The 134754-nt window shown below is 41.9% G+C and overlaps 8 protein-coding genes and 1 pseudogene across 10 annotated transcripts in view; 3 read left to right on the top strand and 6 right to left on the bottom strand.

Moving 5' to 3' along the window:
• keap1a (kelch-like ECH-associated protein 1a) overlaps positions 1 to 996 on the bottom strand; it is a 17241-nt gene extending 16245 nt beyond the window's left edge. Inside the window, exon 1 of the mRNA XM_020652682.3 lies at positions 618 to 996. The gene's annotated coding sequence lies outside the window, so the exon portion shown is untranslated. The remainder of the gene's footprint in view (positions 1 to 617) is intronic.
• Positions 997 to 13569: 12573 nt separating this feature from the next.
• crlf1a (cytokine receptor-like factor 1a) lies at positions 13570 to 32361 on the top strand. Of its 2 annotated transcripts, none has more exons than XM_020652676.3 (9): positions 13570 to 14006; positions 18150 to 18428; positions 20048 to 20177; positions 21586 to 21755; positions 27711 to 27868; positions 28975 to 29049; positions 29142 to 29235; positions 31061 to 31249; positions 31366 to 32361. In XM_020652676.3, the coding sequence occupies exons 1-9, from the start codon at positions 13934 to 13936 to the stop codon at positions 31380 to 31382; spliced, it is 1185 nt and encodes a 394-aa protein (XP_020508332.1). In that variant the 5' UTR covers positions 13570 to 13933; the 3' UTR covers positions 31383 to 32361. The 2 variants fall into 2 exon arrangements, with proteins under 2 accessions (XP_020508332.1, XP_020508331.1); XM_020652675.3 differs by having other exon boundaries at positions 13571 to 14006; positions 31061 to 31245.
• A 142-nt stretch (positions 32362 to 32503) lies between these two features.
• On the top strand, positions 32504 to 37981 carry odf3l2a (outer dense fiber of sperm tails 3-like 2a). The gene is made up of 5 exons (XM_020626555.3): positions 32504 to 34616; positions 35081 to 35191; positions 36441 to 36563; positions 36723 to 36864; positions 37609 to 37981. Exons 1-5 carry the CDS (start codon positions 34469 to 34471, stop codon positions 37952 to 37954), a joined length of 870 nt encoding a protein of 289 aa, XP_020482211.2. The 5' UTR covers positions 32504 to 34468; the 3' UTR covers positions 37955 to 37981.
• ebi3 (Epstein-Barr virus induced 3) lies at positions 37976 to 40972 on the bottom strand. Its single transcript, XM_020652680.3, has 6 exons — positions 40647 to 40972; positions 40138 to 40252; positions 39912 to 40005; positions 39303 to 39420; positions 39016 to 39179; positions 37976 to 38408 (listed from the first exon to the last, which is right to left on the bottom strand). The coding sequence occupies exons 1-6, from the start codon at positions 40738 to 40740 to the stop codon at positions 38265 to 38267; spliced, it is 729 nt and encodes a 242-aa protein (XP_020508336.2). The 5' UTR covers positions 40741 to 40972; the 3' UTR covers positions 37976 to 38264.
• Positions 40973 to 41115: 143 nt separating this feature from the next.
• Positions 41116 to 47852, bottom strand: rabgap1l2 (RAB GTPase activating protein 1-like 2). Its single transcript, XM_020652658.3, has 8 exons — positions 46781 to 47852; positions 45708 to 45788; positions 45445 to 45555; positions 44611 to 44715; positions 44443 to 44526; positions 44279 to 44350; positions 43207 to 43467; positions 41116 to 41681 (listed from the first exon to the last, which is right to left on the bottom strand). The coding sequence occupies exons 1-8, from the start codon at positions 46889 to 46891 to the stop codon at positions 41418 to 41420; spliced, it is 1089 nt and encodes a 362-aa protein (XP_020508314.2). The 5' UTR covers positions 46892 to 47852; the 3' UTR covers positions 41116 to 41417.
• Positions 47853 to 48374: 522 nt separating this feature from the next.
• LOC109997985 (protein FAM163A) lies at positions 48375 to 63570 on the bottom strand. The gene is made up of 5 exons (XM_020652678.3): positions 63188 to 63570; positions 62419 to 62480; positions 54730 to 54833; positions 51572 to 51686; positions 48375 to 51448 (listed from the first exon to the last, which is right to left on the bottom strand). Exons 4-5 carry the CDS (start codon positions 51662 to 51664, stop codon positions 51071 to 51073), a joined length of 471 nt encoding a protein of 156 aa, XP_020508334.1. The 5' UTR covers positions 51665 to 51686; positions 54730 to 54833; positions 62419 to 62480; positions 63188 to 63570; the 3' UTR covers positions 48375 to 51070.
• Positions 63571 to 70470: 6900 nt separating this feature from the next.
• On the bottom strand, positions 70471 to 94844 carry nrd1a (nardilysin a (N-arginine dibasic convertase)). The gene is made up of 32 exons (XM_020652670.3): positions 94754 to 94844; positions 93899 to 94121; positions 93150 to 93396; positions 92808 to 92889; positions 91770 to 91923; positions 90799 to 90872; positions 90522 to 90617; positions 90196 to 90318; positions 86620 to 86677; positions 85840 to 85913; positions 84900 to 84969; positions 84542 to 84619; positions 82853 to 82973; positions 81005 to 81063; positions 80694 to 80748; positions 80492 to 80596; positions 79933 to 80056; positions 79554 to 79640; positions 77778 to 77897; positions 77590 to 77641; positions 76994 to 77144; positions 75353 to 75480; positions 74967 to 75129; positions 74763 to 74794; positions 74340 to 74478; positions 74178 to 74225; positions 74047 to 74099; positions 73437 to 73520; positions 73105 to 73195; positions 72752 to 72868; positions 71437 to 71526; positions 70471 to 71349 (listed from the first exon to the last, which is right to left on the bottom strand). The coding sequence occupies exons 2-32, from the start codon at positions 94072 to 94074 to the stop codon at positions 71131 to 71133; spliced, it is 3270 nt and encodes a 1089-aa protein (XP_020508326.1). The 5' UTR covers positions 94075 to 94121; positions 94754 to 94844; the 3' UTR covers positions 70471 to 71130.
• Positions 94845 to 100232: 5388 nt separating this feature from the next.
• LOC109997971 (SLIT and NTRK-like protein 3) lies at positions 100233 to 117677 on the top strand. Of its 2 annotated transcripts, none has more exons than XM_020652662.3 (7): positions 100233 to 100386; positions 103322 to 103608; positions 103809 to 104060; positions 104289 to 104404; positions 104660 to 105577; positions 106808 to 107027; positions 115383 to 117677. In XM_020652662.3, the coding sequence occupies exons 2-7, from the start codon at positions 103393 to 103395 to the stop codon at positions 116508 to 116510; spliced, it is 2850 nt and encodes a 949-aa protein (XP_020508318.2). In that variant the 5' UTR covers positions 100233 to 100386; positions 103322 to 103392; the 3' UTR covers positions 116511 to 117677. The 2 variants fall into 2 exon arrangements, with proteins under 2 accessions (XP_020508318.2, XP_020508319.2); XM_020652663.3 differs by having other exon boundaries at positions 100282 to 100516.
• Positions 117678 to 132745: 15068 nt separating this feature from the next.
• LOC109997982 (uncharacterized) overlaps positions 132746 to 134754 on the bottom strand; it is a 5237-nt pseudogene continuing 3228 nt past the window's right edge.

The following is a 134754-nucleotide window of genomic DNA, read 5'->3' as shown; positions in this document are numbered from 1 at the left end:
ATGCATTTTTCAAAATAAAATAAAAATATAATTAAAAAAATCGTTATCCTCGATTGTTGTTTTTGAGGAATATCAAATAGCTACTCAAACGAGATATAATGTGTGTGTGTGTGGGGGGGGCGGGGATGCGACAAATTCTCGCAATAATAGAAAACCTAACTTTGACAACCGATGACAACATTTGATAGTGGACTTTTTTTTTTATATCGTCGCAAATGACTGAAAGCAGCTTAAACTGTGCCAAACTACCTACACAGTCAGCTCCACTCGTCACTCAGCTCAATGTGTTAAAGCAGCCAGACAACAAAAGCCCGAATGAGCACAAATTATGCCCCCTCGTATGAATCTGAGCTCTGCGGAGGAACCTGAATGGTCGACAATATTCTAAACTTCCGGATATGTTCGCGTATCGTAAAGAGAAATCGCCTTCTGCTATCAAGGCGAAACGCAAAGAAGTAACAAAACAAATGTCACGGGTTCTGCCGACGACAACCATGTTCGAGTATTTTTCTGTGTTTTTTTTTTTTTTTTCCCCACACATAAGGGTGCGTCCATGTAGCGCGTTAAAATATAGCCTACTTAAACTTTAAACTTTTAACATGTTCAGATTTACTCACCAAAGTCCGCGTTTACACGACAGCTGTTTTAACCCCGCACAGAAAACACTCGTGGTGGTGCGTAACACTTCCAGCCGCTGGGTGTTTGAAAGAGAGAGAGAGGGGTGGGGGGGGTTCTACACCAACATGACTGTGCAAACTCGCAAACAGCCTACACTATGAGGGGTAATGCGCATGCACAGAGACCTACATGGCAACAAGTCAGGAGCAGCATTCCTCAAACTGAAACTGAACCTCGGCCAGGGGAGGATGTGCGTTAAGCAGGCGTTATATAACTGTTACACAGCTGAAAACACACCAACGCATTGTCAAGTCGAGAAAGTCTTCCCTGTGCGCGTCCAAACAAAACACACGCCCACACACTCGGGGAAGATTGACTGAAGAAGAAAATCCATCCGTTCCTGTGAAGTTTGATCGATGATTCATGGAGGATTCAGTTTTGTCCCGATGAATCATCATGCCTGAGGTTGATAATCCTATCTGTCATGGAACAGTCAATGCTTTTATGACACCAGAACTGTTCCTGGATTATGTAAACGACACTAAAGGCATATCAAGTGATCGATGTCATGTGACTATATTGATATTAGATAAATAAATAAAATACAGTGATTCAGCAAACATCATTCGGTGACACAGTTCAAGTAGGCTATAGTCAGTTTCTTGTATTAACCTTTAGGAGATAGAGATATAAGACAGTCCAGTCAATCATTAAAAGATCAGGTGACAACACAAAACCTGCAAAATGCTAAGCACACAAGTCCACAAAGACATTTTTCATGATTGGGAATCTCCAAGATTGTATTATGTTATGAGCGATATAATGGATCTGGATTGATATTTAAAAGTTTCTCCCTTGACCCAAGCCAGCCCCACCATTAAAACAGGCATGTCGTTTTCCCATTATCATTATGACAAACATACAAAGACTATGCCAATTGTTTGTAAGTTGGTTTCACTTGTATTGCTTGTTGTTTGTGAGCTGTTCTGGATCCACTCAAAAGTTGGAGAGGTTCCTTCGTGACACACGACATACCCTTCCACTAGAGGCCCCACGATACGAAATGATCACGATACTTGAGTCACGATTTGGATATTATTGCGATTTTAAACAGGTTGCGAAATGCTGAGAATTGCGATACAACATTTTGCGATTTAACTTTTTTAACTGCGTATTATGTCCACGAAAGCAAAATAAATCAAGAACTGTTTTGTCAAATAAGAAAATAATTCTCAGTCTATTCATTTCACTTCAGTGTTTTTATTTCTACTAAATGGGAGCGAAGCCAACGGATGGGCCAACACTGTGTTCAAAGTAAAACCCTGTAAAAGGCTGCATGCACCTCACAACTTACCTGAACACAAACGTGTATAGATGACTGCACAACTGCAGTCATTTTTAACAATGCAACTTGTTCAAAATGAATTGTGCAACCCCTTCACCATTTAAGAATTTAAAAAAGCATATTTGATACTAATATAATAAAAATATCGATACTTAGCGGCAATGAGTCGATATAATATCGCTCGTTCCAAAACGAGGGTGAACCTTTGGTTGGCTTTCACCTGTAAACGTAGAGTTGGTCTCCATTCTGTTGGACAGGCAGGTGCCAAACACCTGCGGGTAGCTTGTGCTAGCTTGCTAAATGATCGGCTTTTCAATTACAGCAAATGGAATATTCTCGAATAGCCTGCAGTGTAGGTACAAGCAGTTAACTTTACACACTAAGTCTTGCAGTAGGCGTGCACTTCTGGTGGCGTTGAGCTTAGTAGGAGGGGCCTAGTTTGAATGTTGTGTTTACAAGTTGCAACGAACAATGCTGTTCTAAAAAAACTAATTAAGACATTAAAACAGCTGGATTAACTTGGAAATGTGTGTCTGTCCAAGCCATAAACAGAGCATTTATTCTCAGCTCAGCAAAGTTGATGTTTTGACACACGCTGACTGTTCCACAGGACGGCAACAGTAAGAGAAGTTATTCATCTCCATGGTCCAATGGAAAATAAATGACTCCAGATAATCCCTCACTGTTGACTATACTCTGCGTAAGTGAAAGACTTTGTAAGACTGACTGACAGTCAATGAAAAGACAGATCTGTCTTCAGAAAAACATGAATTTAAAAGATAATTCTGAAGAGAGAAAATAAAGCTTTGGGGATTATTTCCAGTGCTCTCACCTTTGTGATTTTTCTTTCCTTAGAGTAAGTTCTCCCCTTCTTCACCTGGAATCTTTTGACTGTCTGGGACCCCAATTGTAGACGTGTAATTGCTCTTCCTTACCACATCAAAACACAGCCAGTCTTTAGATGTACCTAAATATTCTAGACATGGATGACTCAAACAACAGCAGAGGTGACAGGCCACACCCTTGGCAGATGAAAGCAAATTTGACTTAAATCCAAACACAACAAACACAAGTCCTAATATGGACATACAGACAAAACATGCAACCAATGAACTCCCTGCTCTCTCAAGGCAACTCTCTGGCCAGTTAGTAAAGGACAGCTGAAGAAAGAAGGGAAAGGTGGGAAGGAGAGAGTTGGATAGACGTGAATCAAAAGGCCGAGGATGGGAGTGAAGGACCACCTTGAGGGCCACCTGCATAATAACTGAGTCTCGCCAGCACCCCATGTATTCACTGTTTTAAGAAGATTAACAAGCAGGTATCAAATCTTCAAATGGTACCATTTCTTTAATTGGTACTAACCTTTGTTGATTTCAACAACCCACAAAACTGAGCATGAAAAAAAAAATTAAGCGTCGGTAGCCTGGTGTATAGTGCGCAGCTGTGCGCGCCCTGTGTACGGAGGCTGAAGTCCTCCAAGTGGATGGCTTGGGTTTGAATCCGACCTGTGACTCATTTCCTGCATGTCTATCCCCACTCTCTCTCTCTTCAAGATTTCTGACACTATCCATTGTCTCTGAGTAAAGGCATAAGAGCGTAATAATAAACTTTTAAGAACTTACCCTCAACTACTTTTTACTCCTACCTTTCAACAGATACAAAAAAAAAAATGGTTAGAAGATAGTTTTTTTCTTCTCACTTTCCCCTCTGGTCTTCTTTACCACATCGCAAAAAAACACAACAAGAGAACAAAACTGAAGGGTGGATATGACGCCAGTATAACTGGATCTTTCTATGGTATGAGACTGCTGTGTACTTAGTTGCTTCTCTATTGTCTCCTTTTTAAAAAAACGCAACAAATCTATGATGATCTATCCTGATTAAGAGCACCACACAGTGTCCAACCAAAAGCCAAGGTGCTATTTCCTTGTGTTATTGCTGAATGTTTCATTCTTCATTTTAACGATTTAATTAAATATCTTAAGCTCTCGTCTCTCAGCTCTTTTAATAAAGCTGAGAGAAGTGAGGGCTGCTTGATCAAACAGTAGTTTATAACTGAGCCTAAAAGCATGAAGAGCCAGCTTGTAAAGTTCTTGGATTTATTAATCCAATATTTGCTTTTTTTCATCCATATTTTATTAAGTCACTCAGTTCTTAGTGTAAAGCACTTTTGTCTCTCTTGGTGTTTTTCAATATTTTTTGTCTTGTGCAAATATTTATTTGGATTGAAGGTGCATTTAAAACATTTTCCTGGTTCAATGTATAAGAATGTGTCATCTTAACCCGAATGGGCAATAAACACACCTCTCTTATTACCAGGAAAATGCCTTTGAGACCATAAACATATTATTGAAGGTGACCTGAGGGTGATGTGTGGACAATGCAGTTAAAGGTGTGGTTAGTGAATTTGCAGGATCGTGTGTGCACGCACATGTTCCTATAAATGTTTGCCTTTTGTTTTCTTCGCTTCTTGGAACTGGATGCGAGTTAAACAGAACACTTTAAAGTAATATTGCCATTAACTTCACATTCAAATTGTACTTCAACCTAAGTACTCTAAAGAGCACTCCATGAATTTAACATATTTCTTCTCTAACATTTTGGATTGTTAAGAAAAGATCATAACTGGGTGGCCTGGTGGTTGTGTCACATGCCCGTGTGTGTGTGTGTGTGTGTGTGTGTGTGTGTGTGGGGGGGGGGGGGGGGTTTCTAATAAACAAGGCTGCAAAACTGTGGATTTCTTTATCCTTGTTTGGCACCTACAATGCCCACAATGCATCATGGTCCCCAACTGCCAACTGCTTGGTCAGCTGCTTAAATGTGCTATGCTAGTAGAAGCTAACGTGGCCTCAAGCTGCTGCAGAGATAAGGAGAGGACAGGTCTTGTAAGCAAACTTGCAAGCACAAAATAATGAAGATATCTCTGTATGATTAAAAATTGTTTATAATGAAGCAATGCTTAGATTTACAGTGATGACTTTTACTTTGTGCAATAGTAGAACTCTCAGCTATAGCCTATATGCTACCCTATCTATTTTTTATTTTTTTTTGCAGATCAATGCCTGCATTTGAAATCTTTTCACCATTTGCATCATGCCCAGCCCATCTACTGGAACAAGGAAGTGATTTTTGGAAAGTCCAACAGCACGGTGACACAGCACAAAGCAGGACACATTTCAATACTATCAAAGCAATCACTCATCCTCCTTTACTGCAACCTCTGTGTGTTCTCCTTTTTCTCAGCTCCTTGTCTAATCTCACCTGCATTGCTTCATTCCTTCACTTCTATCTTTGTTTTTCTTTGATACATAACTAAATACCTGTGAATTTCCCCTTTGCTCTTTTTCCTGCCTGGCACAGGAATAATAATGAGAGAGAGAATAATATGTTAGATCATAACTGGCATCAGATTTCATTTTCACGACATGAAACAACTCATGTATCTGATTAAGAGACACACTTTTCTAATTAAGGGAGGATGTGTATATGCAGCTGGGTCTCTCAGAGCTGCTCTTGTTTGTTGGAGGAACTGCAGGATTTTATTGACTTTTGTGTTAGTGTGAAAAGGAGGGGTAACTTGACATCATGCCCCATGAATGTGCTGCCCTCTGCTGTTTAAACACAGAAACACAAGCATAGGGAACAGTGTAAAGAAAGGGGTCACTTTATGGCTTGAATTTACTTTTTCTTTTGAGGAGTCGAATAACACAGCCTGCAAAAATGTAGAAGTAGCAACACCACACTGTGAAAACACTACAACACAAATAATAGATTGAATTCAAAGCCTTTCTTTAGGTAAAAAAAAGTAAGTATATTGTGCAAGATTTACTGTAATTTAGCAGAAAAATGTTTCCTGTCTTTTACACATGATGGTTTGACATTTATGTAACTGTGGCATTATAGTTCATGTTGCATTTTATCCTCTGTCTAGATGATATTTTGGGCATTTGGCCTTAATTAGACAGCGCAGCTTTAAAGAGACAGGAAATGTAGAGAAGAAGAGAGAGTTGGGGATGACATGCACCAAACAACGTCAGTATCAGGAGTTGAACTGACATCCAGTGTGGCGAGGACTCTGTACATGGGGGGGCCTGCTCCCCTTGAGCTGCCCTTTCTACAAATAAAAGAAAATCTTATTGTCAGGTGATTATATAACCAAAACACATACTTTAAATCAAATGTCTTAACTGATCCCCATATCTTGCAAACTAGACCTTTAAGTACAGCACATGATATGTGTACTACAGTAACACTCCACCACTGAAGGAAAAATAAAAATAAAGTCTGTTAACCAAAAGATGTCATAGATGTTTAAATGTCTTGTAGGAGAATGTAGTATCTTCGTTGTAAAAGGTTAAAGGTCAATGCGTAAAGTACCCTGAACCTTATTCTTTCTCATGGCCAGCAGGGGGCGACTCCACTTTTTGCAAAATAGCAAAAATGAAACCGTATGGGTACCTGACTTCTCAGATTTATATTCTCTATAAAAATAAAAAAAATCTAAACTTTTTGATGTTCTCAATTGCTAGTTTCATCATTTTGTAAATACAACTTAATGCCTATTTCATGGAAGCTGTACAAAATTAAGTAAAACTGGTGATAACAGATGATGTAGAGTGTTGCCACCTGTGACAGACAAGTTGCTACTATGTCCATCTCTTAATTTGGATAGAGATGTGTGGATGTTGAGTGTCCAACCAGTTTGCCCAGAAAATGGTCCCCAAAATTAAAGGGCAATTATGGCCAAAATGATACAATAAAAAGACGGCGGCATCCACGTCTGATGCAGTCAAGGATTAGAAACGTTCAAATAAATGTTCTAAATTGTGAATCTAATGGAGATTCCAATTCACTGTGAGAATATTTCTTGGCGATGATCAACTTAATCTTTGCTTTTATCAGATTCAATTAGCCATGACTCTTGCTGGATGTGCAGATGAAGGGAGAGCGCAGCATCAGCAACATGGCAACTTTTAATCATATTCAAAGATGGTAGACATTTTATTCCACCACCAGAACCAAACGATTCAAGACCCCTTTTTCTCCGTTTAATAGCGGTTTATGGTTTGATTCTTGATGCCCATCACCAACAACACATTGGCTCCAGATGGGAGGAGGCAGAAATAGAGGGAGGGAAAGAGAGAGAGAGAGAGAGAGAGAGAGAGAGAGAGAGACCATGGTTGATGTACATCTGTCATGCATTATTGCAGCGAATGCCAGCGCTGCTATCGTGGCTTTAGAAACTATGTGGGGAGGGGGCTGATGGGTCCTCCTTAAATCACAATCTGATTCCTCTTCCTCTTCCTCCTCCTCTCAACTCCCTTTTAGTAACTATATCAACACACAAACACACCAGCAATCACACTTTTCATACACAAACACACAAAAATATTATCTCCTTACCCACAAGACTCTTATTTTTTCTGTCCACCTCACACACACCAATATTTGCACACACCTCACACGATCCCCCCTATGAATTCCTCAGGAAGGAGTCAGCCTTCTTCATTCCTCTGGACATAACTTTTCCTTAACAAGGTACTGATGGTCTTGACCTCTTCTTCAAACAAACCCTTCACTCCAATCAGCTAGGATTGTGCAGCAGGGCTCAGCCGAGGAGGCCTGTGGGTATTACAGAGGAAACGTCCTGATTCTCCTTGATTACGCTCTCTCTCTGTCTTCCCCCTCTTTCTGCCCCCGCTCTCTCTCTCTCTCTCTCTCCAAATATCTCTGTCTCAGTGGCTTCTGGCTCTCCTGTTGTCTCTAACCCAATGTCGAACTTTTCTTTCCTGTCTCTGTCTGACTTTTGTTTTTTGGTATCTTGTCTCGTCTGCATTCATCCCTTTGATTATTCCCTTAAGAAATAAGGTAATCATTTTATATTCAAAATTCTTTTTAACTCGCGGGACGATGTGCTGCTCAAAACCTTGCTTTTACCAAATTCAAAAAAGGCTTAAATCAAGATTTAAGTTTTTTTTCTCTATCTCTATTTTCATGGGTGAAAAAGCTAAAGAAAGCCAATACCAGAGTGATTCCTGTCGGAGAAATTCTAAAAACGGTATACATCTAATAATATATTCCATATTGGTCATTTTCCCACGGGCCTACAGCTAGAATGCTGTCGTGCATTTTCCATTGTACTAGCGGCTCTCTGAGGCTGTACTTTACATTGAGCTAAATGCTAACATGTGTTTACTATGTTCACCATTGTAAACACCAAACCAGCGATGAAGGAAGCCATCAGGCTAAAGGCCTTTCGGGCTTGGTTAGCACAGAAGTATCTGGAAACAGCTGACAATTATCGGGTGCTGGGGCTTCAGTGGTTGCAAAAACCAAGGTCTGGGAGGAGTTTGGGGAGGCTATGAAGGGGGACCTTCGGTTAGCCTCAAAGAAATTCTGGCAAACCTTCCTACGGCTCAGGAGGGGAAATCAGGGCTTTCCCTAGCTTTTATCAGTCGGGGTTGAGAACTGCTGACCGGGACTGGGGATATTGTTTGGTAGTGAAAGGAATACATGGTGGAATTCCATAACTCAACACATCCTCTACAGGGGAGGCAGAGTCTAAAGATCTCGGGGAATTGGCCTCGGAGGTCACTGAGGTAGTTTAAAAGCTTCTCAGTGGCAAGGTGCCAGGTGTGGATGAGATTTTCCTCAAGATGCTTAAGGCTGTGGACATTGTTGGACTGTCTTTGCTGACACAACTCTTCAGTGTTACGTGGAGGTCTGGGACAGGACCTGCGGAGTAGCAAAATGGGGATGATTGTCCCCATTTTTATAAAGGGGGACCGGAAGGTGTGCTCCAATTCTGGCTTGGAGTCCACCGGGAGATTGTCAGGCGGATTGGTTTAGAGCCAGCAGTAATGCTGGCGTTGTATTGGACCATAAAGGTCTGATCTGAGCCTCAAGGCAAAGCTCTCGATTTACAGGTCGATCTTCATTTCAACACTCACCTATGGTAATGAGCTACGGGTAGTGACCAAAAGAAATCGCAGACACCAGCAGTCAAAATGTGTTTCCTCAGGAGGGTGGCTGGGCTCTGCCTTAGAGATAGGGTGAGGACCTCAGACACTTGGGGGACTTTGCATTGGAAAAAGCCAGTTGAGGTGGTTTGGGCATCTGAAGGATGCCTCCTGGACGCTTCCCTTTGGAGGTTTCCTGGACACGCCCAACTGGGAGGAGATCCCACGTATAGACCCAGAGCTCACTGGAGGGATTATATTTCCCATCTGGCCTGGGAACGCCTTGGAATCCCCCAGGAGGAGCCCGAAAACGTTGCTGGGGAAAAGGAAGTCTGTGTTGACTTGTTGCCAACACGACCAAGCCTCCGATAAGCTGAAGAATATGGATGAATGGACGGATGGAGAGGAGCACCAAAATTGCAGTTCTTCCTGAATGAAACATGAATGTGATTGTGTAGATTTTTCATGCAGTACCACCAATCTGAGCCTGGCAGGTGCTAAAGTTAATGTCAGTGGACAACAAAAGATAAGGAATTAGGAATTATAGTCAGGGAGCCATGAATGTTCTTTCCCATGGTTGTTGAGATAATTTAGTCTGGCCAAATGTGGTGGATTTAGCAACACAACAACATAACAATCTATCCAGCTTATCTAGCTCCATGTAAAATTGGTTTGCATTGAGCCAGTTTTCTTATTTTGCAATTACAAATATATCTTTTAAGTACCATGCTCACATGACTGGCAGAAGCAGATTTCCTTGTCTAACTTAACCCTTTATTTGCTCCTTAGACTCCCAATGCCTCACTCTTTGTCACCATCTTTACTCTTTCACTGCCACCGCAGTCTTCTGCTCTGTCTGTGATGTTCTGGATTAAAGAAAGTCTGTTGGGAAGACGTGGCATTAAAAAACTTGGTTCGTGTGTTCGACTGTGCTGCACACATTTTTGTCTTTGTATCCATATGTAGACCTAAGAGGAGTATGAGTGGCGCAAACATGAGTGATCTCATGAATGTAAATGTGAAAGACGTTGTATGTGTAAGAAGCAATTGACACGTCGGCGGAGTCAGTGACACAGCATTTCCACTCAGAGAATGAAGAGTATTGACTGCACATCATAAATCAGCTATTCCAACGATGACACTGTGAATAGGCCTTGGAGAGAAATGACCGGAAAGTGAGACAACGGCCACAACACTGTCATGAACTTCTCTTCACAGTTCCTGGACAGTAACGACCGGGCACGAGCGGGAACTGCCCCTCAAACAAGAGTCCCCTCTGAGCGAGGAGAAAGGGGGACATTGTAGGCAGGGACCCAAAGGTCGTCACGGCTGTCAGGCCCAGTCTCTGTCTGGACTCCTGCTGACTCACTTCTTGTCCCACCCGAGGAGGTCCAGGACTAATTCGTGTACGTCTCAGGCCACCATTAGTCAAACATTAGTCACGGTGCCCATTTAGGTGATGAACATGAGGAGAGTTTCTGTTCTCCAGACACACTCTGGGGCCCAAATGTGGATTTCTCAATCCCACTGTGACCCTGATGTGATTACATTTCCTCTCCCTGCTGGGTCTCCCTGCTCTCTGATTCTCTAGCAATGACGGGCTGGTGGAGCCCTGCATCAGAGGACTCCCACTTAAATGCCATCTAGGTTCTTTGCCTGATAGGAAATCTTCATCCTTGGAAAATAAAGCTTCTTCTGTGGAAACAAACAGTTGCCCTTCTTGGCTCCTCCCTCTTCTGCACAATCCAAGGCCTTATTGAAAGGTCAAGGCAGATTGGCCGATGTGTTATCTGACCTTTTATGTTTCTGAGAAAAAAAAAGTTTTGTACCGTCTCACGCCTCAGACATTAGGTGCGTTTTTTTTAGATTGTTTTGAAAAAAAAACTTAAATACCTGTGGAAAACTTTGGTTTTAAACTAGAAAAGTGTTTCCATTAATCTGTCCAATTTCTCCATATAGCATTTGCAATTCCAATGCTTCATAAAGACACAAATTTAAAACAAATGTGCCCTGATTTAGTTGCAATTATTGTTGTACTTCTGCTATGATGCCAACATTTTTGGTGGTGCATGAATATTTTTAGTTATTTAATACCTAAATTGCATTGCATTGCATATACAGCAACTGTCTTCTTGTACCTCATGTCATGCACTCCTATTGTTTGCATTTTTAATAGTGTGGGATTGTACCAAGAACAGAGGTTTATTTTCTATGTATTTGGTGACAGTATTCATATTCTAATTAATTGTATTTTTCATGTAGGACGCTATATTTGGCAACTTTCAAATTGTATTGATTGTGTTTAATTTTGTGACACGCTGATGGGTTTATAAGACATCACAAGAATAGTTTTTGTAGTAATTTCTTAGCAAGAGAAGATTTGTTTTCAACAGCTTGTGCTTAGACAAAACTTTCTGCATTCTCGGTCAAGCTTAAATTTAACATTTTATAAAAAGGTTGTCCTTTTAGACTTTTATTCGGTGTAGCTTTCAACATCTAAGTCCATGCTTATGTCCTCAAACAACCCTATCATCAGTTTCACCTATACCTCTCACAACAAATGAAGGCTGTCCCTCTCTGGAGAGGCATTAAACCAGCCAGGCTCTATACAATTTCTGCCGCTCATTGTCATCAGTTCCTGTGATACATGTTTTTAGGGTCGAAACAAATTCTCCTCTGGGTAATAAAAAAAGAGACCGAATACATTCTGATCCACATTTATGAATATCAAAACTTTTGTGAGGAAAGTCAGGTTTGCATCCATTTCTCGGCCCCCAGTGGACAAAGTGGTTCCTCTTATTGCTGATCTCGTCCTGTGTGTGTAAATACTGTTTTCTGATTCAAAAAAATCGTATCTTTGAACAGTCTCTGCTGTGGGAAATGAATGGCAACAAAGGGCAGCGCACTGAACTCACTTTATCTGACCGTCTACCTGCAGCTGGGGTTACAAGCATGAATCAAACTCCTCACAGGAGCTTTACAATGAATAATGGCTGAGTGCCATTATGGCTGCTTCGGCTTAAGGGTCTTGGTAATGTGCATTTTGCTCATTGTCATGGCTTAACGGAACAAAACGGAGCCATTGTGGATTTAATTAGTAACACCTGCGGTTTTCCTCGTCAAAATGACTGCTGGGAAAAGGTCTGGTGATCAAACTTTGCGGTCCTCTGATTTAACCTCTTATTATATGTATAAACGGCGCTGTTGGGTTTGTTGTTTACATATTTGATGACGGTCACCTAGGCCTAAAGGGCAATTTAAATAAATAAGGCATAAATCTGCAGTAAGTGAGACAGTTTGTGGCTGTCTTGGGACGTCATGTTTTAACTTGTTCTTAGTCACCGCCTTTAAAAAAATAAAATAATGAGCAGCATCGTCAGTACAATAGGATTGTAAACAAATGTTTCATCCCCTGACAAGAAACCACAGGGTCGTGTTTAATATGGAATATTACAGTGAGGGATGCTGAGTTTCCATTTTAAGACGAACTTTTTAGAACCAAGAGCGACGCTTGCGTGGACAATGTTCCTTTGTATTGTAATACCCCCCCAAAAAAAATCTTATATACATGTTTTCTTCAACATTATCTGCTGGACTGTGGTGGGGTAAGAAGCCTGATGATCAACCATGATTTTTTTTCCCCCCCAAGGATTTTAATTTACATAGAATTCATGGCAACATTGTCAACTTTATCCCAGAATTCATCAGTTTAATGTTAGTGATGAGTTTAGACCTCTAAGTTGGTGTGAAAGTTAACCTAAACCATCGACTCAAAGTCTGACTAATAATTAAACCTGCTGCAAAAATCGAAATGATCTACCTAATGATGGAAATACAAGTTTTGTTGTATAATGCACAACTATACAAACAGCAGCTAGATGTCTTATTGATTCCCCTTTTACATTGTAAGAGAAAAAAATGTGTAATATTAATGTTGGCTTAAATGTCCTCTGGTTAACTGACTCAAACACACACTACACACACACACACACACACACACACACACACACACACACACACACACACACACACACACTAGAATTGGTGTATTGTGAAAGTCACAGGCCAGAAAACGGTATGAGAGTGTTGTGTTGTGACTAGTTTTTTTAAGATAACCGTGTTTGTTTAATAAAGCAACCTCTTTGACATAAAGGGAAGATTAACTGTAAAAGAGTTAAGGGGATATTAGCGCTACAATGTCCTACGGTTTCACATTTAATTCAACACACCATAATACAGACCTGTCAATCATATCTGGATCAAAACCGGTATCCAAAGAGAAATTAATTGTATTGGGTACAAAGAGTTTCTTGTGTGTGAAAAACGGGGTTTAGCTCAAAGAAATGAGAGAAAGGGAAAAGGACAATTTAGGATTTGTAAACCTTTCCTGTAACTCTCAGAGGCTCAATAGTCTCCTATGGTGAAAAACTGTAAAGCAGGGACCTGAGGCATGGAAAGAAACAGAGACAGGGTGATTCAGTGAAAGTGAATGGCCCTGACTCCCCTACCAACCCATCACTGAAGGGGGGAGAGAAAGAAAAAAAGAAAAAAGAAAAAGAAAGGAGCAGTGAAAGGACGGAAAGAGGGGGATATGACTGTGACTATGACTGTGTGTGGGAAGAGAGAGGGAGAGGGGAGGGGCATAAGAAGTATGAACTTGTGTGTGATTGAGCTGCAGGAAGCATTAAGAGGAGAAACGACTGCAGACACAACTCGTTATACTCACTCTTTTGGCTTTTACAGAAGGACGAGTGGCCTTATGGGTCCTCAGGAGGGACTTTATCCACCGGGTCACACGTTTTCTCCCGCGCCCCTTCACTCCTGAGAGTTGTCTTGTTCGATTAAAAAAAAAAAAAAAAAAAAAAAAAAATCCGGAGCACTCAGCTTGAACCCGGGCTGTTTTTCCTCTTCCCACTGTGCGTAATTTCTCTCCCAGATCGAGAAGAAGGCGACATCACAACACCACGAGGACGAGGAATCAGGAGAGACATAAAGCAAAACTGTGGGAAACATGAAAACCGTCTTGGATATCTGCTTGGTTTTCCTCATGCTGAACATCCCCGGCGTGCTGACCTTGTCCACACGTAAGTAGCACACAGATGTCCATCGATGCGCAAAGTCAGGGTCTCACTGTGGCGAATTAAGGGTTGGGGTATGGGGTGTGTTTTTAGTCCACTAAAATCAGTTCAATCCATGGGTCAACCAAGGATCTTACTGCAAACAGCTGTATGTGTCACTAACCTATACTCTAGTATGCATCTTAACGATAATACAAACTTGGGTTTTGACAGCAGGTTATTCCTGCATGCAAACACTAAATAACCTCCAAGAGCTATTAAACAAATATTCCCTACATCAATCATTTCTTAGAACACTTCTTAAGAGAAATATAAAAGGAAACAGAGAACATCACACAAGCCATAATGAGGCAGTAATGTGTAGGCTATACTGTTTTAGAAAGTTTTTAATCCATGCAAAATGTGTCGATAAACTTCGAGCGTCAATCGCTGATAATTGAATATTTCAGTTAACCACGGGGTTCGAATATGCCTACAATTTAAAAGTCTATTAGTCTATGCAGTCACTACAAAATCCATAAAAGCTATGTCAAAGCGACCGTGGCTATATCATAAAGGATTTAATCACTAAATTAGAAATATAAAAGTAAAACAACAAAATTGACTGGCTATGGAAGGAATCAATCTTGAAGAAGGATATGTCTATAAAACTGTACAAAAACACTAAAAGCAAAGATATGTTTAATTATAGAGGCATGCTGAGTTTAGTTCTGCTCGAGGTCTGTGCCTGTTAAAATAAAGTTTTTGTTCCTTTACAATTAAAGATTTGTTGATTGATTGATAATCTAAGGATGGTATTTGTCAATAGCAACATTTCAAATACAACATATGCCATTAAATGACTTTATCAATATGGGATAAAAGCATTATTCATAAGCAATGAAGAGGTTATTATTATAATGATGAAATTGTTGTCTTAGTATGTTTTTCAGTGCTAACATTGCTTAAAAGTTTAAAGCCTTGATGATATTTTTTATGGCCATAATATTGGGACATTAATGAAGGTTTTAAAAAACAACCTCAACGCCACTTTAACTCCACTTGAGGATGATAAAGATAAAGGGTTTCAATCGTCTGTATAGGAGGGTAGAATCTGCACAATGTAAAATCCATGCAGGCACACAGAAGTCGATTCACAGCAATATCTAAGTGGGGGAAAAATATATTCCCAATGAGAAATAACAGATTCTTTTTCTAAGCCGCCTTACATAATGAGGCCTCACTTGCTCGTGAGATACTGCACACTTAGAGAGAAGTACCAGTGCCACTGTGTCCACCTGACACCTCGTGTTATTGATGCTCTCCTGTCGAGGTCTAGCTGTTGTATCCCCGCAGAGACAAAACTCATCTCCCAGGAGGCTGAATTTCAACAAGTCGGCCCATAATTCGTTTAACACATGGAAGGGGTGAGAGGGCTTCACGGACCGCAACAAAACAGTGACATCACTCGCTCGGGTTTTGGAGAATGTTAACCGGCAGCTTAATGCACAGTAACATAAATAAATCAAAGTTATGTCCTCTTCCCCGTTTAAGTGGCTGGATTAGTTTTTATGGTGAGCTCACTGGCGGAGAGCAGCTCCTCTGAAAGGATCTCCTGTTATTCATCCTGTTTGAAAGGCACTAATAAAAGAAAGTGTAGTTTCAGGGGCTTAGAGGAGACAATGGGCTGTGATCCCAAGCTGCCCTGCTGTTTATTACAGGGCCTAATTGGTCGTTACTGTTTTATTCACTGTAATAATGAAGGGGTGCTTCCCCTGCCCATACTGTGTTTTGTGGTTTGCAGATGCCACTGAAATAGAACAGTTTGAATGTGGAACTTTTCTTGCCAACATGTAATTAGATTTTAGTGCTGCTCATAATTTTGAGTTGATTTGTCAGTGAATAAAGAAGTATTTATGTTGGATGTGATAATATCGTTCAAAGTGTTTTACCTTTTAAACACTTGAGAAGCTTTTCACTAAAGATTCAACTTAGTTCCCTCTTTGTCTTATTTTTCCTGCTTGTGCCTCGATTTATGTGAAGTTTAAACAAATATATCCTCTCTCTAGATTGAAGGAACAGTTTTATGATGTAAAATGCTAACCGTAATAAATAAAAAAACACACATACAAATGCATGTATTTCATCTCTCTTGAAAAGTTGCTGTTGCACGGCTCATTGTCACTAAATGTTGCGTGACTTCCTCCACTTGGCTCGTCCACACCGGCCCCTCAAAACGTTTTCACATGCACGTCTATTGTCGAGCACACAGAGAAAAGTTGAAGCTCTCTTTTGAGCTGCTGCGCGGATGAGAGGAGTGTGGATAGTTCTTTTAAGACGCAGGAGGGGAGGAAAGCGTGTAGCTTTTTGAAGACTTACAGCATTTATTAAAAAAAAAAAAGTGTTTTCAGTCCATGAAAATGTTTTTCGGAGTCCTCCGTCTTTGGCCAAATAATTCCCCCCTCTGTATTAACGGAGCTGTGCTTCAAACAGCCTCTTCAAACAAATAACATTTACAAGCCATTTCCTCCAGTGAACGTGTCAAGTAGAAACAATAAACAGCAGTAATTGTGTCTTTCACTGTAGTGTTAAATTTGGTGTCAGATGGGAGGGGGGGGGGGGGGGGGGGCTTCTCTTCACCTCCTTACGCCCCAAATACATAAACGCTGCTTGTTATTCAGCTGGATCGGCATATTATTGGCTAATCACTGCACCCTTTGAGTTCACTGTATCCAGTAACAAAAGACAACCCCCCACCCACCCACACACACACACACACACACACACACACACACACACACACACACACACACACACACACACACACAGACACACTTTTTCTTTTGCCCTTTTTGTTTGTGTTTGTTTGTGTTCTCGTGTGTGCAAGTGTTGTGTCAGGGTTACGATATGAAAATCAGTGTGGAGATACGGCTGAATGAATTTCTTCAAAGGCGGCTCCTCCATGAAAGAGAACACAATGTCTGTCAGCGTAAGAAGGCTGGCAGCTGAAAAGACATGGCCCCCGGGCAAGGATTTGTAGTGGTCTGACAAAGTGTTGGTGCGCTCAGCGCTTAGTCATTTCTGCACCGACGTCATCTTACCTACGTGTTTTTAACGGGAGGGCTACTGAGGTGGGCAACATTAAAAAAAATAAAATAAAAAAAAAATAAAATCTTCGATCAGACAAAATATTTCCATTCTTGTGCCGTGTTTACATGTCGTGAGTGCAAAAAGTCTGCCACTAGTTTCTTGTTTGTTACTTTAGAAGACGAAATGTCGTTTCCCCCCCCTGGGAGGCCGCTGAAAAAAAATGACATCACATCAAGATCATTCAGAAAAAACACAGCAGTAGGGAAAGACATTCCAGTTCCTTCGATGGATTTCAACCTTTCCTCACGTTTTATCATGTTGCAGAACAAAATTCGACCTCTTACATCAAGCGATCTTGACACAGGTTATCTCGGACTATGAACATTTACTTTGCCTCGATTGTCTTTGTAGTCTCATACTGTAACCACAGCTGCATGCTGGGACTGTAAGGCAAGAAACAAACCACAGCATTCACATCCTATTTAGTAGCAGCCGTGTTGACTTTGTTCTTATGGTTCTTCTCCTGAAGTAGACATCACATTTGTTTTGCGAAATAATTTGAATGCAAAACCTTGGAAATGAGGGACCTGACAGCTATTCCGACCTGCTTGGCTGTCAATCTAGTTATGTGGAGTGTTAAGAGGCTCCAGTGGTACACTATGTCACTGCTATGAAGCTTAGGGGCATGAAAAAGTGGGTTTAAAAAAAAAAAAAGATGGTCAAAATCAAAGATCAAAGCAGAGGTCAAGATATTCTATATTTTTCGGTAGGGCCAAGACCCCCCAAAACTGGATCCTACATATCCAATAATGCACCTGTACTAGCTTCTCTCATTAGAATGCCTTTGCAGGGTAAACACTCATACCTTCAACTCCAAATGTACATGTTTTTTTTTTATCCAAACCTAACTCATACCTTTTGATGACATCACCATGACGTAAGGTTTATTTTCGTAGCCTAAGACATCCAGACCAGAACGGCAAAGGCTAAATGTTGTTAGCATGCTGAATATATAAGAAGAGTACATTAGGATATGTGCTTTAAAGCACTCAACCACTCTCTTCTTCTGCCCCCTTTCAGATGTAGCACTAATCTACCCCCAGGACCCCGTCCTCCGCATGGGGTCCAACTTGACCGTCAGCTGCTGGGTCCATCCCGACCTCAAAATCCACGCCAGCTCTCTGTTTTGGACGCTCAACGGTCAGCAGCTGCCCAGCTCCATGTACAAAGTGCTGAGCCCGACCAACCTCAGTGTGACGCTGGCAGGACTCAACGCCTCAAGGCAGACGTCTGGAGACAACCTGGTCTGTCACAACCACAAGGGGCACATCCTGGCAGGGTCCTGCCTCTACGTCGGGAGTAAGTTAAAGTTCTTCAGGTTTTTTTTTGTTTTTGTTTTGAGCTTTGTTTCATGTGTGGAGGTTCATCATTTTATTGAATTAAAAAAATGGCTTTGAAAAGGACTGAGAGATGCTGCATGAATATAAAAGATTGATTGCATACTTTAGAGGTAAAGGGGGGAGAACAAGTGAGGGAAAACAACAAGTAAAGGGTAGGTTTTTTTTAGTGTCCCAACACAGTCAGGTTGTATTTTATGTTTAGTATTCCTGCCTTCAGGCTAGTTGGAGGCCTCCTGTGTGGTCCATTACTCGCACTATCACTCATAGGCCATGGGTCACTTTAGAAAGACACGTGTTTGTACTTCTGGATTTATGAGGACCAGTATTTTCATTATTCATTTCAAACCATTTACTTTATCCATTTCTTTATTTATTCATGTCACTTATCTGTACTTAGGCGATCAAAAACATATTTAACAGTTTTGTTTTGTGACAGTCAAATTAGTTTCTCATTCTTGGCCACAAGTAGCTTCCTTGTAAAGAGTTTGATGGAAAGACGGTAAATATTCTAATGTTTCAAAGTTTTAGCATGTAGCTTAGCTTACTTGAACTTTTCAGATCCCCAGCTCCTGCAGCTACATGTTCCATGTGTCCTTGGTCAGGCCAAATTGCTCCCGCTGTTACGTCAGCAGTGTATGAATATGAATAAGCTAATAATGATAGACACTTTATATAGCAGCCTCTGCCATCAGTGTGTGAATGGGTAGGTGTGACCTGACCTGAGGTGTTTACTAAGGACAAGCTAAACCAAGAGGTCTTTATACATGAGCTGTGATGTTCACAAAGGACTATTGGCTTATTATTTCAAAGTATTGGCTTGTACTTTTTATAAAAGCTTCTAAAGACATAACACATCTCTATAACCATCTGATTAATACTCTGAAACAGGTCTTTGCAAAGTTAGGAAAACATGTCTCTCTCACTCCCACAAACCGCAGACACACTTTGCTCGCTAACATTTTTTCTTGCAGGTCAAATGAAAAAAAAACCCAACAACAACATGCAAGTGATTGTAAAGACTGTGAGAGGTGTTAGAGTGAAAACAGTTATTTTTGGAGTAAAAGGATTAGACTAAATTTAGATAAATATGTGCTTGATACACACACACACACACACACACACACACACACACACACACACACACACACACACACACACACAAGGAGATGCAGTCAGGATCCTAATCTCTGTGCGACACTGCTGTTGAGCACCATGTGTTCTGAGAGACGAGGAATGTTGGCAGGGATCCTGAGTCTGACCAAATCAGTGAGCACACACACACACACACACACACACACACACACACACACACACACACACACACACACACACACACACACACACACACACACACACACAGGAGAACACACCAATTAAGAAAAAACAGGCCATTTACTGAGGAACATCACCAGTGGGTGCATTACACTCAGGAGGACAGGGCTGAAGTAATGGCTGGAGGTGACTGCTTCCTTCCTCCATCGTTTTCTTTTTCTACCATCTCTTCTCTGTATTTTCTTCTTCTTTCTCTTACTTATTGTCTCTCCCTAATTTTACCATTTGCCCCTCTTTCTGCCCCAGTGCCGCCAGAGAAGCCGGTCACTCTGACCTGCTGGTCCAGGAACACCAAAGACCTGACTTGCAGCTGGGCTCCAGGAGGAAAGGGAGAGACCAACATTAGCACGCAGTACAGACTCAAGTACAAACTCAGGTATATATATGAACACAGACTCTGAAAAATCTGCTTTTTCTTGGAGTTACTGAGTTAACTTTTCAACCTGATAGATGTGATAGATGTGCCGATCACCGTTTGCCACCAGCTAACAGCAAACGACCTTATGTTAATAATTAACTTGGTAGCTATAGCCAAATATTGAAAATGTGCGCTATCTAGTTGTAAAAAAGGGGCTAAAATTGATCAATCAATAGTACATGCCCTCTTTATCATTCGATCACCTCCTCATTGCTATGGTTACGGGGATGCTCTCTCTGTCACTAAAATGTTTTTTTCACCAGAAGATAAGGTCATACTATTCTTTTGTTGAAACCTTCAGTACTTTCATATTAGCTTGGGAAAGCAAGTTGGATGATGGCTTAACCAATATGTCATCATTTGGAGCAACACGTTTGGTTTTGGTTGCCACAGTGTAAACTTCCCCTAATGCAGTAATGACATAGCGTGTATGCTAAAATTAACCTTACTCTCCATATAGCGTCATCCAGGAGGGACTTTAGCAGAGTGGGGAAGGCTGGGCTAACTCCATGACATAATGTAGTTTATGAAATCTTAAAAAAAACAAAAAAATGACGCTATGTTCCTTTTAAAAGTTGTAACACCAGTGTAGGAGCCTGAACATGGCTTCAGAAGAAAGGAGCCGAACAAAGTTGTCTGCCATGATGAAATGTAATGATTAAGGGATTTAGTCAAAGGTCAGCTGATCACACGTCTGGGTTAACCTTGTTTATTCTGAAATTACAGCTTCTAATATGTAGCTATGCCATGAGAATGTGAAATGAAGTAACCACCAAATAAAACCAGCCGTGGGGTTAAAATGGGTCAAATGTTCTACTCCACGCGCTCATTGTTCCAGCTCAAAATCATCATATTTCATAACATGTTACTTGGTAGTTTCATGCCTCAAAAGTAACAAGACGCAAGCTTAAGCTGGGCTGGAAAGAGGACAAAATATTTTATCTCTTTGGCAGACCATGATCGTAAAAAAAAAAAATAGAATATGTTCAGCAGTTGCTGGAGGGTGAAAGTGCTTTATTTAGGGAAAAGACAAATTTTATTAGAATTACAAAAAAGCTTCTTTTTTTTTGTCTGGGAATGATGCATTTTGAAAATGAGTTTCAGATGGGTTGTAAGCTCTTTTCACATTTTTTAATAATTAAATCAGAAGTTACGAAAAAAAAAAACAACCAAAAGGGAAATGGCTTGACATGCAGTGCCCATAGGGTTGCCAACTGCATGGAAATGACTTACGGCAGTCCGCTTAGTGTAAATAAGGACTAACTAAAACCACTTGTGCCAGATCAACTCTTAACCCGAAACACAGTGCAATAAATTCGACCTCACATGAATTATTCGAGGATTAATATTTTCTGTTCCCCGCCAGATGGTACGGTAAGGAGAAGGAGTGCGAGGATTATACTCATTCACAGCCGTACTCCTGCAGCATCACCCGGGACCTGCATCTCTTCACACCCTACGAGATCTGGGTGGAGGCCTCCAACCAGCTTGGGCAAGCTACCTCTGATGTCATCACTCTCGACATCTTAGACGTGGGTGAGTGTGAGAAGAGGTGAACTTTGACACTCTTTTGTTTGTCTTGTGTTTTTTTTTTTTTTTTTTACAGCTTAGATCTCTGTGTCAATAAAGCCTCGGGGCTCTCACGCAGGACAAATGATACAAGCCTTTTAGACTCGTAGCCCATTAAAAAACAATGCAGAGGCATATGGCAAAGACTTGTTCATCGTAAATCACTGACAGATTGAGTAAATTTCCCCTCTTTGAACCATTATACCCCTTACTTTAAACCAAATGCTCCCTTATTAGATAAAGTTATTTAACCTTCCTGCAGTAAAATGCCTAAAAAACCCTGATTTCCTATGTTGTTTGAGCTGTGTACTTATTATGTGAAATAACTCAAACAATATTCACACAGAGGGGAATTTGAATTTTTATGAAGCAGTGCGTTTTATGTAATCGACCTGCCTTGCTAAGAAACACCAGGTGATATATCACAGAGTGAGGAGTGGAATATGGCGAAATGTTTACAAAAGCTGATCCACACTTATTTTGAAATGTTGTAAGGGTGAAAAACAGTTGAATACATCATTTTTTATTTATCTCTTCCGTCTGTCCCTCATCACTTTGACTGAGATATACATACCGAGCGACGTCTGGCAGCAACAATTAGTACAGCCTCATTAAAGTGGGTTCTAGTCGATCCCAGCTTTCATTGTGTGAGAGGCGGGGTACACCCTGGACTGACATATAATGACTATATAAAAAAATAAAAATAAATATAGAGACAGACAAGCAGCCACCCTCACATTCCCACATACGGCCAATTTAGAAGCAACATGTCTTTGGACTGTGGGAGGAAGCTGGAGGACCCGGAGAGAACCCACTTGTGTACAAGGAGAACATACACAGTCCACACAGAGAGGGCCTGTCAGATAGAGATTCAGACCTGGAACCTCTTTACTGTGAGGCAACAGCGTTAACCGCTGCACCAACGTAAAAAGCCCCTCAACGAGTTTTCTCCTGGTTAAATAAAGTTTGAATATAATACAAATGTTATCCAGTCAAAGTCATCAATGCAAATCCTCGTCTAGCGAACTTGGCTCTTGAATGCAGTTTTTTGATGAATATTCTTTTTGTAAAATGAGCTGATTTGAAGATGAAGTAAGACATTTAAGTAAATGTGCTTTTTTTTCCCCCCCTGAAGCAAGAGTTGGATGAGATTGGCATCATGTCTCTCTGCGTTCACTTTGAAGGTTAGCATTAGCTGAGCGTTGAGACTCTACTGTAAGCAGGGGTTAAAAGCAACACAAAACATAAAAGTTTAGCTTCCAGCATCTCATAAGTATTTTAATTATCATGTTTTTACTTGTTTTATGAAACCATTTAAAAAAACCTTAGCCTTAATAACAACAATTTGTGGTTTTACAGGGAGTTTAGTGCCAGAAAATTTCTTTCAGCGTTGAATCACTGAATGTAGCCACGCTAGCTGTTCCCTGCTTCTGTTCTGAATCCTAAATATAGGATTCCTACAAAAAAAACAATCATGCCTTTACATAGAACTGCAAAGATGACAAATAAAAATCCCTATAAATGTTACCATACTATCAGGCAACTGAAAACATTCAAATGCTTATCATCTCGCGACCCCTCACATGATCTTGTGTCCAGCAGGTTGATAACCATGACTAACTCCAACTTTAGCCTCTTGAAAGTCGAATAAGATTATCATTCCCCATGCAGGTATTCCTGTAGCTTCCTGCTCGTAGGAGCTGAGCTATGTTTCCTTTTAAAGCTTTGTTCTGGGCTTCCTTGCCTGGCTTAGTGCTGTTTAAGCAAACGGAGCATGCACCAAGACAGATTCTCCTCTTTTCTCATTATCCCCCTAAAAAAAAAAAAAAAAAAAAAAACACCCTCGCAGTCATACACACATGCAAACACACACCTGGACAGGCGTAGGTGTTTGACAAATGGAAACGCCCTCCCCTTTGATGAGCACATTTTCTCTTTACTCATGCTCACTGGACACAAAAACACACACACACGCACACACGCACACACACACACACACACACACACACACACACACACACACACACACACACACACACACACACACACACACACACACACGCACACACACACACAGAGAAAACACTGGCTAGCTCCTTTTATGTAGCATTGGAATGTTCCTGACTGATCCCCGGACCTAATCCCGTCTCTGAGACGGCTGCAGACCCCCGAGGCCAGAGGAGTATGAGCTTTGAGGCTTTAAGACTTGGACCTGAAATAATACAACATGATTAGCTTGGCGCTCTTCACCTGGTTGACTCCTGACACGCTCCAAACAACGTGTGAGAGAAATGTGCTGAGAGAAAACCATATAGAGTTTGAGAGGCGAACATGTCACGAGCGAGGAAACAAGCTTCCATCAAACTGTAATCCTTTTCCGTTCACTAATGTATGCACACACACACACACACACACACACACACACACACACACACACACACGCACACACACACACACACACACACACGCACGCACACACACACACACTCCCACCTGTTTACACACCCTGAGGGCAGGGCAGGGCCTGCTAACAGTATAGAAACACACAGCCAGGCGAAGTGTAGGCGGTTTCTGGACTCGTGTGTATTCGTTTTGTTTCGCTCAGGTTGCCCTGGCCATTCTTGAGCAGTTTCCACAACAGTGGCGGGTCATAAAACACAGCAACCACACCTCGCGGCGTCGAGCTGCCGTGAGTCACGTCTACGGTCATGTCTAATCAGTTATGAAGGCGAGGCGGAAACACCTCCAGTTTTCTCTGCATTCCACAGTCACGGGGGGGAACCCTCTAAACCAGGAGACGAGAGGGAACTTGAATTAAGTGTCAGACTGAGATGATGATGATGTGATGAAGAATGACACAACATATGTTATGTTAATTTGACTTTAATGTATATGTTGTAAAGGAACAGTCCAAACAAAAAAATGCTACGTCAACATTTTGCAATTCTTCCCAGGGCTTTCAGCGTTAACTAGTCAATCGATTATTAAGGTCTGAAATGAATGCATTCATAGTTTTTAATAGCGATTAATCGCACGCTACCTTTTGTCACTCCGTGGATAAGCATCCGCTGTGTCTCCCTGTAGTCATAGTGATGGAAAAGAACACTGCTGCATCTTTGAATGTCTCAATTGACTTAAAAAAAAGCCTCTCTGCCAGCTCAGCTGACGAGTCAAAAGTAATGTCCACATTATGACATCAAACTTTTCACTTTTTTACTGTTTCTTTGAACTGTTTTCTTTTAGATTTTGATCCATAACAAGTTATTTTTTTCTATGGTTAAGTTAGTATCGTAACCTTCGATATACCAGAAGGATTTAAAAATCAGTAATAATTGCAACAGCAGGTAATTTACTCTCAGTTTAAGAGAGTACAAAAATGTAAAATAAGAGCCTAACAAATTTGAATTTCAAACATGCAAAAGAAAAGTGATAAATCACAATTAACTATTGAAATGTAGGAATTAATTGCGATTTAAAAATGTAATCATTTGACAGACAGCTGTAATTCCATCAGTCAGTCAGTCAATTGTTGCCTTTGTTGCCGTATTGTTCACACAATTGAATCACCGTGTTAAACAGTAGGAGGATATCATGAGCTCTCTTGAAAACTTAAACAAAGGTTTATTTTGGGGCTTTTTTTATGCCTTAATTTAGAGATAGGACAGTGGATAGAGTCAGAAATTGGGGAGAGAAAGACATGCAGGAAAGGAGCCACAGGTCAAAAATCGTACCAGGGACGTCCGCTTGGAGGATTATAGCCTCCGTACACGGGGCGCGCATTAACCACTGGGCTATCGGTGCCCCTCTCAGAAAGATGAGGGAAGTGGTAAAAGAAGGGGGACAAAAAGAACATAAGAAAACAACTTTATCACCTTGAGATAGCTCACCAGTTAACCAAAGCTGTTTATCTTACTTTTTAACTCGATAGAGGCATGTTTTTTTTGTGCAGTTTGTAAAGTAAAAACATGCAGGTGCATCAACTATTTTTTAACAGAAGCACTTTGACAATGTTTTTTTTACCATTAAAGTCGATATTTTCAGAACGTGTCATTAATTAGGACAGCTATTTTCTTCATTGTAATATGTTTTTTGCTATAAGCTATGACTTTAATTTCCTTACATTTTCCCTTACTTTTATTTTGAAAATCAAAATATACAAGAATGTTTAATGCGTGCCGCAATCTTAAACTTTTCCCTCCTCTGAATCGTTCTCGTTTACGTCCTTCCCCTGGGTCGTCTAGTTTGTTTACATGTAAAGGATGACATTATGAATATGAACACGCGTTGATGTGTGTTGATTTTTAAAATAAAAACATAGAAGAAAGAGAAGAGAGTTAAAATAATGGTCTGTCACCATGTGTTTGTTTGTCGAGAAACATAATAGTTATCAGATGAAAAAGCCTCTTCAGACTCACACAAGTCAACTCTTGGAAAGCACTCAGGACCAAGAATCCCTCCACTAACACACAACAAGCCTCCAGTGTGCTCCTACACATTAAGACATCACTACTGCTACTTTCAATTGGAATTGAATGGATTGCTTGACCCTGCAAATATAACTCTGAGATGAAGAAAGAAGCCCCTAAGCTATGGAGCTTTGGATGAAAATGCTAATCAAGGCCATCTGTCCACCAGAAGTGTATCATTCAGATCTTTGGATAGAAATAAACTTGTAAATGAATGTAAGTTTTTAAAAACAACAACCATGTGTCCCCCTCATGAATTCTCAGTTTGTATATTTCTTGCACTGATTATGACAGAACAGCCCCCCTCCCCTCAAAAACAAGCTTCAACTCCTTTGACATGATCTTAGTGAGTGGGTTTACATGGACTTCAGTATCCTGGTTATTACCCTGAGTTTCAGGATAAGGCATTTACATGCACACATTTATTAGCGAACTACAAAACTCGTCACTCTAGAATAAGACGCTCTCGTTGCCGCCACCGTGTTTGTTTTTCTGACACGTAACTTGGCTGAGGCCTGCGCAGTTAGTCGGCAGCTGTCAGAAACCGGGGTAAGGCGTATACATGCCACAGTATTTTTTTCGAAGTTCTCCAGCTCCATGCACGACACAAAAAACAGGATCCTTAAAAAACCTGACCAAACCCTGGATACTCAAGTCCATGTAAACGTACTCACTCATGTCAAAGACATTTATGTATCCTTATGATAAACAACTGATTAATGACCTGTTAAATATGTGCTCTACAGTTACCCTCAGCTTTACAGAGCGTTTTAGTATCTTTCAGCTCATTGTTTTGGTTTTCAGACCCATTTTATTGCTCTCACAGCTCCTATTAACCTTCTCTCAGCAGCAGACAGAAGCTGTTTTTAATGAAAAGGCTTTGATTTTAGAAAAAGAAAAAAAGAAAAACAGAGCGGCAGAGTTATTGAGTAGCTCGGGAGCATAGTGGAGTGTTTAGAAGTTAGAATAAGTATTTATAATTTTCTAGCATGTTACAAGTGGAAAGTCTAAGTCTCAAACAATATGCAAAAAATGGAAATAGAACTTATAGAACACACTATTAAGGACTTTATGGACAACTCACAAAAATAATCATCAGAATCATTGTGTCAGCATTCAGCATTCAGTTAGTATTATTGTAACGTCAGAGACTATTATGGACCTGTTTGGATCCATCCTGGGACTGACTTGTTGAAGGTGGATTTAACGGGATTAGGGCTGCATTAAATCTTTATTTTGAAAATCCTTATCCTCATTAAAACATTTTTCACGTTTTTTCAAGAGACCAGGAAGATGTACAAATGTCTCAAACCAAAAGACATTTGGTTTCGTATCACTAATGACCAAGAGAACTAGTTAATATTCATATTTGGCAAGGGAGAAATATTTTAAATTGGTGGTATTTTTTTATTTTTCATCTTTTAAATTCTTCCCTTTCCATCTCCTCTCCCTCCAGTGACCACAGACCCTCCATCGGGTGTGACAGTCAGCCGTGTCGGGCTGCTGGAGGACCAGCTGAGTGTTCGCTGGGAGGCCCCGCCTGCTCTCAAAGATTTCCTGTTTCAGGCCAAATACCAGATCCGCTACAGACTGGAGGACAGCCAAGATTGGAAGGTAAAGGACAAGGACACACATAGTTGTGAGGACATAAATCTCTTCTCTTTTGTCTCTCGCAAACGCGCCGATAAAAGCGATGGCCCAGCTGTTTCTCATCCTAATGCTGTGATCTCCTCTAATCTACTCTGATTGAGGCCTCCTCTGCCAGATGAGTTAATAGCTGGGCTGTTTGAAAAACTTTCATCAGTCATGAATCTACAAGTACGGTTTTGATCAGGAGAAAAACACAGGCCAGAGCCACTGTGTATACTTGGGCTCTAACTTTTAATGAATGAAAAATACAGTGTGGGACCTTTAGCTGTGCAGATGGCGCTTCCCAGAACTCATTCGAGTCCTCTGGGTACGGGTGAAGATTCTCCAGTAATTAAGGGGGAATTACACCGATATAATATAAGCAAGTCTTCGCTCGCAAAGTGGAAAAGAAAGAAAGACGGGGAGTGGAGCGAGGTGGTGGACGGATGAGACTTAAATCCGAGTGGCTTTAAGAGTTTGGTGGTGAAAACAAAAATGCTGTTTCCCTCTGAAGCGGCCCTAATCATGAGGTCATGCTGAGGAATGGAGGGATACATCTCTGCTGTTAATGTCTTCAACATGGCTGCAAAGACACTCAGAGATTTGGCTTCCTCGTGTCACATCATTAGCGCTCTGATGCCTGTAATTTCCATGTTCTGTTTTCTGTTTTAGTCCTTCTTAACAACTGTTTACAGACCGAATGCCAGGGAGAAAGTGGAGCCTATTAAGACAACATTATTAGCTGCAGTTTCTTCCTCTATTTTCCTCTCTTTATTTCTGCCGCCTGTCTGTGTGTTTGAGTACCTGCGCACGCTCCTGTGTTCATTTCTCCCGTGTATCCAGCTTTGTAATAAGTAATAAAGAGCAGATTTTTGCCCAGCAGGCACCATTTCATGAAAATATTTTTATAAACACGCTGATCAGGAGCCACTAAACAATGTGGTGTGCATGCGATGTTTAGGTCTGTACATGGTTTGCGGTCCTGTTGATCCTGCCCTGTGTTTAAGTTTTTTCCCATTGGTATTTAATACTGCGGTCAGACCTCCAGCGCTCAAATCCTCCGTGTTTGTGTCTCTTTTTTTTCCGCCTAGGTGATGGATGACGTGGGGAATCAAACATCTTGTAGACTGGCTGGACTGAGACCTGGAACTGTATATTTCGTCCAGGTACGTTACAGCGAATGTGTGTTTTAGTTCATGTTTAAAAAAACAATGTGATTTAGTCGGTGTTGACGACTTTTTTTGTGTGTTTTCTTCAGGTTCGCTGTAACCCTGTGGGAATCTACGGCTCTCGTAAAGCCGGGATCTGGAGCCAGTGGAGCCACCCTACTGCTGCTTCCACGCCACACAGCGGTGAGAACACACACTTACACACACCTTTAATCTCCTCACAAAGGTTGTTCATACTTTTTGGATCATTTTGGTCAGTTTTAAAGGAGCAAATTTGCCTCTAAAAGTCGTCACAGATTTTGGTTCACCACATTAAAGCAGCAGATTTGAAGGAGAATGAGACACACTTTTTTTTGTTTTAAAACCCTTACTTTTCTTTTAGAAATTTCTGATTTATATTTGCAGTTTTCAAATGGTGGATGCTGTTAGACGACATACACACTTATCTAATTATTACATAACCAAACATGATGGGTAAAAAAACAGTGACTCTTGGATGTTTAAGTTGCATCTAAAGGTGCAGCCCTCTGCCTGCGCACACTGGGTTCTATTTAAAGGTAGTTTTTAAAACTGTTTGATCGAACCGTCCTGCTTTATTCAGTCTGTGGTTGAGTACTGTATGGTTTACATAATCAAAAGTGACAGGTCTATAAAGATGATTGCACAATGTTGCTTATTATCTATACAGTCTATAAAACCATTAAAAACTTTAAGAGCTGCTGATGTTTTTCTGCGTCATTTTCTAAAACCAGATTGAAAGTTTAATGTTAAAAAAAACAACTAATTTAGCTAATCACTGGGTTTTCCAGATCCTTGGCCAGGACAGGTTTGAGATGGGCCTTGTAGTTATTTAAAATAGTAGGGTCCCCCCCATTCATAAAGAGGGGAACAACAAAAGGCAGATTTCAGATTTGTGTAATGACATTAGTGACCAGAGAAGGATTAAGAATATGTGTCGAAGGTGGAACAATCAAATCTGCAGCTAACTTTAAAAAAAGTAATGTTCCCATTTATCAGGGCCTCCTTCTTTTGTTGCGTCCAAGGGCCTGAAGGCTTTGTGTACTCGTTCAGGCTCTGCCAAATCAGTATTTTACTTTAACTCCTGTTAAGTAAAATACTGATTTGACAGAGCCTGAACATCAGACGCATCACAAGTGGAATTCAAATGAGTGGGATTAAGAAAATCAAAAACAAAACAGAAGCTATGAAACTTTCATTCGAAACAAACAAGCTTTTTGTTCTCAGAGAGTCCATGACAATTAGAAAGAGGTTCTCAGCCTTTATTTTTTTCACATAAGGAATTGGCAGTCATCCAAAATGTTGATGGATTATTTAGATTTGCTGAGGTCTGTGACGGTAGGTAAATCGGCTTTATCTTTTCTGACTTAAAATTCGCAACCATTGCACAATCGCCTGAAGACTAGCCAGTCAGAGTTCTGGTAAGTTTTTTCTGGCTTTTGCCCATGCCAAGTCACGCTCATGCAGAAATAAAGAAGACGTGAAATGATTTCAGTTGTCAGATATCCTTAAATTGTAAAACCTAAAACCGGGAACAAAGAAGTAGCCTACAACGTTGTACGTTTTTTTGCAATGGAGCGTGCTGCCAGTGAGTTATCACTACTATCACAACTAGTAGGAATGATGGACACGACTAGGATAAAAAAAACTTTGGTAGAAAACAATGAATTTTCCTTGAATGGTTTCCCAGAAGATACTATGAACGCCAGCAATTATTGGATATGTCCTAGACAGATCCAATGGAGGTCAGGGGGTAGTACTGCCTGAACATTTCATACCTCCAAGTGTATCTAATACTGGCATAGACATAGAACATATTCCATTTCCAAGAGTGTAGTTTTCAAAACTCATCTCACTTCTTTTCGTCTGTTTTTATTTTCTGCTGACATGAGCTTGTTTTTTTTTTGTTGCTGAACAGCACAAAAGGCCTGCCTGACTCCAGCCTAATTCTCTCTCTTTCCGTCTGTTTCTCTTTCTTTCTTTCCTGCAGAGCGGTTGATGTCGGGCTCGTGTGACTCGAAGTCGAGCGGGGACTCAAACTCCACCCTGCGCAGGGAGCTGAAGCAGTTCTTCGGCTGGGTGCGGAAACACGCCTACGGCTGCAGCAGCATGTCCATGAAGTTGTACGACCAGTGGAGAGTGCTGATGCAGAAGTCGCATAAAGCTCGCAACCAGGTAGGTAAGCATCGCGAAGCAGGGACTCGCAGACGTCAGGCTGCACAAAGTATACACGAAAAAAATCTGTCCTGTGAATGCTGATTTGTAACAGATTTGTTTTTGATTTTTTTTACATAGGTTCTTCCAGGGGATAAATCCTAGCACAGGCTGACTTAACAGAAAAGAAGACAAGAAAAGGAGTGTGTGTGTATTTTTATCTGTGTGTGTATAAGAAGAGAGATTGTTTTCTTATCCTGGAATTATAAGACATTTCGCTCTGGACATTTTGTGCAAATACCAGCTGTGGAGACGAGAGGACATCCAAGGAGGAACTGTGGGATTGTTCTTCTTCTAATGCGTCTTTTCCTGTCGACATGAGAACTGTGTTTGGCGTAGAAAGGTGCAGCAGAGAATGATGGACTCACCACAGATAATCCTGGTATAATTTTTTAGAAAAAGAAAAAGAGACAACAAAGACCACTCAGATTTCTCAAAGGATGCCATTGCATGCTTAAAGACTTTTTTTTCCTTTTTTTACACATATTTGCTCTAAACCTGCGCAAAAAAAGAGATGAGAACACACTTGGACGCATTGTCCAAGCCTCTGAGAGTATTCAGGGATGTTTTATTTGATTTCCCCCCCATGGATCCAAAGCACCATCTAGTGGCTGTTTAGCATCCGAGGACATTCCAAACCCAAAGCTTTCACTGTTGTTCTATGTTAAGAGAAAAAAAAGACCAACTATCGCCCAGTATTTTTAATTCATGCTTTGTAATAAGAGTGGGAAATGTGCCAAACTGGTTCAGCCAGTGTTCATGTGTTTCTGAGTGAAAGTATGTATGTGACTGACACGTTGGAGTGTGTGTGTGTGTGTGTGTGTGTGTGTGTGTGTGTGTGTGTGTAGACGTTTCACTGTCTTTATTTTTGTACTGAATTGTACCAGCATATTTAAAACTGTATAAAGTTATGTTTTATTTCCTAAGTTATGTTTAGTTAGTAAAGACATATTAATGACTGAAGTTGTTAATGATCTTTAACGTTGTAAAGAAAAAAAAAAGGCTGACAAACAAACAGAGTTTGGGAATGAGTTGTGTGAAAGTCCGATACATGATAAACAGACCTCTTTTTCCTCATATGTGGACAGTGCGTTTCTTGGCCTGCTACACCTAAAACATCTTCCTACTTGACCTACACCTGTTGTGTTATTGGTTACAAAAACACAATCCATCAACCAATGTAAAAAATGACATTAATGACACAGGCTTGGACTGCTAAGGTCAACTAGAGCAAACTTTTAAGTAAGCCAAGGGGAATCAAATTGGATCTTGCACACCCCATATTAATTTAGTTAAAGGGACAATTGTGTTTAAGAATAAAGCTACATGTCTCAAACAGGCAAGTGTAACTTACATTTTTGGTGTGAAAAATGTAATTGGCAGCAAATGTATGCAGACTAAGAACAGCTCAAATGCAGCACTCATGGAGCGTTAACTTCATCTTAAAGGTCAAATATAAAGCAAAATACACCATTCCCCATTGTTGTTGTAACAGTAATGCGTATGTGTTCCTAGCCTGTCACTAATCATGAGAAAAGTCCATCCTCCCCGTCTTTTGCCTTCTCCATTTTTCAGAAAATGTGTGCAAACAGGCCGTTTTTAGGTTTTCCCTTCATGACATCACAAAGGGCAGTAACCTCTCCCCCAGGTCGGCGACACTCCCACAGCTATAGCTGTTTGTTCTGCCCTCTGAGTCTGCCTTCTCGCCGTAAACAATAGGGCATGATAAAGGAAGGTCCAAGCCACCCAAGACCTTCAAAAAGGGGGCGTGGTCAAACACAGCACCTGCATTTAAAGCTACAGACACGGAAACAGTCTGTCCTGAGCAGGGCAGAAATAGAGGGGTTTATAGGCATGCTTAAATACAGGATCAGATTGGATATTTAACAAGACACTTCACACAGTTTTTGGGGCGCTCTGAGACTTATTTAAAGTTGTTGAAAAGGAGTTTAATATGTGACCTTTAATTTAGGTAGTTTTTGGCTCCATGAACTTTCTCAGTCACACAAAGAGCTTCATATCTGTACTCAACTCAAATGTATCGCTTCATAGTTTTGCAAATGTATCAGTGCAAATCAATACAGTGGTTGTATTCCCTCCCTTTAGTCTTAAAAGTCTTATCTCTGAGTGTGTGACCACTCTGAGACACTGGTGCTTAATATTTAACCAGTTCAGGATTTAAACATGATCATGGCTCTGCTGTTATGGTTTTAGTGACCTCTAAGTTCAGTGATGAAAAAACCTTAGAACTGGCCTCAAAACAGTTAGATAGACACACCATCCCATTCACACACTGCTGGCAGAGGCTGCTTTGTAAAGTGACCATCAGAAGTAACTAATCCCATTCATACACATTCATACTCCGCCAACAAAGCTGCCGGAGCAATTTGTGGTTAAGTGTCTTGCCCATGGATACATCGAACATGTGGCTATATGGAGATGGAACAACTCATAACTACTCACATAACTATTTCAATTTAAGTAAACTCAAGAGTCCATGAACCCCCAGAAGTTATCTTCCACAACTGATTTACCAGCAAACAGAAGAAAAACTGCAGAAATGTTCTTTGCCGTTTTTAACACTCATTGTCTTTGATGGTTTGTTTTGCTGTTGGAAGGCAACACTTGGCATGTTGTTATTGTTATCTTACTAAATTTGCAAAAGCTACATTGGCAGGCATCTTTTAGAGGCCTTGCACTGATCTTGGAAGTATGTTTTCCCTGACTAACAAAAAGCAGGCCAAATTTTAATTCTCAGCAGTCCACGGTTTCATTACAGCTACCCTGAGCTTGTCCAGTGACCACGTTCAACAGAAGAGCCGTGTAAGTCCTTTCATATTTAATGGCTTTTGTACGGGGATGCTATTAGTTACAGCATGCATACTGTAGTTCAGTTGTAGTAACACAATGCCTCGGAATAGGGTGACTAATGAATCACATTATGTGATTATAGTTGCCTTGCTCTGGGACTTAAACAGAGCTTAATCTTTAACGTTCAATTATCTTTAAACAGCCATCAAATGACAAGACATCACAGAGGAACAATGAGTGGAGATCCTCCTTGTTAGCCCAGACAGAGTCGACCTTTTGTCCCCCCGGGGACCTAAGGGAAAAGAGGGTGGAGAACAGGGTCAGGGCGCATCCGGGGCCTCGGTCAAGATAAGGTTTCTTCACCTCCCTGGTCATGTATTATTTAGCCAAGGAGGCCGAGGATCACCTGGAGAGAGTCACAACACAAGTCACCGAGGTTTTCGAAGAGGAAGGCAGGCGAGGCTGGCAGAGAATGCAGGAGGTGGTGAAGAAACGGCCGATAATATCCGCAAGAGAAAGAGGTCAGTTTGGGATGTCTGTGTGTTTGTGTGTGTGTGTGTGTGTGTGTGTGTGTGTGTGTGTGTGTGTGTGTGTGTGTGTGTGTGTGTGTGTGTGTGTGTGTGTGTGTGTGTGTGTGTGTGTGTGTGTGTGTATCCACATGGACTGAGTTAAAGCTTAACTGTTTTTTTCCTATGACTTCTTTCACAGCATTATACAGCCATTGCTCCACACTTGTTTGAGATTTCCACTTTGTTTAGAATCCATTCCCAAACAAGCAGAGGAAGAACGTTAAAATGCATAACCATAGAAAATTAGTCAAAGAGCTCCATATGGAAATCATCAGAGACAATACCCCCCCCACCCAACCCACTCCGAGCCATAGAGCAGGGGGGTGGTGGAGCTATATACAGCTACTCAAAGCTGACCCTGTTGCATCATGTCTATCACAGTCTTCCTTCTCCTCTCCTCCTCCTCTTGTTGTCAGGCCCGGGCCCCGGACGCTACGCTCTGCCCCCTACAGTCGGATACATCAACCATGACTTCACCAAGCCCAGCAGCCCAGCTTACTCCTTTCACAGTCGACTGAGCAGCGCCAGTGAGTTGTAATGTATTTAGATGCCAATCTGTGTTGTGTTGGATCGTCGTTTAATGGATCAATAATGTTGTTTAAGTGTTTTCTTACTTTTTATGACAGACATTTTTATTTTACGTACCAGTCTTTCCAAGCCCTGAAATGTGCATGTCACCACTAAACAAGAAGTGGTTTGCAACTCCTCTGTACATGCTCCAGTGTTATGTCACACTGTTATGTCACACTGTTGTGTGTCTGTTAATGTAGACAAATGTGACGATATTTAGTCATACACATACCACCAACTAGTGGCAACAGGAAATGTCATGTATAACACTTAGTCAGAGCAGCAAATCTAAATCAAATATTTCTTCAGAATAGCCTTAAGACCTTTATAATGCCCGACTGCAAAGTGTGTGTTTCAATAGAAAGGCATGATCTGGCTTGCCAAACTTCAATGTCTAGCCCCGAAACAGAAAGTTATTTTTACTCTCATGTGCAAAGTATCTTCTGCCCCAAATTTCACAAAACCACATTGATGCCAAGGTGACACCTATCTTGGGAGGATGATCAGACGTGCACGTTTCTCAAAAATGTCCCTGGAAAATCCAAAAGGTGTCTTCTGATTATTTATTTTCTTTTTAAATTCTGGCAAGTTTCTCAAGATTTCCTTTGAAATTCTCAGAAGAAATTCCAGGTAAATTCCTGGTAAAATTCCTTCAAGTTTCTGATAATTCCCAGTGTAAATGAACGAATCTTCCCAATAATTTTCCATTAAAAATTTCTGGCAGTTGCCTAAAAATAGATTAAAAGTTGGAGGAAAGAATTCCTAAAGTTACCAAAGATTCTCAGTGAATATTTTCATGTTAACTCCTAAAAGTTCCTGAAAATTCCTGTGTAAAGGTTCCTCAAATTCCCTCTGAATCGAACAGTATCCAATTATCATGTTTCTGAAAAATCCTGTTGAAAATATTTCACTGAAAATGTCTGTCATATTACATGAAAAGAAATGTCCACACATTTAAGCAGAAGTAGCAAGTGGTGGTCATTTGTCTCAGTCATTAGTTGAAGTTACTGTTGACATTATGCTGTTGGCATAATGAAATATTTTATAACTGTGGCCAACTGTTATATAGATAGCAGATAACTTACACTACATCCTAGGCAGTATGCCTTGGAATTTTCAATATGGGTACGGGTATGGGAACATCTTTAAATGTATGAGATTGTAAGGTGTCTTGGTTAATTATTTCAGTGTTGTGTTTTTCTCTAGTGGTTTCAGTGGACTCCAGCCCAGGACCTAGGTACCACATTGATGCCAAGGTTACCCGTTTTGGGAAGATGGAAACACCTTCATACTCCATTCTGGGCAGAGGAAGGAGCACCAGAACAAAAGGTGAGGACATTTTTTTAAAAAGGTTAATTTATTCTGACAAACCTTCTTTGTCAGATACTTTGTTATCATCTTATACATTAGTTAGTAAGCAGAGATTGAATAAAACCTCAAGTAAAGATAATAAAGAAAACTACATCTCAGATCAATTTCTGTTGGCAGGTGAGGTGTTCCAGACTCCTGGGCCGGGGGCCTACAGCCCAGAGAAAGCTCCCCCCGTCAATGCTCACCACAGACCACCATCCTACACCATCGGCAGCCGCACCAGATATCGCTCTGTGGACGCTGTGCCAGCACCAAACAGGTGAAGACAGCAAAAATCAAAGGACTAGTTATGACAGCTTAAAGGACCAATATGCAAGCTATCTATTGAATTAAATAATAAGATGACCTTAGTATGTCATCAGGTGTTAAGGAAACTTGCTATGTTGCTATGTCTGACAACAACGCAGCAGCCAGTCTTTTGCTACCTGTGTGTACATCAAATCTAGGGAGGAGGGGGTGGGGGGAAACATCTCTTTCAAGTGTCTTAAATTTGGACTGCAGTACCCATTTTAAACACTAGATGTCAGAGTTACATATTGATCCTGTAGGTAATGTCAGGATGTCAAAAACTGAAGTTCCTCTAATGACTAACTTAATAGTGGAATCAAACATTTTTACGGTCCAATTCAGCGCCATATATGATTTTTCCAGCTGTTTAGACAATGACTGTTATGGTTTTAAGTTATTCATAATTAGGGGTGTAGCTGCTTTGAGTGACAGGTGGTTGGTGCTAGCTATGCGCTAGGAGTCACCTCAGCTAATCCAGTCACTGAATTTGAATTTTTGATACCACTGCACTCATCCAAACCTGGTCACATATGTCCCCTTTAAAAATGGTTTACTACAACCAAATTGTTGAACCCACAGTGGCTAAAACTTTTTCTTGAATACAGTCTACGTGGCTGATAATTACCATTAGCGCTAGCTTTGCCGTAGAGTGAAAATCTGAAATGAAACGTCCATGAACCTTCATTACATGCATGTATTGTTCTCTTTCCTCCAGATACAGCCTTCCTAACCTGCTGGGCTGTCAGGTCCCCCATAAACCATCCAGCGCCAGCTTTAGCTTCTCAGGCCGCAGGAAGATCGGAGCTCCATCAGAGGACCTCTCTATGAGCCCTGGCCCAGCGAAATACAACAGCATTCATCCAGATGTCTACCGCCAGCGTCAGCCCTCCTTCTCCATGCAGAGCCGCACAAAAAGGCCTAATAATGCGTCTGATATCCCCGGGCCCGGCACCTACAGCCCAGAAAAATCTTATGTGCACCTCCCCAAACCTCCATCCTGCACTATGGGCATCAGACACTCTGAGTTTGTCACACCACTCGTGGTGCATGTAGTGGACTGAAAGGACAAACTAGTTCGATACTCATGCTTTATTTTTTATTCAATTTTTCACACAAATGGGAAGCACTTATTTTGTCACAATAAGTTAACATTATCAGCTGCTCCATAGACAAACAATTCAACACAAAAAGACAGAATTACAATAAATACTAATATAATTAAATATGTGTCCTCTTTATAAATAACACAATATATCAACAGCTTTAGCTTGCACTGCTCATGTAGTTCAAACAAGACATGTACAACCTGTCTGCCGATCTTGAGCTTTCAAGTTTAAAATGAGGAGTGTGAAGGAGGCTCTACAGATTCCCTCATGATATGGTGATGTTTACAGGTGAGCTCCAGTCGCTACACTCCCCGAGATCCAGCAGCTCCTTCGCACACACCTGGAAAAAGTAAGGCCTTCCTGGTGTCAGCCCCTTCAGCTCAGCCTTGGTGCTCTCAAATGGACCCAGCTGGAGGTGGAAAAAATGAACAATATTCAACAACTGGGTTTTCAAAACACACTTTTGAAATGAATTTGGATGATCGAATAAAAAATGAATAGGTTGACTTTTTGAGAAATAATATTGTTCACTTTCTGGCCATGGGGTTGGAATCAATCCCAACAAGTGGTTAGCTTGGCAAAACAACAAGTGGTTACCTTAGAAAATAGACTGACAACAGTAACAGCTTCAATCTGTTCAGATGTGAATCATATCTCCAGAAGCACCTAAAGCTCATTCATTTAAAGCCAGTAAATGTTGAATGCTGAATGAATCCTTTAAGACTTGAGTGTAGTAGGCTATATTATTTATATGAAGAGACAAACCGCTTTCTAAATGTGTTTCTAACAAAAATGTCAATAAATCAATCCAAAAGAAGTAAAACATACATATTTACTGCAGAGTATAGTTAGATAGAGAAGATTTTTTAGAAAAGTAGGGGCATTCAGAAACATTTTTGTGGTCGTCAAAAGGGTTTCAGTATTTCTGAACTTCCACATGTGGTATCTGTGTACATTTTACCTCGCTGTTGTTTCGGTACCTTTCAAGTTTTGTGTGCGTGTGTAACAACTCTTACATTGACAGACTTTGGGGTGCCCCTGTTTTCCCACTTGTACAGGATCTGGTATTTGAGGGGGAAGATGTCCATGTTGGTCCAAGTAGGGGGAGGAGACCACTCCACGAGCAGGTTTCTGTTATTATGAGGGGAAACCCGGACTTGTACAGGAGGATCTGGTTTCACTATGCAGAGCAAGGAAAAGGAAAGACATTTTTAATCCATATACAAAATCCTCTCTCCTCAATCATAAATTGTCACAGTCACATTCTCTTTATTTTTAGACTGTGTGATTTATAATCTCTCACCTATATCCTCCAACATGAAACTTGCCAGATGGGAGCTGCTGGCGTCTGAATAAACCGCTGTGACATTGATGATGTAGTCAGTGAGAAGCTTCAGGTTTGGTAGGTAGCAGTGCCAGAACTAGAAACAAAAAATACAGAATAATATGGGATGCTTGATGGTGTTTGTCGATGGTAGATTTTAAAATGCCGTTTAAGCAATATTCATCGCAGTTTAATTTGACCTGACAAAAAAAGAACCTATAATTGTAATGATTTCCAATAAAACCGAAATAAGCTTAAGAGGAATCCCTGTAGTTAATGCAAATATGAATGCTTGAACCCAGACACAATTGTGTTTCTTTTTCTGATAATCATGAGCCTCAGACTCATGAGACAAACATGAAACTGTTAAGTCATCTGTTACAGTGAAGACACGGCATGTGAGATTGGGGTTTTCCAAAAAATAACTCTCTGATCCTGATTAAGTTCAATAAGTTTCATTTATACAGTAAAAGACAAATTATCAAAATACATTCCACTACAGTCATTACTGAGGTTTGTATGGTTTTTGCTTTGTGTGAGTTTTGGAGAACAGTCCATCCGTCTGTGACAAAGGAATATAAATCTCACCGGTTGAGACGATGAAGCCGATGTCAGAGCAGAGAATGAAGAGCCAGGTTGGATGAGATGGCACTGATTGGTCGATGCGCGTCTGTGTCTCTCACTGGTGAACACATTTACACACACACTTATTCATGAATGAGCTCACAATGACACTTTCTTCTTTAAATAAAAGAAATCAGCAATACTGCAGTCACATTAAGAGAGGGACACTGGTTTCCGCCCTAAATTTTACCTGTAGGTGGCGACGTAGCGTATCGGTGGGGATTGAGAGGGTTCAGGCCAGGAACAGAGAGTGACATTTGGATAACTGGCACACCAGCAGTTCACTTGGGGAATGGAGGGAGGGTCTGAAGGGAGAAATGACACTTTGTTACATCCTGTGCAACATGAGCAAAGCGTATTGAACACATATATGTGTACTTTATTTTCCTTTTTTTGTTGTTGTTTTTGTTGTTGATAAATTACACTACATCTCAGGCAGCATGCCCAGTATGCCTAACCATACCTAGTATGCTTAGGTAAAATATAAAAAAATTGGAAAACGCAGAGACCATCTCTGGCTGACACTTCAATCAAATCATCATTAGTCAAACTCAAAATCGAGTGCAAAGCTTTTATGAAAAAGTAGAATTAACAATAATTTATTTTAAAGAATAGTTGTTTTTTTTCGGTTTTTGGTACAATTTCAGTATAAAAAGATAAATAAACTGTAAACATATTTTCACTCAGATTGGTACTTACTCCCTGATGTTGTAGTCACTCTGAGCAGGTCCACTGCTTGGCCTCCGAGAACACACAAGAGGAGAGTCACAGTGGCGCACACACCCCTGACCATTGCAGAAATCAGTGATTCAAGCAGGAGAAACTGATACTTCAGTTAAGTTTGTCTTTTTAAATACTGCAGGCACTCGTGCAAGATGTCTTCTATTCTTTTGTTCTGTTTTTTCTCCGTAGCCGTGCGCTCCTTATTGCATGTCAAAGTTCAGAGATAGCGAGCCTTGTTACACTCAGCTGACGACTCCTCTCTCTGTCTGTCTTTCTTCACGAGTGTTGAAGAAGCAGCTGATCTGCTCTTTAAAAGCAGCTGTGGTGGTTGTAGTGAAAGAGGAACAACCAAAGGACCATATCGCAGAAAAAAAAGAACCTCTCCGGCGGTTATGTCTCTAATGAGTCAAGTTTCAGTATGTCACAAAAAAAAAAAACACAATGCTGATGTAATAGTTTCTTTAATACATTTTCATGTACAAATAACCTTCATGGCACATACAGTCGGTTACAAGCATTAAAAAACTTAACCAGCTGCAAAGTGGTGAGCGGACATGAGAGGACATGTCTGCCTGCACCTGTCTGTGCTCTCAGGTACTCTCCTCTCCTCTTTTGAATGCTCTAGATTGCCCTCTAGTGTGCAAAAAAAACAACTAAAAAATAGCAGCTGCAATATATTACATTCACAATCCATAACCGTCTATTGTGTCCAGTTACATGGGATCTGCACTGTCTCAGTCGGACCCATCAGACCTTCTCTTGAGTGTCTCTGTGAGGCCACGACAGCTTCTTGGCGCTCCATCCAGAGAGGGAGCTACTGTTGAGGTTCCAGCCTGCCGTGGTGGATCCATCTCTTTGTTGTTGTTGTTGTTGTTGTTGTTGTTGTTGTATGCTCATAGTGGAAAGTCCTCCTCCACTTGACGTCCGCAGGGAGGTGAAGGCCTTGCTGATCCAGTTGTTCTTCGCTTCCTGGAGGTCGTTGGCCAGGATTCCTCTCTGGTGCTCCAGGTCCTGTATGAGGAGACAAAAGGAAATAGAACTTTAATTTTTAACAAAGCAGCATATCCATTTCCACTAATATTTTTGGGACCATGCTGTGGAATAGGCTAATTTACAACACAGGTAATATAAACTACAAGAATATTTATTTTAGATACTACGTACTTCAGGGATTTGTGTTGTAGGGCAGAGCCTGACAGATGTGTCTTTTGTTATCGGGTCTGATATTAGTGGTATCTGTGTAAATGTTTTTCCAACATGCGCAGATATAGAAAATGTGGTAAAACAACTTTTGGCTTGATTCGGAAATGGTTTCATGCAGACTTTACATTCATCTGTTACGCTTAAGCACATGTGCCAAAGAATCACAGCGGAGTTTGTGGTTGCAGGCTCAAGAATTGTTTAACAAATCATGATAATAAACATTCCTTTTTTTAAATTGTTTGAAGAAAACAGCCTTCTTATAACATTTGGATATTGATATTAGTATAATGTGGGTGTACAATCCCCCTAAAGAGAAGGTCTATTTTCCCACCATCTCATTTTTTTTTTTACATACTTTTTGAATCCCCGAGGGAGATGTCAGAGTGTAGCTGCCACACACTTCTAAACAGGGGGCACACCAGAGCTGTTGGGGGTTTGGTGCCATGCTCAAGGGCACCTGTGCAGTACTCAGGAAGTGATCTGACACCTCTCCAGCTACCAGACCAAACTTCCACATTTTGGTGTCTGGTTCCCTACAGACTGAGTTACTGCCGCCCCACAAATGTTGATCATACTACCGGTAATTTGTCAATTTCTCTCCTTGAATTAGTTTCGATATCAGTCTCAAAATCCTGTTTGGTTTCAAATAAAAAAAGATATATGTTTCAAGTGTGAACAAATGATCAATCTTGGATGTACGTTTTGAGAATCTTTCAATAGTGTCATCATTTAGACTGACTGAAGAATACCTTTAAACGAAGTCCTAATAAACTTTTGTTTGTTTTTCTTTAGTGTGTCATGATAGAAACTAGATGGTGTGCAGTTGAAGCAGTGACATTTATTTTGATACTCACTATGAGAAATACTACTTACGAAATATCAGACATTTCAAAGCAGTGAAAGCACCGTTTTAACATACTTCCCCAATATTTAAATTTAGCCACAAAAGTATTAAGCCAGCTTCAAACCAGTCAGTCCTTGGATGCCGTTCTTTCACCACCCACGTCTTGACTCTCGGGAATCCTGTCCTATTTCCCAATCTCACATGGGCCCACATTTAATGAGGATGCTTCACATCGACGGGGTCTCAGAGCCAAAGTTTTGCTTTGTTGCTAACCTCAATGAATATTCCTCTGCAGCTGATGTCTTTATATTGTAATAAATTTGGGCAGATAGTTGAAATTATTATCAGGCAATGAATGCTTCCCCAGGAAAGTTAAAGAAACATTTGCTCTCTGTATAGCTTGGACGTCGCATTCCTCTAAAATGTGCTTGTGTACTGTATGTCCCAATATTCGTTTTGTCATGTGACAGTGGAGCGGGTCTGCTTTACCTGAATCTTGCACTTGGCCTCCACCATCTGGAGTTTGGTCTGGGCTAACTCCTTTTCCAGCTCCCTGATCTGGGCATTAAGGGACTTCTTTTCCTGCTCATCTCTTCTCTGCTCTGCCCTTTTTGAACCACCACTGTCCTCGTACTGGTCCCATTCTGTCACTTGGTGGCCGTCTGTCGCTGTGGAGTTCGAAGCGTTTGCAGATGGCTCCTCTGATTCGTCTGTGAGGCGTTTACAGTGCGTGCACGCTTTTATTGCACTCTGTAACAGGCGGAGCAAAAGACACAAATGAAGACCTTTCTTCCCCAAATAAACTGAGCAATTGAAATCACCGACAACTGCTGTGACACATGAACTCTAGGACGCTGAACAACTGAGCTGTTAACACATAAGCCTATAAAAAGGGGGGAAAAGAACAGTTGATAAAGAGTTTTACGATACGGAAGTGTTGTAGTCCTCTGTATTGTAATTTGCCCCGAGACCACTTATGAAGATCTCTTTATGTCCCATGATTGATCACACTGCATTTTAAATGAAGACATCTGAGGACCACAAGTGATGGATTGTTCATAAATTGCCAAGGGGAGACATCTTGAGTAATCTGTGCTTTTAATGTAATGTTTAACTCCAGGTCAAATTTAAGATGTTCTCTGGGTTAGCATGTTTCAGATTCTATTGTAAGTTTGTGATCAAGAGTAGGACTCGGGCTGATCTCTTCTTGTTCAATCTGTCTTGCCATTCTTGTTCATGGTCTTGACTTTTTCATGTCATATTTGGTTTGGTTTGGTTTGGTTATTTGTTTTGGACCTGATCATGCCACGTCTCGGTCTTGGTTCTTCCTGTGCCTTGGTCATGGAATTGAATCGGTCTCCCTCTTCGGTCTTATCTTATGCTTCGCACCACAAAGCCTTGGTTTTTATCTCAATCTCGATACACTCTATCCTTGGTCCTGACTTTTTCTGGATTTGGATGGTCTTTACAACACAAGAACATAGGGCTCAAGTCTAAGCACGTCAGAGATAAAAGCAGGGAGGCTGAATGTAGAGCTCCACAGGAAGACAGCTTCACTTACCTTGAGTGAATCTAACTCCTCTCTGTGGGTGGCCTGCTGCCTCTCCAGACGCTTTGTTAGCTGAGAGCAGATCTGAGGAAAAGAGAGTGCGTCAACATCATTCATGTCCACTGAATTCTGTGCTTAATATATCCTTTATAAAGCATGAATCATTTCCTTATTACCTGTTTGTAGTCTGCAGTGATGCCAGACGACCTCCTGACATCCTGCTCAGCTTTCTCCAGCTCTCGCCGAAACACCTCCTTCAACTGAGAAGAGGGAAACCCTTCAAATCTCTGCTTGACATGAAGTCACAGTGAGGTGTTATAAAGCATCAGTCGTGTCGAACTTACCATTGCGGTTTCCTCCTCCTTCCCTCTCTTCTCCTCTTCTGTAACCTGAAGTCGCTGTCTGGTCTGAACGAGGTCTTTGGTGAGTTCATCCACTCTGTCCTCTGCCTGAAATGAGGATTTCATTTGTGATGAATTCAAAACATTTTCTTTTCAGAAGAAGAAGAATTATTAATCCCGCGAGTGGAAATTCAATTTGACATTCTTTTGTTGAGCGTGCTTCCCACAGCGAGCACTCCTGAGCTGGTGGGGGTTCGGTGCCTTGCTCAAGGGCACCTTGGCAGTGCTAAGGAAGTCAAACTCAAACTGGCAACCCTCCGGTTCCCAACCCATATCCCTGCCGACTGAGCTAGAAGTCCTGCTTCTGTTGGCTCTGCAGTCACGTGTTGCAGGGCATTTCATTTAAAAAATGTGTATAGTTAATTGAAAGTGGGACAGATATAGATAATTATGTTTTTAATTATTTGATTTCTTGATTTGCTGTTGGGATGTTGAGAGAGTTCAACATGCTTCCTAAACAAACTGCCTATCCTATCTTGAAGGGGCTATGTTATAATTGGAAGTGACAGCATTGCTCAGCGCACTGCTAACCGGGTTATTTGAGCTGAATTTTAAAAATGCAACTCAAGGCTAGTTGATATTCAAGGCTCATGCAGAACTGCAGATTGAGTTGCTATTAATGCTGGAAATGTAAAAATTTAATTACAGTTAGAGTTTTTTGGCCGTCTCCTGAGAGGCTCTCCTCAGATTCTCTGAGTGAAAAACCCTCGGCAGGTGACTGTACTTTTTTTTTTTTTTTTTACCCCCCTTTTCGAGAAGGGCAGTGGCTCGTCGTACCTGGTCCAGAGCGTTCCTCAGGGCCACCTTTTCGCTGATGAGTCTATGGGCGAGGTTGTCGTTCTCCTGCTCCAGACGGAGGCTGGCCTGCAGAAGCTGGCGGTTCTCCCTCTGTAAAACATGAAGGAGTCAAACAGGGGTTTATTGCTCACAGCTAAATACAAACTTAAAGGAATCAGTCATTCAAAGGAAGACAAATCCGGCTGTTTCGCATGGAATTTATATTTATCCACTTGGATTGACGGAAGTGAATCATTTCTGACCAGGTATTTGTCCAAGGGCTCCTCTTTATCCTCCATGATTTGCAGCAAACTCTCCCCTAGTTTCGCTTTCTTTGTTGGGTCCTGAAGGGAAGCACAAGGGTTTACAAAACAGAGCAATGCCACATATGATTAAGCCGAAGAAAGCAATCTCCTCCGAACAGATCTGATGCCGGATGCTGCATGAGTGCGACAAATCAAGAACAGGCCCAAAAAAGAAAAAGAAGAGACAAGATAGGAAGTAAGGATGAGATAAGACAGAGCTGAGCACATGGTGGGGTTTATCATTTGATCCACACGAGGGAATAATAGAGGGGGGGGAGGGTTCTTTTAAAGCCTGAAATGCCAATTCCCATATCTCAGCTATGTTAAATGAGCAATCTGAATTCATTTCCTTCTATCTGACATCATGTATTCGTCACACAGAGCATTGTGTGCAGTCTGTTACACGCTTGAAGTTGTCAGTCAGCGTTTGTCAAACCCTGCAAACAATATTTGTTTTTGTTTATGGATCAGTCTCACTCTCTTAGTGGCATTTCAAGGCTTTTTAAGCTAATCCTAGAAAACCTCAAATTGATGTTTCAGAAAATGCAGACCTTACATGCAGACCTTACATCTTCTAGAATCATGTAATGGTTTTCTGATCTCGATACCAGCTTCAGCATCGGCTTCTTAAATACAGCGATGAGTAAGCTGGTCATTGCAACTGATGCCATCATTCCATAGTTCCTCAAAAGATCAACTGTTTCAGGCCAAGTATCATGACATCATTTACAATAACCCTGACAGTATGGTGAAATAGGGGAGATCTTGTGGTTGGCAAAGCTATCAAACAGTTGGCACTGGATTTCCTCCTCCCTTTTCTAACTAGTATAGGATAGGTTCTCTGGATCTGAAAATACCAATTGAGTCCATATCCACAAGGGGAAATCAAATGTATAGAAACATCTCTTCCTTGATCTTATTAAATGCTTGTTTTCACTGTGTTGTAGCTGTTCACATTAGTTGTGGTGCTCTCTAAAAACACTACAGTGAGTGTAATGGACATCAAGGACATGGAAGGAATTGAGTCTTACCGTGAATTTAGGGCCTGTTTCCTCCACCAGGCAGGCCAGGATCTCGTCTTCGCTCATCTGCTCCATAACTTGGGCATCATACGCCATCATGACGGACACCTCCTCCATCATATTGCCCCAAAAAAAAAAAATGCAGCCCAAAAAGCTGCTGACACACGCGCACCAAAAAAAACAAGCGCCTTCTGCAGGTGACGCTTCAAACCTGACTTCAGAGAGAAAAAAAAAAAAAATCAACTAGGAGTGTTTGACACGCTGCCACTCAGTGACAATAGTGTATCTGAAGAGAATCAGAGATGGTACATGAGTCTGTGTAGACGTTGTCGTCTTGCTTTCACTTGCGGTGATGCGGGCGAGACGCCAATCAATCCAGCACAAAACAAACACGATATGTCTGAACAAAGTCCAGGCGGTGCCAGCAGAAGGAAACTCTGCTTGTGGTCCAAAGGTGAAAAAAAAACAGGAAGATACTCCCAACAGGTAGCTACTCTTCAACACACTAACACCTGATAGTCAGAGCGTCTTACACAGTGTCAGGTGAAGGAGTGTGTGTTACAGGTGAAGGGGCAGTAACAGGTTGAACTGGGTTTTAATGAGACCTGAGCGTGTGTGTGTTTGTGTGTGTGTGTGTGTGTGTGTGTGTGTGAAAAAACTGCAGCACAAGACACACCCACTACAGTGCTCACCTTTCTTCTCTCTCTCTCGCACACACAATCTGACAAACACTTCATTTATGATCCACGCCTCTCAAATAAAAACCAAGGCGTCCTAATGACTGTGATTTATTTGAGTGTTCCTCCTTATTTGTGTTGCTTATGTTGCATTCAATGTCCTTCCTCAATCTGTATTCTTGCTGACACCGATGCGGGGGTTACTAAAGTGCTATTTGTGATATGCCTCCTCAGGGTGTTTGCATGACACAGGCCTGTCAGTCTATTGTTGCCTGACAGGAGAGCAAACAGGTCAAGCAGGCAAGGCAGTAAAATAGCAAAGCATGAATAAAAACAATAAGGGAATCAACAACTCCGCCCGTGAATGACACAAAATGTTCCCACAACATTCTCAGCCTTATTTTCACCTCACCTCTAAATTCATGTTTTTGCATCATAGGTAGGTATGTCACTGCTCTGTGTGTGGTGCACTCAGCAATATTAAAATGTTAATCTTAAGAAAGAATAAACAGTTTTTTTTTAACTTTCTAACTTTTAAAGTATAAAAATATAAAATATAAAGTTTTTGTTAAATTAAAATAAGTAGCTGTTTTTAATGATGTCATCATGTGTGGACTATTGGGCATATTTGCTGGACAAATATGTTTGTGATACGTAAGACAGAAAATTTCTCTTTGTCACCAGGGGAAACAAAAAACCGATGACAGGATGGATGTTTCATTTCCCTTTCTTTGAGTTCCAATATGTAGCTTTTTCTTTCTTGAAACTTCTGTCTTTGGTTTTACTTTCGCATTCTATCGGTCTGTGCACTTCTCCATATATTTTGAGAGTGTGTGTTGAAAGCAGATGACTGTGATTACAACATTTTGTGTCTCTACTGATTTGAGTCATTAAAACCGGAGTCAAGACCAAAAAAAAAAAAAAAGTCCAGGCAGATAGAAACATTTATTCCTCCTTAAAAAAAAGGAACATTCATGTAAAACTTAGATGATTTCTGCCCCACCACTGTTCTGTATCAGGGTACCAAAACTTTATGAGTTTCTTACAATCTGAAAACATTCCGATTTCAACAATCAGAAGCAGAAAATGACACGTCGTGCTCAAACTGGTCAGCACAGATCCGATGAACACAAAGACCCAAAATAAAAATTAAAAAAAACTTTCACCATGTGGACCACATTTGTTAAGTGAGGATATTTAACACCAACGCTGAGTGGACATCTAATTAAACAAAATAAGGTAATGTTCAGGTTTAGTTTTCAATACATGTCTCTGTGAGGTGAGGAAACAAAGGCTCACGGCTCAGTGGCAACAATGTGATGTAACATTATACTCTATTATACTTTAAGAGGTGTCTCATATATGTATTTTTACTGGTTTAAAATCTGTTATATTAAATAGTAAATCTTCAATTCCAAACGCACGTTTCCATTCACTTCTCATCACGTTCCTCTGGTTCTGTTTCTATAACTTTCAGAGAAGCAGACCAATAATTACGATGAAAGGAGAAGTGAAGAGTCTGGAAAACTCACACTCAGCATAAACTCTGTAAAATTGAAACTCTAACAGCCCTCACAAAAAACTACGATTACTCCTGAAAATATATAGATTCATTCAAGCATATATTGTGGATAAACACTGCATCTTGTTACCGTACTAAATATCGCAGATATAATGGCTTAGACGTTCTAAAACTCAAGCATCGAGATCAACACAGTATGGTGTGATGGTAAGTATAGCATGTCTGATGACGACACAGCTAAAGAATGTTGTCTGTCCTTTTCATCCATCTTCAACTTATATGGAAGACAATACAGAGCCGGTTTAGTTTCATTTTCACCAGGAGTGAAAATCAGAGGTGGGGAAAAAAAATCGAAGATTCTTATCTTTCAAAATGTTAATTCATAACTTCCAGAAATCGATTTATATTTAATTTTTGGCTAATCAGTCACTCCCTGCTAAGTGCTAAGGCTAGCTCTTTAACTCAGTAGAATACCAAATGGAGCAGCAAGACATTCAGCCAGTCTCACAGATGACTAGAGTAGATCCTGAAGTATGTACTAATTCAAAAATAGACTTTGAATCATGAATCCAGAATCGTTTTGAATCGAAAAATAGATTCTGAATCAAATCGTGACCCCATGAATCGAAATTGAATCGAAACGTCAAGACACCCAAAGATTCCCAGCCCTTGTGAAAATGAAAGCGACAGTTATGGTACGAAACTCGGCCCATTTCAAAATTGGGAGTTGCTCAAATACTGCTTGTAATTTCTCCTTCATGCCTTCACCCAGAAAAGCCTCCAAAAACACAATTAAGCTCCATCACTAGTTTCTGTAACAACAACACCTAATCGAAAAACTGTTAGCCCTCATGAACAGTAAACTGTGGGGAGGGGGAGGGGGCGAGCACTTGAAACTTGGATTTAATGAGAGAAGGTGTGTGTGTGTGTGTGTGTGTGTGTGTGTGTGTGTGTGTGTGTCTGTTTGGGGGGGGGGGGGGTACAATGCACAGAAACAGAAACTAAAATGGAGATGATGGTTGATTGCGGACTCTCAGGTCAAAGACTTCTCAGTTGTATTTGACGTTAGAGAGAAAATAATTATCGGTGTCATGCAGCCAGGGTATGGAGATGAGCTTATAAAAGGCATATGAATTTATTTATCCGATCATTTAGAATCATTTAAGCAGGAATAACTTCTCGATTATTGAGACATTTAGCAGATTAGCAGTACACGCAGAACAAATGTGAACAGGCAGTCAAACAGTCAAACAGCCTGTTTACTGAAAATGAAAGATTAATAAAGTTTAAATTTGGGTTTTTTCTAGAAGAACATTAGTTCTGATAAGAACTGAATTACATTTTTAATTACTGAAGACAATCCTCAAAGGATGATTTAGGCTGTTTTATTTATGTATTTTTTAATTCATAACTTAAATTCATGTTTTTCTCATGAATATCATATTTATTCATCTGTGTTGTGTCGTGGCACATAAACAGTGTTTATTTATCACATCAATAATAATCTTAAATGGCAAAAAATAAGCGTCTTAATTATTTTCTGATGTTTTAATGATTCATTTGAATGTGATCATTAACACAAATTGTTGGACGTGTTCAAAAACCGCATCCCTAGCACCAACTGTGACGATACTTCCAAAGCACTGGAGGGACGTTTTTTTTTACCCGACTACATGTACAGTATCGAGTTCAAACTAACTCTTAATGTTGCTTCAATGTTACATTCACAACTTAATTACCACACGACAAATTTGTACCACATTTGATCCAGCTCAGTGTCAGACAAACTAAGGTTTTGCAGAAAATGGCTGTGAATAAATCACTGTCTATGCTGCTCTCTGCAGATCCACATGGGCTTAGTCCAAGGATTTACTGCCCACACAGAGTGCGCTTTCAGTGGGCTCAGTTTATAGGTCACTCCTGTGGATAAATGAGCCTGGATGTTGTGACAGGTATGAGGATTTACATCAATGTAGGCAACTGTGTAATTGTTCTGTATTGTAATCCATCACCTGATTGGGGTCCCAAACAATAGGACATGGGCTAAATGTTTAAATGTGTGCAAGTCAGAGCGTGTGTGTCTTTATGTTGGCGCAAAGGTCAGACCTGGGTGCTGTAGGGTCGTGGCGGTGGAGGAAACATGTCCTTGTGGCCGATATAGCTCAAATGGGGGGATCCCTGCGGGTTGGTGGATAGGGGAAGAGAGACAGCTGGGTTCTCGTAGTAGGTGTGGAAGCCGAGCCGCTCCCCTCCGTTGCGCATGTCATTTGTACGTCCAGAGCGGACCGAGTACGGGGAACACGTGGGGCAGTAGTTGTGGTGAGAACCCGAGTCCAGCTGATCCAGAGAGACGGGGGTGATAGCAGCGCCATCCATGGCTAGGATGTCACAGGCATTGCAGGGGAAATGAGAAAGAGGGTCCGGTCCGACCGCAGGGCCCGCGTCCACCTCAGAATCATTCTTCTTACAGCAATAATACTGCCGAGGGACGACAAAGAAATGAGCAGGAGAGAGAGAGAGATTGAGAAAGGGGTGTTGGGAATTTCATACTTGTGGTGTTGTTAAAAAAAAAAAAACATTTCTTCAAACACACAGTGATACCTGGAGTCTACAGTAACAGAGCACTGCCACAATGCACAGCAGTATCACTCCGGCGAGAATTCCTCCGGATATAACAACAGTTCCGGCTGACATTCGACCAGCTCTCCATCAAACCCTTCAGAGAGGACAGCAAGAAGAGGGAGACAGAAGACGTTTAAAGACAGGCACAAAGAGGGAGAGTCAATCAGAAAGAGCTCATTTGCCTTCTTGATGGTTTTTTTTTTTTTTTATTGCTGGAGATTAAACTCAAATCTGCTGCACATAATAATCAGCATTCCTTCGTCCAACAGTTTTCTATAATGCCTGCAAAGATAATCAGTGTAGGCTGAATTAGTATATTTATGTAACACTATGATGAAACTTCAACTGATGAAATATGTTGTAACTTGTTTGGTTATGGCACAGCTTTTATCAGACAGTTAGGGTCTCTTCATGACTCAGAGTAACAGATAGATGACAAAGAAACTACAATATAAATTGGTATTACAAGTTTTTTGTTGTACTTTCACTGTTAAATGTTGAACCATAAACAGTAATTTTCCAATGTGTTGTGATAATGATGTTCTCCATGTGAGTTAGAGCAGGAAGAATGTTTTTAATTCACCACGTAATGACAGATCAGAAACATTTGTAAAGGGATATTGAGTCACTTTTCAAAGTTTAACATCCTATTTTTGATAAACTGCTGTAACACAACAGCTAATGCTAGCATTCAACTGCAAGCTAATAGGGCTGGACCGATGTGCAAGGACCCAGAAAATGTATCGTAAGCGAACAGGATGATTGGACTCTCTCTTTTGTTGAACTAGATGTAGCATTGATATGACAGAAAGAAAACTGCGATCACACGTCAGACTCTGTTGCCCACTTTTGTGTCATTCTTCTTACGTCATGCCTCCTGAACCCCCCTCGCCCCCCCAAACTCCCGTCTGACAGCAAATAGTCTCCTGCTGTAAAGGACCAACTCATGACGAGTCTGCCTGAAATTTTATAGAAATTTTCCCGGAGTGCAGGTGTGAAAACTGCCTTCGTCACTCAACCAGCTTTAGGCTTAAGGAGCCAGCTAAGGTAGCTGAACAGCGACATCTACAGGCACAGAGGTCATTGTGAGTACAGATATTTAAAGGGGGAAATAAAAGAACATTTTAAAGTTTTGTTTTTTTACGACGGAGGATTAGGGCCACGTTAATTTTTAAAAAAAAAAAAATTATTTCGAGATTAAAGTCGTTAATTTATGAGAATAATCTCGTAAATTAACGAGTTCGAGACCAGCCTGCGCAAAATGATGAAAGTAGAAGTCTTAAAGTATTTTCCTCTGCAGACAACTTCCTCCAAGTCAGTGTGGTTCTTTCTTCGGAAAAGCCACAGTTTCTTGCAGTATCTTTTCAGGGTGCTGAATTTTTATGACAACGTGAAGATGATGATGTGCCAAAAGCATGTGTAGTTTCCTATCTGCACAAGTGAAGCCCCAACACAACTATTTGTGTCTGTTATCGGTCTGCCTTGTTAAAGTGTCTCATGTGCAGAGACAGTTTGTGTCCTGTTCATCATTTTACAGATAAACAAGGTCTTGCAAGTTGAAGTGAAAACTTCTCTTGAACTAACTGCTTTTACCGACTACACAAGTGAAAGTGAAACCTTTAGGACAAGATGCTCCATGTTTGTCATTTGAGAACAGGATGCTGCTGCTCTTCTGATATAGACTAAAATCACAACTTCATTCTTTAAAAGACTTTAAGAGTTCTACTTTCATCATTTTCGCACAGGCTGGTCTCGAACTCGTTAATTTACCAGATTAAACTTGTAAATTTACGACTTTAATCTCGAAATGTAATTATTATTATTTTTTAACGTGGCCCTAATCCTCCGTCGTAATTTTTGCCTTGAAGAGAGACAGGAAGTGTTGGGAGGAAAGAGGTGGGGGTTGGGGGGTGATAAGCGGCAAACTGCCACTGTACTAGCGGTTTTGTTGCGCGCCCCATAAAAGGACATTTTAATCCATTTAGGGATCAATGTGAGGAGCAGGAAAATGTATACACCACCATGAAAACAAATAATGCAATACTTTGCGAAGTGATATTTTTTGCAAAGCCCTACTAGCTAGCAAACTTTACCACCTAATATTATTACACGATGCTCACTTGAAGGCAGCTGTAAAGATAGCTAGTATTTGGTTTGATGCTCTTGATAGCAGCTTAAAATACTGTAAGAATTTTCTTTTTAGTTGTTGATCAATTTAGTGGCATTAAAATCACAGGCATTTTCCCTCCTTTTTGCATGTTTATATTACTTGCAACCTCTAAAACAGCTGAACGATATATTAGCAACATTTGCGCTTCCCCTAAGCACGACATCAGAGGAGAATTGTTGCTCCTTAAATATGATGAAGTTACATTTACTAAAGACAGATCCCAGTAGAAGTAACTCTGAGGGCAGAGCTGGTACAGTTGAGTTGGAATAATTGGAATAGGGAAGATAGGATATAACACCTTGCTTAGCATAAAGACTGGTGAGAGGGGAAAAGGCTAGCCCAGTTGAAAAAATATACCTCGGAAGCACTCTCATTTCCAATTATCTTGTTTGTTTAATCAGTATAAGAATGCTCAGTTTGTAAATGAGGCTAATACCCTCCTGGCTATGACTCTGTACTTATCACACAGACATGAAAAGAGCTTCAATCTTCTGTTTAAGGAAGACATTAGATAAGCCTCTTTCCAACAATGCAAGATTGTCTCATTTGGCAAGCCCCTGTATCTTTGTGGTGAACTACATGCACTTTTGTCTTTTACATTTAAATGTAGAATCTGTACATGTGGGGCATGACTGGTAAAGAATCCTCATGGTTTCTGTTTGTAACTCTCGGGGATGCACTGAACCAATAAAACAGCGATTACAGCGCAGATAAATCTAGAGGGGAACATTGTCACTTCTGACATGAACATCTCAAGTTGGCAATTGGACTGTAAACAAGGCAGCACATGGAAAAGGAAATCTCTGCATGACATCATTACGACATAAACCGCTGCCTTAATCTTCATCACTAAGACGTTTGCCATTGTCCCCACAGGCGTAAATATCGTCGTCAGACATTAACAGTCGATGGGTTCACTGAATAATACAGCGACACCTGAGCTCCAATAATGAAGATGGACACTTACATTAGAAGACAGCTGGAGATGCAGAGACAGAGGAGTGAGAGAAGGTAGGAAACCCAGACAGCCCTGATGAGTTTTACTCTCAAAACCTCCTCTCTCTGAAGCTCCTGCAGAAAGAAAAAAAAAGAAAGGCTTTGCTGTCATTGGACAATGAGAGAAACACAGGGCAGCAGGTAATTGGTGGTGAGGAACTAAAGCCTCTAAAGGATTTGAAAAATGTTTCCAGTGCCTTGATTGTCTCCAGGCTGGACTATTGTAATGCCCTCTATCTGGGCATCAGTCAGTCGTCCCTGTCTTGCAGATGGTACAAAACGCTGCTGCTAGACTGTTAACTGGAACCAGTAAAAGAGAAAGCATCTCTCCTGTAGCGGCTCCTGTTCAGGAACAAGATTGAGTTTAAGTTTTTTTCATTTTTTTTTAAAGCTTAACATGGCCTGGCCTTTTATTTGCTTTTAACATTATTAGATTAAATACAAACTGTTTGAACTAATATAACAAGGCTCTCGCTTGAAAACAGCACTTAAATGTATGACTGTCTTTATTTAACTCCACTGTTAACAAATCTATGCCAAACCGTTTCTAGACTAACAAGGCTGACCAAATGAAACTCTTTTTTTTTTAAATCAACACACAGTGCTGTTTACAGGTGACATAACCATTTGAGCCCCTGAACAATACATTCAATTCTTCTGTTTTGTAGGCAAATGAACATATCCACACACTCAGGAGTGAGTTATGAGCGCATATAATACTCTGCTCACCATAATATATGTACAGCCTAGTCTTCTTTTTTCTTTTTTTTTTTTAAGAAAGAGCACATCTAAGTGATCAGCACTGAGTTCACAATAAGTCCAGCTGCAGAAAACTGTCTCTGCTGACCACTTGATTTTAGCCTCACTTTCCTCAGAACCGCTTCTTCCTTTAACAGGAGCTTTTAAGAGTTGCAAAAGTTAGGACGCCCTCTATTGGTATGAAATAGTATTACATGGGACCGCCGGTAAAATTGTAAACAGATTGTCGGTTAATACATTTTTAATTGGTTAAATTCTTAACGGCGATTAATCGATTAACGATTCAACATGAACATCCCTAGTTTTCAGGCAGCCCCAAATGGCCGTTTTGGACGCCCCTCTGTTTGCCAGGCAAACTGCAAAACAACAGGTGTTGCAGTGATGGAAGTGGGCAGGTGAACTGGTTCAGATATAACTGATTCTACCCGACCTAATAAGCCTCTGCATTTTTTTTTAATATGCTCCACGAGCAGAAACGTGGTAAAACTCTGATAAATATCGGAGATGGAGAGAGGTTAGAGCACAGACAGGTTTCAAGAACGATGCAGAGCTGGCTAAACACTGAAGCTTCAGTGCTTGCGATATGGCATCCCACGTAAGTATCGGCTCTAGGGAGGAGGGGGCTTGGGGAGACAGCGCTCTCCAATCGTTTAAATTCGGACAGTAGTACCCATTTTAAACTCTAGGTGTCAGAGTTACAAATTGCTCCTTTCAGAGCAGACTGAAGACACTCTGTTTTCCCCAATCCATTTCAGTGTCCTTGAGATTCGTCCTCTTAGTTTCCTAAAGGTCGAATGTGTATTTATTTTTCCTTTCTTTATCCAACTTTACTTTTACCATGATGAGCTAGTTGTGTCTCTTTAATGCTACTTTATGACTATGTACTTCTATAATGTCATAATTGAGTACTTACTTTACCATTGCTCTTCAGCCTTTGAAATGATGAAGATGACGTTTACAGGTCAAGAGAAAATTACTGAATGACTTCTGCTGATTTGATTTAATCTGGAATCCAAAGTATTCAATCTCTGAATCTGAATCAGTTTCATTGTCCAGGTGTGAGGAATGTGGCAGTTTTTTTTTAATATCCTCAAACTATAAAAAAATAAATAAGGTGAAGCACAGAAAAGCAAATACATCACCAATGACCGGCTGACCCCTAGCTAACGGCCTTTTCTGTCTGTGGGATTGTTGTGCAAATGAATCAACTCATAGTTGTCGTACAATGATACATAGCGCCCATTGTTTCATATGTACAATATGAACACAACAAACATATAGCCATACATTAGATAGAACAAAATGAGACAGGAATATTCAAAGCATCACCTGCTGAATTCCAACAGCATCACTGTAGATGGCAAACAGACACTAAGTGTGAGGAAGGATTAGCATACTAAATGCAGCAGCACCTGATGACCACACTTGCCATATGGCCGGAAAGTTGCATGCATATTTGCAGTACAGTTTCAGAATACTAAATGTAATTTGTGTATGCATGTCCTGCCACTGTTAGTTCTCTGTGACCAATTCAAGAGCCCCTCTCAAAGTTACAAGAAGAAGAAGCAAACCAATGAGCAACTGGAATCTATATTTTCACAGTAAATAAGCAGTAAGGATATGTTTACGATATTTACCATACATATAAAATATGTATTGTAGATATTTTGTAGAGATACTGTGGCTGGGTAAAGTAAAAAAATAAATAAGAAGCAATATGCACAAACACTCGCTGCAAATTACAGTTAAGTGTTGGGATTTGTCAGTTCTTCCAGCACTTGCTCTTCAGTGCAGAGAAATAATCTTAAACAAATAGCTCTGACTGACGGAGTCACATAGGAGCAAAAACTGGTGCAAATGAAAAATCATGAGTCCCCCACTCATCTTTATCTCCAGTGCACACAGCTAATGCAGCACATAGTCTCAAATAGACCTTATAAACAAGTCCATGTGACAGAAAGCAATAAATAAACTGTGTGCGAGAGATTCAGAATACGGTCGTGATTTTCTTCCAGTGGCAGGTGCATTAAAACACCAACCACACAGTCTAAATATTAATTCACTGAGAGAGATGTGACCTTTATATCAGTGTATTAAATGCATGATTTTGACTTTAATTCACACTAATTTAAATGGAGGAGCTCCAGCAGAACTGTTAATTTAAACTGTGCCATTATAGTAATTACAACAGCAGATGACTTTGTCTAACTACTGTTCAAGTTGATTAACTCAAACATCCAGATACTTCTCGGTGGAAAAACATCACTAAATGATCCCAATTAAACTGATGGAAAAATATCAAGCTTCGTTCTCATTACTGGTGTATTAATGTAATTTTTCGACAAGCTTTGAGCCTCCCAAAGGCTGCAATTCACAGAGAATTGAATCCTTATTGCCTAATGAATCGCTTGAAATATTTCTGGCATTTGCTGTGTTTCAACAACCCGTGAATCTCACAGGGTTGAAAAACTTGGTTTTGTGCATGACAGTGGAGCCACATGTTCCCCACCTTGCTTCAGTCAGGGCCAAGCTGAGGTCTTCTTTTTTTAATCTGTCTGAATGGAAACAATAATTCGAGGCCAAGCAGGATTACCCCTAAAAAATGTGATAAGACAGACTTAAAAGTTTAAATTGAAAGCAGATGAATATCTGAAAGAATCATAGAGAAAAATCTGTGTGTGTGTGTGTTGAAGTGAGCAAGTTAGGCTCCCTCGCAGACAGCTCACTGGGTGCAGTATCTTCCATTGCGTCATGGTACTAAATTATATACACCACGGGCCACGATAATGTAGTTAAAAGCGAAGTGAAGTCTCTCTTAGTCCCCATTTCTCCATCCCTTCATTCTGCTCCCTCTCTGGCTCACTGCATTATGTCTCCTCGTTTCTCCTTTTGCCTCTCATTCACTCTTTTAGCCATGTCTCCCCTATCGCCTATTCAACCGCAGCCTTGCATTTCATGGCTGCACAAGCTTAAGTGGTGCTTCTCTTCCACAGCTTCTATAGCATTGAAAGAACAAATGTAAGCCTCATCTGATGTACATGGACATGGACAAAGCAAAGAAATGTATCTAGAACCCAAAAATAAGAGATTCAGACTAAGATATGACAAAATTATGCTAGAAAGGGAGCATCGAGGTACAACCTCAGATTCGAGAGTTTCCAACAGACTGGAGAGACAAAGACACAAAGTGACAGAGGTTGGGAGAGTCTACTCTAACGCTGTCACAGTATCTTAACCAACACAGTTCATATACGACTCTCAGTGGATTTAGAGTTGTCAGACTCAACTGGGAAACACACGCAAACACAAATTCAAGCATAACCCCACATTTTACAAACCTTTTGGTGCACGATAAAACGCCTGAAAGGAGTTCGAGCATCTGCCAGACGTCCTGTCATTTTCCTGACTTCAACAAGCGACAGGGATCAACAGGGATGAGACGATCTCAGCTGAGATAACAGTGGTCATATTCTTATACCATATTAACAAACCTTATTTCAGTAATTTAGTACACTACAAAGTGTACTACAACTCCCAGGTGAGCAGGTGAGCAGGGTTAGAAGATATGAGTTACAAAGAGCTTTAGTGTCAGGAGATGAAGGGTCAGATTCTTCACTGTTCAAGAGAAACGTTCATCTTTGAGATTTAGAGGGATTTTGACTGAAGCACAAATGCAATGCTAAGTGGTTTGTTTCTTTCTTCGTTTACATGAGCATAGGAGAGAGAGCGATAGAAAGAGAGAGAGTGAGTGAGAGAGACAGAGAGCAGTTTGCAGTTTTTGCTTGACAAGAGTTTTAATAAAACTTCAGCCCCGTTTCCACCAAGCAGTTCAGTTCAGTTCAGTACAGTACCGCACGCATTTATTGGCGTTTCCACAGTCAAAAGTTTGGGAATGGTACCAAAATAAACAATCCGTACAATACTACTTTGTTTTGGTAGCCTTCGGTTGGGGAGCCAAGTGGACCGATCCGACCCTTCAAAAGATGAAGCTCGATACACCGCAGTCTGTTGATAGGTTGTCCGTTCCATCCGAGCTCTCGAGTATCACATCCCAAAGCTTGACTGCTTCTTGTCACAAACAGACACATGCCAAGAAGGACGTACACAAATTGCTGGACTTCCTCCATTTTTGCCCTTTGTTGACTGCGTCGCGTTCTTCAACTTTGTTGTATTTTTTTTGGAGGGCTACACTGTGTCACACTGCTATGATGTCATCCAGCATACACCCGGCTAACCATGTAAGGGTACCGCTGGCTGTGGAAACACAAGCAAGGTTAGGGTTATCCGTACCAAACGGAACCGCTTGATGGAAACGAAGCTTTTGTTGCACTTCACATTGTGCTTTTTGTGATTTTTTTGTTGGATGATATTCACCAATCCTCCTGTCATATGTTGGTTTAAACCATATCACCCTAACAAAGCATACATAACAAATATCTCCTCATTTGAAACACAAACCCCACACACACATATATATACCTTTGTTCAAATTACCACAAACCTCATTTGGTTTTAGACCTTCATCTGTTCATCATGTTGGAAATGTTAAGAGAGGTGGAGAGGTTTCACCCACCACTTGCAGAACTATATTTAGCAGTTTTGGCATCTCTTGACACGGTGAAAAGCAGGAGATGAGAGGCAGCAGAGAGAGGTGTCATATTTTAATTTGTTTTCTCTGTGGGAAATGAAACGATCCTAGCAGTCAGCTGAATGCCAACCCACAGAAACACACAAGTGTGAGTGAGTGTGTGTGTGTGTGTTTTACAACTTGGTCACACTCACACACTACCCTTACACAACCACTGGCAAACAAATCTCTAATTGAAAGTTGGAGAGGTAAAATGACTGCATCCCTCGAAAGCTTCGAGTGGGATGATGCGGTGATGATTTGTGTTTTAAATTAAGATCTCTTTTCCCCATGTGACACCTGAGTGAACCATGGAAAGAGAATGTAATTAGAAAACATAACTTCAATCTATAGGTTAAGGGAATAGTTTGACATTTTAAAAGATATGCTTATTTGCTTTGTAGGTGGGAGTTGGGAGATTTACTTGCCATTAAATCAGACGCTGAACTCAGCACTTTATTGGCATAGCTTAGCATAAAGAGCTTGAACAGAGGGAAAGCACTACATATGCTTTGTCCTCTATTAGCGTAAGTATTAGCATTTAAAAGTTGCTCTTGGTGCCACACTTAAGGTTAAGTGTTAAGACGGCACATTTTTTATTGATGCAGTGTTTTTAGATGGGCTACACTCCTTTTGGGACCCGGAGCGGTGACTTCCTGGAGTCTTGTCATCAATCTGAGGTGAGGTGCAATCAGCTGAGACTGCAGGAAGTGTCTCGCTGAGCCAGACGACGACATCGCCTTACAAATAAACCTCATATTCACTTAAATGTGGACACAACATTATTTGTTCCTGCTTAAAAAAAAAAAATGCATGGAAATAACAAAAAAAAACGTTCTATGTTCTCAGGTGCTGGTCTGCTGCAGGAACATTCAATGAACAAATAAATAAACCGTGGCACACTGAAAATAACTTTTAACAACACATTTCCCTTGTAGCTTCCTCATGTTGCAGCATGTTGGATGAACCTGAGGAAGCTACAGGCGAAACATCTTCACTCACAATAAAGTGACAGTAAAGTCATTTCCAGTGTGCCACGGAATTTATTCATTTTTTCAGTGGATGTCTTGTAATATTTTGTTTTCTCCAACCTACAGTTACATTTCCTTGAACAACTAGATAATTCAGAAAGAATTACTACACTCTAACATTATAATTGCCTTTAAGTTAAACAACTCATTTTCAGACGATCAGCCAGTTGCTTCTTGTAGCAGAACCTTTCTATCCCTTTAAAAAGCAGATATTCTGTGTTTAATTTCAACCTTTTAAGTCAAACATGGGGTGAATTAGAATGTATTTCAAAGGGAATAGATAGAGAAGCTGAGGTAGATGGTCAGACGAGGACTGTACACACACAGAGTGGGAGAGAGAGGAGTGGAGGGAGTGCTGGGCAGCGGCCGAGTAGCTTTCCGATATATCCATTCTTAAATGATGAAATGAATATTTCGTTGAGGCGGCCTCGAAGTTTGCGCTGGAAATCACAGCGAGTCCCTGCAATTTTAAAGCCCCGGGGCTTCAATTATTCAGGTATCATTCCTTTAACAATATTTTTCCATCACAGGGCAATTTAGCCAGGTAGTAAAATCTGGACTTTTCTGTATCATCCGCCTCTGAAAGCACTCATCTCAGCGTGTGAGGAGAGGAACACATTCACATCTAGGACAGAGACACCCACAGCTCGAGCAGGAGGGAACAAAGACAGCAAAGAGTTGGGGGGAAAAAGGGGGGGAGGAGCAGGAAAAGTCCATGATTACATTTCACAGAAAGACAGAAACGGAATGCAGTCAACCGTTCTTTTCATATGATTGACACACCAACAATCACTCTGGTGTCCTTCTGTATTTGAAAGGGTTACTAAGCATTTTAATTTAGGCTCGATCGATATGGGATTAGGGAGGCCGATAGTCACTGGATATGCTACTATCGCCCCCGATATTTTCAGCTGGCCAATTATTCGGTGGGGGTCTACACATGATTATTTATTTTGCATCATTTACTTTTCAGTAAATGAGAAAAGCAGATGTGTGGATTGAGTCAGGGTTACATTCTGTGAGGATTGCGCCAAAAAAAGGGGCGAGATCCCAGCTAGAGACTTAAGAACTGAAACACAAGTGAATACTTTCAGTAACACAATTAAAAAAATCCCTGAGGTGCATAGCAGTGATCAGACGCACCACATGAATAAACCTTGTGGGCAAAAGGTTTAGAGTTGGCTTCCATTTGACCCCAGAAGAGAGAGCGATAAAGCAAAATAAGCTCCTTCACACAGCTTACCTGCACAAGTCACCATCTGAGGGACATCATCCTCGACTGTCCAGCGAAGCCTCCGGGGAGAGCTAACACAAAAATAAATAAATAAGACATGACATCAGTAAGTGTGATGTGAGAAGATGGGGCCCCAGTGGTGATGTGGTCAGCAGCACACTGCAGCTCCGGTAAATGAGCCAGAATGAGGTTGAAGGGGCGATCTGTCTCCACTGACATCTCATAACTCCTGATAAGTGTCACTTTCATGTTCCGCAGGTATGGCTATACTGACACGGGTTATTAGATGAGGAATTTGGTCGGTTTTCTGTTTAGTTCACCTGGAGTTTGAAGCATTTGATTCAACAGAACATTGAAAGCATAAATCACAGTGCAACAAATCCGAAACAAAAGAAGCCATTATCATGCAAGATAAATTAGATCATTTGGACATTTAGGACTACAAACTCTGCTGTTTCTGTTAGTGAAGCCGAACACAAACAGCCTGCTGTGTATTCAGTATTCAGAAAAAGGGTTGAAATAGGAGTTAAACCTACCTTTAATTGATAAGGGTACCCTACTGTCCAGGATACATTGTAAGTTATAAAGCAATACAAGACCATTTAGCGAGATAAAAAACGTAAATTAGTACTTTCTGAGATAACCATAGCTAATGTTTTAACTGAATAGGCGACTGGAGTTCAATTTAGCAGCTGTTACATCACTGATTAGCCTCATTTCCATTCAATTACGCAGATAAATTGATGCGCAGAGCCGTTAAGTGGCCAGCATGCCTTACCTTTCAGACTGAAGGAAACCTCAGCAACCGGTACGAGACACCGTTTGTCTTTTTAATTACTGCGGTGTGTTCAGAGTCGTGGTTCCACACACAATAAAGTCCGCTGATTTCCTCTCCAGCACCGCTCATTAAAGACGCCCGGAGCTCTCCCCCACACCCCCCCCCCCCTGTGCTCGCGCTACACCGGAACCATCATGTCATTATCCGCCGTCGGTTATCCCCTTTTTCCCGCCGGTTCACTCACAACCAGTGAGGTAGGCCTGTGGGACATCTCATGGCAACCTCCTCCTTCTCGGTGAAGCGCGGGAGACGGTTGAGACGAGGCGGCAGCCCGGTAGACGAGTCGGCATGGCTGCGTCCTCAGCGCGGACTCCCGGGGGGGGGGGGGGGGAGTAGTACGGCACCCTGCTGCCGCCTGTCTCCCGGTGGGGTGGGTGGGTAGGTGGGTGGAGATGCACCGTGGAGGTTGAACACCGTGTGACATCACTTTTTCCCTGGAGGATGGAAGGGGGAGGGGGTGTCAGTGGACAGACAGGTGGTTGTAACCACACTGAGCGTAAAACTGGACGAATAACGCAGTAAAGCCTCACACTGCCTTTGTTACAGAAAGTGGCTCACAGCCTTGAACTCAAAATTAAATACCTTTTTGACCATGCAACCGTCTTTCTTGAGACTTAAAACAACAAAACTCCAGTCTAATACCCCAAATTCTGTAAAGTCATAGCTACATCTATAGGCCTCATACCTCTTGAATCTTAGTGGTAAAAAATGAAGGTGGTGAAATGGTCAAAATAGATCAAGTAGACCTAAATGTAGCAATAGCAAAAGTATTTTTAAAACGAAACAAAACATGTGCTTTTGTTGAAAAAAAAAAAAAGGATATTACATAAACTACAACATCAAATTGACTGCTCAGTTTAGAAATGGAAAGCACAAAGCTGAGAGGTGCAGTTAGCGGGACATTCATGCTAAAGTTAGTTGTTAGCTGGATGGTTGACGATGGATATCCATTTATTTTACCTCACCGAATATCATTCCAAACTTGGATCACTTAAAGGTCACATATTATCCTCTTCAATATGTTAAAATAAATCTTATAGCTCCCCAAAACATGTCTGTAAAATTTCCAAAGAATTAAGTTTAGTTTGTTATAAATCCAATGTGATCTGTTATTTGAGCATTCCTGAAAAATCTCGAGCCAAAATACGGAGGATGGACTTTTCTCATAATTGGGGGGTTTGTAGACAGACTAAGGAAACACATTAATGTTAGAAAAACATGGTGAAGTGTATGTTGCATGATATCTGACCTTTAAATAGGCCTATAACTACCCTTGTATAAATAGTATATTTTACATGAATTATTAAGAGGTTAACAGTCAGTGTTGCCAGACTCTGTTAAAAAGGAACTTTTGCGTTGCATATGGTTTTAAGGAATCTCTCTTGCTGACTTGTATGCCCCACAGCAGGATACTTTGACTTTTTAGCTCTCTAGCCCCACTGGACCATTTTTCCTCTGACCTTTTGGAAACGGCTGCAGGGTATTTATATTAATGTTTGAAAATGCAGACATGAATGACTGTAAATGCTCTTCATCAATAAACTATCGGGATTTTGACATCTTGCCTCAGGAACAGCAAATTTCCTGAGGCTGTTTGATATTTGAACTCCTGAGCACATGTAGTAGGCGGTTTCTGTGAAAGAGAAATCTGTGCACCAGGACGATATAAAGATTTCACAATAAATCTGAGGGTAAAATAATTACTGAAAAGAAATTGAAGGTGACTTTCCTGATGTTACAACTCATTTCTCGGGGGTTTAAAGCACCTTAAAATGCACCAGAACAGTTCCCAGAAACATCTTGCTTGATTGCAATCTGCTGTCCATGGTGCTGAAATTTACACCGAGAAACAAGAAAAGACTTTTTGCAATCACGTATTTGTTGGCTCCTATATGTGAGGAGGATGAGGAAGGGAGGATTATTTCATAAATCTGTTCTAAAATATCTTCATCTTCCAAATTCCCTAAAGCAACTAGAGCTAACCATCTCCAACGACTTCTGCAAACAAGATCCATCTGGACCATAATACCCCAATAATGAGGAGATTTAGCCTGGCTACACTTGTTTAAGTATATTCTTGATCCAGCAAAGTGGCTCATCTCTTTAGCATTTCTCTGCCTATGTGTGTCTCTGGCTAAGTTAAGCTAGCTTTGTAGCAGGGGGCTGATGAAGGCGGACCAGTGGGAGTTCTAAGATTACTCCTCAAATTGAATAAAGGAGTCGACACATTACAGCGGCTTAGATGATACACCCCACTGCACTGCTTAATTTAAAACCAGCACAATGTTGTACACTGCACACAGAAACACACACACACACACACACACACACACATGCATAAACAACACACCTACTGGCCAGCCCTTCTCTTTAAAGCCATCTCTTCCACCTTCTACCTTCCCTCTCATTTTCTGCCTGACACACAAAACGGCTCATAAGCACTCAGCATGGCCCCTGTCTCATGACTTGAGTTCATTACTGCGTTGGCAGGGTTCCTCAGATGAAATTAGAATGACAACGGGAATGACACAGAGTGTAGCAGTGGAAAGTTTACACCGGGTGAAGTTAAACGCGTGCGTGCGCGCTGAGCAAATCTAATCTTCTCTGATTCATGGGCAAGCTTGTCTGCATGCATTTGTGCTCCGCTTCCTCTTTGCGTATGCATCCAGTCTAAGAGATGGAGACTGAGCGCGAATGAGAAAGAATGGCTTCTGACAGCTGAACACAGCATGAGAGCAGCTCTCAGGGACACAGTCACAAAGCTTTTCTTAGCAGGGCCACCAGTTAGTGTTGACAGCACAAGCCTAGTTCATTTACTGGCAATTCTACTTGTGACACAGTTTCATGCCCCAAAGGCTGATGTATGACTTCCCGATTCAAGAATGGCAAGACACTACTGCTCTCTTTTGCAGAGGCAGACAGCGGGTAGAGGCAAATTCTCGTTTATCCTCAAAAGCACAGACGATCAAAGAGAATAAATATGAGTTGTCTTTTTTTTATTTTTTTAACTGTTTTCACAAGTTTATTGTTCTACAAATGCCCTTTCTTATATAATAAACAGAGATAAAGGAACGAGAGCAAGAGGCTGAGATGTGTGGTGAAACCTTTTGATTTGAGTAACATTTGTTCCAGACATCATGATCCCCACCTTCCAAATCGACTTACATCATCAGGTTAAAAAAGGTTTTAATTCTGTAGTTTATGGCCAAATACTGATCCATTACAACAATCTTCCTCTTGTTTTGTGCTTATTATTAAACGTTACTGTAATGAATATATTAAGCATTCATCTATCAGAACAGAGTTAACTTGATGAAGTCAAAAAAACTGTTGGTGAATTTGCTGGTGTGTGAACACAATGTCCTTGTTGGTGAATATGTTGAAAGTAGTGAGCTAATTAGAAAATGTAAGCTAGTGGAGTGCCAATGAGCATAAATTATTTTTATGTTTATTTCTGCTTGGACAGTGCATAGTAATCAACATTTATGTAAGTATGCCAGAGTTAGCCAAAAGGCGAGTTTAAATATGTAGACCCTGGCCACATTTTAGAATAGGCTCCCTAAAGAAGAACAACAAAATAAAACAAGAAATGGTAAGGAATAAAACACAGTATTTGGGTGTAAGCAACACCTTGTGATGAAATATTGTTAAAAACTATAAAGAAATAACATGACAGCATTGGAGTAGCCACAGGCATAAAATACATGAAGCGTGCAGGACAAACATGAAGCATACAATTCACATGAGGCGACATATGAAACACATTGAATGAGCTCTACTGCAACAGACAAGAAAAGCAAGCAACAGTAAGTTGTGGAACAAAGGACAAATTCACAGACAGCCAGTCACAAGGGGGCAGTAGCAGGGGGAAAAGGTTTTAGTGCCGACAGATTTGGTTAGTAATGAGCTACTGTTTCAAATGAGTACTAAATGAGCGGTATGTGTTGAGCTCTCTGATAATTGTCTAGATATTTTTACGTTCTCGTGAGGCTCCGAGAGAAAAGGCTGACTGACAAAAAAGGAAAAGGAAAATTGCTTTTAGTCAAACAGCAGCAATGTAAGAAAAAAAAAAATCATTGAATGCATGTACATCTCGGCTGCTTCAGTTGGAAGCATGTGCCCTGAAATGAAGTTTGGAGTCAAGAATAATGCCATGATATTCAAATTCAGTGCCAAGGTGTTTAAATTCAAGGTATTACCAAACATGGACTAATGCTAATACGTAAACGTTAGCGAGTGGACCCGGTGTTTAGTGCCAATAAGCCAAAGCTTGTGGTTGGACGGGCTGTTTTTGAAACTGTCTTCTATACTACTAGTACGTACTGATATGGCAAAAATGCAGTTTGCAGTACGCCGTATGTAGTTTGCAGTATGCCAACAAATGCATAATCTGCAGTAGGCCAAAAATACCCAGATACCATTCTGATTCGGAAAAAAAATACATATGCATCAGACCAGTCTTCAATTCAAAGCTCCAGGTGAGATATTGATGTGATGGACACCAATGGGCTTCGTAACAGGGGAAATAATTCCAATCAGACTATAACATTAAAAAATACCACCATTTTTCTTTTTTTGATTCTGAAATTCATTCAAATTAAAATGACTCACTCGTCACCTTTGTCGGAGCGTAAGTGGATGCTACACTGGAGCAACGTTTGTGTCTTTATCCACATTTGAAATGAACTGCCAATGGGTAAACACACGGCATAGTTAGGGAACGATGAGGAACAAATTAGATTTACCATTAGTTAAACAAAAAGTAATTGAACTATTAATTACCTTTTGTTCCTCATTTGTTATCTTATGCCTATTTTAAATTTAACCCCTTACTTTTAATAGGGAAATAATGACAAATGAGAGAAGTGAATGAGGAACCTGGCATAAGGTTGTATATGGCCGTAAGCAACAGTTGTGTGTAAGGGCCATTAAAAGATGTGGCAGCCTGTGGTCACTAAATATGTTCAGATCACCATATTCATTTTGTTCAGTGTTTTAAACTTGGCTGAGTTCTTCCAGTGGTGAGCTGGAGTGATCTGGGTTTCTCCCACTGGAGATGATTTATAAAATACTCTAATGTACTCAGATCAAATGTCAGAATGAGAAACTCTTGAAAAGCAAGCACTGACAGGAAGCATGGTGGTAAAGTAGTTAAGACATCCGACTCCCAGCCAAGAGGTCGAGGGATCAGACCTTGGTTGGGGGCTACCCATGAGGGACCAGATTCTTCCGGATTTCTCCAACTGCAGCTTGAACCGTGATTTTGAAATCAACTATAATGTTCTGAAATTAGAAGTACAAGGACCGCTGCCTTGCAGTGTGAATGTGTTTTGGTACTCAAAACTTACAATCAGCAGTCTACCGTTATCATCTTCAAACACTTACTTAATATTATTTGTATCCTTTTTAAGCAATATTACAACACCACATTCTCTGTTATTTTGGTTGTAAAATACACATTTAATGTTTTCTTTCTTAACGTCAGTGTGTTTCTTGTAAACATGATGTGTGTGCTGGGCTGTGCACAGATTTCTCCTCTCTAATGGGCCTTTCAAGAGCATTATCAGATGCGCAAACCGGTGTGAGACTGATCTGGGCAGGATGTGACCCAAGCTCCCTAAAGTGGGCCCACATCCACTCCACTAACATTTATAGTGTGAGGAGGACATGCATACATTAGAGCCTCTTCATCCAGGAATTCCTTCTGACCCGGTCTGTTGTCTCTCAGCCTTTCATTCTAACACCATCAGCCACATTTTCTGGCTACCATTACGAACCCAACCAGCAGACGACATATTTACCTTGCTAACGTTGTTAAGCATTTAGGTTAGCTTAAGGAAAAAGTGAAATATTTTCAACAAAAACATCAAATTGTTTCATTAAATGGTTTGAAAAAGATTGTTGTGTCAGAGCTTGACGTACCTGCTCAGAGGGCTGATCTCAACTCTATCCAACGTCTTTGTGATAAACTGGATCGCAGCACAAACCTGTGTTGGGTCCATGTGCTTATGCGGTTGGATAGAACTTAATAGTTGCAACCAGTCATTAAATAACCATGCTTACAGGAGATGGAGAAGTTTTTGGATTGAGATGTTTAACAGTCACATATAAATTCAATGTTTTAATTTCCAAACACATTTGACAACGACTGTTTGCATAAAGTTTTTTTTTAATTATTATTTTAAGCAAGCTGTTTGACCACCAGTTGTAGATAATGATTTATGTGGGACTACTGCAGGTGAAGACTTTCCTGCAGACAGGCATCCCTGTGGGCATATTACTCAATTCTGTTAACATGCTCTGCTGTGCTGGGCTCGGGATTAGTTTTTAATTACACTCAATAGTGCAGAGTGTCATCAGCCACGAGTCTGACACAAGATCTCGCACAACAACCTCGTCCCCAGGGAGAAGTAGTGACTGTGTGATTGGTGTAGAAGCAACACCACAATCAAAAACCTGTGTAAATTAAACAGCTGGTGGCATTCTGAGGACCATGCTGTTTGTCACACATCCTTTGTCATGTGTTTTGCACCGCAAATGTATCATTTAAATTCAATCAACAGCTAAAGGAAGCGCCAAAGTATTTCAAATTGAAATGCCTCCCACATTTAGGACCAACCGGGAAAAGAAAGTGATATAAATAAATTATACATTATATTTTTATAGTATATTATATATATTTTTAACAAGTTTAAACAAGTCTCAAAGCTCTCCAAAACATATCTGTGAAGTTTGTTGTTATAAATCCACTCTGATCCTGCGTATAAACCCCTCTATTTCTATTTCAGCCCTGCTCAGAACAGGCTGTTCCTGTGTCTGTAGCTTTAAATGCAAATGAGCTGAGCTGAGCTCGGCCACTCCCCTCTGGAAGGGGATGTTTCTCTTTCCATGCCCTTTTGTTCACGATGAGAAGGCGGACTCAGAGGGCTGAACAAACACGTAGCTATGGGAGTGTCACTCACCTGGGGGAGGGGTTACTGCCCTTTGTGATGTCATAAAGGGAACATCTCCAAACAGGCCATTTGAGCACACATTTTCTGAAAAGAGGAGCAGGCAGAAGACAGAGGGGATGGACTTTTGTCATAATTGGGGTTTGCAGACGGACTAGGGACACCTATTAGTGTTAGAAAAACATGGTAATGTGTATTTTGCATACTTTGTGACCTTTAACCCTTATGTGTGACAAGTTTCAGCGAATGCATACTGTGAAGACATCTCAAAAGTGTAGTTGGTACACACTGCTTTAATCAATTCAATCATCACTCCTGGATTTATTTTCTTTGCACAGTTTTGTACCATGGTGTAATTATTCCAGTTAGCTAACACAGCAGGAGTGCCGAGAAGAGCTCACAATCTATCAAACACACCCTTTCAGAGTTCAAAGGATTCAATATTCTTTGCAGTTTTCACAGTTGATTTGAAAAGAAAAAAAAAAAAAAGTATTAAGCTCGCTGTGAGATCCGACACAGACAGCTGAAAAAACAGGGATTTGGTATTCTTATAATAGCAGAGCCAGAGAGCCGAATAATGAGAATTTGATCCAACGATCTTCAGTCAGTGTGGATAGAGAAATAGAAAGCGTGCTTACACACTCCTGGTGTCTGAGGATTGAAAATAATTAGGTGTGAGAAAGAAGAATAGCTTATCATGTATCACTTCAAGAAAAGTCTATTATCACCTTCAGGTGTTTTGCATACACACACAGTTTAGTTAAAATCTACAGCCGAGGCTCCCAAGAAGAATCCAGGTCCATAGAGAAGCCACAATTGTTTCAGAATTCCTTCACCTCCACATGTTAAGTGACTGCATCTCTAATGTGACAGAGTCCGCTCAGTGAGAGGCAAAGCATAGCCATCCATCCGTGTCACAGTCTGAGCGGGAGGTTATTCAAGTATCTTGTGATAGGGAAAGAGTGGCAGGCCTTTAGTGAAAGCTGGTATGTCCATGATGGCTACAGCGCCCGCCATCTTGGCAGGAAGGAAGGTGAGCTTAGACACCTCACCGTACGCAGAGCTGTGTAACTCTTCCTCTTTGCCCTCTTCTCCTTTATGTTTCTTACCACCAGCATCCTCATCATTCTCTTCAGCACCAAAGCCCACCACCTTCAGGAGACAGGGACACATTAAATACCAAACAAAGAGAACTATCCTTCATGTCCTGTGTCATACATGCATACAGTCGCTGCTTACATGCACGCTGAGTTTGCGGCTGTTCTCTCCTCGCTGTTCTTTGAACCAGGAGACCAGCTCAGCCTGGGTCATCTGCTTCAGAGCGGCGATCTGAACACACAGAAGCACTATTGGTGAGAACAACGGGAGGGCTGAATGGACAAGACAAAGACGAGACCCTCAGAAGACGAGCCATAACTAGAAATAATGAAAGAAAACCTAGGATTCATGTCCATAAAGCTGGATCACAATGTTGCTTAATGATAAATGTATCGATTTATGTCTAATTATTAGCTTGTTTTTAAGCGATTTGGACACAGTTATAATTTAAGCTTTTAATAGGATGAAAGAGTGGGATTTCTGTGCTTTATTGACAATAAAAGTTGGCCCCTTGGGAGCTGGTTTAGCTCAGTCTGTAGAGCAGCCATCCCGAATAAAAAGCAACATTTTTTTGGCTAACTTCTCGCTGGTTCGACCCTCACCTGAAACCATTTGTCATTACCACCCTCTCTTCCCCACATGTCCTGACCTCTCTTCAGCTTTTATCGAGTTTTGTTTTTGTGTGAAAGGAAGGCTGGAGTTATCTTCATAAGTGAACTCTCTGACTCAAGTGAGGTCATCGCCTAAAGGATACGCTGGAAGCCAACTCATGTTATGAATACAGTATATTGTAAATGAGATATGGCCTGCATAACATTTTCCGTTTGTTTGTATTAAAGGTTAAATCTGCACATCTTTTTTTTCTAAATCTCCTCAAAATGTATTGTACGACATTTTCATATCGAATAAAAGATAAGGGTCTAAAAAAAATAAAACTCAAACTTAGAAAAAGTTTGTCCCTGGTCCTCATCTCAACGACACCAATAGCTTCCTCTTGGATATGTTTTAGCAATGAGGCATTGGGTCGCTACATTCTGACAGAATCATTTGTTTCAGAGCTTTCACATTGTTATAAGCCAGAGGGCGCAAACCCAAGGGTGGACTGGACAGCGAACAGGGGGAAAAAAAAAAACATTACAACACATTTCTAGTGAGTCTTATACATTACTTTTGTAGAAACTCTCACTGATTCTGCCTTTTGTTTGGCAACATCAGGAGCAAGGTTCGACAAAATATGATGTCAGGAAGGTCGTATGTACAGTTTGTATTTGTGCACCACTTGAAACGAGGATTCAGTTTTGTGTCATGAGTTTCATTCTCTGTATTAGTTACATTTACATTAAATAAGTTAAAGAGGAAGGCACAACAAGGACGACTTATAGCACATTAAATGCTCAAACAATGAACACATGGTATTGGTTTAAGTTGTGTATGTGTGTGTAGTTGTGGTCCGTACCTCTCTGTTAAGTCTGTCAAACACATATTGCTGTGTAACCACCTCGGCCCAGTTCCTGTCCACCTCCTCACCCAGGTGAGTGTCCTCACATTCCTTCAGCTTCACCAAAGCAGTCACCTGTATGTACATAAAACACACACACATGGTTTCTCCACACACCGTACAAAGCAGGCCTGAAGGCACGGCACCATAAGAATGGTGTTTATTAAACCGACAGAGTAACTTCAGGAGCCACTTGACATTTCCCCCCAAAAAACTTTTGGGTTATGTAAAACTTTCTTGAACTTTTCTTCTTTTTCCATAACAACGAGGAACTCACAAGTACACAAACTAAATCACACACAGACACAGACCTGAGTATTAAAGGCGTCCTCAGTCAGCGAATCGAGCGTCTCCCCAAATGAAGCCAAGAACTCTTCAATCTTTAACTCCACCAGCTCAGTACTGAGAGGGAAAAGTTCAGGGGAGGTAAGAGATATATTATATGCTGTGGGCTGTATTTGATTCTTTTAGTCATTTATCAGCTCCGCTCGCTGGCTCCTCTTTGCAGGGCCGCGCAGATAAATCGAGCTTGGGTTTGGATGAGCAGAAAGATATATTATACCTAGGTTTTGAGAAAGCGGTTATGATAAATCGGATCTTGCTTTCAGGCGGATGAAAGGTTACGATTGTGTTGCAGACTCACTTGAACTTGGTGGCCTGTGTTTCCACGGTGACAGAGAATCCAAGTACGCCCGAGGTGTTCCTGCAGGTGGGGTAGACATGGTACCTGCAGAGGGCGACATGAAACAAGACGGAGGAGGAAGAGGAGGAGGAGGAGGAGGAGGGACAGATGTTGAGAAGCAGATAAACAGAGAGGGATCAGAGTAACAACATGAGGAAGAAATCTGGACATGTAATGCCATTTGTTTCAAATGTGTTGTAGCTAACAGAAGAAGCTATTTTTTTTCTTGCAGATTCATCTGAAATGTTCCACTGTTAATAAAACAGATGAGTAAAGAATGAAAATAACTAGCTTCAGATAAATCCTTCAGTTCAGCACTAGCATGTTGCTCTGTCTGGAAGAGAGAGAGTAATCACAATCCACAATAAGACAGAGACATGCAGACGGAAACATAATATAAAACAAAAGTTATTCTCTTGTCTTAAACATATCTGCAGCAAGGACGCTATTCATCTGTATTAATATAGATCGCATTTGTTTTTGTTTTTTATTCAGGGTTTGTTTTTCCCAAATGTCATTAATACGTTTTCCTTTTTTTATTAAAGGCAGAATGAAACATTACTACACTCACCCCAGAGTCTCTTTGGTCCTGAGGAAGTCAAAGCAGGGTTCCTCCATGTGCATCTGGAAGACAACAACAACAACCCAGTCAAGTATAGAAGAATGACGGAGTGAATGGAGAAAATGTATCATGACACTCACCACCAGCAGCTCCATCAGTGTGTGCTCCCTCAACGCCTTTAGGCCAGACTAAGAAATAAAAAACAAAAACAAGAAGACTTTTTTAGTTACATCGTCTACTTTAATTAAATTATATGATATTGTTAGCGTGTTAGATTTGATGTATAACAGATGTAGTCAGACCTGGTAGTACACGGTGACCTCAGAGTTGGCGTCTCCTTTATTGAGTGATTTGACCTTACAGATGTGGTTCTTCAGCGGAAGTTCCACCACTCGGAACATCACCGGCACCTCTGCTGGCAGCTTGGAAAACTGCAATTTTCTGCCAGAGAGAGGGGTGGGGTGGGGGGGGGCAAGGAGGACCAAATGAGTGGATGAAGGCAAGAAGACCAGACAGGTCAAGAAGAAAAGGATGAGGAAGAAGGAGGAAAAAATGTTTGAAAGGAGAGAGTTTATAAAAGCCTAGATAAAGAAGGTCAAAGGGTCATCATGGATTAAACAAATGAAGCTAATGCTAATTACTGTGTATGGATGCAAACATATCCATCTGATTATATAGTACTGGTGTTTCATCAGGGAGTTCATTCAGTGTGACGGCTGACTTACTCGGTGACATACTGAAGGAACTGCTGTGATTCCTGCGGAGAAATTACAATACAGGTTAATGAAGAGGCCGGGATCACACACAGGGATCAGACAGACATCATACTCACACTCCGTTGACGCAAGAGGAGACATGTGCATTAACTGACTAATGCACTAATCAGACGATCTTTTTGTTTATTAATCCTCTTGTCTGTGTTCGCTCACCGTGCTGCTGAAGTTGCCCTGCACCAGACCCTCGGCGTACAGCTCTGCCCTGAGACTCCGGCTGAACTCCATCAGATCCTCGCTGCTCAGACCAGCTGTCAGAGCCTGATACTTCTCCACCATGGACCAGCGAGAATGCTCCAGGATAAGCAAACGCACATCCCTGAGGGAGAGGAGCAGAGTTGGGAGAGAAAGGGGAAGAAAAATGAGAACTGAAAAGGCTCAAGGTTCTGTCGCACATTTCACCACTAGAAGGCATCACAGACTTGAAGATAAGACAACAATGGGCATGTCAGAGACAAAAAAAAAAAGAAAGAGAAAGAGAGAGAGAGAGAGAGAGAGAGAGAGAGAGAGAGAGAGAGAGAGAGAAAAGGGAAACAACTTACTTGCCGAGCTTCTCAGGTTTAATGAGGATGTTGAAGTAGGTTTTCTTGAGCTGCTCTGCGAACATGCTGAAGACGTCAGGGGCGGCAGAGAAATCCGCCAGGTGGTCAATGATCAGGTGGAACAGCAGCTGAGGAGAGACAAAACCATCACCATCATTATCATGCACGTACACAAAGCAAACACATCTGTGTGTCAGGAATAAACATAGGAGTAAGCATGCATGACACTGTGCCAATCTAGCTGGAAATGTTTTTTTCACCGATTGTCTCTTTAATGTGGTTAAGAAGCAGAGAGGGAGGACTAGTTCTGCATAACTCATTTCTTAAAGGAGTCGTTTGGTATTTTAGAAATATAATATATCACATTCTCTTTCTGCAAAGACTTGAATGAGGAAACGATCTCACTGTCATGTCTATTTGGTCAATATGACGCTGTAATCAGGGGACAGTTGGATTAGCTTTAACTTTGGACGTGCTGACAGATTTATCAGCTCGGTAAGCTGTGTTCAGTTTGATGTGTCTGTTTCAGGAGTTTCTTTTCTTAAATAGCCACATGCACAGATAAATACAGAACAATTACCGGTAACCTCTAACCCACAACTAAGGTTCAATCCAACCCCTCCAGCTTCATATTTACATGAGAGTGTTTTAAGTCTTCTCAAAGAGTCTCAAAGAGCTATTCACACTTTTTTGTTTCTCAAATTGTCATCCTATGGATTTGATTCTTTATTCACGATGGAAATACATATAGCCCATAAAAAAGTGGTTTTCAGTTGTTGCTTACAGTATAACCATGGTATTCTGATTTTTTAATAACAGCAATGAAGGCTAACTCATTCGTTTTTTGAGCTGCAATGAAAAAAAAATTCTATGTGAATTGACTGCTGACTTCTGAAAATCACTTTCTCAAAGAAAAATGTGACATTCTGATATGATGTCAAACAGCCCCAGTGTAGACTACTGTACCATACACTGAACAGATCAAATGTCTGTCTGTCTGCATGTGTGTATATTGTAAAGCAGTGGTTCTCAACTAGTGGGTTGAGACCTAAAACTGGGTCGCGAATGTTTGTGAATAGTGTCAAAGAGATTATGAAGCACTTTTAAAACAGATTTGATTTGTTCCATCTCTTTGTGCTGAAGCATGATCTTTACCATCCAAGGTGCTAACTTCAGAAATAAATCTGATTGGTTGAAAAATGTCAGAAATTTGCATCGAAATTTCTCATTACGAGTTGTTGGCGGGCCGTGGGGTGAGAACAGTTGAGAACCACAAAACGATATAGTCTTAGATTCAGCTCTGCTGTACCACTATAAGATGACACAGTTTCCTAATCACCCCAAACCTTTATTTCTAAACAACCTTTTTTTTTTCTTCTTCTTCTATGTAACATATATAACACAAAGGTTTTGCCTCACCACAAACCCCAGTTCTAATATCTGTGATAGGCTCAAATAGGTCAAACATGTCTGCCTATCTATGTGATTTACCTTGAATAACAAATACATGTCGCAAAGTAAACAGGAAGAAAAAAATATTTCTACTGATATAATATGAAGCAGTTTGTGGTTCTACACAAATGCCTATCTATTTGTGTGTGTGTGTGTGTGTGTGTAGTGTCTATATGTGCATTGACTCACAGGCAGTTTGTGGTTAAACCCTTTAACCTTGATGACCAAGCCGTGCTCACCAGCTACCAGTTTATACTCCAGCTGAGCCACTTCAGCCTCATAGGCCGGCTCTGCAAGGTTATGTCCGAGGATGTTGACCAGCAGGTCTAACAAGACCACACTGGAGGGGGGGAGAAAAGATGGAGTATGAGTAGAGAAAAGCGAAAGGTAAAAAAAGGGGGGGGGGGGGGGGGGGGATGTGAAATGGAGATAGGAGGGGAGGTGGAGGAGAGAAGTTGAGAAGGATGAGATGCAGGGGAAAGAGGTGGATAGGGTGAAAAGAAGCGAGGCAGTAAAAGAGACAGGGAAGATAAAAAGTAAAGAGACGGCAATAAATAAGAGGAGAGGGAGGGGGAGAAAGGTGAAAGAGGAAATGGAAGTAGTGAAGGACAGAAGGTAAGAAGGGTAAAAAGTGATAAAAAAAAAAAGGAAAGAGGATGAAAGTGTAGGAGCAGGGAGAGAAGGAACAGATAAAAAAAAAAAAGAGTGAGGGATGAGAAAGGCAGCTATGTAAATCAGTGTTGCAAACACTATTTGCACAAGGTCATATTTAAGCCTGATCTTACTTCTTAGCAGACTGCTGGATTACAGGAGAGATTATGTGGAATCTGATGTAGGCTGCAGCAGGAAAAAAGGACAAACCAGTGTCAACACACTTCCTAATGATACTAGAAGTCGATATAGTGTAGAAACACTGTGCATGTTAAATGATGTCTAGGCTGCAGGCACACAAACAAACTTAGGCATATTTTACCTTTGGGGATTTTGAACTTGTTGTCCTTCTTGTACCACAGGCAGCCTCTGTCGCTGTCGGCTATCCGGACAGGGAGCTCGGTGTCTGGGCAGTCGGAGGGCTTCAGGGTGAAGTCGGTGGCTGAACAAATGCACATAAACAATAGAGCACCGTAAATCCAGTTGGTACCATCTCATAAATAATGTGTGAGCTCAAACAATGCAATGTGTCCAGTTTGGGATTTAACATGCAGCTAGATTTTAGACCCTAGAGCAGGACCAGAGGGGCCTTGTTTACCGTGTTTGAGTTGAAGTGTCCAACTTCTGACAGGATTATGTTCTGGACGTCACATGGTCATAGAGAGTGATCTAAGTGTTACAACTAAAAGATTGCTCACAGCTCGTCTCTGTAGGAGTATTACCTCAAATTAGGAAGTTAGAAAGTAAAAAAAAAAAAAAAAAATCCTGTGGCTCCTCAAGGAGCTATTCTTCATCTGATAAATCACTTGAGTAAATGCAGATGCGGCTGAAGACGACAAGAATGGGATTGAAATTTTCTCAGGTTGAGGAAGGGGCAAAGTGAGACTACCAGCTAATACTCAACAGATAGCATTGCATAACGCACCAAATCTATGAACCTAAAAAAAAAAAAATGGTGATTGAGTTGCATTGTGGGTAATGTAAACACCAGGTTTAGGAAAAAAACAGAAGAAGGCTTGGAATCCAAACACATGAGCTCACATTTTCTGCTCCATCAGGTTTGATCCTTCGTTTTTCTAACAGAGTCAGAGAATGCTATTGTCGTTGAAAGCTAGTTCATGTTAGCAGCACTAGGATTAGAACTATTTACCAATAGGCCTGCAGGGATGATACTTTTTTTTTTTACATGAAGTTAATTTGTTTAATCTTGTGAGGACAGTGTGCAGAATCCAAAATAAATACAACACATAAAAGTGTTTTTTTTTTCCCACCGCTAATTAGCCCTAGCTAATCTCAGGATAGCTAATAGATTTAGCTTCTTCTGACATCATCAACATGTGAAGGCATGGCCACTTTGCTGAGACCTTTATTAACCAATAGATGAATGCTGAGGGAGAAAATATTATCTCTTAGTTGCATTTTTTTTAAACTGTCCTTAATAATAATAATAACACTAAGTTGTCTTTCTTTCCTTGGGACACTTTTGATTGTGATGGAGGTTCTGCTCGCCTCTTCAGTTTCAAAAACATGAAGCTCACTACTCATAATGTAAGTTTGCTGTGCAAAGTTAGACCAGCCAAGACACAATCCACTGTAACCTACTTTTTCTGTCATTGCTTTGAGAGGACTGATGTTTAAAGTATAAACGCTTTGTTTTGGAACTGTGCACGGAGCTGAGGAAACTCAGCCAGAATTAAACTCTTAAACTCTGTGAATGCAAAGTATCTCGAGGATTAAAATCACTGACAAGAAAAGATGATACTGAAGTCATTCCTGCTCTTTAAGAGAAATAATCCCTGTCTGAATGGCGCTTGTATCGAGCTTGAGTTATCACCCTTTCTTTAGATCAGTGACTAACAAGGGAACGTTACAGAAGACAGAATACATTGACCAAAATGCACTATTCCTACAAGTATGGTCAATATATCTGATTGGTCTATCCACTGGACGAGTGAAAAGAGAGAAAATAAGAACAAACTGATGGACCGGGAATTGCTCATGTTGATTTTCGGACACTTTTCAGATTCTTTCTGCAGTTCTGGTGACAACAACCCCCCCCCCCCCCCCCCCCTCTCTCTCTCTCTCTCTCTTCACCCACCGATGAACTCGTTTTCAACGGGAAGGTGAAGGTCGCTGTTCAGCTCCAGGTTTCCCATCCACCGCTCCATCCACTCCTGCTGGATGTCTTTGAGGACACAGAAAGGTATTTCCAGTTTAAATTTGTGTTTTGAGCGAGTGACCTAAGGACTTTAATGTTGACATTTGTTATTTAAATTTCCCAACACTATTGTTTGCCGTATAAAAGACAGAGATAAATGCTGGCATTTCTACTGCGCGCTGTCTGCAATATATCAGGCTGAATATCACCACACAAGGGGAAAAAGACAATGTATTCACCGGATGCCTATATTGTGGGGAGAGCTGTAACACATGCAGTAAACCAACACACACACACACACACACACAAAGAGACGTACCATCCACGCTGTATTGTGTGCCAAACCACTTCTCCCTGAGGGGACACTGGCCCTCGTGTTCTGGTGACAGCAGCATCAGGTTGGCTCTCTCTGGGGTGAGGAGGGACAGAGCTGCTCTAATAACCTACACACACACACACACACGCACACGCACACACACACGCACACAAAAGAAATTGAAGTCAACTTTTCATCGAGAACACTTGTTTTTTTTCTCCCTCTCTTTGTCTCTGGATTACTTATATGAGACAATTTAAGCTTCCAATTACAGTAAGATGTGAGCTAAAGTTACAGGCAAAATGAAAACCACAATCACGCTGAAACTTTTGAGGCAAAGTAATATTCACGAATCAAAGACAGCACCCACAACTCTAGCAAATATATATTTCTGGCACATTTATGCGTGTGCCATAAAAATCAGCCCCATATCAGGCAAATAAAAATGTCTCCCTTTTCCAGTTGACTTGATTCATTAACATCTTTAATCTTAAAAAAAAAAAAGAAAAAAAGAGAATAAAACCCTGAACTGGTTCACTGCCTGAATTACAGAACGACTTACTTCTGGCTGGTACTCGAACATCAGCTGATCTCCTGTCAGGAAGTCCTTTTTGGGGAAGAGCTGCATGTTCTCACAAATGTCCTCCACATATTCTATAGGGTCAATCTAAAAAAAAAAAATAAAAAAAATACACAAATATAATGTTCTGTTTCTGTGAGTAAAATAATTCAATACAGCAGCACATTCACATTTGCATCCTTACTTGCTCCTGGTAGTGAAACTCATTGGCTTCAATATTCTGGATCTCTTCATATATTCTGAGAGGATGAGCAAACACAATGAAATATGACCACGGAAGCTCACAAACAACAACACTCCTGCAGACAGATTAAAGTACACAACTGCTGAAATAATAAAAGCAATAAAGAAACTAAAAATATATTTGACACATTCACTAGTCAGTATCTGGTGTGAGTAATCTCGTGTCCTACAATGGACGTAGTCACTCCAGAGACAGCTTTTTTTTAAATTGTATTGTATTTTGTTGTTGTCAGTGTGTGAGTGTGACTGTGCCTTTGCTGTGGTCCAAGTGTCTGCAGCATCTTCAGGTACTGGAACACCAGCTGAGTCACCTGTGAAAGAACACAAACAACAAAGAAAGTCAGAACTCATAACGTCATATATGGCTCGTTGAGTATTAATGAATCAATGCCATTTTTTTTTTTTTGTTGGTTGAATTACAGTGAAGTAACAACTGGTCCAGAGCAGAACTCTTCTGCTCACATCATCTCCAGAAACCCCCTCCGTTAAATCACATCACTCCTGTCCTTCCGCAGCTTCATTGGCTACCAGTTAAATATCGCATTGACTTCAAGATCCTCAGAACCTCACTGCTCTGTACCTCTCTGAACTCCAGCACACCAGCACTCACTCTCAGGTTTTCTTCTTCTATTCAACTCACTACACCACCCGCCCCGCCTGACCACCATCGGGGCCCAGAGCCTTCAGCTACTATTGCAACTTCATTTATTGTGTTTATTTGTTGGGACCAATCGATGTGGGATACTGGGGAGAGAAAAAACTTGATACTGATATATCGGCCGATATCTTTTTTTAGATCTATCTTCGATCTTCAGAGATACATAGATATAGATATACACATTTAAACACTTGTGGAAAAGATATGCAGTATAACGTGCACAAGTTGGTCACTCAACTGGAAAGTAACTGCGCGTGTACGTAACATCACCGCTTGACTCTCTGGAGAGTGATAATGGCTTTATTCAATCCATACAGCACATTCTGCTGGTGACAGCCAGAAAGAGAACTTCTAGTGCAAAACAAGGAAACTCAACGGAAATGCTATTTGACTGGTGAAAAAACATCAGCACGATAAAGTTAGCTAATACAGATACTCACTGGATATGCTACTATCGGCCGATATTACCGTCTGACCGATTAATCGGCCGGGCTTTAGTTATTTGGTTACAGTTCTTTTTATTTTATTTTCAATATCGAACAGGAAGTTAAGATGCTTTTCTTTGACCTCTTTAAATTGGAACAAGTTAATTGGAAATGCATCCTCGGCTTTTGTGTCTGCAAAGAAATACATGTGAGTTTGTACTGTATGAGACAACAGGACGAGAGACAGGTGAATCAATCTTGCTGTCTTACTACTTTAAAGGGAAGCAAATAAGCAACAACCCTTGAGTAGAACAAGCTTAATAAAATGACAATGGCACCCTACTCCAAACAAAAGCAGGTTCACCCTCTCTGAACGGAGAAGAGGGTGATCAAGTTGAAGCTCTTGATCGCAGTAAATAGTCTCAAGGCTGTGGCAGCATTTGTAAAGAGTTATATGCAGGTTTTTGTGATGTATTCAGCTTGAAAAAAAACTCCTCGTATTTAATAATAACCGCCCGTGTTCCTGTTTAATACCACCATTTTCATAGCAACTTGTACAGAATAAACAAGGCTAATCGGCCAGTTGGGTCAAAGCAGGATAAAAAGATATGGACGACACTGAACAAGGATCACGGCTGTGTCTGACATGCTAACGTACTGCCTGTACTGTCTACGGAGCAGAAAGACATTAAGCCCACTCGGTCCTTATTAAAGGAAAGTGTTACAGCGCACTGTGGATTCTCCGATCCCCCGGGTAAGAGAAAGTTTGACCTGACATATTCAATATGCACTGTCTGCAAAATGAAAGTAGAGTACTGCAGGAGCGAGTCAAATGCATGAGCGCATCATTTACCCAACTTGTGAGATTTTGACAGATTCACACTCCTATCAGTCACTGCTTTTTGTTTTTTCCCCTCATCTTCTCGGCTCAGTCCGGAGCTGCAGTGTCTCTACGTTTCCAGCAGATGATAAATAGTCAATAGAAGACAAACTCCAAAATGTAGGAACTCTCTTTACCTGATAGAAGTTTTGGAAGCCTTCATCAGTGAGGGTGATGGAAATGGAGAAGATAGAGTAGGTGGTGTTTTGATCGAAGCCAGTTTCGCTGTTTCCTCCGAACAAAGCCAAGGCCCAGCACCTGTACACACACACACACACACACACACACACACATATACAAATTAGGTCGGAGGGATTTTAAAATAAATCTGGCTAATGGTAAAGATTCACACATCGAAGACGGATGCTCAAACACACAACTTGTTGATGCAGGGCAAAAAAAAAAAAAAAAAAGGAAAAGACAGTCCCACATACACACAGACACACACACACACACAGACACACACACACACACACACACACACACACACACACACACACACACACACACACACACACACACACACACACACACACACACACACACACACACACACACACACACACACACACACACACACACACACACACACACACACACACACACACACACACACACACACACACACACACACACACACACACACACACACACACACACACACACACACACACACACACACACACACACACGACCAGTGGGTCAAAACATTCCGTTTCCTTTTCTTCATTGTACACTCTTTGGTGGCCCCACAGAGGCAGTCAGCCTAACTTTAACAAAATAAAATAACAAAATACCAGAATGAAGAAATAACAGATTATTCTGTTATGGCTATGTTCTGCCTTCCTGCCTATGTTCTGCAGCTTTCCCCTTCGTTTTCAAAGGAAAAACAACTCACAGAGATTTGAAACTTTTATTAAGCTGGTGAGAGATTTTCTTCTCTGCTTTTATCTGCATGAGGACATGTTGTAGTGGTATGAGGATGCACTTGAAGGGGGAGGGCGGTTCGTAAAGTCTGCACTGTATTACCAACATGAAATGATGTCGACTGCGATGGATCAAACCAAGTGAGTATTAAATCTCTGAAAAGAGTTCAAAGAGTGAGCTGGAAAATTGAGGGGATAAAGACAGAAAAAAAACAAAAAAAACATTTGCAGGTATTTGTACAGATTTTTCTGTAGTCTGTGTGAAGTCTGTGTTTTCAAAATGGACAAAAAAACGCCTGAATGGTCCTTTAAATTTTTAAGGCATCTGTTCGGTAGCATACCAGAGGTTAGTGTGATGGACACATAGATAGACAAACCATTCCACCCAGCTTCACTGAGTGGCCCAATTTCAAACCTGCATCTTGACGCCCTTGAGGCTGTGATTCTCTCAATTCAATAAAAACCACCACCACTCTACTGCCTCAGCAGTTTGCTTCAACTGGGAATAAAGACTGAGTACACTCAAAATTTCACTCCTGTCATTTATCAACAATTGAAAGAAGCACACACAGTAAAATGGGAATATTCTATCAATTGTTCAAAGTGCCGCTGATGGCACCGGGACTACTGGATGGGCTCTTAGTACACTGGGACTACAGAGGGGTTTGGGCGAATCACTTGGCCACTTAGCAACAAGAGGCTGAAATGCTCTCGTACCGCCGCATTGAGAGAATGCACGAATCACAGCGTCAAGAGGGGTCGGTGGAGAATTTGAAGATTGGGCTTCGCTGGGAGCTTCAAAAAGCTCATGTATACCCAGTAAATTGAAGACCTTTTAATTGCGTGTTTTGGAGAGCCCTCGAGTCTGAAAAACAAACAGACAGAGGCAATAACACTCACTTCTTCCTGAGCACGGAGAGGATGCTTCCTGTGCCTTCATGGCCAATCAGCCAAGACATATAGTGGAGAGGCTTCACTCTGAAAAAAAAAAATGAAGGAGGAGGGAAGAATGTGTAAAGGAGAAACAAAACACATTGATGCAATCCTCCTACAATCAGTGTAAAGAACAGCATCTTCAGGTTCCTTTGAGTTCATGTTCATATCAAGAGACACTGCTGTGAAAAACCAGACAGACACATGAGAGGGAATTCAAATTCCATGTTATTTCTTTAAATTAGAGGGAGAACATGGGTTGTTCTGAATTGTCTTATTCTGCATTGATGCTCTCTGTGCCGTGTCTTTACTTTGTGGAGCTCACCTGTAGTATTTCTCCTGAGGGGGGAGGGCCCAGGTGATATTCAAAGCATGGACTTTCCTAACTGGGACAACTGCAAACACAAACATGTACAGTTATAAAAACTCCATGTAACGTTTCTGTGAAACAAATCTAGGTATCCATTTGACATTTCATCTGTTTTCAATGTATAAAACATAATGAACCGTAACTTATCCAAACATATCTTATGTTATTAGGCGTTGTCTTATTATGTTGTGTCATATTTGTCCACATGTTATCAGTAATTCAACAAACACATTTTTGTCAAGTGTTAAAATTATTTGAGTGTTGTAGAAAAAAACTGCAAAAACTGCAAGAACAGCACAAAAATGTTAAATGTAAAAGACGTTTTTCCAACTTAAAGGAGATCTATTATGCTGATCCATATTTGGATGTCTGTATGAAACCTTTGCAAAGTCTTTTTAAACACACAATACACAGTTGTTGGCGTAATCCCCAGACGTGGTTTCCTGCTGCTCTGAACAAAAACTTGGCCATAACCTGACGTCAGGTTCTGCCGACGTATCAGAACAAAGCATGTAGCAAAGTTGTAGGACACGCCCAACCGGAAGCTCACTCAAATGTCACTGCGACTGCAAACAGAGCTGGCCAATCGGAGGAAAGTGGGCAGGGGCCTTAAAGAGACAGCAGCTTAAATAAACCGTTTCAGTCAGAAACTGAAATGAGGGATTTTACTGACACCAGTATGGGAGAAATAAGGAGCTTTTGAAGCTACACATCTCACAACGCTACTCAATAGGTGTCCCAAACAACATAACTAATGGTCAAAGTGAGTATAACAGATCTCCTTTAACTACTATTAGAGCTACCTTATAACCCCTTAGATGGGTTTAAAGTTTGGCCACAGAGAGTTCACTAGAAGTGTTCAGTTTCAGAGGAGCAGAGTAAGATCGATCAGTACCTCTGTACAGCTTGTTGAAGGCTGGTGTGTCAAAGGGATCCGGCATATTGGAGAATTCTGGCTGTGGCAGATTGCTGTAGACAAGAAAAAAGTAAAGAGTTATAGAAACTACATTGATTATACTGTACCAATTAAAAACAGGCAATATGTCCCTGCAGATCACTGAACAGGTCTTAGAGCCAACATAATGCGTAAAAAAAAAAAAAATCTCAATTCGAGCAAAAAAACAGAGAAACAATTCGTTCTTCATGAGCAGCACTTCAAGTTTCCAACAACAGACAAACAGTCTTCTAGTATCAAATCCTAAAACACACGTTTTCAAATGTTATGTTGATTAAAAAAACGAGTCAAGGAAGTTAAAGAGGCTTAGGAATATTCAAAGAGCTCGTACATAAGAGAAAATTCATCAATCCATATAGAAGCATGTAATCCTTTAATCATATGATAGCCTCAAAACTGAAAGTCATGTGGTTTATACATCACTGCGATATGCATGATTATGCTCTAAAAACAACTGCCAAAGCGATGCATAAAACAAACAGTAGCAGAGTTCTGGAAGCAAACAGTAATTCAGCTCGACTTAAGGGATAAATGATCCCTTTCAGGTGTATGATGTTGATAAAAAGGAAAGGATGAAAAGAGATAAAGAAGCGCTGAGGAGGAAACGGAGGAACGCTTGACATTTAGATCCGAGCAAAGTCTCAGAGGATGTATCACTCTATATCACAGACACACGTCATCCCCCTCACAGTGACTGAGAGCCTCTTCTTCTATACTCACTTGTTAGGCACCTTGCTGAAGATCTCTCTCACCCACTCCTCCAGAGTGTCCAGCTTCTCTGAAGGGCAGAGCGAGTGAAGGAGGAGAAGTTTAGAGTTCAAGTCATTCTGGTTGAAAAACTCATAATTCTGGGTTTGGATTGAGGACTCGGGTTCAACATAGACTGTTTGTTTCAAAGTGACTGTAGCTTGAGTTTAAAACATAGTTTGTTCATGAAAAGTATAATTGAAATTAAAATGGTGTGAAAGCATCAATATCAGAAAAACAAAAGTATACAATTATCTACTACTTACAGTACACACTGAAGGAATCATAGTTTAGCTACTGTTGGCAGATGTGTTGGAGAAACCCTGATTTTAAACATAATCCTCTTTTCACATGACACTTTTTATCTTAATTTGTTTTACCAGATTTTAATTAAGCTTAAACAACCTAAGGAGGTCATTGGACCTTTTTCCCTTTTTGGTATTTGCTAATGAACAGTTCTTCTGGGGCGGCAGTAGCTCAGTCTGTAGGGACTTGGGCTGGAAACCGAAACATCACTGGCTAATGTCCCGATGTGAACCAAATCTTGAAATTAGTCTGGTAGCTGGAGAGGTGCCAGTTCACTTCCCGAGCACTGCCGAGGTGCCCTTGGGCAACGCACTGTGACAAAACCGACCTGTGGTTCATTTCCGGCATGTCATTCCCCACTCTCTGTCTTCCCAATTTCCAACTCTACCCACTGTCCTATCTCTAAAAATAAAGGCCTTAAAAGAAACGTATATGGAAGTAATAAAAGGTTAATCATAGTCAGCCATGGTCACAACATACTATTATTACATTACATTCCGTAACTCTATATCACAACTGGCAGAGTATATTTCCTGTGTGGTATTCAAATTACACACACAAAGGCTTTGCAGACAAAGATGGATGCAAGTTTATCTGATAAAAGCCTCCCTTTTAACTGAGCACTCTACTACTCGACGGGAAGGATCCCTTTTAGGAAAAATTAACACTCGTCTTTGTGCAAGCGTTCTTTCCTGAAGTGAAAAACTCCTCCTCGACACAGCACCATGGAAGAAGGCCAATTATTGACTTTATTCTTTCATAAAAAACGATGTGACGTAATAAATTCTTGCAGCTTCTTTTTTGTTTAGCTGATAAAGAAGCTCTGCTCAAAGTGAGTTTTTTTTTTCTGCTGACAGAAATCAATACTCTTGTCATTTCGGTTGAATCTTGTGCAGTTTTTTTTAAACCCACTCCTGGGTACCACAGCGAATCAAAAGTTGTTGTGAAATTAACTGGGGATTAAAAATGAACTTTCAAAGCGGCAGTTATTGTTATTTCTAAATCAATCATTATTGAGGGGGTTAGGTGTTATGTGAAAGTTTTCTCTTATGGTGACAACCCCCTCACCTCAGCCCAAATACAATTACAGCTAAATATACAAATATTTACCTGAGGAGAACACAGAGAGGTAGAGCGAGTACTTGTAACTTAGCTCCAATACGTCCAAAACTCTGCTGCCAGAGTCCTCATAAGCCCAACCCTGATCCACCTCCACTGGAACATCACTCCAACCCTGATCCACCTCCACTGGAACATCACCCCAACCCTGATCCACCTCCACTGGAACATCACTCCAACCCTGATCCACCTCCACTGGAACATCACCCCAACCCTGATCCACCTCCACTGGAACATCACCCCAACCCTTATCCACCTCCACTGGAACATCACCCCAACCCTTATCCACCTCCACTGGAACATCACCTCAACCCTTATCCACCTCCACTGGAACATCACCTCAACCCTTATCCATCTCCACTGGAACATCACCTCAACCCTTATCCATCTCCACTGGAACATCACCTCAACCCTTATCCATCTCCACTGGAACATCACCCCAACCCTTATCCACCTCCACTGGAACATCACATCACCTCAACCCTTATCCACCTCCACTGGAACATCACATCACCTCAACCCTTATCCACCTCCACTGGAACATCACCTCAAGCCTTACCCACCTCCACTGGAACATCACCCCAACCCTTATCCACCTCCACTGGAACATCACCTCACCTCAAGCCTTGTCCATCTCCACTGGAACATCACCTCAACCCTTATCCATCTCCACTGGAACATCACCTCAAGCCTTATCCACCTCCACTGGAACATCACCTCAAGCCTTATCCATCTCCACTGGAACATCACCTCAAGCCTTATCCACCTCCACTGGAACATCACCTCAACCCTTATCCACCTCCACTGGAACATCACTCCAACCCTTATCCACCTCCACTGGAACATCACCTCAAGCCTTACCCACCTCCACTGGAACATCACCCCAACCCTTATCCACCTCCACTGGAACATCACCTCAACCCTTATCCACCTCCACTGGAACATCACCTCAACCCTTATCCATCTCCACTGGAACATCACCCCAACCCTTATCCACCTCCACTGGAACATCACCCCAACCCTTATCCATCTCCACTGGAACATCACTCCAACCCTTATCCATCTCCACTGGAACATCACCTCAACCCTTATCCACCTCCACTGGAACATCACCTCAACCCTTATCCATCTCCACTGGAACATCACCTCAACCCTTATCCACTGGCTTCAATTAGATCCAGAAACAAATGCAAATTCCTCCGCACTTACTAATCCCTAGCCCCTCAGTTCCTCTATGACCTCCTACACCCACATACCACGTCCAGTTACCTTCAGTCCTCCGACACTCACCTGCTGTCCATACCATAGACCAGACTCCACACCTATGGAGACATGGCCTTCAGTGTCACAGACCCCACCCTCTGGAACACTCTCCCCTCAGACATCTGCCATGTCCCATCTTTAGACTCATTCAAAAGACTTCACCATTTGTTCTCCACAGCCTCACTTAGCTTTACCTCTCCAAGGGTCTCACATCTTCTTTTTGCTACCCGTCTCTGTTTTGTTCTTTTTTTGGTCCCTCCATCATTTAGAGCGTCCTTGGGTGCCTTAAAACGTGCTATATAAGTTGTATCTGTTATGATCATTATTTTTTCTTTCTACTGCTAGATTGTTTAAGTGAACAAAAAAAAAGACCCAAAACTAATGTTGTTCCATATTCTCATATATGTCAGCACCAGTGTTGATGTTTACTTAAGATTGGTTAAATGCCATGCAGGTTTTAAATAGCACTTTGTTCAAATGATTTCTCTGTTTTGTGACGAGCATTTTCTCAGCCCAAATGGCAACACTTATTGTCATTAATTGCAATCGGTACTTAATTAGCTGTGTGATATTATCTGAGAAACACACACACAAAAAAACGTGTTAAAAATGTCTAATTATATGGGAGTTTGTTTGGAGAAGTATTGCAGTTTGAGTTGATTTAGAACTTATTAACCACAGACGGCTGAACATGGATAAAATAAATCATCATTAGAGCTGAGTGAAATATTTCTCCACATTGTCCATTGATCTACAGATTGCTTTTTCAATTAAAACAATACATTTATGAATTACATTTCTGTCAGTCTACTAATAAAACGGGTATTTGATGTTTAGTAAAATGAAATGGATTTTTCTGACCTTTAGACTGCACTGCAAGAGTCATGTAGTGGGCAGAGTAGTGTTTCTTCCAGAAGGCACGCAACCGCTTATAGACATTGATCTTCTTCTTCTTTGGCTCATGCTTCAGCGTCTCAGCATTACCTGTTGTTGTTAAGAGTGAGTAATCAATCCAGCGGCAGATACTACAAAACATCTCAAAAAAATGTTTTACAAAATGCAGGCATATCAGAAAGAAAAGGAGCCTCGGCATTTGTTTCAACAGCTCCTGTTTGTTATTGCTGAACATACCTCAAGGAGGCCCCATGTGTATTAAGTGTCCCAGCAGTTTGTGTTTACCAACTCACCCCAGCAGAACTTGCCCATAGGGTGTCCAGGTTTGGCCAAACTGCCAAACAGCATCTCCTTCCTGTGGGAGTCTGACGGCTTAGCCAGCTGGTACTCTGACAGACAGGTGGAGAGACAGAAACACTCGAGAAAAACAGAGAAAGACGAAGATCAACGTTGTGCAAAAGAGCTGCGCGAGGAGAACTCGGCAAAGCAGCTGACGAAAAGTTTTAACTCCAAGTGAACCAGATAAAAGATTGCACTCCTCAGCTTGGAGGAGAAGGCTACAAGACTCACCACTGTCAACGGCCTCCACCTCCCTATCAATGGCGTCTCGTATCATCAGGGGGCAGATGAAGAACTGAGCCCACCTGAGACGGTTGACAGGACAAAGAGGTTATAATCAGGGGCCACTTACCTGCCAGAGACACCGGTCAGACTGAGACAATCAGATGTAGACATTTCAACTCCACAGACAACAGCTTAATGGCAGGGGGCTGATTGAGCCTGTAATCTTTGTCCAAGTTATTACACAGCAGGAGTTGAAATTACAACATGAACAGGAATTTTAGCTGTTTTTCCTCAGTTCATTTATTTTCTAACTATATTTTTGTTAAGAAACTGTGTAGCAGTAAATCTGATGTATAGCCATAATTGAATAAAGTAGTACACATTCTATGATTCTCCTATTTGAAAAAGCTTTGACGATTGTGGCTTATTATAGCTAGCTAACTGAATCAGCCGATAAAGCTAGCATTAGCTTATTGACATCTGTCAAAGCGCAGATATTATCACATCCGTCACCTGCTTACTATGTGAACTAGGAGAATTCTAATATGTTTTTAACCCCCGTAAAGACGAAATGCAATGTGAATTCACAGACTAGGGCAAGAGTATTACGTCATCATGGAATCATAATGAATGTACACAGACGTGATGATGGCTGAGCCTAGTTACGGCGCTTTTGCAAAAAGAAAAAAAAAAAAAAAACAGTCTGAAAAGGGCTAGTGTAAGACATGACAGTGTGTTTTCTCTGTGGACTATTCTACAAATCTTTCTTCTGAGACAATAATGGGATGAGTCTTACCAAGATGTTTCCCAAGAGCCATCAACTTGCAGTTTGTAAGCAATAATGTGTTTTTATTTTTGCTTTTATTATGTCTGTGTTTTGTATTTGTCTGAAAATCATTTGACGGTTATTAGGAATTCAACTCCATGAGAGCGACTGCTCTGAAGACAAAGAAACTTCTGATCCTTTTTTTTTTTACCTGTCAAGAGCCTCTTTGAAGATTTTCCTCTGGATGTCAAACTGGAAGACCGTCCTCTCGCAGTCGGTGGAGGCATTGTCACTCCCGCCGTGCTTCTTGAGGAAGGCATCAAAGCCGTTTTCTGAGGGATACTTCTCGCTGCCCATAAACACCACTGGGACCAAACAAAAGAGGGGAGAATATAGGAGAAGACAAAAAAAAAAAAAGAAAAAAGGAAGGACTTTAAAAGGTAAAAATCAAATGTAGTGACTTGAGTATGTGCCTTGCATTTGTGGTTTTGTTGACGATGTGGAAAGCTGGACCAAACACACAGATTTTGTGGCATTGTATTTACCGCAGAGCCACAATAGAATTGAAAAAAAAAAATCAGCCAAAGCTCTAAAGATTTCTCTAAATATCACTTGTTAACATTTGGTGACAGTTGTGACATCTGTAGGAATAGCACGCTTTCCTTTTCAAACAGACCCTTTAGGAATGAACAATGCTCAAAAACCACATCTATGCAGGAGGCAGACATAGCCACTTCTCCACTGAGAGAAACATCAGTCAGCCAGAATGCAATTCACAAGATATGTGGCATTTCGAGAGAGGAGAGCAACTCTTGCTTTTTTATTGGACTGGAAAAAAACTTCAGTGCAACAAGTTCCTGCGTGCGTTCTCTGAGACTTGTTGGAGGATATTCTGGGAAATGTCACAAATTATTAACCAAAGTAAAAGTAGACAAACAGGTTAAGGAAAAGAGGGTACACTAAATTATTTAAAATAGCAAAATTACTCCTAGAATGCATCGAATATGGTAGCTGGGTTTGGCCTTGTCTGAATCCAAAATGATGCAAGGTGTTTTTTGTATGTTGCGCCGACTCTGAGGCTAAATTGTTGATGTATAAATTTAGGGCTAAACAAATAAAACAGAAGATATTTGACCTTATAGGTGATCGTGAACTATGTAGGGGTTCTCTTGCTACTTGTTGAGAAAAGATGAGGATTAAAAAAGAAAATGTAAAGATAAAAAAACACCCTCTCTGTTTGCTTACTCACTGTGTTCAAGAAAGTGAGCGAGGCCAGGGAGGTCACTGGGATCGCTGAAGCTGCCCACTCCCACACACAGAGCGGCTGCAGACTGACACACACACAGACACACACAAAGGATATCATATCAGGTATGCAGGTGTTTAAAAAGTGTGTGCATATAACATCACTATAAATAGTTTCGGTTTGTGCTGACAACACTCATGCATAAATAATTTCTGCAAATGTGATTTCAGCACATTTTTTGGTTTCCACATGACTCCAGTTATTTTCACCCTCGTCCGAGACTTAACATGTCAAAGCTTCTAAAACATGAATGGAGCTTTTAATTAAAGCTCTCCCCATTTGTACCTGTTTCTCTGCATTTCTTTTCTTCTTATCCCCCTCATCGTCATCGTCGTCGTCGTCATCATCATCACCGTCGCTGCCCTGCTCGTCGTCGTCTTCTTCATCCTCCTCAGACTCATCTTCCGTTTCACCTCCGGATTCATCATCACCCTCTTCCTCTTCTCCGTCCGAGTCATCGTCTTCAGACTCCGCCGGGCCGCTATAGTCTGAGATGAGCAGAGCTCGCAGCCCGTTGTCAAGCACAACATACCTGGAGGGTAGGAGCGGAAGTCATAGGTCAAACAATTCAGAGACCATTGAGAAACAGTGGTACATTACAGTTTGCTTTGTTTGTTTGCATTTTCCTCATTTTGAACAGGCTGTTAAACCAACCAGACTGCATCTTACATCCTTTGAGACTATCTTGTTGTACGCTTCTACACAGCATATTTCTTTGTATGCTCCACAGAGGCCCGAGGCACTGGTGTGTGCTTATAGCATGAAATCGGCTCATCACACCACAATAATGCTGCTGGAAAAAGAGGCTCGATATCTTTTTTGGATCTGGGTTAGTGGATCTGGGTCATTTTCTCAGCACCTTCTAGTTCTGGATAGTATCCTCGCTGCATGTAAAACATCGTGTTCATAACAATGACTGAGAACAAACTAGAGGAGATAAATCACATAACAGGGTTGCAAGCATAATGCATAATCCAATGCTCATGGAGAATGGCCACATGTGGTGTGAAGCTTTGTACAGGAGAGTCTGTTACCTGTACTGCTTGGGGTCATAGGGGGACTTGATTATCTCACTGTCTCCAACATTGTCCTCTCCTCCACCGTCCCCTGTAGTCCGGTTGTCCTGCCGAGCTTCTGCTGAGGGTTCAGTTCGGCCTGAGCCTGGAGAGTCACACGCCGGGGCGTTCCTGGATTTGTTTGTCAGCGGCATCCTCGCCAGAGATGATGATGATGATGATGAGACTTTGGCACTGCGGGCTGACAGCAAGGCGCGACCATAAACAACAGGACAGCTCGCTGCCACCGGTAATTTAGCCCTCAGCACGGCAACACACCGTGTCAGCCTGAACACAGCTATGATGAAGAGCCCCCCCCACCACCACCACTACCACCACTTGACAGACGAGGGTGGCAAAAATAAAAGCTCAGAGAGCAGCCACACATTTAACCAAAAAAAAAATCCCTTTCTGTAGAAGAGGCCGAGGTTTAAACCTGGGGCTGTCAAACACAACCAGCCAGCGTCCACAATACATCTATTCACACAGGCTTGTCTGGTGTTTTCGCCCCATTCAGTCAGCTGAAATACCAGCAACCCAAAACAACACCTCAACCTCTCATGCAAACCGCAGCACTCAACACAGCAAGGAAAAACCCGTAAAAAATAAATAAAATAAAAAACAACTAAGAAGAAGTGATGAAAGTATGCATTACATATGCTACACGATGAAACATAAATAGGTGCTAAAAAAAAACAAACAAGGTATTTAAAAGTAATACTAAAATGAGGGTGAGTTTTAGTGGGTTTAGCTGACGTTCTGTGTCAAAGCAAAGACAAGCCGAAACTTCAAACATAACTTCATGAAGCCGGCTCGATAAGAGTGTAGTCATACCTTCTTCCCCTGCTGTAAGCACAAGGGCCTTGGCGTGTGCGAGTACGGGAGTCTCCTCAACAACGAACGCTGTGATTCGCTGTGGGTAGAATGCCCCGCTTGACTATGCCGCCTTCTGATTGGTTCTCGCGTCAAAGAGGCGTGTTTAGAACGCGAGCACGTGTGCACTTGTGCAGGGGGGTGGGGGGGGGGGGAGTTGCAAGGCAAGTCAGGAGCGGATACATTGTAATAGCTTTGAGGATGGGACAGCGGCAGAGGCGAGCAGACACCTGGATGTATCTGGCAAGCTGCTTAGCCATCTGTTTATGATCATGAGCTTGAGACTGTATCCAACCGACCACTTGTCAGAGGCGGTAAATGTCATAATTTGTCGTTTTATTTGATCTGCTCGGTTGATGTAACCGGTTAGGATTGAATTGGGTGTCAATTCTTTTGTCAGCTAGCCACATGCCAGTCACTGTCCTCCATGGGTACTGTGGCCCCCCGCACATCTCCTGATTCACCTGTACAGGGCTACAAACAGGGAAGGTTAGTGCCGCTAGGTGGCAGGCATAGGCCACGGGGGATGATGGGCAAATGTCACCTGATTTTTTTTTTTTTTTTCAGACTTGCTGCCTGAGATAAAGCTATTTGTATGCTGGCGTGAAAGGGACACCATATCTACTTTTTTTTTTATTCAGTTTGAGAAGTTTTCTGAGGCATAAAAATGACCCCCTCCCCCCCCCCCAAAAAAAAAAAAAAATGTTTTGTTAACGTATGAATACAAAAGTGAGCCATGCCAATCTTAAAGTAAGTACACCCAGGTGGGTAAACAAAAGAGATGGATTTGACGTTTGCTGTATAGACTGGCAAATATCAGGAGTGAACCCTGCCTCGAAACCTCCAATCCCTGTCAAACGTTTTAAAAAGCAAAATCTTATCATGAATAAGCCACATTGACATTTGTCCAACGCCTGTCCTCAGCCTCCCCTCTGCAGCGTGTTGGCATTTCACCCCTCCGCCGTGCCAATATGTCCTCCCCCTCACTCACCACCAACTCTCTCTCTGTCTGAAGCCAATCTGATTTGCCCCTGGGCTTCTGTCGGCAGGAAAAGAGGTGATAAACACTGCAGCCATGACAACCGGCGAGCCAGACACACGCCTGAGTTCCTGTATCCTAATGGCCTTATTTGGCATCCTCTGCTGCTTTAATTAATCAAGTCCGGCAGCCTTTACCTGGGCCGTTATTAAGACAGGTGGGACAGATGAAGGCAGCATGGTTTCACTCCAGTTTGAGCTGTCTCATCTTCGCCTTTTAAGACAAATGGATGAGTAGTCTCTATCAGCGTGTGAGATCTAATAGTGTAAACACTGAAACCTCCACATTGCTTAAAATAGAGCCTCTATTAGTCACTGGATAAATATTTTCTCAGTCTGATCAAAATTAACAGAAATGTTAACATATTGATTCCTCTGAAGGGCTCTGAAGCAGCAAAGAGGAAGTGAAAGTGCCAAGCTGTTTCTCACAAATATACCCTCTATTGATCCCTAACGGAGCCTCTGTGAAAACCCTGGGACTGATGTTTTCAGGGCAAAGTTCTTGCTCCAGGCGTGCTGAAGCCATTGCTTTGGCTTCAATTGAGGGCCGTGGTAATGGCTGAGGATGAGTAGCCCATTAGAAGTGTGGGAAAGTCGCTTTACATGCCCTGCCGGATGAAACTTTCTGAGAAAAATTGACCAGCCTTGTGTTAGTGATCGATTTGACAGGCCTATGCAGACCATGAGCCTTCCTTTAAATGCCGGCACATATGGCCTTTTTCGTGGTAAAGTGTGCATTGTGTTAGCGCCGCTGCAATGTGAGCTGTCATAATTCCTCCCTTTTTTCCCCCCCCCGATTCTGTGCCCTCGCTGTGACTGAGCCCAAATTGAAGTGCAGACCAGGCACCTCAGGCCTCCCCACAAAAATGTGTCTGTGTAACAAAACACAATGTTGAAAGCAGCCAGCTGAATCATTGTTTGTATGAGGAATTTGTCCTCCTTCCTCTCGAGTCATCGAAGAGCAGCAGCAGCTGCCGCACAAGTCTTTACCTTTACTTTCCAAGGGGGCAAGGTTACCGCGGCAACTGATTTGAATCCTAATTAAAACAGGAGATTCGATTAATTAGCTCAACCATGTGTATGTGTGTGTGTGTGTGATCATGTGTCCCTGTATGTGGATCATGTGTGGGTGCGGGCATGTTCTTTCTCGTGAGTCACGGCGTATTTTATGTGTAGCTATGCTAAATGAGGAGGGGGAGTCATATGCCTATATGTGCACGTGTGTTTGTGTGTGTATGTGCGTGTGATGTTGAGCCTGCGGGTAAGCCTGTGAATCACTTCTGTGTCTCCAACATTTGTGCTCACGTGTGTGTGTGTGTGTGTGTGTGTGTGTGTGTGTGTGTGTGTGTGTGTGTCTTTCATGTCTCCCGGGAGGCTTGTCCTTGCCTGCGGTACCTCTGTGTGAATCAGAGGTGAGTACTCTGGAGTTGCCCTCTGCTTTAATCTGGAGCTAATGACAGAAACACCTGCCCCCCTGGCCACCCCAGCTCTCCCACCTTCTCCCCCATATCTCCCCCTCTTATCAGTTTGCCTTATCCCTTTTTTTTTCCTCCCCAAACATCTCAGCCAGCCCAAATTCCCACCGCTCATTCCCCCCCCCCCTCCTCCTTTCGCTCTCTCCCAAACCCTGCCTGTTATTTCCCTTCTCCTGCCATCCTCCCCCTCTTCCACTCACTTTCTTCTCTTTCCCACAGAGTGCACTGTGCCCTTGCCTGCCTTCTTGATTGCCTCATCTTGTGCTGTAAGAGACTAAGGGGCAATGCGGGCCCCCAAAGAAACCCTAGACACGTGTTCTGGGACAGCACAACAGTATGTGCACAACGTGTAGCCATAAGGAGATATTCTGACCCGTGGATTGGCAGGAGGGAGGACTTAAACACGTTCGTACTCTTGTCAGTGTGTTTGACAGTCCTCCAGCCTTGAGTGTGTGTGTGTGTGTGTGTGTGTGTGTGTGTGCAATTTTGCATGCAAGCTTATCCCAGTGGAAAGGTTGTGGAGAATAAGGCATAATTGAAGAGCTTCAAAAAAAAAAGATGACCACTTCCTGCGATGTTTTCACAGCGGAAGAGAAGAAGGAGTGACTAGGGAGAGGAAAGGAAAAAGGGAAGAAAAGAAAGAGAGAACGGCACGTAAACAAGTCTGAGTTGACAAGAGCACACAGGAGAATCCAATAAGGAAGCAAAGGAAGGCGAAAGAAAAGACAAGGGAAGAAGAGGAGGAGCATCACAGAGGACGCTAAGTATTATCTGACAGAAATGATCCAGATGAGAGAAAGGAAACAGCTTTGTAGAAAGCGGAGGAGGAAGAAAAGAGAAGTGGCTGGAGTGAAACAGCATGAATCCCCATCAATTTCAGCACTGGACAGCTCCACAGACAGCACTAGGCCAGTATAAATAGATCCCCTACTTTACAGGCCGCATCAACGCTCCAAAAAAGTGCTTTATGTTTCGCAGAGCGGCTCCTGCCCCTGGAGAACAGGCACGCAGGTATCTGATGGGGCCTGATAACCATCGTCTCTCAGTTCCTCTCCGTTTGTTTTCTTAATTTAGGGAGCCTCCACGGTTCAACGACAACACCGCGGCGAAGGGAAAGCGGGTGTTTTTCTTCCCAGATTCTCCGTCACGGGGCATTGTTCCACTCTGAGGTAGACGATATAGCCTCAGCCTGAGGCCTGCGTTGGATCACATTACCCAGGCCAGATCTGGCATCACCAATCAGAGAGCTTTAAAAAAAAAAAAAAGAAAAGAAAAGAAAAGAATATCTAAAAGCCTCCATCAAATACATCAGCTGCATCCCTGTATGTTAGAGGTGACCCATGTCTCCTGTAAGCAATCTCCACAAATGCATGTGAGCGTGTGGCTGTGCATGCGTGCCCTGCGTCTGCCGTCCTGATTCCACTGTAAGCCAGCGTTAAGTAGCCTTGTGGGGAGGCTGTAATACAGACTAATGTACCTGAGAGCGCTGCAATCTATAACCATCATCTACATCTTCCTGATGTTACTGGAACCATCTCTGTTACTGTTTCTGATAGGAATCTCTAGGGAGAGCTCCCCCCCCCCCCCCCCCACTCCTCCTCCACTGCTGTAGGGTGAGGTATGCATGGAGAGGGAGAAGAGTTAAGAGTGTGTGTGTGCACCTCTCCATTTCCTCAAGGTGATTCACCTTAATGCGCGCTGAAATCAATGTGAAATTGAACTGAAAATTGAACTTTCAGCTCAGTAACGTGGAAGACATGTTGTTATTAAATCTTTTCCTATAGCCATGAAAGCAGCTGACTGACGTCTGAACGCTTTTGAATGCTTGTTTTCAGTACTGTGGCACCCACGGTGTTCTTGAAGGAGAGTCTGTGTATTCTACAGCGGGACCCCCAGACCCCCTTCACGTGGGGCCTGTGCCTGCCACTTAGAGACAGAATTGATGGAGTAGCGGCCACCAATAGACGGTGTAGGAGGTGTGTGTGTGTGTGTGTGTGTGTGTGTGTGTGTGTGTGTGTGTGTGTGTGTGTGTGTGTGTGTGGGGGGGGGGGGCTTTACTGCCACGAGTCTCGCGAGGCATCTGTTGCGCCCACCGCCTCCATTTGGCGGGACAGGTGTTTTGATGTATACTCTCAGCTGTTCCCTTTCAGAACAGTCGCCACACTTTTCCTGACTGATGCTGCGTGCGTGCGCGCGTGGTCCTGTGCGAAACGACGCCAGCTGGCACGAGTCGCCATGGTAACACACACCGGTTTCACGAAATCCGTCGGCGCTTAAGGGCAAGAGGAGAGATGAATAAACTAATGAGATTATAAATTATTGTCGGTATAGCTGAACAGTCGTGGGGGGGGGGGGGGTATTTTTACCAGACTGCACGCGCGGGCAACGTGAGGAGAAAGTTTATGGGGCCCATTGTGTGTGTGTGTGTGTGTGTGTGTGTGAGACTCTGCTGTGTCTTCTGTAATCTGTTTATGAAGAGGAGCTGAAGTGAACCCACCCCGCGCGCTCTACGCCTCGTGTACAAACTAGCGAGTTGCGTGCTGCCTTATTGCATGATTAATTCCGGCGCCTCTGTCCCCCCCCCCCCCCCCCCCCCCCAAACCCCCTCTTTTTCCCCCCTCTTCTATGAATCAGCTGCTTGTGTTTGAGATGAAGAGCGGATTCTCCATCACTACGCAGTCTACAACTCCGCGCTCTGCCCGCCTGTCCAGCGGTCCAGTGCCGCAGCTCCCACGGGCTGCACTGTGGAGAAGCGGACCTGCATCCTAAAGCCGAGCGGTTTTTTTTTTGGTTTTTTTCTCCTCCTTCTCTCTCCCTTCTCTCGGTTTTTATCCTCCACCTCATTGCAGTCTTATCACGTCCCCCCCCCTCCCCTCCCCTTCTCCTCACTCTCCTCTCCTCTCTCTCTCTCTCTCTCTCTTGCTCTCGCCCCCCCCCCCCTCCCTCCCGCCCCGTCCGCCTGAGCCGCTACAGGAGAGGGAGAGAGAGGGAGAAGAGTGCGGCTGAATGTGAACGACATGTCGACAGTCAGCCTCTAAAGTGTTTTCTCGGTCGTTCCCTAATTCTTTGGCGGCGGACTGAGTGAGTATTACCCGCATCCCGGCTCTGCTAAGCGTCGCTGTGTGGATCAGAGAGGCTGGTGGGGAGAGACAGACAATGGGGAGTGCAATTGGATTGCGTTACTCTGCCAAGGATTTTCATACATAGCCTGGTAAATGTCTTAATAGGTTCTGTTAATGACCAGGCTGTTTAATTGGTCATGCTTTAATTCTACTAACTATATCGCAATGTGTGTGCTGTAATGTTAGGGGCTAATTGATTTTCTTGAAGGGGCTGTGGGCTATCCAAGCTGTTATAGCCCCCCTTACATTTGATCAGTGATGCTGCTGCTTTCTCGCCTTGATAGTGCGGCTCTGTGCTGGGAGCAGGGGCCCATGTAAAAAAAAAAAAAAAAAAAAAGCTAAAAAAAAAAGCCCAGAGTGAAGCTCTCCGAGGCTCCGGACAGAAAGGACGGAGAGGTAGACACTGGAATTATGTGACATGAATAATATTGCTGGAGAATAAGCAGTGACCGTCATCTGTGGTCCGCTTGCGTCAGTGTGTGGGTCTAGAGGAGAAAGGAGGGATAAAATAAAAAGTCAGAGAGACTTAAGAAAGAAAAGGAAGGAAGCCACACCTGTATCGGGCCTGTTTGCAGATGGACAGACGGACAGTTTAACATTCTGCTGTGCTTAGTCCTTTCCTTTCTTGTTACCATAATGATGCAGAGCTATGCTGACTCGTCCACTCGGCTGATTGGAGAAAAGAGGCTCGAGTGTTGACTGTGTTTCTTCTGATTAAGGAGGGATGGCTGTCCACCAAAGCAGAATCTAACAGGAGGGATCCCAGTGGGCTATCTGGACTCAGTATTGATCTCCTTGACACAGGGGGGCTTTGGGCCCAGCGATAAACAATACATTTTCTCGACCAAAGGCAAAGTCCTACTGGGACAGTGGCTTGTATCATGTATTGTATTCCAATTTGTCAAACACTATCGAGCAACTTGGCCTAGATTGTGCCGCGTTTCCTGCATGAAGCACGGACACTGTAAACGAGGGGAAAACATGCTTTTCGATTCTTCTTTTTCAACGTACGACTGTCCAACAAGTATCGCATTTCTACACCGGATTGTTACGAAAGCACACACTCATCTACACATGTCTCGATACCTGTTCCTGTACTTGGCATTGGATAAAAGCACACTTTTTTTTTGGGATATGGTTTGACCTTTCGTGCATTGTTTCCAGCTCTCTCTCTCACACACACACACACACATAACTTGGCTCCAGCGCTTCTTCTCTGTGAGGCGGGCGTACATTGTGTGCAGGGCGAGAGGAGGGCTTTGATGTAATCAATATCAGATTTCAGCTGTTTCACTGTGAGCTCTCATCCTGAGTGGCAGCCTTGACTGACTTCTTAGGGCTTATGCAATCCCACACCCCCATCTCTCTCTCTCTCTCTCTCTCTCTCTCTCTCTCTCACTTTCTTCCACCTCGCCCCGTTGCCTCTCTCCACTGTACTTACTCTCTGCCCATTACTCTTCCTTTATCTGTCTGTCTCTCCTTCCTCACTCCATTCCTTCACCTCGTTCCCGTTTTCCCTCCTCGTCCACCTCCTCTTCTCGTTTCCAGCTCTTCCTTCGTCATAATCATTCCTGTGATTGCTCTTCCTCTCCCGGGTGGTGATGTTTTCACTGCTGCCTCCTTGTCTAACCCGCTGATGCTAGATTATTGCTGTATGATTACAGCTACCATACCATGGTGATCATTATTGCATTCTGCATGGCAGTGTTCGCGCTGCACAAACAGATCGAGATGCTTTATCCAATTTAGATCTCATTAAGACTTGAGAGGAAATATCCTCCACGCAAGACTCTCATCTCAGCTGCATTTCTTTTATTTGTCTGTTTTTTTTTTTTTATATATTTTTTTGTGTTGTTTTTTTTTGTTGTCATTCTGTTGTTGTTGCACTGCCGTCTCATCAGCATCAGTTCATGTTCCTCCCTGTCATCGCCTTCACATCAGGCCTTTTGAAAAACCTTGAAGAGTTTGGATTGGCAGCGATGCTTTCACTCCACTGTCATTATCACAATAATGATTATGACGGGACTCGATGGCTGTTAATAACCTAACATACTCTGCTGATTGATAATACGGCGCATTTTGCGCCTCTTCCTTCTGTTCTGTGATTGCCATTCATCTTATTAAATGGAGCAGTTCATTAGGCAGAAAACATTGTGAGCCTGATTTGCATCCACCCATATTCATATTGCATACATTAAAACAACACGTGCGCGACATTTCGGCTTCACCGGGCATTCAAGAGTACAGATGAATATATTCATTAACACACACACACACACACACACACACACACACACACACAAACACACCCCACACACACATTCCCCAAACACTTGTCCTTAAAGCCACACTAAGAATGATAAAAAAATGTGATTCACAGGTGAGGTGAACTTGCCCACGTGTTTGCACCTGTGTTTTGCATTTTCAATGTCAGCGTTTGAATTTTAAATTGCTTATCTGTCTTCTTAATTCAAAGCTGTGTTGTAGCAGCAGAGAGAGATTGTTCTGCTTGTTGTTTTTAAAATCAATATTTCCCGCTTTGCTGATCCCTGTAGAAACAAAGCTTTGTTTTCCCCACGCTGAGTGCATCTTACATATGTTGAGGTTCTGCTCATATCACTACATACTGTGGCCTCCAGTTGGCCTATATATCATTATAGCATTGCAATGTAATTCATCCCCCGTGGCACTCCAGTCTGTGTGATTTAACTTTTATTTTCTGACTGCTTTATTATGCCTGTGATGTATCATCAATCTGATTCATCCTGACCTGACTTTTGCTGTTCCCTCCCTAGCTGTTGGCTCTTTTTTTTACTCTGTGTGTGTGTGTCTGTTTGTTTATGTGTGTGTCTGTTTGTTTATGTGTGTGTGTATATGTATGCATGCATGTGCAGTGCGGTGAAGGGCCGATGCCGGGCTGTAGCCCCAGGCTGCTGAGCTGAGAGGGAGAAGCAGCAGCAGGAGGATGCAGTGGGTCGCTCTGGCAGTGGCCCTTGGGTGCGTGCGTCTGTCCCGGACGTCGCAAGGCCCCACCCCCACCCCCACCTCCACACACACGCCTCTGGTGGACAACTCCGAGGAGGAAGTGGACGAGCCGTGCTTCGAGCCGTGCACGTGCGAGGTCAAAGAAGGCATCCTGCACGTGCACTGTGATGGGCGGGGCTTCACTAATGGCAGCCAGGTAAGCCAGGTTCGCCCCTGCTCATATGTCATGCAGTGCACGTGGCCCTGCACTGCTCTGCACTTTATTGCATTCATCACATTACCATAGTATACCTCCAAGTCTAATATCCTGGCTGTAACGTGGCTTATGGCTGTTTCTAACTGTTCGACTCATGTAATTAATGAGATAACTAATCAGACCTCTAATTAATCACTCAGGTGTCACATTCGTGGGTCCGCCCTTTTAAACTCAACCTCCAGAGGAACTCTCTGAGGCGTCTCTATAGCAACGGATTCCAGCACCTTGGCAACGCTGTGTCGATAAACCTTGGCAACAATGCACTCCAGGACATCCGAGTGGGAGCTTTTAACGGGCTGGCCAAACTGAGACGCCTGTACCTGCACGAGAACAAGCTGGAGGTCTTCAGAAATGACACCTTTGCCGGCTTAGAGGCTCTGGAATACCTCCAGGTAGGATTGAGAGTATATTCCTTGTGATGGATGGCATTATTGACAAATTCACCAGAGATTACAATAGATAGCTGTGACAGAAATAGCTAGCAGGTGGCATGAGAGAGAGAATGTTCTGGAGACGCGTGTTCATTTTCCAGTGGAGAGTGCCTCATCTTTCCTGCTGCATTCAGTCTATATTTCAATTGCAGCAATTATCTTCAGCATATTTTCTCTTCTCCCCTACAGGCTGACTACAACGTGATCAAACGAATCGATAGCGGTGCTCTGAGGTTCCTCTTCAAGCTCCGGGTTCTGATCCTCAACGACAACCTGATTCCCATCTTGCCAGCTCATCTGTTCAGGTTGGATTCGGATTATTTTACAGCAAAATCTTTTGAATTACACCGCGACTGATCTACAGAAATATCGGTGTCAGACACAATTAACCAGCCTGTACTTTTCCTTTGAATTAATATTTCTGTTGCATTCTATTTCATGTCATAAAAGACAAATTAATCATCAGATAAAACGCAGATTTCTCAGCAGTGGAATGTGTGAAGCGTTATTTCATCCAACATTGCTAACTACCCCCCCCACCTCTCCCCCTCCCACTCCAGATCTGTGTCTCTGACTCATCTGGACCTGCGGGGAAACCGTCTGAAGAGCCTGGCATATGCTGGGACGCTGGAGTACATCGGCCGCTTCCTGATGGAGCTGCAGCTGGAGGAGAATCCCTGGAACTGTGGCTGCGAGGCGCTGCAGCTGCAGCAGTGGCTGGGTCAGATCCCCTACACAGCAGTAGTTGGGGAAGTAACCTGTGAGTATCCCTTCCACCTTCACGGGAAGGACCTGAGAGAGATCCCCCGCAAGGAGCTGTGTGCGGACCTCCCGGATAAGGAACTACAAGGCGAGGTAGGCGGATCTACGGCGGGGTCACAGCCCAAACATTTGCCGCCAAACTCTAAACCCAACTCTAACCCGGGGCGCGTCCGACCGACTAAGCCGTCCTCCATGGTTCATGGCTCCCGTCAGAACACTCACACTTCCTCCACTTCCTCGTCCTCTTCCTCAGCCGAGCGTAAAGACAAAGAGAGGCATCCAAGACCGACAAAAAGACCACGACCCTCGAGAATATCCCCCACACCTCGCAACCAGAATCCCCCAGTGGCTGGCTATCAAACCCGACCCCCAATCCCTATAATTTGTCCCCTGGGCTGTACCTGTAACCTGCACATCACAGACCTGGGCCTGACCGTCAACTGCAAGGAGAGCAACTTCCTCAACGTGTCACAGCTAACGCCTCGGCCCCTCAACGGCCGCAAGCTATACCTTAGTGGGAACTTAATCCAGAGGATTTATCGCACAGACTTTTGGAATTTCTCCAGCCTCGACCTGCTCCACTTGGGAAACAACCGGATCTCGTACCTCCAGGAGGGGGCCTTCTCCAGCCTGAGCAGCCTCCGCAGCCTCTACCTGAACGGGAACAACCTTGAGAGGCTCAGCCCGCACATGTTCCTGGGACTGCAGAATCTGAGGTATCATCGCTCACATGCTGCTTTAAACTGCACTTCAAAACAAAAGTGCACGTCAGATAAGCTAATTAGCCATTTGTTCATAGTAACGTTGAAATTAATGTAATCATTATTTTTGTTTGAGTTTGATATGTAATGAAAGGTGCCCATTCTCTTCCTGGAGTGTCATTTGTTAGTCACGCTGCCTGATGGCATGCTTCAACTGAGGTGTCATCTCGCAATGAGTGACAACCTGAAAATTAATGTTTTTGTATTTGCATACAGAGGTGTTGATAAGGCGCTGAGACGTCTGGATGGTGCCAGGAAACTGCTTTTAAGAAAAAAAGGGGTTATTATAAGAAGGATTCGTCAGAATGATGCATATGTATCACTGTCAGATTAAGCTCGCAAAGATAATTCTTCTGTAAATATTGCTTACAGAGAATGTCAGTAGCTGTGTGTATGCAGGGAGTTAAACATGGTTGTGTTTGAAGAAGACAACGGGACTACTTCTATACAATGGATGAGAAGTTTTTTTTTCTACAGCTGTCTATATTTCAAGATAAGGCTAAAAAAAAGATCCACAGACCCATTCATTTGACCATTAATCAATAATAAAGATCCTCTCTGGACTTTTTGAAAACTCTTCCTTTTAACCTCCCGTTAGCCTTTTTAAAAGCGACTCCAGGGTGAGTAAGCGGCATATTTAAACCAGATCAATGGAGGTAGATTGGATGACTTGCATGCAAGGGAAGTTCTCCAGTTACAGTTAATCCTCCCTTAAATTAACGCTGATTTCTATTATTGGGGGGGGACAAAAAACTTAAAAAATTCAAAGCGTATTAAATTTGACATGATGATCAGGCATGCCAAGGCAAGTGAAGTAGTCATCACAGCAATATCACGAGATGTCTTTTTACACTTATGATCAGTTAGTCCGCTTTGAGCCGCGAAGGTGCAGATTAAGTCAGAATTCTCTTATGACTTCTTTGCATTAATATTTATACATGTAATTATCATGCTAGGATGCAGGAGAGGTAAATTACCTGCAGAATATGACCAAATAAATAATTCATATAATGCTGTAATCAAGAAGGACTTATTTATACAAAGTTAAGAAAAAAACAGATAAACAGATGACCTTACCTGCTTTTTCTAATGTGATTATGTTTGTCTCGGTGCTCAGGTATTGTTTTCTTTATTACCATGTACTTGTAGCTAGAGACACCCTAACACTGCCCCGTCTTCTTTCAGGTACCTTTATTTTGAATACAACGAGATCCGAGAGGTCGATCCAGGAACCTTCGACTCCATGCCATCTCTCGTGCTGTTGTTCCTCAACGCCAACCTGCTGCGGAGCCTCCCCCTTGGCGTGTTCTCTGGAGTTAATCTTGCTCGCCTCAATCTGAGAAACAATCACCTCCTGCAGCTCCCCTCTGTGGGCGTCCTGGAGCACCTTACCGGATTGGTGCAGGTTGGTGCAAACCTATTCTCTGAATGAGTGAGCTTGTGTAAGTGCAGGTGGTTGCTCAGGAAAAGAAGAAGAAAAAAAAAAACGATTCTGATGTGCTAACTCGCTCGTGTTTAAATGAGTCAGATACCTGGCAGGAGGCTGTTTAGTGAATTTAGGCCAAACAACAAACAGAATGAATTGTTGAGTGACAGTGGCAGGATGAAAAATGGAAATTATCGAATTGGACCCTCCCGTTGATTTACTAAACGAAAATGTGCATAATTATAGACTGTATTTGTTTCAAATGTCAGGCTGCGAGATTAAAAGAACTAATGGATTGCCAAGACACATTACATTATCACAGCGTGATGAAACAAACAAAACAAGCCGAAATCTTTGCATCCAACCATACCCATTTTTAGAACTTCTGGCACCCTCTGATCTGCTGGCCTCTGGCACAGCTGCAGCTCTCTCTCTCTCTCTCTCTCTCTCTCTGTCATCTGTTGTTTTGGGAGAGCTGTGCTGTGGCATGTGGGACTGTGGTTGCGCCTCAGGTATTCTAATTGGAAAATTGCAATTGACTTGATTTGCATAAGTGGTCTTAATAAATCAGGAGCCAAAATGGAGAAAGCTGAACCCCTCAAGTTTCTGAGTATGGTTGTACGGTAATTAACACACCTCTTAGTTAAAAGCTTGTAAAAAAAATAAAAAAAAATAAAAGTACAGTATGTGTTAAACTCAGTGTCTGAGTCAGACCTTACCTTGCACATTTGACTGCAGCTCTACAGTATGTGACTGGTTGCCGTACACAATGAGCCGGTAAGCAGCGTACCCGAGGTATTACAATTTTTCATCCTGCCTCCTCTCACTTCAGCATATTTAGTGTACTAGGCTTTTCTTAGACAGCCCGAGTAGAATGAGGTAAGGTGGGTGTGGATTAGCCTGAATGTCATTGTGAATTTCGGTTTGACTTTGCTCCATGAAAAAAAAAAAAAATCCTAATTCAAGGTAGTGTGGGTGAGGCTGGCAGTTCAGAAGCGGCTTCTGAATGTTCGCTCAGGGGAAGGGCGACAGTGGTTTACGGAGCCATGTGGAAGTGTATTATGTTTCTGTGCCTCTGATATCCAAGAGCATTAAAGCATTCACCAAATGGAAGTACACTGAGCCACATTCATAGAGCCCAGTGGTATCACTTTTGTTGTCCTTTAAAGAAATCGGTCACACAGTAATTGAATTTATTCATTTACTAGGGTTGTTATTACTCTGACAAAGCCACATTAGCGCTGCTCGTGCACTGCACAAAATAATGTGACAATGATATCACCTGTTGTCTTACCACTGGCCTGTTTGAAGCTCGGGCAGTGGGATTTCTGGGCGCCGGCGTGTGTTTTCGTAGCCAGAGTTAGCACAGTAAAATCAAAGGGTAACACAGATGGAGGCAGGGTGAAGCTCACAGCTGCTGTAAAAAAGCAGGCCATTTTGATAGCCATAAAGCAGCAGCATGTATAGCTTAGAGTCATTGTAACCATCAAGAACAGGATTATACAGATACACCCACTTACATGCACTGATGTCTTGTGGAAAATAAACCTCCCTGATGTCACTGTTATTTAAAAAAAAAAAAAAAAAAAAAAAAAAAAAGCATTAGTGAGACATTAGCGAGCAAATTAAAATTGCTTTGGTGTTCAGGATTTCATTAAACAAGTGAATTAATAGTAACACGACCCAAAACGAGCCTTCCCTTTAAGAATAACATTATGAAATCAAGTTATGTGAATCAGCATCATCGTGAGTGTGTGCCAGAAATGTCTACGGTTCAGGAATACATATGTCTTTCTCTGGATATGCAAAGAACATGTTGTGTAACAGAGCCGCTCTCTCTTATCACTGCAAGCTGCGATGAAGGAAACTTGCCCATAGCAACATCTCACCCCGTGTGTCAGATAAATAAAACAATGTGTACTCCAGAAAAGACTGATGAAAACATCACAGCATTCACCAGGGGCAGGTTTGACATGGAAGCGTTGCATGAAAGGCCCAACTAATGTTGAACTTATCTGTTTCAAAGCAACAATATGTGACCTTTCCACCTTTAAATAGTGGATTCAAACATTGATTAAATAGCACAATGGCGTCTTTCCCTTGTCCACAGCATGACCCGATCACCTGTTTACTGCAGTATGTAACTTAGGGAGTGGGCTGAGGTCATCTTGCGATAAAAGTGTTCGGCTTTACGGCAGTAGTTCACACACAAGCCTTCAGTTATAAAAAGAAGCCAGTTAGCCTGTCTCTGAACGGTTTGTTACGATGGCTGAGGCCAAGAGGAAGAGAAAGGTTTGGGATGAATCTTAGATAATAAAAAGAGAGAGTGACCAAGCAAGAAGCAGAGTGTGTATTCCTGCATATATTTTTCACAACAGATCGCAAAGACACATTATCGCTGTCACTGTTGTTTTGTGTTTAGCAGCTTTACTGGGTGCATAAAGTAATCTAACCCAAGTTATGTTTGCATACAAATAAATGAAATAAATCCATCCTACTCCAAATAGTTCTCTCTTTCCTTGTCAATCTTCAAATCAGAAGAAGTTTGGATTTAAATTAAAAAACTTATCTTAACTAGCCTAATAAAATACCCTCTCCAAGGTAGTCATGTAGCCACAGACTTTATCATTATACTTTATCATGGCAACAGATGAATACACTTTCTCCACATGCAAAAAGGTTGCAAACAATGGGGTGAAGACACTTGCAGAGTCATATTTGTGCAAATCTGGTAATATTACTGAACCTTGTCAGTCAATGTGGTTGTTTCGCTACTCACAATGTCTTTGCAGCTTCGCACCATCTGCTTGTTAACAAATGCACATTGTCTCGAGGTAGCACTACGGAAGTGCAGTTGTACTCAGAGACCCTTAATGGCCACCAATGCAATCCAAACTAAAATTCCTACATATTGTTGCTGTAGTTGATGTTGTGTTCAAACTTCCTCAAGCTTCAAGCTACATATACTACTGATGGAGTGAATTAGTGATGATGTTTTTTTCTTCAACAATATGCACAAATGTAAAATTGAAGGAATAATATGACATTTTGGTCAATACACTAATTTACTGCTTACTTGGATGAGAGGAATAATACCATGCTTACGTCTTTCTGTTCAGTCAGAGAAAACAGCCAGCAGCTGCTAACTGTATCTTATCATTTAGCTTGGAAATGGAAAAACAGCTATCCTAGCCATAGCCCTAGGAAGTTTACAGATTGCTATGCTTTGTTGCTGTTAGTTGAATCAGTTGAACAAATATTAAACAAAAGCATGACTTCCGTGTCTACAACCTAAACTGTGACTGTCCTGAAGTATCGTTGTCAATGGCAGCGTCATTAGCTTGTAGCATTGGAGCTGCTGAGCTGTAGAGTAACTTTCAAGTTTAAACAGAACAATACTGATGTTAAAACTCAATTAACTACTTGAAAGTATCTGCTAGCCTTTAAGTCACTTATAAATAGACATTGAAATAAAACAAAACAGATTCAGATCAGCAACCAACTGAATTTATAAGCCCAGTATAGCCTACAGTGATGCCATCATCTAGCTTATGATTAATGAACACTATGCAGTTTGTGACATGAATCTTTGACAACACTGATTAATATTGATGTCTTCCTCTAACACTTAGTGCTTGCTGACTGTTTAAATTCATCGCACAGTTATCAGTCTTGCATTGAAGATTCAAGCTACTGTTTAGGCTACAGCATATTGTGGTTAGCGGTGTGTTAGCGGTGCTAACATGGCTAGCAGCTAGCTAGTGGCTTGGACAGTAAAATGACGGTGATAAAATGAAAGGAATTGTTTTGGCTAAGGTGGATAAGACATGGAAGCTGTGTAAATGATGTTCCTGGTGTTTAAGTTGAAAGGTATTGAAAAAAAGAACCATCAGGCATCAAAAACATTGACACCGAAAGACTTGCAAGCAAGCTAGTAGCCTAAAGAAGGAATAGCAAAGTTGAAACTGTTGATGTTTTCTTTTTTATATCGACCTACATTTTTATTGATTAGACACATACATACTGACAAAAACCTCAAACAGACATCAATTACACCTAAACAGGACAGTGCATGTTGACATTAGAAAATAACATGTATCATTTTAGGGAATCCACAGTACATAATTTCATAAGGTTTTAAGTCTGAAACATTTTGTGTCATACCCATTTATTAAAACAGTTTTCAAATTGTCCTCTTGTGTTCTCAAGTTAATTATGAGTCTCAACATGTAATAATAATGTCTAAATAGGATACAATTTCCATAGATTTAAATCAAATTCATTTAAGGCTACTCGGATATATTATAACATTAGTAAGAAAAACTCTGAACTACTACAATTCTGAAATATTAATTTACAATATACCAAAAAATTCAGTTGAATTTCCACCACCATTTTAAAACTTAAACCAACACATCCCATTTATAAAAAAAAAAGAGCTGTTACCTTTGCCATGATAAATACATGACCCAGTTGAAGGGCAACAAAAGACCTGATTAATGTCCTCCTCAGATCACGCTCGACTGAAAGGTCACCTGTAAGTACAAGTTTGAATTTCTCACAATGGCATTTATTAGCAGTTTTCAGCTTTACATATGAGAAGTAAATTGTGTATCTTCTGGGCACAAAACAACCCAGAGGATATGTTAATGCACTGACAACAAGCATAAAAAAAATTGTAATGTCAGCTAACATTCACTTAAACTGCTCAGCAAAGCAAAAACATGAGGACCATAGGTGTCTAGGACATAAACACATTAGCTGGATAGAAGCTGCTGAAATAACAGGCTTTGCGCAGATCTATATGACCGTCTGACAAACATGCCAGCATATTTTCTGTTTCAGGAAGAAAGATGGACTTTTACTTCTGTCTGTGTGTACTTCACCTAGTGTTGTAGTATTCGAAATCGGTTTTGGGTTTGAGACGTCTTTTTGGAGGTCTCAGTCTTGTCTCAAAATCAAAAGCATTTTTACTTGGTCTTGTCTCAGCCTCAGTCTGGGCAGACTCTTAATTTTAAATCAAGACCACCACTGAGGCTATTTCTCCAAGTCATTACTGTGATTAGAAGGACAATGCCTCTTTCTAAAAGAACTTTACTCGGTCGCGATCCATAAATGTCTTGGACTTATCTCGGTCTTTGTCTCGGAGCACTCTGGCCTCGGGTATGTCTTGGTCTTGGTTAGTGTGGTCTAGACTACAACACTAACATCACCTATACTAAGACATGCCGATGCACAGAAATTATTCTTCTCTCCCAAAAATAAATGCAGGCTTCTTTCTGTGATTTCAGTCTTATTTCTAAATGTCTTCAGCTCTCAGAATCAGTTTTTGTATTGTATTTTTATACTATAAAAAAGGACTAACAGGCTTTTTATTTAGCTTTGCAGTACAATACCAAAACAGAAATTCCAGGTACCTAGTACAGCAGCCTTAGAAGATAGTGTTTGTTTTCTCACAGAATTAAAGATCAAGGGCTTGTCTCCAGACTCATCATGTTGCACTGATGTTCAGCAATCACACATTGGCAGAGAGAGTTAGTAGATTCCTCTACTGACAATAGCCTCAATGGAGCAGAAACTCTTGCTCTTTGCCCCCCGGTACTGCTACCGCTCTCTCTCCACCTGCAGTGCATGAAACACAAACAGCTGAATAGAACAAGTTCATACCCCTTCTCAAGGGGTTGTTGAAGATGCTCTGGGAAAATATGAGAAACCACTAGCGGAGGTAGACGTTGCGCAACAAGCAGGCAAGCAAAGTGAGTGTGAGTACAGCACACTACGACAGAAAATGACAGCACTTAAAGAAAAAAAAGTAAACCTCTTCAAATGCACTCAATAACCCAGAGGGATGAAGTCAAACAGCATAAGAGTATCCACGTGTGAACTGATGTGCCGTTTTTTCTCTGGCTCTGTATGTATAATACCTCACGTAAACTGGAGCCAAGAAGACAGTTTTCCAATACACACATTTCTCAGGAAAAAAAACTTAATTTTGCGTACACTGCAGATTCTTCCTCAAATGCGCTCTTTTCATTTTCGCTCTGTGTATTATTCAAAAGACAATGAAACACATTCATCAGTATGGGAAAAAGCTTGGCAAGCTGAAGCTCAGGGGCGTCTCGGCACCAGAGACTACAGCAAAATCCCTGCACCAGATCTTCCAAAAACCTGCTTATATTGACTGTATTCCTGTGAACTAACTGCAGCAGTTCTTATGACAGACAGTACATCGCTGTTTGAGCAAAGTGATCAATTACAAGACATGCGGCTCGCTGATAACATCCTGAATTTCTCCCCGGATGGGCTTTTTTTATGGGCCCCAAATAAATCTTGGGCAATTATTGCCTGATCTTTGATCTCCGTCATAATGATAAAAACCCACAAGAGCAAATTTACTCTGCTTCTGCTGCCAAAGCCTAGCAGTTTCCATCCAAAATTGATGCCAGTGTTTAAGACTAGCTGAGTACGTTTTTTGACAAGATAGTTTTTTTGTTTGTTTTTATCAACTTCCTTCTGAAAAAACTATTTTTTTGTTGTTAAAACAGTAACATTCAACCAAGCCTGTTGGCTGAGTGTATTCTGTATACACAGGCAGTTAATTACAATGTATCATTTAAATACTATTTGTGCCTTTGTGAGAGGAATGAGTTTACTAAAAGCTCTCGTATTAAAAAAAAAAAAAAAAAAAGAAAAGGAAAATTATCATTTCATACACTTGTGTTATCTCTGTTATGAGCATCTGTGGGGGCTAACTGCAGGTCTATAATTTGCATTCGCATCAGAGCTTTGATTGACAGGTCGACAGCAAATCACACACTAGGTGATCAGGCGTATGAATCGTAAACGCTGTTTGACATGTTGGACAGGTGCTTGCTAAAGAGAAGGGGAGAGATCCCCTGGGGTTTGCGTGCAGGCAAATGATACCTGTAACAAAACGCTTCAGGGATTCAAGCAGATGGAAGTTTGTGATAATAAAAGTCACTGCAGTTACTGCAAAAAACAGAGCTCATATGTCTGTTTATTCTAAATGTCACCTTGTTTATAACGTGCATTTATTCTGAATTACAGCGCATTTGTGTCACAATCATGCTGCAACATGGAAAACTGCACCTTTATTGTGGTTAAAGTGTTAACACTGAGTTGAGATTTGTGACAGAGCGTTGTTTCTACTCACTGTCCAGTTGCAATTTTGCCATTATTGCAGCCTCACAAAAAGCCCACAGTGGTTTAACTCCAATAAAAGTGAAGGAGCTTCCTGTTATTCAGAGCGAGGCACAGGGAAGTAATCGTACCATGGCTCCCACAACAGCAATGCTGAATCATCTCGAAAAGCATCCATCTGTATCTGCAAGCCAGGGAGATGGCCTAACCAAATTATCATGACAACGTTTGCACAAGGCACTTGGAAGTGTGACAGAGAGAATATCAGCTTGCATTGCCAGTGTCATTGCTAAAGATACTGAAGAGATCAGTTCTGCAGACAATAACGTGATGTAAGTGATTCCCTTCCGTTCATAATCCGCTTTAGCCATGTGGCAAAGTGAATATGTGACTTTGTTTTAGGACAGGAAATCAAACTAGCTGGCAATAAGAAAAAGGATTTACACACATACCTATCGGATTATAGCACACGGGAGGATTGCATCACCTCCTGTCTGTTGTTAAAAAAAGGCCCGTAATACTCTCACATGCTCTTTTCCGGCAGCACCTGCTGCGAGTTTGGTCGATAACCACTCGAGTAAACTGAGTGGTCTTCATTGTCAACTGAAATATTCCATATAACCAGCTGAAACAGAAATGTGTGAACAGGTTTTAAAAGAGAGCCCTTGTGGGTGTTACAAGTTGAATTGGTCACTGTTCAGATTGTTCTCTGGGGTTGAGAACATACTGTGCCTGCCCACAGCCAAATGTATGCACGTTAATGTTTCCCTGACCCTATAATGACTTTATTTACATTTAATCAGTGCTTTTACATCACCTGCATTGAATGAAATATTATGTGAAGACTCTGGCCATGGAAGAGGGCTGTATTCTATTATGCAAATGCTGAAAAACTCATTTTCTCAAACTCAAAACTCAAGGCACAGGTAGCAGAAGAGAGAAAACACCATTTTTCTTGTTGTCATCTTAATACTCTGCCAGCTCCTGGCTTATTCTTCAACACAGGAAATCTTTACCAAGTCACTAATATTTCTCACAGAAATGTCAGAAAAATTATCTACTATTTCGTGTTTACATTCCACAAAGTGATTCATAAATTTGCATCGCATGGCACCCCAGTAATTAGTGTGCTGTTTCACAATGACAACATCGAGTCATTTTGTGTTTCTGCAGGTGGACCTGCAGCAGAACCCGTGGGAGTGCAACTGTGAAGCAGCCCCACTCAAGCGCTGGCTGGAGGGGCTCAGCGCGGTGGTGGTGATGGGAGAAGTGGTCTGCCATTCCCCGGAAAAGACCAAAGGCGTAGACCTGCGCTCCCTCTCCATGGAGCTGCTGTGCCCCGAGCTGGAGCCGCAGGAGGACCAGGAGCAGGAGGAGCAGCAGACAGCCACCTCCACTGCTGCGGACGGAGGTGTATCTGTTGCCTACCCCGGCTCAGGCCTGGGCCCGTTGATCCCCCCAGGGAAGGATTCAATCCCTCTTTCAGTGCTGGTGCTCAGCCTGCTGGTGTTGTTTGTGTCAGCGTTCTTTGCGGCGGCGGCGCTGATCGCCTACGCCCTGAGGAGGAGGGACAAGCTGCCGTTCCGCCGCCAGGGAGAGGTGGACTTGGCAGGGATCCAGATGGAGTGTGGGATTTTCACGGAGCAGACACACCACCACCATCACCATCACCACGGCCTTCCAGAGACACCGCCTCTACCTGCGCCTGAACACAACCACGTCTATGACACCATCTTGCCCCCGGAGGCTGCGCTGAAAGGTCAGAGCCCAGGTGCAGCCTCGCACATGTGTAGCAACCCCATCTACAAGGAGGAGCAGGACGCGGCAGTGAAGCAGCGAGCGCAGACGTTTGCAGCTTCCAAAGAGAACGGGGAGGGGGGTTACAGTTCTGCAGCGGAGAAGGAGAGGCAGTGGACCCTGGAGGTGTCTTCGTCTCCCATCAACACAATCACGGGGGCAATGGGATCGCTCGCCGGCCTCCACGGTAACGGCATCCTTTGCCCCACCGTCATCGACAGCCAGGGTCCCACCCCTAAAGTGGAACTGGTGGACTGCCTCTTCAGACTCCCCACCCCCGAGTTCAGAGACCTGCCAGACAGGTTTGCGAGGCCGCCGCCCTGCTACCCCCACCCCCAAGACTCCAAACAGGATGCCAGACCCGACCAAACGCTCGTGGTCACCACCGCCAGTACCCCCGCCGGCGGTGGAAGCGGCAGCCAGAGCGAACAGGGAGTGGGAGAGCAGAGACTGAGGACCACTCCGGACTACATGGAGGTGCTGGACCGCTCTTACCAGTTTTAACAATCCTAGTCCTCCTTCACCTTATCCTCCTCTTCCTGCTGCTCCTCCTCTCTCGTCTCCCCATCATCTCGCGCGCTCTGGCGATGAATCATCTGGTAACAATGACTCCTGTGTAGTGGCTGGCGTGGCTTTGAAAGGAGTCTGTGGGGGAGCAGGACAGCGCCACACACCGTGTTTATTCCTGGATAACGAGCTGAGGTCGTTTTTTTTTTGTTTTCTTTTTGTATTTTCCCCTCAACGGGTCGTTGTTCGGCAAGGATTAGCTGATCCCAGAAATCTGCCTGGAGGCGAAACTTCAGCTGCAGCTACAACAGAAATTTTCCCTCCATTACGCCTCACAATCATGAAAAAAAAAAAAGTACAGAGGCTCAGTTTTTTCTACCCAGCTCCACGTTGAGTAGGAGACAACGTGGTAATAGTAGCGGTGGGCGTTGGTGACCATACTATCATTCTTAAAGGGACCTGTGCAGAGGGGAAACACACCCGCCCCCTCTGCATCATCAAACACGAGAGTCGTAAATGTGGCAGGTGTGTGGACATGTCGGATCAGACGGAGAAGCAACCGAGACAAAGCCAGAGGAGAGGGAGGTGACTGGAAAAAGCCAAGTGCCTTAGCAATGAACAGCCAGCAGCGTGGTCAATGCTTATTTTTCTATGAATACAGATCTATTTATCTAAACAAAGAGGTTTGACTACCACCGGATGGGACGCTGATGGACGACCGAGACTGAAAGCAATCAAAGCCGCCGGATAATTGCATTCCCTGGATGAGCCAAAAATAATAATATACACAGTCAATATTGGAAGTTGTTTGTTTGCAGTTCAGTTCATTTTCATCCTATCAAGTTCACTTAATTTTGCTTATCCAGTTGAGATTTTTTACAGGGCTAGATGAAAGACATATCGAGGAATGATGGTGGATTGCAGTGGAAGTGATACACATTTGTTTTTTTTTTTTCTAAACACTTACAAAAAAGGAAGGCTGACATACAGTTGGACATTGTGGCGATGGATGCATTTTGGATTTTATTAATCAGTCAGACTTAATGGGGCCACGAGGACCTCTGCTCAACATTTTTCTTTCCTGGGACAAAGGCACTGCAGTTATTGTATTGATTTTTGAGTATTTCTCAAAGGATAATTGAATGGCAGACAAAAAAAAAGAAATGGACTCAAAAAAAACTAGGCTTTTTTTTTTTTTTGTCCAAAAAAAAAAAAAAAAAAAGACTGACTCTTCTATCAACTATCGATTATTATCTTTTACGGAGGTACCTTTTTATGCTTTCATCTCCTACCAATAGTAGAGGCAGTTGTGAATATATTTATTCTTAGTTTTTGCGTGTTGAAGCTCTCCTGTAAGGGATCATGTTATATTAATGTATAGGATGATTCTGCATCTGGTTCAGCCTTCTTACCGCCGACCCACGAAATACAATAAAGGGTGCTACGTAAAAAGTTGCGCTGAATGCTATTGTGTGACATCTGACATACACACACACACATCCACACACACGCGTGCGCCCTGACCCCAATAATTGCACATCCATTGCTTTAATAGCGTATGAAAGGAACAGCTCGAGGTGTGTTAAGCCTGTAAGCTCATCCATGCAGCGTGTTGGAGAGATGACTAAAGCTGAGGCCTGCAGGGCTCCTCACACTTAAAGATGGAGATAGAAGCTAATAGTGTGAAATCGTCCACATTAGTGGTGTAAAATCAATATAATCTATTTGTGAAGTGAGGACATGTGAGGCTGGTGGCCCTGGGGCCAAGGTTGAGGATTGCTCAATTTCCTCCAGTCCCATTTCTTTCATAATGGTCTTTACCAAAGTCATCCTCTCTTTTCCCTTTGCCTCCTCTTATTTTCTTCTTTATTCCTCTACTGTTTTTTTTTTCCTTTTTGTTCCCCCCCCCCCTTTCTTTCCCCTTCCCTCTGTCCTCCTTGCTCCTTGCTGTCATCTCAGCCTCACAGGACAGGCACACACACAGCGCTGATGCTCTATATGCTGCTCGACACACAGGTAGCATCGCGCTGAAGGGTGCCTGCGTGAGTGTGCGCGTGTCTCCGTCTGTCTCTCTGCCATGCTCTCTCCATCCCTCGGTGATGAGTACAGTTCTTCAGACGCCTCCTCACTTGCAGCGTTCAGAACCGCCGCTGCACAGTTAATCCCCATGTGGGCATTTTTTGTGTGTATTCAGGTGTGTGTGTGTGTGTGTGTGTGTGTGTGTGGCTTTGTTTGTAGGTGTGTGTTTAAGAAAATGTGTGAAGCTGCTGCTTGTTTGGTGCCAGTCTGTGTGTGTGTGTGTGTGTGAGTGTGTGTGTGTGTGTGTGTGTGTGTGTGTGTGTGTGTGTGTGTGTGTGTAGTAGTGTGACGAAGTGAGTGAGTGCGGCGCCACAGCCTCGGTCCAGCCTTAATCCTCTAAGCTGTGTAGTTCACTCATGCCACATCAGCCCCATTGTGTCTTCAGACAAAAACGCCCAGTTAAAACTAAATGCCAGTTAAAGCAACAAACAACTAATTATAGCATCCTTTGCTCGCTGCTCTTTCTTTCTTTCTTTCTGACTTTTTAGCGCTTCTTCTCACTTCCACGCCTGACTCCCGCAACGCTTTCTCCACTCTGGACTCCTCCCAGCTGTGTGTGTGTGTGTGTGTGTGTGTGTGCATGCATTTCACCCTCCCAGTATGCGTCTCTATATGTGTGTTTGACTATCTGACAGCTTTGCCATGGTTCATGTGTTTGGGTCCTGTCAGAGCTGTCCTGTCACTGTGTGAAAAAAATCATTCATTTCCCAGAGTCGAGGATGAAAGCGTCTTTAGACTTCAAACGCCTTTGGGCCTCTGTGGCTTAGATTGCCTTGCGCTCTTCCTCCACCGCTGTGTCATTTATTCCTTAAAAAAAAAAAAAAGGAAAACAGCGCGGCTGTGGCATCGGTTAAGTGGAGATGGCAGAGACACGGCAAGGAGCTGGACAATTAGCCTGATTAAAACACTGTCATTTTGCATAATAGATTTAGCCTGAGCGGAGATAGGCGGATCCTTTCTGAGTGAGCTTGAGTGTGTGTGTGTTTGTGTGTGTTTGTGTGTGTGTTTGTGTGTGTGTTTGTGTGTGTGTGTGTGTGTGTGTGTGTGTGTGTGTGTGTGTGTGTGTGTGTGTGTGTGTGTGGAGGCATGAAACCACATTCTTCCCTGCATAAACATGCAGGGTATTAAAAATGCACAGTTGGGCATAGTTTGATGTCAGTGAAAAGAGATCTATTTAAAAGTCATGGTGCATAGCTGCAGAAGCTTTGGTGTTTGGGCATGACAAATAGTTTGTGGTGGAGCTGGTCATCGCTCACAAACACACAAACACACACAGATGGGAACACGCTTAAACATTTGCATCATTGTATCAGGGCCGCTGCTGTGTGCACACTTTTCTCCTTACAAATACAAACAAGGACCATATAAATATGTACAAAAACTGTACATACAAGCACGCATGCAAACACCGTGTGACTGCTGCAGCGGCATGATGTTGTTTGGTTGCTCTGCATTGCAGTAATCGGCTCCTCTCTTTCCCCTCTGCTCTCACCCACAGACAATCACTGGCTCTCAATGGACGACATCAGCAAGGGAAATACCTACAAAGAGAGCGAGAGACGTAGAGAATGAGAGAGAGAGAGAGGGGGAGGGAAGAGAGGGAAGGATGCTGGAAGGAGGATGATGAGAAGGTGTAGGGAGGGAACGAGGGACTGAGGAGGACAGAGGGAGATTTGAAGGAGGATGGGGGGGGGTAGATGAAAAGAAGAGGAGAAAGATCAGCAAGCGGGTGTTTCCAGGCTTAAGGCTGCTGGAGGACTTGTTAATTTGTGAGTGAGGGGAGTTACAGCGGTAAGGAAGAAAAAGTACTTACAGTAGATGTGTGGAACAGGCACAGATAGTGTGTTTGCCAACGTGAATCCACACACTTCTGCTTTGTGTCTGCTCGCGGGCACACGACGCCACCCACATGATCTCGGAGCTCAATTATGTCTCCGCCGAAGAGCTTCGGTCAGGAGATGAGGATATCTGTGCCTCCCAGTGTAGCAGGACAATGTTTATTTACAGTATTGTAGAGCCAAAATGGCACATAATTTGGACAGGTGTTATTATAGTAAGCTGATGTGTGTCTGTAACCATGTCGTTCTGCTGGTGCAGTAAGCTGGTGTGGAGACACTAAGATGGCAGGGACCGGGCCTGTCTGACGTTGAAAACATCGCATGAGCTTTGCAGAGTGTGTGCTGTAGCTTTCAAAGTGTGTGTGAGTGTGTGGTTTTGTATCTTTGGGTAGATTGATGTAAGTTTTAAGGGTTTGTATGTGAGAGATCAGAAACAGACATAATAAGGAGAATGTGGATGTGAGGATAAAAGAACCTGGGAGTTGTTTTTTTTCAAGCGCTTTCCTTTTTGATTGTCAGAAAGAAGTAGATTGCTTTAAGCAGATTTTCTGTGGGTTTTTAAATCTCCACACACCCAAAAGGTGTTGAGATCCGTGCTGCGTGAAGACACTGATCGTGTTTGGTTTCTAGCAGCTTTCAGAGGATGAACACAAAACGAAGCTTGACAATGTAGATAACCTGCTGATCCTGCACCCCTGAAAGCAATAAAATAACAATAAATGATTAACTACAGATGCTTTTTGCTGCAAATGTCAGACTTGCAGTCGGATATTGATTTTCTCATCCAATTTTCCACCTTTTTATTATTCAGTATACAAGGATTATTCGCCGGATTGAGTGCTACAACAGCAGCCACAAAGCCTCAGGATCAGTGTCTCTCCGAAACAACTATGAGACATTGTTGATCGCACCATAAATTCTGATTTGCGAGCCTGTCTCCCTCTTGTTTCGACTTGCTTCCTCCCCTGTCAGGAGCGAGCCAGGGGCAGAGGATTAGAGCCTACCTCAGCACTGGAATGCCTGGTGGCTGCTGCAGCACAGCTACCATCAACCTCCTTAAACACCCCAGCTGCTGGTTTTAGTATTGAGATGCAGTGGGCCACACAGCTGTCGACTTTGCTCTTCATTTATGATAAACTTAAGTCGGCCTTAATCTCCGCCCGTCGCCGTGTGTTGAACCAGTGTTTGGAACAACATGTTTATCTGGCGGGGAAAGACGAGTGGAGTGGGAGCCAGGGGAAGGCACCCGTTCTCAGAGATAACCCAGAATATCTTCTCTCCCCTCCAAGTGCAGCTCTGAAACTGGGAGTGTGATTGTGTTTGTGTGTCTGGGTGCAGGGGCGTAACAGTGATTTATGGGTCCTGTGCACCGAGGCAAATTCTGGGAACTTTACTTTTTCATCAAACATCTAAATCCAGCCAGCCACAACATTAAAGTTCACACTTTTTCAGTAAGGGAGCAGTTCTAGGCAGTCTTTTATTCTGGGTTTACAGTTGTGATGGGGGCTAGAACAGTTGAATCAGTTGTGAGTACTATGTTACTCTTTTTTCTGCAATGTACGCTTTTAATGAAGCCTTTTCTAAAGGTATCTCTCTGAAGGTTAATGGAAGCCTTTTGACTCGTTCTCCTTTATTTTATTATTTTTATGGCATGAGTTTTTTCCCCAAAAGTTAAAATGGTATATGTAGGCAAGTAGTTGACAGATTTCCTCTTCTTCTGCTAGTCGTTATTGGTAGACATACTGCAGCAGCTTAGAGGTGCATGACAGCCGTCAACTGGACTGGAGTTGGAGAAGGAAAGTGGATTTCGAGCTGTCAGGGACACCTTGACACAGAGGACAAAAAAGAACGGCTCCCAAGTAAATGGTAAATGGACTTCAGCTTATAATGTGCTTTTCTAGTCTTCGACTACTCAAAGCGCTTTTACACCGCAGGTCACACCTACACATTCACACCCTTTCACACACTGATAGCTATGTAGTATCATCAGAAGTAACTAATCCCATTCATACACTGCCACTGAAGCAGTGGGAGCAATGCAGGGTTAAGTGTCTTGCCCAAGGACACATCAGACATGTTGCCCAACTGGGGATTGACCCCTTGCCCTTCTGGTTGAGAGTCAACGACTCTACCAACTGAGCCACAGCCACCCCAAGTATGACTTGCTTCATTGTGTCATCATCAAATAGACTGTACAACGTAGTCTCACTTTGACAGCTGGTCAGGGGGGAGAAACATGAAAATATAGAATAACAAAGAAGTCTTGGCACATGATACATGGTACATGACATAGACCTCATTGCAGTGACCGTAGGTTTAAATCCAACCTTGACTGCATGTCATCCCCCAACTCTCTCCTCCGATTATTTCCCATCTCTTGTCTGCTGTCCTATCTAATAAAGACAAAAAGGCCTTAAAAATTAAATCTTAACTCTTCTGTACATCTCATTTCATAGGATTTGTAAAGCTCTGCTTACACTTAAAAACCGTAAAAGGAGATGAAAATAAAGCTCTGCAGAGTAGCCATGCCATCTCACCAGGTGAGACTTGTCTTGCTGCCAATGTACTGGCTGGCTTTTGTATAAAGCATACAGGCTAGCAGACTTTTGTAAAGTCTTCATATCTTCATATAAGTCCACATCATTTGCTTTCTGAGGTGGAGAACGTTGAATTACATGACTTATTTTTCTTGCAGGCCATCTGAACACTATAGCAAGCAGACTAACGCTAACATTAGTTTGATATGTTTGACATTCGTTTTCAAGGTAGAAACATTGAACAAACTCAAAGTTAGTTTTATATTTGTTCTTTTTGCTGCATTTTCTTTTCTGCCTGGATACATACATTGGAGTGGCAGACAGGAAATGTAGAGAGAGAGAGAGAGAGACGGGGAGATAAAGTTCAAAAAGGGTCCCACTGCAGCCAGAAGCAAACCAAGGATGTCATGGTTAAGTGATTCACAACTAAGCCACTGCAGTGCCCCAAAGTCAATATTTTTCAAGAACTGTCTTATTCTCTTACTTATATACACAGAGACACACATTGAATGAACTGGCGACAGACTTAAAATGCATCCAGTACAACAACAGCACTCTTAACAACACAGCCCCGTGCCCTGCTGTTTTATAAACCTATTCATCACAATGTAGTAACAAGTGAATCGACTGAAATTATTGACATGAGCTAGAGTTATGTAGCTCTCACCAAGCATTAGTTAGCAAACCACTACACCCAAACCAATCTTTAAAGCCACACCGATCAATGTTTTCATATTAACAACCGGGCAATTGGCTTTGTGTAATATGGAAGGAGTTTCTAGTTGTGTTGAACGCAGATTTATCCCCTCCATGGTTCAGTTCATCTCTGCTCCTACAGAGCTGCTTACTGCTCATTGTTTTTTTGTTTTATGATCCGCAAATTTACTCCTTTGATTAGCGCTCACTGTTGTCATCTGTGTGTAGCAGATTCACTTTAGATAAACCAACTGAATGCAAAGTTAGCATCTAGTTGGTAAACATAGAAGCTGTTAGCTAGAAAAAAAATTATATTTTTTTCCAGTTTATAAATACTAATCTAGAAGTAAAAGTATACCAAATGTTGGACTAACATCAGTGAAGTGCCAATAAACATGACTTTAAATGTAAGCTTATGTTGCGCTGTGTATAATGGAAGTGCTAAATGGCAACAGTTAACGAGCAGTCTTGCCATTATCGACCTCATAAGGAGATGATGTTAACCTTCCAGAAAAGGTTGAAATTAGCATTAAATCTGAATGATACTAGTGCTGTAACAAAAAAATAAACTTTGAACAAATGTAGAATATGACACATAATGTTCAAACACATTCGAGGTCAATAGTACATGCAGTGGTCAAGTTACACTGAGAATGCCCTCTGCTACATCAAACGACGAACTACTCCAGACGGCCTGGTGCACTGATAGACAACATTTTTAATTCGAACAGCTCATTACAGTTTGAATGTGAACTTTTCCCCCCAGGTTCGAATGAATGTTCGTACTCCGAATAAAAAATGACAGCCCTAAATGATACACAGAGTCCCTTTCCACCTTTAAGAAAAAGTCCAAATCTTTCATGAACACCTAGGCCCTCAATGACAGTGATGGGACTGACAATGATGACGATGATGGTTATATCGATGATGACGATATTTAGAATGGTTTTGATGCTGATTAGAATTCTCATCAGAAGCTGTCGATGTTGTTGATGATGATTATGATATAATTAAATTTGCCTCTGTGCACAGCATGTCAGCACCTGAGTCTGTTCTGACTTTGAGCTGTTTGTTAGCTCACTGCCTTGTTTCCTCCTCTTGATCCTTGCTTGTGTTGTACTTAATCCTTGTTGAACATCACTTTGGACAAAAGCGTCTGCTAAATGAATTTTAGAATTGTAGAAGTCTGTAAAACAAAATGAACAACTGGCTGCCAAACGATTTTTTAAAACAGCTGCTGGTGATGTCGTTTGTAACTGGAGTCTGCACTGTAGAAATCAGCTTGTTGTCCCGCTCCATCCGCTAAGCAAAACAAACATTACCGATAAGACGGTAAAGAGCCCTCAGGTCGACTCATCCTACTGCAGAAGCGCCTCGTGATAATTTGAGACACACATGGTTAAAGAAAGTTCAATGACTTTGCGTTAGTGTTTTTTTTTTTTTGTTGCCTTTCCTCTCACTGTTCCTCCTCTACTCTGCTAATCCGGTGCACACAGCTTTGCAGGAGCCGCATTTCTCCACAGATCTGTCAATCAGGGCGTTAAACGACTTTTTTTAGCATCAGAAAACTAATTAAAACTCAACTTTCAGAAAAACAAACACTCCGGCATGAATCAGCATGATACGAACATGACCTTTATTTTTGTTTTATAGTTTGACCCATGAACCATCTGGTAACATGGAGGAGGCTGGCTTTATGACCTATACTGCAGAGAGACTGAAGGGGGAGCTCCAAAGGTTTTGTCCTCACTTTTGAGAAGCTGTCATGACGTCCATCTTTTTATATCGTCTATGATTTAAATCTAGCAATAAGTTAAATTAATAAGAGTTTAAGAAATCCCAGTCATAAGTCAAGTGCAAAATCAAACAAAAGGTTCATCCTTTATTTTGACCTAACTATAAAGTGTATTCATGTGTGTATGCATTTGTGTGTGTGCGTTTTTGCGTGTGTGTTTTTGCATGTGTGTGTGTTTTTGCATGTATGGGTGTGTGCGTGTGTTAATGAACCAAGACAAAAGTGAAATCATCAGTACGCGGTGTACACTCTGTATCATTAATAAGATGTGTAGCAATAATTTATAGTTAGATTTAATGTTTCATAGATGTATTCACACAGACTCGCTCTGAACCTGCAGAGTGCAACTAATTTATGTCCATGTTAATTTTTGAAATGGGATTTTTTATGTTTTGTTTGTATTATTGAGAACAGCTCTTGTACTTTAAACTGTTTTTCAAAGTCTGCCTATGTGGAAACAATTCAAAGGCTGCTTACAAAAAAAAAAAGATTTCTGAGTACCATGAAAAGCACATTTCTCTGGTTTGCATTGCATTTGTCGTGACCAAAGATAAGCTAGTTTCATGTCTGTGGGTATCACACACACCGTTGTGCAGTGTTCAAGCAAACTGTGCATTTATTTGTTTGTGGTTTCAATGATTTCTGCTAACCCATGTTTCACAAAGCAGAGCAGCGTGAAATATAAGTGTAAAATTTTCATAAATATACACTCGGGGATGACAAAATTTTAGGAGCCATGGCTCATCTGAGGGAGCTGTTGTTTGTATAAATGTGAGCATAATGTGTGTGTGTGTGTATGTTTGTACTAAAAGAGAGCTTGTTGCTAAGTGCACGTGCCAGTTCTCCTTCCGTGGAATGAATCAGATCTGCTCTCTAGACCGCATACCTCTCTCCAGCCGGGGACTCGTAAAAGAAAGCCCAACATGAAATCCATTATGCTTAATTCCCCAAATCCATAATACCCTCAGAGGTCTTAATCTCCATCCCATTCTTATATAAATTAGCTTCCTCGTCTCTGGCAGCCAGAGCTTTCTCAGTCGACACCAAATGCCCAGACCTCTCGGCTCTGACTCGAGTGAAATCTCTGGAACTGCACGAGGAGCAGCCTGATCTTTCCTTTGGTGCTCCTAACTGCAAAGGAATAGTTTGACATTTTGAGGTAAAGAGCTTTACACATGTGGAGAGTTAGATGACAAGATTAGTAGATCAGATCAGAGAATGTACAGGTAGTTTAGCTTAGCTTAGCACAAAAACTGGGAAGAAATGAAAATGATTAGCCTAGCTTAGCACAAAGAAAAGGAAACAGCCTGGTTTTGTGTAAAAGTGTGAAAAGATAGTGCAGTCTTTGATAGGGGAGTACCTGTGGTACCAGCCTATTACAGAAACTTCCCAGGAACTCATTACAAACCGAGTTGTTGAACACAGTTGTAGTTCAACACCTGACATTTTTTTCGACGTTTTATTGCCTGTTGTTGTTTGGACATTTGGATGAATCACTGACATTCATATATTGTTTATCAGTTATTGTCTACAACTACATACAATAGACCAATGATACTGTATTGATTTGACATGATCATTTGGAAAATATTGAGTTACAAGAATCATCTCTGTTACCTTCTTTGACGGGTATTTTTCCTATGCCTCCTCTGCAGATTTAGGAGCATTTATGCAAACCTCAGAGATGAGTTTTGGAGTTTATTAGGACTGATAACATATTGGCATTGTGTCTGCGCTAACATCTGACTGGGTTAAGACTGAATGCTGTTTTGAGGCAAATTGCTGCAATCAGGCACAGAGGGAGTATTTTTAAGTCACCTCCATGATCTGTGCATCACAGCTGCTCCTGCAGCTCCAACTGTTGGTGTTGTTGATAAACGGGCTAAATCAACCTCCTGTTGTTTGAACAATACCTGGCACGAACTTTTCCCTTGCACCTCATTCAGTATCTTTGCCTCATATTAAGGGGATAAGAACCTGTACATACATTTTGCTAAAATGTTCTGCAACCCTCACTGGGGACTTCCATCATGTTACGTCTGTCGAATGAAAAGACAGCTCACAGAAATAATCATAATTTGAGAACACGGTGTTAAATAAAATGCTGCTGGGCCTTCACTTGATGTGCAGAGCTTGTTTTGACGAGGCTGGTTTTGTACTGAACTGTTTGTGACAGCCAAAATTAGCGGCACATTGACAGACTTCTACAACTACTGATGTAAGTCAGGGTCAGCCATTAAAGTTGGGCCTTGTGAAGCACTGAACAGTGATTCATTCACTGACTTCTGTTAAAGCGCATTAAATCAAAGATAGGCTTACAAACTACAGTCAAAACAAACCTTTGAATGACACAAAATCATTCAAATAAGGAAAGTAATTGATGATTTTAATATATTCTTGTCTTGGCATGTCCTGGCCAACTTTTAAGTGGTTAAAATAAATGTGTCTCATGACCGTGTCTGTAGTGGTAAATAGCTTGGCTGCCATTGGTGCTGCTGTTGGTCAGTTGTAGAGTCGGTCGTCTCCCAACCGGGGGCAGCTACATGTCTGATGTGTCCTTGAGCAAGACACTTAGCCCCAAGTTTCCCATGCTGCTTTGGCAGAAGGGTATGAATGTGTGTGAATGGGATTAGTTAATACTGATGGACACTTTAGCAACCTCTGCTATCAGTGTGTGAATGGGTAGGTGTGACCTGCGATGTTTTGTAAAGCGCTTTAAGTACTCAGAAGACTAGAAAAGTGCTTTATAGTCCACTTAACTTTTATAGTACCATGTAGTAAGTCCAGCAGCCTTCTCCAAACAGGTGCCATGCTGATTTTTATCGACTCATGTATTCATAACCACCTCATGCAATCCCTCTCAAAATACATCAAAACCTGAACAACTCCTTTAACAGGTGCCAGCAGGTGGAATTTGCTGGACAGAAAGTAAGACAGGGTGGGGGGAGTGATAGCTTTTCCAAATTTTTCCATTTTTTTGTGCCAACCGGCTGCAGCTTTATATTTACCAAAGAGACAAGAGTGTGACATGAGTCCTTCTATCTCACTCTCCACCAGAAAGCTTAGAAACCAATCACTCCCCCACCCTGTCTTACTTTTGCTTTAACACCAAAGGGTAGTGGACATGTCTCTGTAGCCACCAGCGAACAGATGATCTTGTTATTTTGAGGGCACACGTGGGCAGGGAAGGGAAAACAATGCCTTTTTTTCTCCAGCTCATGATGCTCTTTGGCCCCCCCCGCCCGTTCCCTCTTTGTTTGGGGCATCTGTCAAAGGCTGTTTTCTCGAAAGTGGTTCTGGGATGAGGATGAGTGAAGCCCAGCAGTTGGTGTGTGCGCTTGTATGTGTGTGAGTGATGCTGGGTAACCGGGGGCGATGCACCACAGTTTGGAAACAGGAAATAAAAACAACATTCCAAAGAGAATAATGCAGCAGGAGGAGGAACCTACTTCTACCGTGGTCCCCTGGCATCGCTCGCTCGCTGTGTGTGTGTGTTGCTGTGTGTGTTGCTGTGTGTTTCTATGAGCTTTTGTGTATCGCCATGTGTGCTGGTTATGTACACATGCTTGTCCTCCAGCACAGGAATGAATCACACACACACACACACACACACACACACACACACACACACACACACACACACACATAGACTACATAATTAGCGCAGGGTCCCCAAAGCGGCATATTCTAAAGATTCTTTTTCTACATTTCCACAGAACACAATGTTTTTCTTCTGTCTTCTGCGACATTAATCAGACGACTTTTACTGTTTTCAGCACATTTTTTTTTTTACCCCTCTCTTATTCTCACTAACTCTATTACTCCTCCCTCTCCTCTAAATCGCCCCTACTTTTAAATACCTCCCTCTGTAATTATTTCCTTCCTCTCTCCCCCATCTGCCTCCCCCTCTTTTATTATTTCTGCCTCCCTCGCCGTCCTTCCCCCTTCGTTACTTCTTATTTAATCTCGTTGTTACCACCCCACCCCACCTCCCCGTCCTCTCTCCCTCACCCCATCCCTTCCCCTTTTTAGCTACTTTCTCTCCCCCTGTCTGTCTGTCTCTGTTAAATGGGAGCAGTGACCCCATTACGAAGCATCGGTGCTGCGGAGCGGAGGAGGAGGAAGAGGAGGAGAGGGTGAGGAGGAGGAGCAGGAGGAGGAGAGGGATGAGAGGATGGATTGCATTGCTGTGTGTTTTGAATGAGATGATTAATGAGCGTCGCCTACCAGAGGGTGTTATCCCTGCTCGGGACCAGCAGGGACACCACTGGGTCACCTCTGGTCACACACACACACACACACACACACACACACACACACACACACACACACACACACACTGCTCTGATACACACTGACAGAGTGCACACAAAGGCTTTCATGCTCTTCAAACACTGTAAAGCACACACACATACACACCTCACACACCAGTTACTGCTGACATTATCATTAACAATGGAGGGACAATGGGATCGGGGGCCACGATAGCAAACACAGCGCAGAAGATGAGAGTGAGCACAGTTCATGAGTGGAATGTAACACTGCTGCTGCTGCTCAGGCTGCTACATCCTGTAAACTCTCTGACTATCACTGTGACCGATTCATTCAATGGTTCAACCAAGTCCTGAATCTAAATCCTGAAATGTCTGATGCTGAATTTCTTCTCTTGAGTTCTGCAGAGGTCAGGCAAAGTGCCAGGAGAAACTTGGTATTGATTGATCTCTTAATTATTCTTTGCTTAATGGAGTCATTGTTCAGTCCAGTGGATGTGGGACATTTCCTGACATGTTGCCCATTTGTAAGATTGAGAGAGAACACAAATTAGTTAATTTGAACTTCAATCTATTGAAATAACATCAAGAGCATGAATTCTTCATATTTCAAAAGTTTTACGCGTTAATCTCGATGCAATTATAACAAAGCTACACTTCTAAGTTACACTTCTATTGCCATTGTTATAGGATAACTGACATTTAATGTGTTTAGGATTGCTAGACAAATCATTTTTAAATAAAAAAATGACTTCCAATACCTTGACAGTCATTTGGGATTTCTTTTTGGGCTTATTGTGCCTTTATTGTAGAGATAGAGTGGATAGAGTCAGAAATCAGGGAGAGAGAGAGAGAGAGTGGGGAATGACATGCAGGGAAGGAGCAACAGGTCAGATTCAAACCCGGGCCGCCCACTTGAAGGACTATAGAACTTACTCTGTTAGGCAACCCTTTAACTTCACTACGAAACAAAACACTGCACTACCTGAGTCAAACAATAAAAAGAGCCCTATTTCATGTGTTAACTTTTAAATGAAATATAATTGTATACACATAGACCTACAGTATATAAAAACACAATTACTACCAGATAAAGAGAACTCTCGATGTAAGGATAAGCCTCAAAGAATCTGTTGGAGGAAAAGGAGAAAATCCACAGTGAGCAAAAGGTGAAAGGTTAGACGAATTAAGACAATAACTGATGTCTTTTTACGCAGATTCATCTTTTTGTTGTTTTAGTTGCAATTGTTTTTTGTATCTCAACATCATTGTTAAATGAGGGAAACCTCAATGAGTTTCACGGGTTAAAAAATGAAGGTAAAATGCTTACATTAATGTAACAACATTTGTGATGTTTGAGCCAGAGACAAGATGAGATATGTTTCAGGAAATCCAGTCAGATTAAATCATTAAAAGGCTTATCAGACATAATAAACTGATGGAACCATTTGTACAGACTAACTGGTTTTACGAATAAATAAGCTTAGTTATCAAGGCTGAAACTATCTCATCTTTTGTCCTGGGGATTGCTAGACAAGCTGCAGAAACATAGCATTCACTCTTTCCGGCCCTCTGACCCGAGCGTGTGCTCACAGGTTTCATATTGGCCAAGGCAGAAACTCGCCAGATGGTGTTTCTCTGCAGCAGAAGTTGAGCCCAGTTCACCATTTTTACCAAACAAACCTGCAGTTTGTTCTGTAACCCTCTGTGCCAGCCAATGAACTGGCTCCGTTTTAATGAAGGACAACACTGTGTTTCTTTTCAGGCAGGCTAAAACTGGTCTGAACACGTCCTTTAAGCACCTGTGAGAGTGTTTTAGTTGGGTATAAAACAAAGTGCAAGAAGCAACTAGGCTTTTATATTTGAGCTGCAAATGAAACAAAACCATCAGAACCATGACAACGGATTATGTGTTTTAAAATAACGTCTGCACCAGGTAGGAGTCAGCTAAAAACATGAACAGCAGACTTCTGCAAAAGACTTTCTTAAGAGGGCGAGATTTTTTTGTCTTCAGGGGATCGCCAACAACAACACTTTCAAGTCAGTCAAAGAAAATTCAAGTCAGTCAGTTCTTTGCGTGCCATCTCACAAGCAGAGTTGATTTGGTGTCACTCTTTTTAAAGTTCTCTCCTCCGTTCCTTGTAAAGTAACAGTTAGCTTGTTTGTAAGTCTGCCTCCTCTAGTCTACTTTCTTGACTTTGGATTTGACTCATTACCATCCTTTGATGACTCTGCCTGATAAGCGTGGCCCGTTCTTCTTGTCCTCCATTACTTGTTGTTTTGCTGTCTGAACGACACTTGCTAACCTGAATACTGATAGCTGTACTCCAAGAGAGGCTCCCTGTTTGTTTACTGACGTGACAGATCAGATTTATTCAACTTTTGTTCCACTTTAGGTCCTTGCAGGCACCAAGCCCCACAGTTTTAGAACCTCCACTTTATTCTGTAAATGTCAGAAAAAGGTGGTAAAGTTTTCACCAGTCTAAAGTGACTTCTTTCAAACCAACCAACAGCTCCGGCCCCTGAAAACAATCAGCATTTTTCATTCCAAACAACTTCAACTATTGCAAACAAATTAGGTTCTGTGGACTAATTATTTAATCAGCGTATTGTTTCAGAAATGCCAAGCACTTCAAGCTCTAATTACTGTGTATAAGTAAGATGGTATAAGATTTGATTAGCGTGTTGTTTTGATGAGAGAACAGGGATTAGCGTGGCGCCGTAGGTGTTTCTGAAAGGTGTAAAAACCTCTGTCTGAAAAAGCTTTCTGGAGTCTGCTGCGTCTGCTCTCATTTTTATTTTCCTCTTTCATTCCGTCGCTCCGCAGGATGCTCTTCTTCCTCCTTTCCCCTGCTGTGCCTTCCCCCTGTACAAACAGCCCGCGTATGCTTCAGCCACGTGTGGACAGTTGATGGCAAAATGAATTTCACTCATTCCCGCGATGATGAGAGGCGATGGGAGAGCGGGGCGACTGCTGATGTTGACTGCAGCGGTTGAAGATGCTGCGGTAAATCATTACAAAATATATTAAGCCATCAAGATCTGAACCAAATGCTGCCCTGATCTCTATTCTGCACTTTCTTTCTTTTTTTTTCAAGCTCGACAAAACTTGTTGTGACAGCGAATTTGCAATTATAAGTAAGATTCCCCTGAAACTTTGCACGAGGGTACATCGCTGCAGATACGCAATTGTTGTGTTGAATAAACACGTGGCAAACTTCACTGATAACTGCACAGCTGAGATGACTCGGCAGAGCAGAAATGTCTTCCCATATTTGACTTTTTCCAACCCAGGAGCTTTTTAAATGTTTCTATGCAAATGCAGAATTAGCTCTTACACAGAGCTGCATGAAGACATAGACTGGGCCCTGTTTCTAAAACAGCTCACACACACACCACAGAAAAGTTTCCAAAGAGATTTGGTGATTTCTTTGGCTCAGAGATCTTCCAGCTGTACCTGTATTTCTCCGTCCACTCGATTATCGCTGTATTACAGCCGACTGCCTCCCAGCTCTGTTTCTTCATCTCTCATTTCAGCCTCAGAAACACTGAAGCGTACGTTCTCTTTCTCCCTCTCTCCATCTGCCTCACTCTATTTACCTCACTCTCTTTTAAGGCCAGCTCGTTCTCTCTTGCTCACAGTGTATAACAGAAGCTGAAATGGACACCGAGCACCTGTTTTTTTTTATTCTCCACTTGATCTTAGGGGTGAATTCAGTCCACCCGCGGCCAACTGGACTTTTATTTTCTTTAACTGAGTGTGATAATCTACTTATAGGAGCACAAACTTCTGCTTTTTCCTTCAGAGTCCTTGGCTCCGTTTCTAGAAAGCATCTTAGCTTTAAATATCATCTCTGTGCACAGTGTGCATGTCTTACGCTGAGAAGTGATGCTCATGCCAATATGCTATTTGGAAGGCCTGAATGAAAACAAGAAACAACGTGACATTTCACTTTGAGCAACACTTTTCGTTCAACAATGCACTCATTTGGCAAGACTCTTCTCTTTTGTGCCCCTGACATTTACTGTCACAGGAATCTGTTTATGTCCTTGTAGGTGTTCAATCTTTTGTTTTTGTTGTGTAGAATAGCGGTGACTTCTCATGAAGGCTTACAGAGATCTAAGTCAAGTCAAAAGTTTTTTTAAGCACTTTAAAACAGCTGTAAAAAGAATCCTTCATGGGGTCGATTTCTTCAGCTGTTGTTTATCAAGTGCATGCAGTGGAGAAGAATGGGTTATTTGGATTTGTTTTACCCTCCTTTTCTACCAAAGACAATCTTTATTTCTTTAGGTTCTGAATTAAAAATGCAGGATTTGTGTGTTTTGGTTATCATTTGTATCCTGAGTTGTGTCGTCCGCTGGCTTTTTATTGAGCATTGGCTGTACGCAGGCAACAACAGGCTATAGAGAGCAATAAAGGCTTAACTCTATACACCACAATCCTGGAATCCAGCCTTTTATAGAGGGTTTTTTTTTGTTTCTTAATTATGCAATCGAACACAAAATGTAAGAGAGCAAAACTTTCTACACTGCAATAAAAAGAAAGTGCGGAAGGTTTTGCTCTTAAACCTCTTGTGTTTGACTGCAGAATGAGGAAACAGAAATACCTCCAACAAATAGCTTTACTGAATGTCTTAAGCAGATATCTATACAAGTGTATTCTTGCTTCTCAAGTTGGGGTCGGACAGTAATCAAAAAGGCAACACAAGGAAAAGGAAGTTTTGACAATAAAGTTGATCCATCTAGCTATTATATGCTCCCAGAAGCTTTTTGGTTGTCAGACAATAGCTGTTGTGTTCCAAGGTTTTAGTAAGCCTGATAAAGCATGCACCATGTTGCTTATTTCAACTTTATCAGTGTGTTAATGCTTGAACCTGCACTAAGTCATATGTGGCCACTTGGAAGCTGTTAACAGCTGTTTACAGCTTTTTGCATGAGTGCAGGTTCAAGTGTTGAATATCTTTTAAAGTGATGCTCTTTCTCTTTTTTCAAAGAATCCAGCAGATATTCAGTGACACTGGTATT

The sequence above is a fragment of the Labrus bergylta genome, chromosome 18 (genome assembly GCF_963930695.1).
Source record: "Labrus bergylta chromosome 18, fLabBer1.1, whole genome shotgun sequence".
Lineage (NCBI taxonomy): Eukaryota > Metazoa > Chordata > Actinopteri > Labriformes > Labridae > Labrus > Labrus bergylta.
Note: the sequence above shows the minus strand (reverse complement) of the source record. Positions and strands in the feature narration are given on the sequence as shown.

Bases quoted from the DNA above. Each gene is read 5' to 3' on its own strand.
- crlf1a (XM_020652675.3), top strand. From the start codon at position 13,934: ATGAAAACCGTCTTGGATATCTGCTTGGTTTTCCTCATGCTGAACATC. The intron at 14,007-18,149 runs GTAAGTAGCACA...GCCCCCTTTCAG, and splicing joins CGTGCTGACCTTGTCCACAC to ATGTAGCACTAATCTACCCC. The intron at 18,429-20,047 runs GTAAGTTAAAGT...TTTCTGCCCCAG, and splicing joins GTCCTGCCTCTACGTCGGGA to TGCCGCCAGAGAAGCCGGTC.
- odf3l2a (XM_020626555.3), top strand. From the start codon at position 34,469: ATGTATTATTTAGCCAAGGAGGCCGAGGATCACCTGGAGAGAGTCACA. The intron at 36,564-36,722 runs GTGAGGACATTT...TTCTGTTGGCAG, and splicing joins AAGGAGCACCAGAACAAAAG to GTGAGGTGTTCCAGACTCCT. The intron at 36,865-37,608 runs GTGAAGACAGCA...TCTTTCCTCCAG, and splicing joins GCTGTGCCAGCACCAAACAG to ATACAGCCTTCCTAACCTGC.
- ebi3 (XM_020652680.3), bottom strand. From the start codon at position 40,740: ATGGTCAGGGGTGTGTGCGCCACTGTGACTCTCCTCTTGTGTGTTCTC. The intron at 39,421-39,911 runs GTGAGATTTATA...TTTTGTTTCTAG, and splicing joins CGGCTTCATCGTCTCAACCG to TTCTGGCACTGCTACCTACC. The intron at 38,409-39,015 runs GTAAGAGTTGTT...TTCCACCTCCAG, and splicing joins GCACCCCAAAGTCTGTCAAT to CTGGGTCCATTTGAGAGCAC.
- rabgap1l2 (XM_020652658.3), bottom strand. From the start codon at position 46,891: ATGATGGAGGAGGTGTCCGTCATGATGGCGTATGATGCCCAAGTTATG. The intron at 44,527-44,610 runs GTAAGTTCGACA...CCCTCTTCTCAG, and splicing joins AGGAGGAGGAAACCGCAATG to TTGAAGGAGGTGTTTCGGCG. The intron at 41,682-43,206 runs GTAAAGCAGACC...CTCCTCATACAG, and splicing joins AGGCCAAGTGCAAGATTCAG to GACCTGGAGCACCAGAGAGG.
- LOC109997985 (XM_020652678.3), bottom strand. From the start codon at position 51,664: ATGTCAGCCGGAACTGTTGTTATATCCGGAGGAATTCTCGCCGGAGTG. The intron at 51,449-51,571 runs GTATCACTGTGT...GTCCCTCGGCAG, and splicing joins TCTGTTACTGTAGACTCCAG to TATTATTGCTGTAAGAAGAA.
- nrd1a (XM_020652670.3), bottom strand. From the start codon at position 94,074: ATGCCGCTGACAAACAAATCCAGGAACGCCCCGGCGTGTGACTCTCCA. The intron at 77,898-79,553 runs GTGGGTGAAGAG...GCATTTGTTCAG, and splicing joins CGTTGAAAACGAGTTCATCG to CCACCGACTTCACCCTGAAG. The intron at 77,145-77,589 runs GTAAGATCAGGC...CCCCCCCTCCAG, and splicing joins ATCCAGCAGTCTGCTAAGAA to TGTGGTCTTGTTAGACCTGC.
- LOC109997971 (XM_020652662.3), top strand. From the start codon at position 103,393: ATGCAGTGGGTCGCTCTGGCAGTGGCCCTTGGGTGCGTGCGTCTGTCC. The intron at 103,609-103,808 runs GTAAGCCAGGTT...TTAATCACTCAG, and splicing joins GCTTCACTAATGGCAGCCAG to GTGTCACATTCGTGGGTCCG. The intron at 104,405-104,659 runs GTTGGATTCGGA...CTCCCACTCCAG, and splicing joins TTGCCAGCTCATCTGTTCAG to ATCTGTGTCTCTGACTCATC.